This window comes from Talpa europaea (genome assembly GCF_964194135.1).
Source record: "Talpa europaea genome assembly, chromosome: 2".
NCBI classification, from domain to species: Eukaryota; Metazoa; Chordata; class Mammalia; order Eulipotyphla; family Talpidae; genus Talpa; species Talpa europaea.
Window position 1 is genome coordinate 66,180,627 of NC_140068.1, and position 125,003 is coordinate 66,305,629.

The following is a 125,003-nucleotide window of genomic DNA, read 5'->3' on the forward strand; positions in this document are numbered from 1 at the left end:
TCACATCCTCTTGATGACCCCCTGCCACAGACCCCCAGATGATTGCTGTGAATGGTAACAAGAAATCAAACAATATATACTAGAGAGTGTTAGAAAGCCCTGGGAAAGATAGCTTATCTGCAGTTTTGAACCACATGGGGAGGAAATTTATTTATCTGGAAGGACATTGGGAATAATGGATTGTTTCTATACAGAAAACAAAGGAGAGGAATGAGACAATTGTGAAGATACCGTAGTGGGTATTAGCTAAGAGTACAGGTTCTTGAACCAAACTCTTTAGATTCATATCTTGGTTCTGGCACATATACCTTCCATTCCTCAAATGTAAAACAGAAAATCATAATAGTGCCTACCTTACAATGTTGAAGAAAACAGAGATGATCTATGAAAATCTCTAAGAATAGTATCTATCATAACAAAGAGCTCAATACATATTCTTAATTACAGTATAACATTCTACATCTCACTTTCATGTAAACAGTCCCAATAATATAAAGTTTAAAATTTAGTAAACTGAAAATACAACATTACTGAGGCAGAAGGAGGAAAGGATGAAAGAAGTACGTTTTTATAGAGAAAAGAAACAGTGTGTGTGTGTGTGTGTGTGTGTGTGTGTGACAGGTAAAATATTGTCAATATCCATTTTTACTTTTTCCTAAAAGTAAAAAAAATCAGGTAGCAATGGATACATTCACACATACATACACACTTATATACAGGTATGAATGAGAAAAGCAGAATTGCCTTAAAGCACTAAAAGTAGTTATCTTTGAAAGGAGGCAGGACAACATCATTTTTTCATACACAGTGTAGAAGCATTTGACTCTTTAAATTCTGTGCATGAATAATAACAAATTGATAAAATTAAAATCAGGGTTAAAACAAACAAATAGTCATATGCATGTAATTCCAAAATGTGATTCACAAATCAGAACATTTCAACAAGAGTGGAGATAGTTTTGCTGTCTCTGGAGACTGAACATATTTTGAATACAGCATACTTCCAGGGGTAGCAATTAAGCTCTTTCAGAGGATGTTCCTTGTGCATGTCATTTTAGAAAACATTTGACCCTAACTGTCAGCCTTCTTCTGCATTTGGCAGAACTTCCCCTGGCTCTCTGTGTCACTGTAACAGGTGAATAACTAAGAAAAAAGGCATCACTGCTGTCTGAGGCCATTTGTTTATAATGGTATTCAGGGTCCTGGAGCTGGGCTGACAGATGCTCCTGCAGAAGGTTAATGAGATAAAGGTTCCTCCAGCTGGCCCTTAAGCAGAGATTACACCTGAGGGGAAGATAAGAAGATTATTCCAGAAACAGACACTGCTACATGTTCTTCATAAATTAGCACCCTAGAAAGGTAAACCAAGAAGGTTATCCTCATCCAGCTGGCATCCATATTTAATTATTTTTCATATTTCTGTTACTTCACTTTTTTAATGAGATTTGGGACTGTTCTGTGATTATTACCAGAATTACTAATGCATAAAAGCCAGAATGAATTTGGAAACTAGAAAGGCTATTTTTGTTTTCTGGATTTTTCTCCAAGTTCAAGGAACCAAAGGTAAGTTATTAAATATTTGCCTTTTTTTTTTTTATTTCTTACATATAAAATCTATTTACCAAGGTGAACATTCAAAATCATTATGGTCACTAGTTCTCAGAGGGCTATTCTCTAATAGGTCCCTGATTAAATATTGATTTGTTAGTTGATTAAATGATTGTCAGAAATGATTTCATTTGATTGAATATTTAATACATAATCTTAAGTGCAATTTATGTTAACAAAATAGGAGAGATGAATGTATCCTATTTGCTCTTATAAGACATTAAATACAAATTTGTATCATTAATATCAATAACATTAGCAGGACTATTTAATTCCATTTGTCCCTTAAATTGACAAAATCTACAACATGAAATTAGTATTTTCTCATTCATAAGACAAAAAATGTACTTCTTACCTTCGAAAATAGCAAATGTGCTTCAGAGTTCATCACAACCAACTCAGAAACTTGGTTGTTTTTTAAGTTGTTGCATAAAAATCTAGGTAATACATCTTCTTGTGGCAAATTTTCAACTGAATCTGTATTTAAAGCAAGCCACAAAACAGGCAAAAGAGTAATGTATTATGGAAATACCTATTGAAGACAGCTTCACTTTTTTTTTATTTTTATGCGCAATCATTTTAGGACTTTTGAAATAATGTTCAGTTATTCCTTAAAGATAGGATACTTTAGATAAGTAAATATTTTAATGGACACATTGGTTTGAAAATGTTTATAGAAAATTAAAGCAAATAGCTATTGCATTAGTAAGTCATTAAAATAAGTGATTCTAGCAGTTATCTTATACGTAACTTTAGTGGTTGCATTTGGAAAAAAGAAATTTCTAGAAAAGATGATATAAAAATCCATGTGTTGCTACCTATAAATGTTAGGGAATGAAGCAAAAATATGCCTTTCCTTTCAATTGTCATTTATATGTAAATGTTTACATTTATAAAAAACACTTTAATAACAAATGATGGACTGTCAAAGTATTCTGAAGCAAACTGGTATTTGTTTTACAAATTTGACTGAGCAAATCAAATGGGGTTTTTTTCAATTAATTATGCTAGCTAGTTTTGCTCGTCTATTCTCATATATATCAGCATAATTATATATACAAATTTAAATGAAATAAGCTCACCAAATAGCTGCAATTTGTTATATGCCCATTTCTATGAGATAATATGCCAAATGCATGACAAAACAAAAAACATGTTTATTGTCTGGAACTTTTTATTCTATAAGAATCTGAGATCTATGAATTTCTGTTAACCTTTGATTTATGAGGTCTACATTAATTAGAGTTTATGTACTTTAGCCATACTGGTTTTCCATTTGTGAATAATTAGCCATCATGAATATATTTATATAGAAAATAGTTTTAGGAAAGAAAAGAAAGAATTCAATCCAATACAACTAAGTTGTTAATGTAACAACCGGGTGTTTAAGGTTTCTTATATATAAGTTAGAGACTATTTAAAAAATCAAAAAGATATGAAAAAATTATCATTGTACTTCCATCACTGAAGTAAAATAATTGGGACAGGGCCTCCCTGATGGCCCAGGGCTTAAAGACAGCACTATCAAGCTATCTCCAACCACTGCAGCAAGAATTCGATCCCTGGCCAGATAGGGAGAAACGCACATGGCGCAGCAGACCTCTCCTGCCTTACCCGCTGTTCCCCTCAGCAGTGTAATTCAGTCGATCTTCCTGTTCTACTCCTCACTCTATCTGGTGAATCCTCTCACCGCCCCACGCCTCTGACTTACACCCCAGTTCATATATGCATAAATATTTTTTTAAATAATAATATTTAGGTTTTCTAAATTCCTGCTATGAGTGAGACCATCTGGTATTTTTCTTTTTCTTTCTGACTTATTTCACTGAGCATCATCCCTTCCAGCTCCATCCATGTTGTTGCAAATTGCATGAGTTTATCTTTTTTGATTGCTGAGTAATATTCCATTGTGTATATGTACCACATCTTCTTGATCCAGTCATCTATTTTTGGGCATTTGAGTAGTTTCCATAGCTTAGCTATTGTATATAGTGTTACTATAAACATAGGGGTGCAGGGACCAGGAAAAAGACTAATCATAATAAAGTAAAAATCAATATCAATAAGCAACTATAAACCAGAGACCACTACAGGGTAGGGAGGAGGGAGTAGGATCAAAATAAGGGGGGGGGAATTATATGGGGACTATAAACAAGATGAAAATGCATACATTGGGCAAAAATTAAAAATGATGTAAAAATATATAAAATTTAAAATAATAAATAATAACTGGAATGAAGTAATACAGTTTTATGGTATTTGATTCATATTGTCAAATTACTTCTCAAAGTTTTCTATGCCTTTAAGTCATTTTTCCCAACTTGATTCCACAGAATGCTTACCATTTACCAAAATTTATGCTAAATAGATCATTTAAAAAATTCATAGACATGCTAATATTTCAAAAGATTTCCTGTAATCTTTGCAGAGTCTGAATGCAGTTTTTGCATAGATACATAAAAGTGAAATAGCTTTGTTTTTTAAATGTTCATTTAAAAAAAAATCTAGTGTGATAAAAGACAGTTCAAGAGATTCAAAGAACAATTACTTCATCAAGATACCAAGGCTCCTCTTTTCAGTATTCATAATGGGGGTGCCAATGGATTTCATTTGCAAAGCACTACTTTATGCTGTAACCATTCCATTTCTCATAAATAATTTCATCTAATTTTTTATGACATCATTATGTGTGGGAGAAAGAGACGAGAGAAAATCCAACCTAAAATGTAACTATTTATCAGAGTATGTTCCTTTTGCATTACAGTTGGTTATACTAAATGAAAAGTTTAACTAAGTTATTATTAGTTCACCAAGGAAAGGTAATTATTTTAGGAGCTGTGAAATGTCAGGAAATTTGCATATGAAGACACTCCACTTTTGTTAATCCTTTACTACTGGGATATATTCTCATTTCATGAAATTACCCAGGAAGATATTTCCCTTCATTGTGGCTCCATTAGCAGAGAATGTGACTTCATTTGTATACCTGAGATAGCAATGCAGTAGCAGTCCTGTTAACTTTACAGCTCTTATGCTTTGTTCATCTGTGCTATAGTCTTAGAACAGGGAATTTCAAAAGGTTCAAGGCAAATATCTGTTGTTGTTCAATTAAAGAAGACGTCCTTAAAATGGAAACTGTGTAAACTGAAGACAATCTCTGTCCAATTGAAATAATTGTGGCAACATACATAAAAGCATTTATTGGATTATATACTTGCTTTAAAAATAAAAAGGAGTTGCTGCCTGCTGCAACTATGCTGATATTGCTGATCCCACTGAAGGACTGTTTTATGTTGAGCTATTAGACAGCACTGATAGGACCGAATTTTTTGTTGGCCACTTCTGTCAATCATGACTGTGAAACCACCTTAAATATGGACTGTATTTGCATACTAATCCTCTCTGGAAATTCAGATCTTGTATAACTTTGGTGTCAATCATGTTCATGGATTTTATGATTTTTTAAAAATACTCCATCTGGGGCAACAAAGTTTGCTTTTCACAATAGTCTCTAGGTTATGTTATAATTGAATTTCATATATATATTATATATTTGCTTTAAATATATGTATGTGACAAAAGTCCTCACTATATAGTGAAGTATGAAGCATCAGTATGACAGGTCTCCATCCAGTTCACCTCTGCTTGCTTCATGTAGAAAAGACACTTCTTCACTTAAGGAAAAGGAACAGCTTATATCAACCCTTCAGATGCCTCAAAGCATCTATTGAAGGGAAGGAATAACCACAATGTGAGTTTTAACCTTCAGAGTGGACTGTTTTCAGCACTATCAGGTCTGAGCTCACTCTCTGAGAGTGACAGAATCATTTGGATTTTCAACCTCTCAAGTCAGTGGCAACCATTTTACTATAAGAGGGTACATGATTTATTCTGGGTCCAAGACAACCTGCAAGCCAAAGTTTACCTTACAATGAGTTGACATGGTTGACTGGCATAGCAATGGTAGTGAGAATTTCTATATGGAAATGCCACTGTCAAGTCTGACCTAGAGCATGCATCTCTCTTCTGGCCACAGTGAATGTGGTTCAACCATAAATGTTCCTACAACATGTGGTTGTATTCAGGAGATAAATATTTTCCTATTTATACCCAGTCATTCTTAAGGAAACAGTGTCTTTCAGTGTGGCTTTGTCAAATCATCTTAATTCATTCCAATATGGTTTTCTGCACTCAACTATTGTTAGTCCCTTCACCCATCACAGTTGGCATCTATTTTGATAATTGCTCCCCCCAGGAGAAAGGTTAAAGGAAACTAAACAAAAAGAACTTTGTGGAAAAAAGTCAAAATCGATGACAGGTTTCCACTTCAAAAATACTTTAAAATAGCATATATAGGGCTAATTTCATACAGAAAAAAGGCATAGGCAGGGCTAATTTGTCCTTAAAGCTCCTGCTGTGTTTATGAACAAACAAAAGTTACATTTAATTAAGTCCAACTATGAAATCCACAGTACTATAAGTGATTGTAGTCAGTTAAGCCCCAATCAAAACACTTTTAAGTAGCAATCTTATTAAGAATCCTTTAACTTAATATCAATTTTTTTATAAAAGCTCAAGCAAATTTTAATTAAGATTTCACTGGTTAGTAGACAATGTGTTCATTTCTAGTTAGGAATCTACGACTGAGAATGCTATGTTCCTAAAATCATTTGAGTTTAAAGGTTAAAATCAAAACTGGTATTTGAGCTGTATCAGCCCTATTTTACAACTACTTAGTCTGTTAATCAGTCCAATATAAGTGAAATGAATATGATTCTTACTGTTCATTCAAAAGCCAGCTTTCTTTTGCTAACAATACCAGATGATTGCTGATTCTGGGTCATTTCTTTTTTTTTTAATTTGTATATATTTTATATCATTGTTCATTTTTAAACAATGTTTGCTTCCCTCCCTTCAGGTATAGTCCCCATAAAGTTTCCTTCACCAATTCCCCTGTTCACCATCACAACAGTCCCCTGTGCTCCCTCCTCCTCCCATGCAGGATGTATCTGGTTTATAATGTCTGTTAGTTTTTCTTTTGTTTTATTGTGTTTTGTATTTTTCCCCCGATGTCTTATTTGGTTCCCCTATATTCCTCCTGTAAGTGAAACCATTTCTAAATCTGTTTGTGTAACTATCTCAGGATAACTGGTCTTAACCTTTGGCCCTACCCTAAAAATGGAAGCACCAATTTTAGGAGTTCTATTACCCATGCAGATAGAAGTATGACATTTTGAGCTCCTCAAACAAGCAGAGTCATTAATCTATGGTGTCATATTAAATGCCCACCATTGAAGTCTACATTTAATGATAAGTAACTTAAGATTGTGTTACATATCTGAAGGTAGGACCTGGCCTAGTGGATGTGATTTGACCCAGTGGGAAAGCCTCTTCTAAACCAGAAGTACCTCCCTGTCAAAACACTGAAATTTCACCTCCAGGTTTGCAATTAAATTTAGACTGGAGATAAACAATTCTAAAATCCTTTCCTAGTCATTTCTCATCTTTCTATTAAATCTGATTTTTACTATTAATTTGATGAGAAACTATTTAATGTATTATCACTGAACCATAATGCCTTAGCCCCTCGGCCTCTCCCAGTTTTTCCAGTTCTTCTGTCCAGCCAGGCCTCAGCGTCCTACACATTAATCCTAAATCCTGAGTTTCATTCTTCAACCCTTTCAACAGTCTTCATGCTAACAATAGTAGCCTTACTTCTTGACCTTCCGCCCCATTTGCTTGGTTAATCCCACTCTGAGTAAACTTAACTTTTACTGCCACGTGTTATTGGAGAACCCCAAATAAATAGGATGCATTTATTCATATGCTATAAAATTCATGCACTGTAACCTCAATTGGACCCTCCACGCTATTCCACAGTCCTATGCATCTGTGAGTCCCTGATTTAGTCTCCCAGTCCAATTTTTCCTGTGCCCTTTCCTTGAGTCTACAGCTGATTCTCCCTCACTCACATAGCTGCACATTCAAGAACAAAGGATGTAAGATTTGCATAGAACTGAATTCAAAACAGAACATAGATGCAGGACTGCTCTTGGAAAATTGCCCTATCTCATGTGTATCTCCATCTATGGCTTCTCTTTTATAAAATCAGAATAATGATAGCAGTGTCTGCCTCATAAGGTTGTAATGAAGATAAGTGAAATAATGCTTTAAGCTGTTAGGGAGGTATCTACTAAAAAATTACTCAATAAATGCTAGCTCCTAAGATGGCTATGATGCCTTTTACCATTTCTATTACCACCTCCCCTTATGGACTGAGAAGATTGAAGTCATTTGATTTCGTTTGACATCTTTTTCCACTTCAAAATTCTCTGAATCTTTCTCCAAACTATTTTCATTCTCTCTTGTTTCAAAAGGAATGAAAAGAGTTCATCTCCTTGCTAATATTGTTTCTATCTACCTATGACTTTAACCCCATTAACAACAAATTCCACAAGACCTTTCTCTGCTAATATCCTCTTTCATTCAGTTTACTATTCCTGCCTAAAGAATTTCATGCAACATTTCTCTCACATTGATAAAAACGCCAGTACTGGGATCCAGTTTAGAAAATTCTAATTTAATTTGCCTGGGATGGGAACCAAGGTGGAAAAATTGCTAAAGCTGTTCAGGTGATTTGTATAATCATTCCCTTCATTATGTTGTTTCATTTCTTAACTATTCTGCATAAAACCACCGAATATATTAGGGCATGGATCAGTTACAAGAATACATATTTTGAAAAAAACTGCACAGAGCATATTTAAAAACAATTTAACATTTAAAATTAAATTAAAATTTAAAAAAATTTGACATTCAAAACTAGTTAAATGTTTCATGAGGGCAGGGACCATACCCATCTTGTTCTTAATAATCCCATCAGCATCATGTTTTGATATGAAGCAGTAGGCCTCCTGCATTCTAAGTCTCATTTCATGCTGTCATCTTCAAGAGTTTTGAAATCATCTACGACATCTTCTTCTTCTTTATATCCAATTTGTGACAAAATCCTATCAAGTAGTCTGCCGATTAACATTTAGCAACCAATTAGGCAAAAACCCTTATTTGTAATATATGCCAATGCCAGAAATGTAAATCTTGCTTCAGTAGCCAACTTCCAACCACCACCATGACATCTTCTCCATGCAGGTGCACAGTAGGCTTTCAGGAACTGGAGTCAGATGCAGGCCTGCTTCAGCACGCCACAGCAATATCAGTTCTAACACACAAACACTTTCTTAAGCCAGCTTGACCTCTGCACTCCCCCTGCCATGGGAGAAGTTACAATGGTATCCTCTCAGTTCTGACCTTTGATGTCTCCATTTCCTAACTGGCCAATCAGTGGAAAATCCTATCAATACTATCTCAGGAATATCACTAATTTCTATCTTTGACTAGCTTTGTTACAGTACATACCCCTGTTTGAAACCAAAAAAGGAGAAAAGAATTTTCTTTTTTTTTAAATAAATTTTATTTTTATATTCCCCATACAATTGCAACCCCCTTATTTTGACCCCAAGCCCTCCCCTCCCCAGACTCCACCCCCCATAGAGTGTCTCTGGTTCATAGTTTTTTGTTGATTTTGATTTTCACTTTCTTATAGTTATTCATTTTCCTGGTCCCTTATTTAAGTTTTCTAGATTCCTGCTATGAGTGAGACCATCCGGTATTTTTCTTTTTCTTTCTGGCTTATTTCGCTGAGCATGATCCCTTCCAGCACCATCCATGTTGCTGCAAATTGCATGTGTTTATCTTTTTTGAATGCTGAGTAATATTCCATGGTGTATATGTAACACATCTTCTTGATCCAGTCATCTATTTTTGGGCATTTGTGTTGTTTCCAAAGCTTAGCTATTGTAAACAGTGTTGCTGTACACATAGGGGTGCAGGTGCTCTTTGGAATTGATGTTTCTGTGTCCTTAGGGTAAATACCTAGGAGTGGAATTGCTGAATCACATGGAAGCTCTATGTTTAGTAGGTCCAGAAATCTCCACACAGCTCTCCATAGTGGCTGGACCAGTTTGCACTCCCACCAACAGTGCAGGAGAGTTCCTAGAAAAGAATTTTCAAAGTAGCCCCATGCCTTCAGAAAACAGTCTAATAATTTCATTGGAGAGTCCTTGGGATCTGGTCTCCACCTTCCTTTTCAGCATTACTTGTAGAGTCACCCTGAGTCCCTACTCATTGCTCTCTGCAGATCTCCTGACTTGGAAAATATACATCAAAAGTGTACACAACATATCTGCCACAGTTAGAAAATAATAACAAAAGGCTCACTTCCTAAATTAACAGAATATCAGTAATATCGTAAAGCTGCCCATATACTCTGCCAAGATTTCTTACAATGAAATTTGTATTAATTACATCATTGCTTGCTGTTAGTATCTCCACTTATATGTGGATTCTCTAAATAATGTATTTATTAGTTCTATTTCTTTGTGATTTTTATATAAATGGCATCAGGCTCTATGTGTTCTTTTATGACTTGCTTTTGGCTCAAGAGTATTTTTTAAGATTCATGTATATTGCCACATATAGCAGACCTGAGGCCAAAGCTTACCTGTTAGTCTTCTTTAGGGAATGCATTTTCAGGAAACCAGAGTAAAGAAAATGAGAAGTGAGGCACTAAAAGAGAGAAAACCTTCCATTTCAGTTCTGTTCCTGCCCACTCACCAATCTGCATACTCTTAAAACAAGAAGTGCCGTTTCTCACCTTAGCAAAACTTCTCAACATCTCAGGTATAGATTCGGTCCTTTCACATTCTGTTTTGTTTTTGTTTTTTAGTTGCAGATAAATGGAAGAGAGCCACAATAAATAGATAATTTATATAGAATTTATGCCTTGTAATGGTTTTCCCAAGTCCTATTCCTTTCCTTTTAACTAAGCCTGCAACTGCTCTAATTCTTTGACAAAAGGCAGCATTGATTTTTTTAAAGATTGATTTATTTATACAAGAACCGGGGTACAGGTCAGATGCACGGGAGGGTGAGAGGATTCACCAGAGACAGAGCAGGGAGCAGAACAGGCAGACAAATGAAACACACTGCTGAGGGGAGCAGGGGTGTAGACAGGAGAGGTCTGCCCTGCCATGTGGGATTCTCGCCAGTGGGCCGGGAGCGAACTCGTGCTGCAGAGGTTGCAGACAGCTTCACAGTGTGGTGCTCAACCACCTGCGCCACCAGGGAGGCCCAGGGAGCATTGATTTTTATCCTCAGGAAGAAGTGGTGTTGCCATTTTGGGAGGTAGGAAGGCTGAAATGGCATCCAAATTTCAATAACCTCAGAAAGGGAAATGGTATTGGCATCTGCCCCATGTATTATTGATAATTAGTGCATGATATTGTGAGATTAAATAATATTGGAAATTTTCTCAATTTCTATGATTCTCTATCATTTATTCCAACATACTTTGACTCTCAGGCCTCAGATTGGGTTGGCATTGTAGGGATTATTTGGGAATTACACGTAGGAAAGCAGTATGTTGAAACTCCTGTATTCTCCAGTCGATCATGAAGAAAACACTGTCTTAAAATCCATACCATTTTCTAGAACACCACTGAACAATGTATTCACTCTATCTGCATATTTTGTTAAACATATTCAGGTCTGTTAAGCATGATGTACATTTAGCTGCCCTTGCTCTTTGGAGAAAAATTTTCAGGTATGTAATGGAGAATTTCTAAGAATGTAGGGGTGATCAGAGATATAATAATAGATCATAAGCAAACTGCCTCTACATACAGGCCATAGCCCCTCCTTCTGTTTTAATAAGGTCAGGAAAGTCTATGCAAGATTTAAAAAAAAAAAAATTACATTTCCAGTCAATGATTTGGTCCTGAAATGTTATCTACTTTCTCTCTATAGAGTTCTGTTCTACAAAAAACGGATTTTTGTTGTGTAGGAATTCCAGTAACTTTTGTTTCTACTCTTGTTGATTCATTCATTAAGACACTGAGGCTTTTCCCTTAGGAAAACATAATGGATTTGCTAAGTGCTTCTGCCAGCAGCTGTAGCTTTCACAGCAATGCTGCTGTGAAGGTCCTGGCTTCCTTTTTCTGTTGGTGTTATTTCCACTGTGTGTGTACAGCAATCCCACATTGTAAGCCTGCAGGGTTAGGTGGTTAGAAAATAGTCCTTTAGAGAAGAGAGTTTGATGAGGAGTGGTCCAAATAGGTTGGTAAGGATCCACTTGATTACATAACCAAGAAAGAGACTGATTCATGGGCAAAGCTGAGTCCTGAAACATAAACTTTATGAGTAGCTTAGGACTGGAGGTCAACTTTGTTATGGGAAGGGGAAAAAATAATTCTTCAGTGATATGACAGGGCAATTATGTGGCCTATAGTGATTTCCAGAATGCTAGGCAACATCAAGGCCACATTGCCACCAGCCTAGAACCTAAAGTAGAAAAGATACATTTAACTGAAGAGCTAGCCTTCATATTATCTAGAAGGTATACCTAGGTAACCCAAACCTAATTTTTCAGAAAAATTAATGAAGGGCCGAAAGCCCAGTATTTCAGAGTTCCCATCCTCAGCCAGAGTTGATTCTTTCTTAAAACAGTTTGTTTCCATAATTTTCTTGTCTATATATTTGGAAATTTCCAGGCTTATCAATAACTAAATTGGGTTGTGGGATCTGGGTCAGTACCACAATAAATGACTAAGGGAGAAAAAATATATTAAAACAAAAAACCTTGAAGATTTTTTTGTCCACCACTTTCTTATTAGCCTTTGAGAAGTTGCCATGCCCCTGGATATGTTATCCTCCTTTCTGCTGGCCTAAATATTTTCCATCTTCCAGGTCTTTCATGAGAACCTCCCTGCCCAGGAGGAATACTTCCCATCATGCTAAATCTCAGCCAATCCTCAAGTGGGGTGTTTTGCTGCAAAATCAACACCCTCACCACCCCATGAACAAATGTCAGTACTCAACATGCACAATTCCAAGCTCAAGAAAATAATCAGAGTTATATTTTCCAGTGTTCAATTGTCAGTATACTATCCATTAGATAGCAAAGCCTTCTGGTAAGTGTCACATTAGTTTGTCAAATATACCAAGCTCTATGAGCATGATGCAAATATTGAAATAAAGAAAAGAATGGGGGAAAGGAGAAGAAAGAGAGAAATATCAGTAGCTTTGCATGTGGGATCAATGGAAACTGAACTCATGTAGGACTTTGCTTTGTTTTAGGAAAACAGGGACAGATCTTTTGAAGAGTTTTGCTATGAGCATAAAAAGGAAAATGGGTCAGTAGCTGGAGAGGAAGCGGCATCAAGAGAGAATGTTTTCAATAGAAAGGGGAAACAATAGCTTGTTTGAAGTCTAAAAAGAATAATTCAGTTTTAAAAAAAAAAGGAAAATAATGATGCTGGTAAGTGAAATGAGAGTTTCTGAAAGAATGTCCTTGAGAGGTGGAGAAGGGTGGGATCCAATGCTTCACTAAAGGAATTGGCCTTATGTCAGAGCACAGACGGCTCATCACAGTCACGGGGGGAAAGCAGAGCTTGTGAGCACAGAAGCAGCCAGCAAGCATATGCAATGCTGGAAATTTATAAAGTTCTCTTCTGGCTCCTCTTGATCTCAATAAAATGTGAAGAAGCAAGGTCATCATCTGACACTGAGGACTGGCAAGCAATTCAGGAAATCTGGGAGAGGTTGTATGTAATTCTCAAGAAGAGTGGGAAACTCCATGGACCAGGGACATGTTATAACTTTTTTCAAGTTTATGTAGCTGTACTAACTTAAATGTTTGTCCTAAAATGGTGCTTAACTATCAGCCCCATCTGCTTCTAATTCTATAGTAATCTTTCCAGAGTTGTCACTCACTCTAAAGTCTTTAATAAGTACACTTAATGAGGTTAGGCCATGTTCTTCACCTTTGTGAAGACTGTACATTTCAATTGAGTCCTAGTGGTTGTTTTTCTCCAGTCCTGTTCAGCTACAGGGTGCAGGGAAGTATAAGCAAAGGGGTGGGTTTAAACCCTGGTTATGCCTTCACCTATCAAGTGTATAATTGAGGAACAAGGTAGTTCAGGAATTGTCATCCTAAACAGACAAGCAATATTGACATTCTTTCCCAATGATGCCCATGTTTTTAAAGGTTTTTATTTATTATTTTTCTATTTCTCTTGGATGAATCAGAAGATTCTGGGGATACTGACTTTATAAAATATACTTTATGTATAAACTATCTCCTTTATGTTCTTTTGACCTTTATTTAAAAAAGGATTTGTTGTGTTTTTTATATCTTTTCACTTAGTATATTATCTTTAATAAGGTAATTATGTCCAAAACCTCTGATATTAGACACTATAGAGAGGAGAAGAAATTGAGACGGGAGATTGTAATAATGTAGGTGGACAGGACATATAAAACAATTTTCATGGTCTAAAGGTTTTATAGTAAATCTATCTCATATATTGTAAAAGACCCATTACTATTTTGATAGGAATTTTTCATTAATTCACTTAATGAATATGTATTGTATAACTGTCATGCACAAAGCATTATACTTAAGCAAGCACCAAGGTGACTTGGGGAAAAGACAAGCATACCATATTGAGGCATTTCTGGGTCTAAAGTCTAGATTTTTAGCAAACACAAAGTTATTTGCAACCTAAAGTGGGACACTCACATATTTTCAAGTATTTTGCAAGACAGAGCAAAGCAAGCACAAACACAAAAGTTCCATTACATTCGTCCATCTAATTTACCACCATAAAACCTTACTGGGCCTGAACTATAGTCGACACTTAGTGAATATAACAAATCAGTAAACACAGTGGAGATAAGAACCATACCAAGGTAACAGGATGTAGCACTGAATGAATTCTGAATGTGGGATTTAAGAAAACTTAGAAGAAAAGACTTAAAGCTGACCCTTGAAGGAAAAGAGAAACTCAACAAAGGAAGAGAAGAGCTATCATTTAATATCATAGAAACCCTATAAGGGAGACATTATTCTTCCCCTTTACAGATGAAGGAAACACAGGCACAAAAAGGTCAGGTATATCCAAGTTAAAGCACTAGCAAGTCACAGAGCCAGTGCTCTGTGTACCACTGTTGCTATTACAGGATGTTGAACAGTTAACATGACTTGTGTTGCTAACAGACACATGACCTGTGTTGCTACTACACTTTTCCTTCAAAAATAATGAACATATTGGGCCTCCCCGGTGGCGCAGTGGTTGAGTGCTGGGTTGCGAAGCTGCCAGCAGCCTATGCAGCGCCAGTTCGATCCCCGACTGCTCCCCAGCCACCGAAGGAGGGTCCCACGTGGCGCGCAGACCTCTCCTGCTGCCCACTGCTCCCCTCAGCAATGTACTTCGGTCCTTCTGCCTACTCTGCTCCCTGCTCTGACTCTGGTGAATTCTCTCACCCTCCCGCGCTTCTGACTGTACCCAGTGCTTCTATAAATAAATAAATAAATCTTTAAAAAAAAAAAAAGTACTAGATCTGCATTCATATGTTAAAAAAATTATTAAAACAATAATGAGCATATAGAAGGAAAATGTAGAATGTGAACACCATACATATTAGATGTTCCTTTCTGTATTTATAAGTTCTGAACATTCAAATGTATTAATTCTTATTTTTATCTTTATTGTTCTTGGTGATATGATGGTTTCCCAAAACTATGTGCTTAAAGGTTGTTTTCCTGGTGTTTAATCGAAATAGAATAGAATTTATTTTTACCTAAATTCATAATATTTCTAAATTTTTCTAATGTACTTGTGCTTTTAAAAAGATAGTTTTTAAAAATCACTTTGCCCTTCTCTTTGTAACTTGGAACTTCATCCAGAGACAGTTTTTGATGGCAGCCAATTCATCATCGTACAGGTTTTACTCATGTTTTGTCATTACCTAAGAGAAATATTTTCTGCCTCAAAAAATTTCTAATCTTCTATTTAATATGCTCCCTTTTATAGCAGATCATTTTTCAACTATTAATTCATACTCATTAAACTTTTACCTATTCTTTCCAAATACTTACATAAACTAAAAATCTCAAACTCATGAAAATGTATCCAAAGAATTTTTCAAAGTTCAGTTGAATATCAATGTGACAATCTACATGGCATTGAAGGACAGTGTCTGCTGTGACCTAATTGCTTTACCCAAGAGTACTTTCATTAGCACCTATAAATATCAGTTCTTTATTATCTTATTGAAATCTGTAACATTCCGTGTTCCAAGTCTTCAAATTTTTTTTTGATCTATTTCATTTGAAATCCTGGAGGAAGATATAGATTTTGTCAGTGTGTCCTGTCCTACAAAAATTTGGACCCAAGCAACCGTAAGTCCTTGTTCTCAGAGATCTTGCTCACCCCTTCTTTTGTGATGACTTGGACAGAGGCACAGATAGAAGATTCATCCCTGCCCAAGGGACAGTATTACAGGGGTGGGGGGCATGATCCTTGTGGTTGACGCTGTGTAATCTAGGGGAACACAAGCTAGGTGTCACATACTCATGTGATAAGGATACCAGGAAAGGTGGAAAATATTTAAGTTAAAGTTGAGATGTTCTTAACATAGGGAAAATGTAAGGAAGAATCTGTAACTTTGTCTTCGCTATATCATTGGACAGAAATAGGACTCATGTATGAAAAGTACTGAAAGGTAATTTTCAGGTCAAAGGAAAGAATGATCTGTGTAGAGATATGGAACACAGTGCTTCATGGAGGATAAAGTCTGACATTTGTAGAGTATTTATCCTGGGTCTTCTCTAGCAGGGAGATATTAAAAACAGGTGATCATATAGTTTATTTTGCAAAAAGGGACACATTTGAGAATGAAAGGGAGAGCAGCAATACACCAGGATATCCCAAGCAAGTCAAGTCTTCCATTAGCCTAATTAACTCTCCTTATTAGTCACCAGTTATGTGAAGTTGCTGACATGATTTTAGTATGGGAAAGGAAATAGGAAGAGCTGGTGTTAATGTGGGGAAATGGACAAATCTATGCTATTGTCCATCAACTCTTCTATTTCCACCCTAACAGGTTATAGTCCATACACCCAGCTCAAGCAGGATTATGTGAGCAACCCAGATATGAGCAAGGTTTTACGATCCCAAAGGATCCAAGCGGGGAAAATTTCAGAGCAGGGGCATTATTCCCAGTGCCAGGGCAGAGAAAAAATTATCCTTATTCAAATTTCTACCAGAGCATAACAAAAAAGTAAGAATAGGACCAACCCCAAAGGACCAAAGACTGTGGGAACAGCAGAGTGGAGAGCAGGACCAGCATAATCGCAGGCCTCCCCAACAATGTAGGCAGCGTTGAGGGGAATTAAGAAGTGTGGGGTATACGGGGAACACAGTTTCCTAAGTGCAGTCTGTGTTTACCATAATTCATAGACCTAGAATTATCCAATCATGTACTTTTTTCTTTCATTCATAGTGGCAATTGAAATATAATGACAAGTTTTTACTGTAATTTAATAGAAACGCTATAATCTATCAGTATGTGAACAGTTATTAAAAATTAATAATCATAAGCTAAAATTTCCATTTTACTGGGGCCTCCCTGGTAGCGCAGGGGGTTGGGCACCACACTATGAAGCAACCCGCAGCCTCTGGAGCACGAGTTCGATCCCCAGCTGGCCAGGGAGTAATCTGCATAGCAAGGCAGACTTCTCCTATATCGCCCACTGCTCCCCTCAGCAGTGTGTTTCGATTAGTCTGCCTGTTCTGTTCCCTACTCTGTCTCTGGTAAATCCTCTCACACACCCTGCATCTCTGGCCTGCACCCCTGCTCTTGTATGCATAAATAAATAAATCTTTAAAAAAATAATAAAATAAAATTTCCATTTTACTAACTGCAGTAGGCACAAATGCTGAGTTCTCAACTCTTATCCCCCTCTTACACTTTGCCCCAATATTGGATGGAAACTTTCCACTACGAAGCAAACCTCACTCAGGAAACTGACTCCATCTGTACAGTTAGAAGGCAACACTCAGGGTAATCCCGATCCCATCCCAAGAACACTCGGCTCAAGTCAATACCACTGGCACCTCCCCAAATAAATGACTGGAATCGTCCAGTTACAGAATATAAGACAGCCATACTTTAGAAAAACGCTGTTTTTCAACATGAATGGGGCAAGAATGTTAACCCAACGGAAGCCAGTCTACAGATAAAGTCACCACATGAGGGGACTGAGCAAAGGAGAGAATGGCAGAGGGCACGGCCAGAGCTCCATTTTCACCCGGCAGTCCTTACCTTCGCTCTCCATTATATGGGAAAACAACTTCTTTATCACTTAAGCCAGTTTAAGATGGGTTATTTTGAAAGTTTTCCTACAGGTCCATAAAACAATGGTTCCCTAACCTGTCTTGGGATATTAGAATCACCTGGAGACCTTCAAAATTTGCTGATGCCTGTGTTCCACTCAGAGATTATGATTTATTAGTCTGGTGTGTGGCTGGGTAAGCAAATTAATCTCTAAGTTCTCTTTCTTTCTGGAGATTCCAAAGAATTTATCACTGCCCAAGACCAACATAGTGCTCTGAGACTCCTCAAGTGACAGCAAATAAGTTCCCACACCCCCCCGTAATGAAGGAGGAAATTTTATGCTCTGCAGCAAGATTTAAGTTGCTGTGCACTTACCCTGCTTGAATTTCTGCTCCATTCCCTTGTCTGTACCACCTTTCAGAAGATATGCATTTGAGAACCTTCTTAATAAAATCAGAATATAAATATTTGTAAGCCACATGTTTAGGGTCTCAAACGGCCAGGATGAGTGGTCCCAATTGCTCATTAATATTTATCTTTGTAGGAGACTCCCTGGTGGCACAAGGGGTTAAGTCTCAGCACTATGAAGCTAACTGCAGCTACTGCAGCTCGAATTCAATCCCTGGCCAGGGAGGTGACCCACATGACGTAGCAAACCTCTCCTGTCTCGCCTGCTGCTCCCCTCAGAAGTGTATTTCAGGCCTCCCCAGTGGCTCAGCATGTTGAGCTTAGCGCTGTGGCGCTGTCTGCAGCCTCTGCAGCCTGGGTTCAATTCCTGGCCAGCCAGGGATATACCAACAATGTGCGGCCGACCTCTCCTGTCTCCCTAACTGCTCCCCTCAGCAGTGTTTTCAGTCTATCTGCCTGTTCTGCTTCCTGCTCTGTCTCTGGTGAATACTCTCACTCTCCTGCACCTCTGGCCTGTACCCCAGTTGTTGTACACATAAATAAATAAATCTTTAAAAAAATTATCTTTGTAAATGGCAGAATGGGTAAAAGGAAAGAGATGCTGAGGGAAAGGAAGAATTTGACAACTGTTAGAAATTTCTGACAACTTGAAGCCTCAGTTACCCCAAAGCACTATAAACTGAGGGGAGAGTTGTCTGTTTTGTCTCTATCCTAGAGCTTTTATAAGAATTATATGAGATAATACATCTGAAAAAAAAATTCAGAATACCAAAATGCTTAATGAATCTACACTATTACTATGGAAGGTCTAGAGAGTTAAAAATGAAATCTACCTTTACAGACACAACAGTACCAAAAGGAAGAAATGGTTTAGGGAGTTAAATCTTCTGCTGAATTCCTCTCTTTGCCCTTCTCTTCATCCTTCCTCTCACAATCTCCCTAAAATATCAAGTAGCTTTGTAGCTGTAACTTTAATACATGTCCTTGCCAACTCGCTTTCAACCGGATGGCCAACGTCTGAGCCCCACCTGCATAGAAATCCTGGGCTGCCACTAATAGGCAGGAGGGCTGCTTTGTTACATGGTGTCCCTAGGTTTCGAGAAGCATTCTACTTCCTCATCGAGAGTACACCTCTGGGTGCCACAATGCTGTATCACTCCCCACTTGAATTATAATGTCTATCAAAAGAGGCATCTCTGGGGAGGCTTGAGTGCTAAGTGGAGAGTGATTTTTAGAGAATGTATGGGAAATGGCTTCAATATTTGGCAATTCCTAAAGGCAAGATTATTTGAGACACTTGTTTCTTTAAAAATACACTCAATCAATGGATTGTGCTATTACCTTATTCCTGAAAATGCCTTGTTACTGTAATATTACATTTGGCAATTATACCAGTCAAATTTTTATGAACCTGAGGATTCTAATTTTTACTTTATTTCATTGATTTATCATGTTTATATATATATATATATCTTATACAGATACTTCCATTAAAATAGACCATTCTGGAACTGAAAACTGAAGACATAGAAAATGCCCAAGAATCAAGGCAACTGAAAATAATGCAAACACATACAAAGTATCAAACATGAGATGAATATTTGAGTTGGCAAAGCGTCAATGAAAAGGTTGGCATTTGCAGCAACTAGAGCTCAAATCTGTTCACAGGAATCCATGAAACAAATTATAACCAGTCTTCAAGCTTAGTATAGATTGAGAAGTAAGGAAAAGGGTAAAGTGTGTCTAGACTTTTTTTTTTTTCATCCCTTCCCTTTCATTTATCTGCAGGTTGTCTTCAGCCCAAACCCAAAACTTTCAGTCTCTCATTTAGTCAAAGGAGATATCAAAATCAGCCAAATAATATGAGAGAAATGAATAATAAATATTTACAACTATGATCCTGTGCCACACAGAACCACTTGGGCATTCAACAAGTCACCAGAGAGCCTTGGCATCTGGGTTTTCCCCTTTATTTTATTTTTGCTTAAGCCCAATTTTGAATTTTAATGTTGTTATTATGAAGTAAGAAGCACAGGATGACTGCAACGTCAGGAATATGATTCAAGTTGATTTATGACTTAAGATTTCATTTTTCAAAAGCAACATTACAATCCAGATCCTCTCTCCTTTCTTGATAAGTTCAAGTTGCTTATTGCTAATGCAGCAAAAAATCATGAAGCTTGGAAACCTGGAGGTATATCCTTGTGCAGAGGGATCACAAATTAGGAGTTGTTGCCATGTTATAAGGCTGGGCTAGTAATGAAATTTACAACACAGCTCTATGATTTCCAGCAGAGTTACAGTGCTGTTTTTAACACCAAGACAGCATCATAGAATTCTTACAGCATTCCCAGAAATCATTATAGAGTTTAATCACACCACAGCTGTCCGTGGTTGCCCTTATCATTTACCAGCCATGAATGAAAAAAATGCCATGGCTGCTTCTTTAAGGGGAGGGAGGCTGAGGGTGCAGGAAGGGAGAGGAGAATGATCTTATATGTGAAAGTTGAGGAAGTTCACTGATTTCTATCCTGGTCACACTGTTTACTTCCATTCCAAAAAGCACATCACCTTGCTGGACATCAGACCCATTGACTGGAGCAAGCCCTTTCAAGGTAACCTGTGAGGGTTGCACATATGAAACATAGAATGTATTTCATGATACCAGCATCCACAAAGTTCTTTAGTACTTACATCTGTAAGATGTGCGAGGGTTGAGTTAATCTGGGCAGGTCTTACAGTTCTGGAGACATAATTAACTGACAGTCTCAAAAATATAAAGGTCTTCTTTTTTGCAGAAATAAAGATATATTTGCTTTCTGAGAGAAACCATGCCCACAAAGAAATGACACGTACTGGATCACAGTCAGGAGGACTCTAATTATAGGAAATCAAGTACACTATATGAATATTCTGAGGTCCTGGCACAGCACCTCTGCATAGCAGATTCCTACTAAATGTTTGTTGATGGAATCAGAAGGCAAAGAAGCCACTGAGAATGTGAAAAGATAGTGATATGTATGTCACTCATTTTGGAAGTTCCTACACAGTGATCAGATAATAACACCAGAAATTCTGTGTCATTTGTTCACAGGTAGAAGTATACATATACAGCATAAGCATCACATTAAATATGAACATGACTAACACTGACTGTTTTCATGTAACTTCTAATTCTTCACCACTTTCGTCACAGGTATTTGTAGAATCAACTATTTATTGCTGCAACCAAATTTTTAGCTCTGAATATTATTCTTACTTCTTTCTTCTTGATTAAGTTTGCCACATTCTTCTTTGCTTCCATGGACAAACAAACTACTGTTTTTCTCCCCACAGCATTGACAGCCCATGATCTTTATGGCTGCTCTTGGGTGATATGAAATTTTACTATTCATCAGCAAGAATTTCTTAAGTCTAACAAATTGGTTCACAAAGAAACAAGAAATAAGACCCAGCCACAAAGTGGTGTTCTTTTGACAGAGTAACCCACTTATTGTTCTTGTAGCTGCTTTTACAAAATTATGTGTTGACATCTTTCAGACTTAGGGGAGAAAGCTCCCACATTCCTCAAATCAAATGGAATATTGAGCTATTTTTTTCCCCAGTGCTTACAGCAACTGGAGCAAAATGTTAACGTGCTCATTCCAAAACACAGAGGCAAAAAAAGCAGGCTTGTTTCTACTAGTTTCCTTTTGTGGCCCTGTGCCCCCACCCAGCAAACTCTCTCCTTTGTGGTTGTTTCCCTTCAAGTCCAGCCCCAGCTCGTGTCCTGTCTGTGCCTCTCTCCCTGTCTCTCCTCTTCTCTCTCACTTTCTCCCACCCCAATATCAAAAGCTTAATCAAAATCTAGATCTTTCTTGTACAGTCATGTGGACTTAGAGAAGATTAATTGTGGAGGGAGTCCCAGTTTTTGCACAAGTGCTGTCCCCATACCAGCTGCCTCACAGCCACCTAGGAACATGATAGGAAGTACACAGACTCAGATCCCACACTAGACCTACTTTTAGAACTTGCATTTTAATAGGAACCCCAGGTAATTTATTTGCACTTAAAAGTTTTAGACACACTGGTTAGAGATCATCGAGCCAACACCCTCATTGTACAGATTAGAGGAGTAGGTGACAGGCCCCGTTGGCAGCAGAGCAGGGTCAGGACCCCACACAGCCTGACTTTCACTCCAGTGGGTTCTCTCTCCAGCTCATGTGTGCCCACTGTGGGGTGGGCAATTTCACACCCCATTGGCCTAGTGTAATCCTTCCAAATGTGCATAACTTTGCTGGGGCTGTGACTGGCTTGCAAGACATGTGTTCCCTGGGGAGTCTTCCTACATTGTCACACAGCCTAGGGATAGCATTCAACAGGAAAGTGAAGTTCTGTGGTCAGATTTCAGGCATTGGCCAGCCAGCACCCATGAAAAACTAGGACGGTGAAAGCCTTACTGATGAAAACAAAGGAGAAAGGAGGCATCACACTTCCAAACTTGAAGCTATACTACAAAGCCATAGTAATTAAAATAGTTTGGTATTGGAAAAAAAAAAAGACACACAGACCAATGGAACCGAATAGAGAGCCCAGAAATAAAACCACACTTATATGGACAACTGCTCTTTGACAAAGGAGCAAAGAATATGCAATGGAACATGAACAGTTTGTTCAATAAATGGTGCTAGGAAAACTGGACCACCACATGCAAAAAAATGAAACTAGACCACTACCTCTCACCGAGCCAAAAATCAACTCAAAATGGATAAAAGAACTGGACGTAAGACCAGAAACCATAAAATATATAGAAGAAAATATAGGTAAAACACTACAAGACATACATTGCAATAACATCTTTAAAGACTCATCACCCAAAGCAGTGATAGTGAAGACAAAGATAAACACCTGGGATTACATCAAACTGAAAAGCTTCTGCACAGCAAAAGAGACATTAACCCAAACAGAGAGACACCCCACTGATTGGGAAAAAATCTTTGCACTCCAGTCAACTGATAAGGGACTGATCACAAAGATATACAAAGAACTCACGTGACTCAACAAAAACAAAAGAAACAATCCAGTCAAGAAATGGACAGAAGAACTTAAAAGACATTTCTCCAAAGGGGAAATGCAAATGGCCAACCAGCATATGAAAAAATGCTCAACATCTCCTATAATCAGGGAAATGCAAATTAAAACCACATTGAGATACCACCTTACACCAGTAAGAATGGCACATATGAAAAAAATAAGCAACAACAAATGTTGGCGAGGATGTGGTGAAAAAGGAACTCTCCTACATTGCTGGTGGGAGTGCAAACTGATCCAGCCACTATGAAAAGCTGTCTGGAGTTTCCTCAGTCTACTAAAAATGGAGCTACCATATGACCCAGCAATTCCACTACTAGGGATCTACCCAAAGGACAGACAAACATTGATGCAAAGGAACACCTGTACCCCTAAGTTTATTGCAGCACTGTTTACAATAGGTAAAACCTGGAAACAACCCAAGTACCCAAAAATAGACGACTGGATCAGGAAGATGCGGCATATATACACAATTGCTGAATATTATTCAGCAACCAAAAAAGATAAACTCATGCCATTCACAGCAACATGGATGGAACTAGAAGGAATTATGCTCAGTGAAATAAGCCAGAAGGAAAAAGAAAAATATCAGATGGTTTCACTTATAGCAGGAATATAGGCGAATGAAATAAGACATCAGTGTAAAAAAAAATAATAACAGTACAAAACACAACAAAGCAAAAACGGACAATTATAAACAAGAGACAAACTGCAGGGGAGGAGGCGGGAGAGGGGTGAGAGGGAAGGAGGGAGGAGACCAGGGGACTGAGGTGATGGTGCACGGGTGCATTGGTGAAGGAAACTCTATGGGGACTACACCTGAGGGAGTGAGGGGAAGCAAATATTGTTTAAAAATGACCAATGATGTAAAAAATAAAAAAAAAAAGTAAAAAAAAAAAAAAGAAAGAAAAACTAGGGAGGCAAGGCTCTGGATTTCTGTAGAATCCTTGTGTAAATTCTTCCTAGTAGATTAGTGCAGGACAGACAAATCAAGGAGTTAGAAAAATCCAGCTTTGAGAAGTTTTTAGATTCCTCCCATCCCTGAGATTCTTTGATGCCTCAACTTTCAAAACCTCTTTTGATGCTCCCTGGGTAAGAAGGGGGGAACCCTCTGGGTTGTGGCTGGTGCACCTGTGCTCCAGTCACAGAAAGATTCTATGCCCCCTGGAATGTGGAAAGCTTCCAGGAAGCCATAAAAATGACATTAGAGGGCTGCCAAAAAAAATCTTTTCCTTAAAAATTCTAAAGAAAATCTGCCAGTCCCTATAAACTACATCTTGATTCCTACAAACTACAATGCCTGAGGGAGATCATTCTTCAAGCTACTTCAGATATTTGTGCTTCAGGGAGAAAGTCTTCTCAGAACCTTTGTGAAAAGTAGATTTTAATGGGTGCAAAGACATTCTGTGTCCCGGACATCAGAGAAAGGGCAGCAGGAAAGGGAGCACCAAAAACAAGCTTTCAATTGGACTAAAATTAAATGAAGGCTTAATTTCAGACAAAAAGCAACACTCCCAAGGATGAGTCCAACCAGCAAACAGAAGGGTACTCACATCATACCCTTCTAGATATTTCTTACAAGGATACTGTGAGTCAAAGTCATAAACACTCAAAGGCAGTCTAGTTGATTTTTTGTCATTTTTCACTCTCTGGCATTCCAGTGGGCTTTGAAATAAACTATTGGGTACATTGAAAAAGATGAAAGGTAAAATACCAGCCCCAAAGAGAATGTAACTTTTGTAAGAAAGAAGGGTAACAAAGGCAGCTGGTTTGCTAGGACTGGACACATAACAAATCTGAAATCACCCGTGTGTTTCCTTCTTGCATAGTATGCAGACTCCACTAGACACAGGCATGGAAAGATTGACTAGTGATTGGAGAAGGGCATTCCAACTCTGACCCTTGCCTGTCTGGAGAGATCATATTCACAAACGAGGGTTCCAGGACAAAGTTATTCCATCACTCTCCAGGTGTGCTGACCCTCACTATCTCCCCCAATGTGAAGACTCTGTGGCACATGGGAGGTAGTGGGGAAGGCACCGACTCCTGGTTTTGTGGATACTGTCAGGTTGCTGCTCTAAATGAATTGAGCTTCTTTTTGTCTTAAAATCCCTTTGCTTCTTACAACAAATAGTACATAAAGGGCCTCCCCAGTGGTGCAGCAGTTTGAACAGCGCTGTGAAGCTGTCCGCAGCCTTACAGTGCAGGTTTGATTTCTGGCCTGCCAGGGAGATACCCACATGGCATGGCAGACCTCTCCTGTCTCACCCGCTGCTCCCCTCAGCAGTGTAGTTCAGTCCTTCTGTCTGTTCAGTTCCCTGCTCTGTCTCTGGTGAATCCTCTCACCCTCCCATGCATCTGGCCTGTGCCCCAGCTCTTGTACAAGAAAAAATAATGGCACAAAAAAAAAAAAAAAAAACAAGCAACAACATATGTTGGCGAGTATGTGGTGAAAAAAGATAAACTCATGTCATTCGCAGCAACATGGATGGAACTGGAAGGAATTATGCTCAGTGAAATAAGCCAGAAGGAAAAAGAAAAATATAGGATGGTTTCACTTATAGCAGGAATATGGGGGAACCAAGTAGACCTCAGTGTAAAAAAATAATAACAGTACAAAACACAACAAAGCAAAAATGGCCAATAGTATTGCACTTGGCTTAGGGAGAGGGCATGGTCTTAGCGTGTGGCCATTTTGCACCCCTAATGGCGCTACATTGCAATGTGTCAGGAAGCAGTATGGGGAGCATACCTATCTTTCTGGATCTCATCTCTGACACAGGGGAACATGAAGACTGGGTCAGCATCTGCCAGCAGGTTTTCTACCTCTTTGATATTGGGAAGAATTTCAGCAATTTCCAAGAGCACCTGGATCTTCTTCAGCAGGTGAGCCTAGCCACTGTATATTTGGAACACTGCCCAAAGGGCTCCTAAGCTACCAGCCTCTGCCCCTTTGAATTGTTTTTCAGAGCATAAGGGTTAGTTGAAGAAATACTTGGAGGTATCTGATAAGGCCAAAAGGAGTTTTATTCTTGCAAACTAACTTTCTACAGACAAGTGAAGTGAAGTTAAAGGGAAAAGGGAATGAAAATAGATTTTACCTCTTCAGTTGGCATTATCTCCTGGTAAAATTACTCTTTATCTTTCTGCAGAGAATAAAACAGAGAAACTTCCTGAAAGGTAAGTACCTAAAATAGAGTGCTGCACGCTCTTGACTTTTGAAAGATCATATAATGGAGTGAGACTGAGCTATTGTACCTTTATGATATTATGTCAGTAACTGAAATCTGTGTAGGTTATTCTGACAGACAATTTATACCTATACTTTGCTAAAGATAAATGACTACATAAAAGGGAAATGGTTAGACTTTATCGATTGAGATAGATATTTGCAGATAAAATAAGTTCATTACTGTGTGATAAATATCTCATGTGCACTTTCACTTATAAGATATAGAGCAATTAGAATAGTTTGATTTTCAGAATTTATGATAAACCATTATTTACCTGAAGAAAATATGTAATAAAATCAGAGAGAAACCTGAACGTTGAACTCTCATTTGGCATTCTATAAGTTGTTAGTGTTTTTCAACTGAAATTATAGAAGCACTGATCTGTATCTTCAACAAGGTCTGCATGTCAATAAGAAATTCAAAATGCAAAAAAGAGAGAGGAAATAAATTTACATTCGATAAATTATTAAAGAAGGGAGATGCTGTCAAACTTTAAATTCACAAATTGCATATATTTTATAATATTTAGCAATCTAAACCCAAAGATGATAATACCACAAATTTGACTATATGAATTACTGAAAATTCTTTATAATGCTTTTTACATTGGTTACTTTATTTCTATTCCCTTTACCAACAATCTGGTCCAAGTCCTTATTAATTTACACTGTGGAAAATGTCAAATCTGATCTCCCTAGTAGAGTCCCCTGCCTCTAAACTTTTCCTTCCCTTGCAGCTGGATTAATAAATATGAAATATTCCTTTTCTAATGTTGAGACTTGTTCAATGACTTTCAAAAGATTCCAGCATCTTCTTTTGTCCTTTTGAATATCCCCTCCTTCCCTTGCCCACCTGTTCTGTGTGCAGATAGCTGAGCTGTATGGATTGGGTCACTGGCATGCCTTCTCCTCTGACTTCTGGTTAGAGTTAGCCAAAGGCAAGAAGATCAGAGGGAGAGAGGAGAATGGAGTCAGCCAACTTATCCCTGCCCCCACCCCAAACACACACACACATACACACACACACACATCCCAGCAATCTACAAAGTCTTCCAAAGCCATTGTCCTCCCCCAATACTAGGTTAGCTCCTGTCAGAGCCTTTTCAATCTCTGGATCCTGGTAACTACCCATTCTTTCACCTCCCTGGCATACAGGTAGTTTTAACACCCTATCATTACTACTTTGATTACTCTTACACTCATCCTTCAACTTAGTAAATGATCTATTAAACTGAGCTGTTTCCTACCAGCACCTCCACTGAGCTGGTAGGTCAAACTAATTAATCAAAGTCCTTCATCCTAACCTTTCCACCTATATCCCATAACCCATCACCCTGCTACAACCCCGTGGTACTTCCTCACTATATGTGGACAGCACGCTGCCAGCGCTCTGACCCTAGGCCTCTCCCTCTTGCATCTCTACTTCACTGTCCAAATCCTGCTCTCATTACATGTTTTAACTGTCTGCGCCTGTGACAAACCTGAGCCTCCCTGCTTTGAACTCTGTGTTCTGTTTGGCACCGACATTTTCTTTTAACATGTTCTATACATTCTTACTTTCTGCTGATTCCCTGTAAAGTATGAACTCCTCCAGGGAAGGAATTATTTTGTATTTCTCCACTCACTACCACAAAACTGAGCAGAGAGAGTCCTCGTGTATCTATAACATATACTAGTGTATACTAGGTCCAGTTACAGTTTTACAAAATAATAAGGTATTTCCAGAAGAAATAATGTGAGTTAGGAAAATCTTTTTTTTTTTAATTCCATATTTTACTTTTTATTTTTTTTTAAATAATAAATTTTATTTTTATATTCCCCATACAATTGCAGCCCCCCCATTCTGACCCCAATCCCTCCCCTCCCACCCCCGCACCCCTAAAAGTGTCTCTGGTTCATAGTTTTTTGTTGATTTTGATTTTCACTTTCTTATAGTTATTCATTTTCCTGGTCCCTTATTTAAGTTTTCTAGATTCCTGCTATGAGTGAGACCATCCAGTATTTTTCTTTTTCTTTCTGGCTTATTTCGCTGAGCATGATCCCTTCCACCGCCATCCATGTTGCTGCAAATTGCATGTGTTTATCTTTTTTGAATGCTGAGTAATATTCCATGGTATATATGTACCACATCTTCTTGATCCAGTCATCTATTTTTGGGCATTTGGGCTGTTTCCAAAGCTTAGCTATTGTAAACAGTGCTGCTATAAACATAGGGGTGCAGGTGCTCTTTGGAATTGATGTTTCTGTGTCCTTTGGGTAAATACCTAGGAGTGGAATTGCAGGATCATATGGAAGCTCTATGTTTAGTAGGTCCAGAAATCTCCACACAGCTCTCCACAGTGGTTGGACCAGTTTGCACTCCCACCAACAGTGCAGAAGAGTTCCTTTTTCTCCACACCCTCGCCAACATTTGTTGTTGCTAGTTTTTTTAATATGTGCCATTCTCACTGGTGTAAGATGGTATCTCATGGTAGTTTTGATTTGCATTTCCCTGATGACAAGTGATGTTGAACATTTTTTCATATGCCTGTTGGCCATTTGCATTTCCTCTTCAGAGAAGTTTCTTTTTAGCTCTTCTGCCCATTTTTTGACTGGATTCTTTTCTTTGTTGTTGTTGAGTCTCATCAGCTCTTTGCAGATTTTTGTGATCAGCCCTTTATCATTAGTGTTGGGTGCAAAAATGTTCTCCCAGTTGGTGGGATTTCTCTTTGTTTTTGTTATTGTCTCTTTTGCTGTGCAGAAGCTCTTTAATTTGATGTAGTCCCAGCTGTTTATCTTTGCCTTCACTATCACTGCTTTGGGTGATGTGTCTGTAAAGATGTCTTTGATGTGCAAATCACATAGTATTTCGCCTATGTTTCCTTCTATATATTTAATGGTTTCAGGTCTTATGTCTAGTTCTTTAATCCATTTTGAGTTGATTTTTGTGTATGGTGTGAGGTAGTGGTCAAGCTTCATTCTTTTGCATGTAGCGACCCAGTTTTCCCAGCACCATTTATTGAACAAACTTTCTTTGCTCCAATGCATATTCTTTGCTCCTTTGTCAAAGATTAGTTGACCATAAATCTGTGGGTTTATTTCTGGATTTTCTATTCAATTCCATTGGTCTGTATGTCTGTTCTTGTTCCAATACCATGCAGTTTTGATGATTATGGCTTTGTAGTAGAGTTTGAAGTCTGGGAGTGTGATGCCTCCATTCCCTTCTTTTTTTTTCAGGAGAGCTTTGGCTATTCGGGGTTTTTTGTGATTCCCTATGAATTTCATCAATCATTGTTCTATTTCTTTGAAGAATGACATTGAAATTTTGATTGGAATAGCATTGAATCTGTATATTGCTTTTGGAAGGATGGCCATTTTAATAATGTTTATTCTTCCAATCCATGAGCAGGGGATGTCTTTCCATTTCTTTGTGTCTTCTTCTATTTCTTTTAACAGTGTTTTATAGTTTTCTTTGTATAGGTCCTTTACCTCTTTTGTTAGATTTATACCCAAATATTTAATTTTTTTGTTTCAATAATAAAAGGGATGGTTTTTTTGATTTCTTCTTCTTCAGATTTATTGTTTGTGTATAGGAAGGCTACTGACTTTTGCGTGTTGATTTTGTATCCTGCCACTTTACTGAACTGATTGATGAGTTGAGTTAGTTTTTCTGTGGAGTTTTTGGGGTTCTCTATGTATATTATCATATCATCTGCAAATAGTGATAGTTTGACTTCTTCTTTTCCTATTTGGATTCCTTGGATGTCTTTCTCTTGTCTTATTGCTCTGGCTAGGACTTCCAGTATTATATTGAAAAGCAGTGGTGAGAGTGGACATCCTTGTCTTGTTCCAGATCTTAATGGAATTGCTTTCAGCTTTTCACCATTGAGGATGATACTGGCTGTTGGCTTGTCATAGATGGCCTTTATGATGTTGAGGTATGTTCCTTGTATCCCAAGAATTTCAAGGGCTTTTATCATGAATGGGTGTTGCACTTTGTTGAAAGCTTTCTCAGCATCTATTGATATTATCATATGGTTTTTATATTTCTTTTTGTTGATGTGATGGATAACGTTGATTGATTTTCGGATGTTAAACCATCCTTGTGTCCCTGGAATGAATCCTACTTGGTCGTGGTGAATTATCTTATGGATACATTGTTGGATTCTGATAGCTAAAATTTTATTGAGGATTTTTGCATCAGTGTTCATTCGGAGATTGGCCTGTAGTTTTCCTTTTTTGTGTTGTCCTTGTTCGGGTTTGGTATTAGTGTAATGTTGGCTTCATAGAACGTGTTTGGTATTGTCCCTTCCTTCTCAATTTTTTGGAAGAGTTTGTGAAGGATAGGCACTAATTCGTCTCTGAATGTTTGGTAGAATTCATTTGTAAATCCATCAGATCCTGGGCTTTTGTTTTTGGGGATGTTTTTGATTACCATTTCAATTTCGCTGCTTGTAATTGGTCTGTTTAGGTGTTCTATTTCTTCTTTATCTAGCTTTGGGTGATTGTAGAGTTGTAGGAATTTGTCCATCTCCTCTAGATTGTTAAACTTGTTTCCATATAAATGTTCATAGTAGTTACTGATTATTCTTTTGATTTCTGCTGTGTCCGTTGTGATTTCTCCTCTTTCATTTATGATCCTGTGTATTTGTGCTTTCTCCCTTTTTTCCTTTGTGAGCCTGGCTAGGGGTTTGTCTATTTTATTGATTTTTTCAAAGAACCAGCTCTTGGTTTCGTTGATCTTTTGGATTGTTTTTTTAGTTTCAATTTCATTTATTTCTGCTTTGGTTTTTATTATTTCTTTTCTTCTACTGGTTTTGGGGTTTTTTTGTTGTTCTTTTTCTAGATCTTTGAGCTTCGAGATTAGGTTGTTTCTTTGAGTTCTTTCTTTTTCTTGATGTGAGCTTCTATTGCTATGTATTTTCCTCTTATTACTGCTTTTGCTGCATCCCATACATTTAGGATATTGGTGTCCTCCTTGTTGTTCAATTCAAAGAATTTTTTAATTTCTTCTTTGATCTCCTCATCATTAGTCCAGTGGTCTTCCAGTAGTGTGGTTTTTAATCTCCATGAGGTAGGAAAGTTCCTTGCCTTCTTTTTATGGTTTATTTCTAGTTTGATGCCTTCATGGTCAGAAAAGATGGTTGATATGATTTCAATCTTGGTGTATCTGTTGATGTTTGTCTTGTGCCCCAGTATGTGATCGATCCTGGAGAATGATCCGTGTGCGCTTGAGAAAAATGTGTACTCCGTTTTTTGGGGGGTTAGTGTTCTATAGATGTCTGTTAAGCCCAATTGCTCTAGGTCCTTATTTAGAGCTTTGGTTTCTTTACTTATTTTTTGTCTTGTTGATCTATCCATTGTTGATAGTGGTGTGTTGAAGTCTCCCACTACATATGTGTTTTCTCTGATGTCTGTTTTCAGAGAGGACAACAGTTGTCTGATATATTTTGGTGCTCCTTCGTTTGGTGAATATATGTTAATGAGTGTTATTTCTTCTTGAAGTATTGTCCCCTTGATCATAATGTAGTGACCATTGGGGTCTCTTTTTATCTTTTTGAGTTTGAAATCTGTTTTATCTGATATAAGTATAGCTGTTCCTGCTTTCTTTTTTTGGTCCATTTGCTTGTAGGATTGTTTTCCATCCTTTAACTTTGAGCCTATTTTTATCTTTTGTAGCTAAATGTGTTTCCTGGAGACAGCAAAAGGTTGGGTATTGTTTCTTAATCCAGGCTGCAACTCTGTGTCTTTTTATTGAAGAGTTTAGTCCATTTACATTTAGAGTTAATATTGATATGTTAGCATCTGTATTTGCCATTGTGATTGTCTTTTCTTTGATTTTATTTATTTATTCTTTTAATAACTTTTTTTTTTTTGGCCTTCTTTCATTTTTATTCGTCCCTCTGAGGTTCTGGCTTTAGGACTCCTTGTAGTATTTTTTGGAGTGGGGGTTTAGTTGTAATGAAATTCTGGAGTTTCTGTTTGTCTGGGAAGGTCCATATTCTTTCTTCAAAGAGGAAGGAGAGCTTTGCAGGATAGAGTATTCTTGGTTGGCATCTGTTTTCTTGGAGTCTGTTGACTATGTCCCCCACTCTCTCCTTGCCCTTAGTGTTTCTTCAGAGAAGTCTGATGTCAGCCTGATTGGCTTTCCTTTGAATGTTATCTGTTTCTTCCCTCTTGCCAGCTTCATTATTTTTTCCTTGTCCTGGATTCTTGGGAGCTTTACTATTATGTGTCTTGCTGTATTTTTCCTTTCGTCGTGGAAGTTTGGTGTTCTTCTTTGCTTCTTGTATATCAATTTTCAGCTCCTTCTTCACATTTGGGAAGTTCTCTTCAATTATCTCTTTGAATATTTTCTCTGTTCCTACATCTCTCTCCTCTCCTTCTGGTATTCCTATAACTCTTGTATTTCCTTTCCTCATGGAGTCAGATAGTTCCCGAAGTCTTTCTTCGTTCTTTTTCCTTCATACTTCTCTTTCCTTTTCTGTTTTGGTTCTTTTTATTTCTGTGTCTTCAAGAGTACTTATTCTTCTTCCATTTCATCTATTCTGCTTTCATTGCTTTTCCCAGAATTCTTTAGTTCTTCCATTAATTCTTTGATCTCCTGCATTTCTTTTATTTCCCTCTTTAGGGACTCAATTTCATTCTTCTGACCATTGTTTTCCCTCTCTAGGGACTCAATTGCATTCTTCTGATCATTGATTATTTTTCCCTTATCATTGTTTTCCTTTATGACTTCTGTCAGATTTTTAATCACGGCAATTTTAAATTCTCTTTCTGGAAGGCTCAGAAGTTCTTCTAAGTTACTGTCGTTGCAATCTGGGGGCTGGTTTTCTTTTTGTGGTGTGCTTTTTCCCTGGGGAGTTGCTAGGTTGCGTGTGGTTCTTCTACTCCCTACTGTCTGTTTTCTAATTTGCCGTATGCGTTGGGACACTGTGTTGTTGGGACTGGCCGGCATCTTGGGTGAGCTTCTCTGCTCCCCTCTGGTTCCTCCAGGAGCCATATGTCAGTTTCAAGCAGTCTTTACTGGAGAAAGGTCCCTGTTCTAAAATGCCGATGTGGGGACACACTCCCCTGTGCTCCTGGTCTGCCCCGGCGGTGGGTTCCTGCTCCCCCTCTGGGCTTGGACTGCAGGCCAGAGGGGGTCTGGCGTGGGCGAACTTCCCCCGCTCACCTCTGGCTCCTGAGGAAGCCTTCTTTACTGAAGAAATATAGTCTTTACTGAATAATGTCCCTGTTCTAAAATGGTGATGTGGGACACACTCCCTGCACGTCTGGTCTCAGGCACACTCTTCTGCGCACCTGGTCTGCCCCGGCTGTGGGTGCTCGCTCCCCCTGTGGGCTCAGACTACTGGTTGGAAGGGGCCCGGCGTGGGCTAACTCCCCAGCTGGCCACTGGCTCCTCCAGGAGCCTCTGCTGGCTTCAAGTCGCTAGGTGGCGCCAGAGATCTCTCCTAGAGCCCTGGGGAACTGATTTTCCACCCCGAGGGACAGGGAACAGAGCGGGAATGGTAGGGTAAACCTCAACGGCTTTGGGGTGCTGTGTCTGCCTTGTGCCCCACCGTCGTGGGGAACCCATGCCCCTAATTTCGTGCCCTGGGTCTCAGTTCCAAAGCCCTCAGTTCCAGGACGCAGGCTGTAGCCCAGTTCAGTGGCGCGGGACTGGCGCCTTTTGAATCCCGCTCCCGTGCCTTGGTGCCTGGTTCCTGCTCACTCAGTGAGGGCCTCCGCGCGTCTCCCCGCAAGCCTAGGTCACAGGCGCGGGGACCTGGGCAGCTGTGATCTGGATCCGCGTTTGCTTTTCAACCGCACTGCTTTTCCGCGCGATCCCGATTCCAGTCCGCGCCGCTTTTCCACGCAATCCCGATCACGATCCGCGTCTGCTTTTCCAGCGCGCCGCTTTTCCACGCAAGCTTACCAGGCGGCCCGGGGCTGTGTGCTGGTGCTGGCCTCCTCCTGGGGGGCGGGGTCTCTCTTTAATGGCGCCTGGAGCTCACCTCCGAGGCGGATCCTGCAGGATTCTCCACAGCTCCCGTTCACGGGGTGTGGTGGCTGAAATAGTTCCTTTCCACTCACAGTCCCGCTTGCTGCATAGTTTGTTCTTGTTGGTCCTTTTAGTTTTTTTTTTTTTTTTTTTTTTCCCTCCTCTCTGCTGGTGGGAGAGTGCCGACTTTGTGGGCGGGGGAGGGGAGCAGGGTTTTGTGCTTTCCTCCCTTCTGGTCCTCTTTTATGGCAACTTTCTTCTTCGGGCAGTTTGCTGGAGTCACCCGTTTATCTTCCGTGTCCCAGTTCTCACTGGGACCTGCCGCTTTTCCTCCCTATTAACTTTTTTTAATGGGAGATCTTACTCTCAGCATCTCCTCGCCACCATGTTGCTCCGCCCATCCTTGACTTAGGAAAATCTTAGCACTAGAGTATTCACTTGGTCACAAGAGATATTGAGTCCTCTTATTTAAACTGAGAGGCCAGGGCCTCCCCAGTGGCACAGCGGTTGAGCTCTGGGTTGCGAGGCTGCCTGCGGCCTCTGCGGCGCTGGTTCGATCCCTGGCTGCTCCCCGGGCTCCGGAGGAGGGTCCCACATGGCGTGCAGACCTCTCCTGCCGCCGGCTGCTCCCCTCAGCAGTGTATTTCAGTCCTTCTGCCTGCTCTGCTCCCCGCTTTGGCTCTGGTGAATTCTCTCACCCTCCCACTTCTGACTGTATCCAGTGCATGTGTAAACAAAACAAACAAATAAATAAATAAAACATGCCTCTATTTAAAAAAAAATTAAAAAAAAAATAAACTGAGAGGCTGATACTGACACTTCCTTTTAAAAAAATAACAATAAAAATAATAACAATACAAAAAAAAGACAATTATAAACCAGGGACATCCTGCAGGGAAGGAGGAGGGAGAGGGATCAGAGGGAGGGAGGGAGGAGCACAGGGTACTGCGGTGATGGTGCACGGGTGCATTGGTGAAGGAAACTCTATGGGGACTACAACTGGGGGTTGGGGGAAGCAAACATTGTTTAAAAATGAGCAATGATGTAAAATACATATAAATTTTTTAAATGGTTTTTAAAAATGAAAGAAAAGCAGAGGCCATCCATAGGGGAAAATGCAGCAAGACTTGATATTTAAAATTTAAAATTATTAAAAATTACATTAAAAATTACAGGATTACCCACACCAGAAAGAGAGAAAAATCAAATTATCGGGCCTCCCCGGTGGCACAGGGGTTGAGCCCTAGGTTGCGAAGCTGCCTGCAGCCTCTACAGTGCCAGTTCGATTCCCGGCCGCCAGGCGAGGGTCCCACATGGCGCGCAGACCTCTCCTGCCACCCCCTGCTCCACTCAGCAATGTACTTCCGTCCTTCTGCCTGTTCTGCTCCCTGCTCTGGCTCTGGTGAATTCTCTCACCCTCCTAGGCTTCTGACTGTACCCAGTGCTTGTATAAATAAATACATCTTAAAAAAAAAAAAATCGAATTAGCCATCCATGCCTTTGCCTACTAGCATTGCTAGAGAGAAAGAAGGAACAAAAGACAAGCTTTTTACATTGGCTATGGTTACCAAGTTGAGAGAGAGGAGACTCCTTAACTTCAAACATTTCCAAAAAGACAGAAAATTTTCTCACCTGATTAATCTATACATCTAGCTCCAAATGAATCCGAGTTAAAAGCCAGTAAAAGAATTCAGTGGCCCAGATTCCCCAACTGAGCTCTTCTGTAATGGTCTATATTGCTGGTTTTGTGGCTGACTCACACCTATTGTCAAAGGGTAAGGAAACAACATCAGACAGAGTCCTACAAGGTGTTAACTTCTAACTAACGCAACAGGCATCATTTTAAGTAACTACTCTTCTTGGTTATTTTCATATTTACTGCAAAATAAAGCAAAGATACAAAAGTCATAAAAATAGGAAGGAGAGCTTATTAAAAAGAAAGACCTGTACAGTAAAAAAAAAAAAAAAAGAAAATTGCCTACATTATAAATGCTATACTGTTTGATACAATGAGGGTACACTAAATATGATCTCCATTAAAATCTTTATTAGTCACACAGCATAACACCAGCAAATACAAATAAGAATAATAAATTCCAAATGCTACTATAGTCTGAATTCATATTTAGCCTCTGTGTACAAAGATGGTTGTTCTTGTTTATGAATACATCCATTCTGATTGATTAGAGCCCATACCAGGCTGTCTTTGCCCTGGCAGTACTAGGTGTGAAAGAAATATTGAGATGGTCCCATTGGCTGTTGCCAGTCTAGATGAATCTACAACATCAGAGCACCCAGCCATTCCCTTTAGTCTTCTCATCTCCATGAACCACAGAAAATTGGAACAAATTTTCTGGACAACTATGACTATTTTATACTAACACAGACAAAATCCTTTGGGACCTCATAGCATATAGAAACAGATCATTCAGTGAGCTTCAAAGAAGTCACAACTGCCACTCTTTCCTAAAGGAAAGTTTCTACAGTGGGCCCACATTACTTGCAGACAGCCCTGTAACTATCACATTGGATTTGCCCTTAGACTGTCTTCTACAATACCAGTCCATGGCACTGTAAAATACTCACAACTCCTTGGTTGTTTACAGTTCAGGCAATAGTAATGTCCAGTATAGGTATTTAATTGATCCACATTATCCATAAATCTCTCTCTCCCAATACCATAACAATAAAAGTTACCTTAATAGATAAACTGGATTTGCAGGCTTGAAAGTTTTGAGTCTGAGATTTTAAAAAGAATATTTCAGTCATAGGTTATGTCATCAATTTTCTTTGCTGTCAAGAACACAGTGTAAGCACAATGGGAATATAAAACATCAAGCTTGAAAACTGGCTTGCCTGCTTACAGAAATGGTCCCCAGACTACACAAAACCATGATACTTATAGAAAACCTTGGAGCCAAACATAACCATTTTGGGGTGTTTGAATTTTTTGTCAATGAAATATATTAGAAGATTACTTCTGAAATGGAAAAAAAATAGTAAGCTCAATTTTAAAGTACTATATGCTTTTTCTCTAATTTTTAGATATTTTGCATATAGGAAAATTTAAATGCATGTCCCTTGTTATAATCAAGCTCCTTTTTACCACCACTTTTCTCTTTCTTATTATGCTAATAGAAAAGACTAGATACTAGAAGGGCCAGAGATGAAACTGCCATGATTTCTATAGGCAAGCTTAGATCTCATTGATTCTGCTTCTTATCCTTTATTCAAATAATCATGAAAGCATGTGACTTTAATTGAAGTTGATGAAATTTATAATGCACTTTCTCAAAATGAATTATATTTTAATCCCATAAAATAATTTAAACATTATATGAAATTTGGAAATGTTATCAAAATGTATAAAGGTAAAGCAAATCACCAACTATTCTCAAATTAGAAGCAATCATTACCAATATTTTCAAACAAAAAAAATGAGCATGATAAATATTTGCCTATGCATCTTTTGTATAGTCACAAATAGAAAAATTTGCCAGATCTTATTAGGCAAAAACATTGAACTTTAACACATGTAAAGATGCACCAAACATGGGTTCTATCAGGGAAGAAAAAAGAATTTAAGAGGGATCATGAGAATGAGTTATATATTTTGCTCAATAACATATTTGTGTGATCTTTAAAAAAATGAGTTCAAAATGCACCTAACATCTGCCAATTGCAGAATGACAGAGAAAGAGCATATGTTATTTTAACCTTGTTCCAATATAAACTCCTTCAGTCTCATTCTTGTGACTGTGATTTTTTTAATTCTCGCAGATGTTACCAATGTCTCACTCGGGCCCTCTCCTCTCACTCCTGACAACACACTCCTCAGTGACATCAAGATGCCTACAATAGTAAGGAGTTCTGAAAGTTATTCTAGTTCTTCGCATGCCTGTTTTGATTTTATTAGTAAAATTTGAAAAGAGAAGGAAATGGATAATATTACTGAATTTTTATTACTACAATTAAATCAGTGACTTTGTTTTATTGGGTATTTTCATTCTTCCTAGGGCCTAAGGGAAAAAAATAGATTAAAAACTAAGATAAAGTGGGAGGAATTGCAAGAATCAACTGAATTATAAATTCTAGGAGGGCAGAGACTCCTTCCTCCCCAATGCCTCATAGAGCCTTACATATTAAAGTTCAAGCTTTTGAATGAATGAATCTCTCAATCAATGAAGTTATTTCTACACTGAGGTGGAATCTAATGCTGACAACAGGTTAGAGGTTTTGCTCTCAGTCATGTCCAGCATGAATAAGTCAGACAGATACTAAATTGATACAAACCCTGTATAGCAAATAGGAAAAACTAAAAGCGGTTCTCAGGCACTATGATTGAATATGGCAGGTGTGTAGCTGGGGATAAAATGTTAGGATAAGAAAGGCTGCAGAGTCTCGTCTGCGGCTCCCCTCAGCAGTGTATTTCTGTAGCTTCACCTGTTCTGCTCCCCACTCTGTCTCTGGTGAATCCTCTCACCATCACCCCCACCCTGCAACTCTGGCCTGCACCCCAGCTCTTGTATGTATAAATAAATAATTTTTTTTAAAAAAAGAGTTTTGTGTATAAATGGCTTCACATTTTTTTGCTTTGGAAAATTCAATGAATTGTGAGACTCATGTGGGATTCAAAGAGATTATATGTGAGTGACAAGATTAGCATATAAAAAGAAGACTCTAGGTGAGTATATCATGAGTATCAATTCAGAAGCTATTCAATGTTACAAGAGTTTAGAGGAAGCAAAGATTTCTACTTGAGTGGTCAAAGAGATGTTATTTTATATTAAACACAGAATATTGATGAGAAATTTAAAAAAAGTAGGTTTGCACATGTGTGTCTGTGTGTAAATGCTAGAGGTGGGTACGGGACAGTGAGGAGGGTTTCCAGTCAAGACACTTGCACAAGTGACGTGGTATCTCAGCAATAGTGAGTAGAATAGTCTGGTGGTCAGAAGAGAAGTGAGACACACTACAAATGTTCTGGTTGGTATCAGAACCATGGTTGAAAGCCTTGAACCAAGAAAAATTGTTTGGATTTTAGGTAACAGGGGAACTACTAAGGGTTCTGGGTAAGAGATATGAAAAATTTATCCAGTGGTTAAGAGTAAATTTGGAGACTTCTCACAATACACCTAAAGAATTTATTTAAATTTCTAATGTGTACGTCAAATTTTCCAAATAAAATGGTAAGCCTATGGAAGATACTACCATGTGCCATACTTTTATTTTCCTACTATCTAGGACACTCAGTGTGTGTTTTTGAGTGAACAAATGAATGAAAATCTTTTAGTTAAGCAAACATCAATACTGTGACTTCACATGCTCCTTGTACAGATTTAGAGACTATCCACCACTCACCGAAGAGGGGAGTTGGTTGTAAGAAATGAGGTGAAGCTACCTGAGCCAGCGTGCAGAAGAGTTCTGCCCTGCAAGGCATTTTCCACTGGTAGTTCTCATTCTCTTTTTTTCAGTTTCCACAATTCTAAGTTCATAAGAGAGCAGGTGCACTTACCAGAGACATTCAGTTTTCCACAAGCATATCTTTCACTCTTTTGAGAAACTGTGTACATTTCAGATCACCTGGGTGTCCAAGGATGAAAACCTACCAAACCCTAAGTTTGAAACCCAGACTGGGCTGGCTCTGTGCCCTAGCAGCCTGTGAGAGTTCAGAACAATGAGAGATTCCTGCTTGTGCCAATTCCCAAGGGCAATAAGGATGACCCCTGGCCCTTTGTGATCAGAGGCCAAATCCACATCCTCAGAGCAGTGCTTCTATTCTTAGTCACTCCCTCCAATGTGGCCCAAACATGCCATTTCTTCTGAGAAAAATTTCAAACACTTGCTTGACCTCATATTGCTTTCTGACTAGGTTTAATATGAATTTTAAGCACATATAGCCTCATTAAACCAGTCTAGACTCAATTCTAAAAAGGATTATATTAGGTAATATCTAAGAAACCAGAAGTTCTTTTGTCTAATCAAATTCTCATCAAAGTCATACAAGGATGGAGTACAATCGTAGTATTTCAGCAATAAATACATGAATTGTGTGTGTGTACATATGTGTGTAAATAAGCATACATGCTCTTTATAAAATGACAGTGTTCTTAAGGCTCCTAAATAGTTAATTCACTGGAACTTTGTACTTTGTCTCTCAGTGAAAGAAGTAATGAAAGAGACTACTTCTAGTTAAGACTTTTATTTAAAAGGCTCCTTTTATTTTGGTTCTCCCCTGGTGGCGCAGCGGTTGAGCGCTGGGCTGCAAGGCTGCCTGCAGCCTCTGCAGCACCGGTTCGTTCCCCGGCCACCAGCGAGAGTCCCACAAAAAAAAAATAAATAAATCATTTCAACTACATATGACCAGACATTCATATTTAGCCCTTAAAAATAAAACAAAAACTACAATGGCAAAATGTTGAGACTACAATGGCAAAATGTATCTCCAGGAAAGTTTCCCATTCCAACTTTTCCATTCTTAAAAGTAATAAGCATTTAAATTTTCTTTAAATATTAGTAGGCTTTAAAATTTCATTCAACTTAAAGCCACTAAGAAAATATTCTTTAATGCTAAAATATCCATGTAGCCACCAACTACGAAACATGTTGTATGGAAATACAAATTTTTAATTCATAGTACTTTGTCTTACACAATATTTCCACTTTTCCAGTTTGATGCAATTTAAAGACAGGACTTTTTCATGGGTAATAATTGGAAAGCAATTATGTTGTCCGTGTCATCCACCAAGAAAGTAAGGAACTGTCCCTCAATATCTCGTCTATCTCTGACCATCATATCTGCCAGCTCCTAACTAAAACAGAAGACAATCCATTCGCTACAAGAGAAATCCAGGCTACTATGCTAAGTGAAAGCTACATACCACCATAAGAACCCTGGCCTTTATCTCCAGCTTCATCTTAACCATAGCTCCTTACCTTTCCCCTTCTTTACACTTGAGTTTCCAAAACTATCATTGTGTGTGTGTGTGTGTGTGTGTAATGTTACATACATATGAGTGTATGTGTGTGTGTGTGTGTGTGTGTATACCACAACTGTCTTAAAGACACTTCCTATGCCATTATGGAATGTTTGTTGGGGTTCAGTACCTTTCATCTGGACTAACACTCATTGCCCACTGCTGCCACAACCATATCACTCTGTCTGAGATTGTTTATTTACATGTCTGTGGCTTTTATTGTCTCCATTCGCCCCTCCTCACCATCACCCTCACCTCCACCACGAGACTAGAAGCTTCTGCTTGTGGCAGGAACTGTTTCTTTCATCTCTGAAGCCTTGCTGCCTTACAGAATTTGGGGTATAGTTAACTAGAAATGTTAACTACATAGAAATGTAACTGAAAATAGAAGCATCAGTGAGATAACATAACCATGGACTACATTTATGGATGCCCAGGCATCTTCCGCAGCAGGGCCAGGGAACAAACGGGCCGCTCCTTCCTCTCACACTCAGAGAATTCAATGCTTTGCTCCTCTCAGCTGGAGAGGAGCTAGATAAATAAAACATTCCTAAACCCCAACCTCCCCCTGCATCAGCATATAGTCAATAAAATATAAAGAATCATTTTTATAAACTTCAAAGAGAAAGTATCAGCATGGAATGTTTATGAACCAGAGAAGTACTTAGACATGGATTATTAGATAAAATGAATTAAAGAATAGCTTGTAAACCTTTCTAATTGTTCTTTGAAACATTCACTTTCAGCAACTCCTTGGTATAGAATATCTTCAAAATTGGAAAATTGGCTACAGACCATTTCCACAGCCTTTTTAATTTTCTAAGTCTTTATAACAACCAAATATAGGATGATGTAAATCAATTATAATTCTTTAAAATCTGAATTCTAACCTTGTTTCTGCCAAGAATTACCCATGTGCCTATCCAAAGTCTAAAACACTGTGTACGGGGGCCTCCCTGGTGGCACAGCGGTTAAAGTCTCAGCGCTATCAAGCTATCTCCAGCCACTGTGGCATGAGTTTGATTCCCGAATAGGGAACTAACCTACATGGCACAATAGACCTCTTCTGTCTCTCCTACTGCTCCCCTCAGCAGTGTTCCCCACTCTTTCTCTGATGAACCCTCTCACCCCCTGCACCTCTGGCCTACACCCCGGTTCTTGTATGTAAAAATAAATAAAAATAAATCTTTTTAAAATTACTAAAATAAAACCCTGTCTATGAAAATTATACCTAACACTATAATATCTAGTCCTGTTCTTGGGGCTTCATATGTATTAACTCATTTGAGTTTTACACAGTCCTACAAGTAATATTATTTGCCGTCTTCACAAGGCAGGATATTGAGACACAAAGGAACTAATTAATAGGCCCAACAAAGTCACACTTATTAACTGGCAGGGTCAAGTTTATTCAAACCCTAGTAGCCTGGCACCAGAACACCTGCTCTTAAACATAGTGCTGTGCTTCCCTATTTTTCCCAAATAAAATTTATGGGAAACGAATTTTATATCATCATCCAATGTACATGTTCCTTCTAGCCTCTAAAAAACTTACTAACCAAAGATTAGGCCTTACCCAGTATTATTTCAGAGACCCATCATATTAGTCCTGATGGTTCCATTTGCAGATGGAGCCCCTCTGCTCAGCATCTGTTCCCCTTCCAGGTTCCTGAGCACCCAAGACCACCTTTCAACCTGCCATCAGATAACCAAACATCCCCATCACAGCCCAACACTTGCATTATCACAGTCATTCGGGCCTAATCAAGAATTAATGGGCACTGCTTTGCAGTAATTTAATTTCCACAATAAACCTAATGACCAATTTAATAGAAATGTCAAAAAGAATGCTTAGCTGTTGTCTGAATGCTTTCTTCTGTGCAAACATTCATGAGAATTCAACATGACTGCCTTTTTATAGCCCCGTTAACATACATTCCAGCAGAATCAGGGAGACCCCTGTGCATTTAGTATTATTAATAAGGTTAACTGGGTAGTTAATTAGCAATTTAGTGTCTAGTGCTCCATGATTGCAAAGTCCCCAGAAGATTATTTAGCAGAATTAACTGAAGGTCTTTGTCATCTCCTCCCCACATGCCTTTTGCACCCTCCTATGCAAAAATGATTCTTAATCAATCATAGGCAGGTTCACAAAAAGGGCACGGACACAAACAGTAAATCCCCTCCACTGGAGCCAGTACTGTGGAGCACTCCTAGAGGGGAGGATAGCTCTCCCCAGCAATGCTCCCTGCTGCCCAAGCTGCAGCCTCAGGCTTCTGTGCTTGATTGATTGTTTTCATATGTGTAACAGCTTCTCTGGTATCCTCGACAAGGCAGAGGGATGAATCAAGGTCTGAATCTTTTGTTTCAGAAACTACAGCTAACATTTAAACATTTAGTCCCCAGTGCTGTTAATGGAATGGCAGGACAAATGTTCTGTGGCCCCCCAATCTATTTGTCACAGGAGACCAGATTTAACCTGAAGCATGGACACAGTTATTTCCTGCCTGCCCCATAATAAAGATCAGTTCTGCAAAACCTAACCTCTTATCTCTCCTCCACTAAGTCCATGGATGGATGGAGACAGAAACACAAAACTTACTATCCTCTGACCCTGATCCCTAGGAGGACCCTTGTCCTATTCCCCTCACCACCCCCTGAGTCTTTTTCAAAAATAACTGACTCAACTCTTGCTCTGCCCTTGCCAGTCTCCATGCTGTGTGGCCATTGAGGGAATAAAAGAAAATCAGGTGATTATGGAGTTAATAACCCAGTAGGAGACCTACAGAATAAGCAGCTAGATATTCCAAGTTCCCTGTATGTCAGGCACTTATTGGTTATCCCTTACCACTAACTTCTGATACAGGTACTGTTATCTCATTTTGGGTGAGGAGACTGAGATTCAGAGAGATTAAGCAATAAATTCATGGTCTTGCAGCTAGAAAGTATCAGAACCAATACTTAACTCAGACCTACACAATTATCTCTCTATACCCCCAAACTGAGCACCTTTAAAATTGCAGTTACTATGCCATCAGGGAATGAAAACTACTAATATTCTCACAAGAAAATATAATTTAGTAGGTAAATCAGTCTGCTGGGGGACAAAATCCTTGATGTACTCCATAGCCAGTGTAAGTGAGTTAGGGATTGTCTATGCATCACTGCTCCAGTCCTTGGCATAGATAATGTAGAGTTAACAGCAGTAATTTTGGATACAGAGACAAAACAGTGGCATTTGATGAGTTTAGAATGAAGTGATGCACTCAACTCACTTAGATGAAATTTGCTGTCCCTACTATGTGGATGATGATCTGCTAGGTATTGGGTGGTAGGAAGATCAAGATGCATAAAGGGGCAATCAATGAGCAGACAATAGGAGTTGGAGTCCTAGAAGTATGAGGGAGCTAGAAGTATGAGTTTGGGTGTGGTTGGGATTACTTTAGTGTTACTAGAAAATACAATATTGGCCATGGAGATAATGATAGTAGGAAGTGCACTTACTAAGGCACTTGAGGAGTAGAGAGAGCAGATAATGGAGGGCACTTTTCTAAAGAATTGAACTTCATTCATTTGACAGTAGATCCCATCAAGGGACTTTTAGTGAATAACAAAAGATACAGACTGATTAATTTGAAACAAAATTGTAATAAGAGACACCTCCTCCTTTAACCCTGTCCCAACACACCCCAAAAAACTATTTCTTCTCCCTCCCCTTAAAACCATTTCATGAATCAGGAGGGGAGCTAGGGAGAGTATATTAGCCACAGGAATAAGAAGAACATGGTGGAAACAAAAGGCATATGGGATTTGAACCAACAGAAATTGGTGACTGGATGCAAGGGAAAGGTAGTTACAGTTTGGGGGTTTCTAGAAGATCATGTGTATTCATGACCTTGACTGAGACAAAGAACCCAGGAAGAAAGGGAGATTTGGGAGGGGAAAAATGACGCTGGTTTGGGCATATTTAGTTAGAAACAAATGTTGGAATTTTCATGTTGAGAACTCAAAGTTGTGTATCAGGTAGTCATTGAAGCCATGGAAGAAAATGATATCCCTTGATGAGAGACAGAGGGGAGTGGACACAGAAATGGGTGGACAGGGTCAAGTCCCTGCTCATTTCTTCAGCCTCATTGTGCCTTTGCTACCCCCCACCCCAAACCAAGCCTCATTACTAAACTACTGCCTCTTCCTTTTGGTCTTTCTTGCCTCCTGGCCTTATATAAGTTGAATGACACAGTGTCCATCTATTTATGTGACAATGAGTCCTGACAGCCTAGCACTGCATCCAGAATGAATTTAGTGAGTAAATGGGAGATTGAGTGAGATGAGGAGGCTGGCGATGCAAGCATGCAGAATCCTTGTATTTAAAGTAAAGAGGGAACATAAGAATAGGATTAGAAGGACAGAGAAAGTAGTCAGAGAAATAGCCAAAGAAAGAGGGAAAAGACAGGACTCCATGGTAGAGATGTGGAAAATGCTGCTTATGTGGAGATAGCAGAGAGACAGTAGCCTAAAGAAAACCCTCATGGGCACTTCCAGGGGCAAAAGTCATACTGTACTGAGTTGGAGAGTATTTCAGATTAGCAATTATAAAATATTCCAATAATTATGCCTTATTAGCATAGTTGGAGTGATTATGAAATTTATTTGAAATGCATATCTAGAAGCAAATCTAATCTGTTAGAGTCTACTTATTTATCTATAGTGGCTATGTTTACTTTAATAATTCCTTTAATATTTTACAAATCATATAATTCAGTTCAGAAAATACTATAGTTACTCCCCCATATGTATAAATACAAATACTGTGGCCAAAAAAAATTTCTTCCAAGTACCACCTTAAAGTTACTTCATACTAATGTAATCATTACAGTAGGTCAGAACCATTCAGCTTTTAAATAAATAGCAAAACAATTTTCTCTGAGTTTCAGAAATAACTGAGAACAAAGAGTTTGGCCTCAATCTCTGCTTCCATTTTCACTTTTTCCCCTAACTCATCAAAAGTGTTTAGGTTATTCCATTAGGTAAGATATAATGCAGTAGAACCAAAGAGAATTTCATAAATGTCTTTCTCTCTGCAGATGTAAAATGTATTTAAGAAACTTCCAGGATTCAAAGAAATCCATGTGTTAGGATTTAGGTAAGTAAGAGAGTCAGACTCTCCTCAAATATTAAATTACTTTCTCCCTATCCTCTTTTAAAAGACACATCATGAGGATTATAAGGTCCCTTTCTCTGCCCCCTCCCCCGTTGTTTAGTTCTGCCAAATCCGGAAAACTGAATACATTTCACATAAAAGAATTTCCAATTAGAACATGAGACTGGGTGATTTCTTAAGGAGAGGCACAAGAGCTGAATTTCTTCCTCCCTCCGGAGTCAGAAACAATCTCTGTGGAAAGCACATCTGCTGTCCTTGGCCATGTCACTAATGAACCTCTGAGGGCAATACCTCAGCAGAGAGAGATCAAAAAAGTGGCAATTAATCATTTTCGTTCGTGATGACCTGATTTCCCATTAAAAGTTAAATGACATCATCATCATTTAAACAAATCAAGATGATACTAGGAACACAGGTAAAATGACTAAATAGTGGACCTTGTGGGTTGGGGATATTGGGGAGCAGCATGGACAGGGACAGGAGTAGTAGTAAGACTCAGCGAAACATTTTGTATCACTTTGCTGTCTGAGCCACAGTAATGTATTACCAGCAAAATCATTAATTTTTTTAAGATTTATTTATTTATGCATACAAGAACTGGGGTACAGGACAGAGGTGAGAGGATTCACCAGAGTGGGAAGCAGAACAGGCAGACTGAAATACACTGCTGAGGGGAGCAGTGGGCAAGACAGGAGAGGTCTGCTGGATAGAACTTGTGCTGCAGAGGCTGCAGATAGCTTCACAGTGCTATGTCCAAGCCTCAGCACCACCAGAGAGGCCAAAATCATTAAAATCTTAAATAAAATAATATAATAGTGCTACTTTAAACCAGGGTTCACTTGTTCTCACAGCATCCCCACAAGCATACCTGTATCTATTAGCTTCTCAACACTGTAATGTGGGTTTGTGATTTGTGGCAAGAATTGTTGTACTTTTTTCTTCTTAGCTCTCATTACTCAAAACATACCTACAGTTGGGGGTCATAATTGGTATTTTTTAAAGTGTATCAGAGGATAAATACGTGTCAAGACCCCAGGCCCTCAAGGAGAATTTGTAAAGTGGGAATGTAGGCCTCATCCCATCTCCTTCCTGGCCCCTTATTCATATTATTTTCCTAAAGCATGGGCTCCACAGTCCCCTGAAGAATAACTTCTGGGGGAATTTCACAGTTAATTTTTCAGAATTTCAGACTGCTTTGATTTGCATATCTCCAGAGAAAGTAAATATTAAAAAGTAAAGGTAATAAAAGATGAAAACCCTTGTTCACCAAAGCAAACTCATTTTTCTTAATTTCAAGATGTTTCTCCACAGTATTTCATGGGAATTCAGATGGGTTAGGGAGAAGTTAAAGTTGATAGGAGAATATTCTGCATAGATGTCAAAGTCTTCTGGACAAACCACTGCAGTTAAAGAACAAATTTTTAATTTAAATATGAAAGAAATAGTAGAAACTGTTTTCTTGATGACTGCTCAAATGCTTACTATCCCCTCCCTTCAAATAAATGAAAAACTAATAATTAAAAAAATCTATTTCAGAAGCAAATTAAAATGTTAGGTGATGAAATTTTTGCAACATTTTAAAGAAAATTCCCTTGAATTTTCTTTTTCATGTATTTATCTCTTCAAGAATATACTTTTAGATCTGCCAAAGATGTTTCTAAATTAAAATTGATCATGTTCCCCCAATGATTTCCATTGTGTAATGAAAACATAGTCTCCCAGAAAACATTTTGATCCTAATACTAAGTGCTGATCAGTGTGGCAAACTTTCAGTCACTAATAACAATGGTCAGAATGTTGTTTTTTGTTGTTTTTGTTTTCTCTCTCTCTCTCTCTCTCTCTCTATATATATATATATATATAATATATAATACATCATTGTTCCATTTTTGTACAATGTATGCTTGTATGTTTTCTCCCTTTAGGTGTATTCCCATAAAATACCTACCACCAATTCACCCATGAACCATCACCATAATCCCTTGTGCTCTTCTCTCCCGTTTTGATAAACTCATGCCATTCGCAGCAACATGGATGGAGCTAGGAGGGATTATGCTCAGCAAAATAAGCCAGAAAGAAAAAGAAAAATATCAGCTGGTTTCACTTATAGGAGGGATATAGGGAAACCAAATAAGGGATCAGGAAAAAAAAATAACAATAATAAAAAAAAAATTAGCAGGCAACCATAAGTAAGAGACATTCTGCAAGGGAGGGTGAAGAAGGGGATTAAAATAAGGGAGATCAATGCTCAGAATGTTGTAAAGTAACTTGTTATAAAGGAAATTCCTTTCTCCTGGAAGCAGGTACCCACAGAAAACCCAAAATGGAATGAGTCTCATGGTATCATCTTTCTTTCAGTTCACATGTATTAAACCTGATCTACAATTTAACAAGGGCTTTTATAGCAGTGACTTCATTCAATTCTCTCAGCACAAGGCAGAAGTAATTAGACATCTTTACTCACACATTATAAGGATGAACAGCAAAAGATTCATTTTAAATATGCTTTATCTCCAAAAGCAAATATGGGAAACTGCTGACAATCATTCCGTCTAGTTGGAGAGCACACTCTTTCAAAGATGTGTACACAAATGTCCACAGCATATTTATTTGTAATGATCAAGAACTGGAAACAGCTCAAATATCTATCCACAGAGCAGTAGATAAACAAATTGTGGCATATTCTTACCACAGACTACTACTCAGGGAAGGAATGGACTATTGGAATACACAGCAACATTGATTTATCTCAGAATAATTATGTTCAATGAAATAGCCAGACAAAAGACAGTACATTATTATTCCATTTATATCTAACTACAGAAAATGCAAACAATCTATATTGACAGAAAACAGATCAGTATAGAACACAGTATCCCTCGCTGAAAACTTGCCCTTTCTCTGTGTGTTCCCTTATCTGTAATGGGGGATTGTGTTGTTGAAAAGAATAAATGTGAATGCATGTAAACTGCCCAGCGCAGCCATCCTCTCAGTAAACAGGCATTTGCCTTTCTTATAACCTGTTCCATGTGAATTGTACCACTCCCTCAATGCTTAATGATTAAGCAATTCAAAAAACAGTCAGTGAAGCACCAGTCCCAGTGTTCATCTCAGAAAAACTGTTCAGGAATAACCTAATTATACAATACTATTCAGGAGTTGAGAAATTCACTTATAAAATACTTTTTAAAAATGTCCTGATATCAGAACCATCCAAAATGTAACATTGATAGGATATATTTGATGTCTTATTACAAGAACTATAAGGAAATCAAAGAGTTTAGAAAGAACAAAAGTATATATAATCTTTGAGCTGATTTTCAAATCCTAATCAGAGCCATTATATAATGATGTTTACTTCCTAAGATTCATATGGTTCTCAAATTTTCCATTCAAGATCTGTTTTCTTCAAAGCCGTGGGCAAACATGGCAGACAAGGGAAGGAAAGCATTTTTTTTTTTTTTTGGTGCATGAAATGACACATTGATTGTCTCAGTAAATATCAGTAAAAATCCTTTTCTCCCTGCATGTTCATCATGTGTATGATGAAATGAAGAGCAAAGAAAGAAAGAGATGGATAATTAACTTTATCTTTGAAATACAGTATATTTTCCCCAATAATTTTACGTGCTGATCTTTTACAACCAATTTTTATATGTAAAGTCTGGGCTAAACCAATCGCATCTTAATGGTGTCTCGTTTGAAAGAGTGTAATTAATCAATTACTCAGTAATGGAACAAACTTTAAAGTCAAGAACACCGCATGAGATAAATAGGCAAATAGTGAGGATCAGCAAAAGTGCATTTTATAAAATTATGAGACAGGCATATTTTAACAATTGCTTAAATGTCATTTGCAGTGGGAGGCTGTCTGATTACACACTCACACATGAAACCAAACTAAATCTGAAATAAAGCAGAGAAACAAATTTACCCCTTGGTTTCAAGGACAATTTGTACTGGGAAAAGGCCACTCTACCTTGGAGAGCTCAGTAATAAGAATCCAGCTTTGTCTCTTATAATTGACCAGTGAAATTATGAACTATAGACTCTTACTGATTGTGTGGTCCAAAGAAATGCCAGGAATACACATTATCAATTTCTGTGGCCTTTAAAACACTTTTGCATCCCTCAGTGTGGATTTATGACATGAACTCAAAAGTAAAACCTGATCCTCAACAGTCAGAGCTATATTGTCCTATTTCACTTTTCCATGTGAAAAGGCATTAAATCAATAAATATGATAATAAACACAGTTAATTATGCACTACTCATTCCTCTTTTCTCACACCTTCCAAGACATTATTTAAAATGCAGTTTGAGGAAAAAGATTACATTTAATTTAGTTTTGAGCTTTAATTTAAAAATATTTCTTGATAAAAAGTAGAAGAAAAATAATCTTCAGGACTAAAGCTTTGAGTTGGTTACAACATGTGTGTGCTGTTCTCCCACTGTTATATCCTACTTTGCCATCTTCTTTGATCTAAAAGGAGGCTATTTGTGGAAGAAAAGATAATTCATCCTTCTTGCTGATGGGCACTTCATAACTTTACTTAAAAGGCAGCCAAAAATATTGATAAATATAAGCAACTCTTGACAACACTTTTTTATAAAGACCTAAAATAAAAATTTTTTGCCACTCTTCAAATTGAACAGCCCCTATCTGGTATTTATATTTTAGAACTTAAATATTTATCAGTTCTTGTTTTAAATTTCAAATTTCTAACACACACTGAAATAGTTTTGAAGTAGAATATTCTTTAAAAGCTCATCTGGGAAGAGGTAAAAGCTGTCCTAAAGTTTTGTTGCAATACGGTGACTCTCTTTACAAGGTTTTGATGGGTTGTTTCCCCTGCTGTCTACAGTTCAGTTCAACAGAGATGTGAGACAAGGCAGAAACAAAAAGTCCTACAAGTGATCTCCTGTGTTTTGATTCCAACACAACTGAAAGTGAAGGAATAACTCATGGATTCATAGAAGGCAAGCAACCAGAAGTCTCTTGCACAGCACTACACTTCAAAAAGTTGATCATCAGAGCACTAGAGGAAGACCAATCCTTGGATGTGGGGACTGTTAAGTTCACTGATGGTCAATTGGTGATTTCATAGTGCTGGTTTTATCCTTAGTCTAACAGAGAGAGTAGAAGATATCAATGTCTCATTGTTGCTGTCATTATAACTTGTGTCTTGTATAGTCATTTCTGTGACACACACATCGCATGTGGTATTATATCTGTCTTCAGGCCCGTCTATGTCTCATTTGGTGAATTTTTGGTGACTACTTCATAGCAAGAATAACTCTGAGAGAAGTCCAGATTTTTAGCTCAGTCCAGCCCAACCAAGGTCATCCAGTGGAGCTCAGGGAAGTCCTCTTCCCTTGAGAAGACCCAAATAGATTCCCTCATCTAGTAAATTGGTCAGGTCCCACAAGGAAACAGATGGCATATTCAAATTAGGATGTTTTAAGAAGACACTGTTTATAAAGGTTTCCCAAATTCCCAAAGAATTAGAACAGTTATATGGAGCTAGAAGCAGCAGGGACCCGTTGCCAGGCATGAAGGATTGCCTCATTATCTGAGCCTTACCAAAAACAGGCAAGGAACTGTTGATATGGACCCATATAAGGGAGAGAAGTGGAAAGTGGATCTAAAAGAGTCAACAAGGTAATCAAGCATACTCAGGGTCCTCAGAGCATGCTGGATCCAGGAGCTTGGACAGCTCAGGAGCACCAGTACTCCTGGCATATTAGACAACATGGAAATGCCATTTTATTTATTTTTTTAATTAATAATAAATTTTATTTTTATATTCCCCATACAATTTCAACCCCCCCATTCTGACCCCAGTCCCTCCCCTCCTGCCCCCCACCTCCCAAAAAGTGTCTCTGGTTCATAGTTTTTTGTTGATTTTGATTTTCACTTTCTTATAGTTATTCATTTTCCTGGTCCATTATTTGAGTTTTCTAGGTTCCTGCTATGAGTGAGACCATCCTGTATTTTTCTTTTTCTTTCTGGCTTATTTCGCTGAGCATGATCCCTTCCAGCGCCATCCATGTTGCTGCAAATTGCATGAGTTTATCTTTTTTAAATGCTGAGTAATATTCCATGGTATATATGTACCACATCTTCTTGATCCAGTCATCTATTTTGGGGCATCTGGGCTGTTTCCAAAGCTTAGCTATTGTAAATAGTGCTGCTAGAAACATAGGGGTGCAGGTGCTCTTTGGAATTGATGTTTCTGTGTCCTTTGGGTAAATACCTAGGAGTGGAATTGCTGGATCATATGGAAGCTCTATGTTTAGTAGGTCCAGAAATCTCCACACAGCTCTCCATAGTGGTTGGACCAGTTTGCACTCCCACCAACAGTGCAGAAGAGTTCCTTTTTCTCCACACCCTCGCCAGCATTTGTTGTTGCTAGTTTTTTTAATATGTGCCATTCTCACTGGTGTAAGATGGTATCTCATGGTAGTTTTGATTTGCATTTCCCTGATTACAAGTGATGTTGAACATTTTTTCATATGCCTGTTGGCCATTTGCGGAAATGCCATTTTAATATGATATAGCATGTGGGGCCTCCCCGGTGGTGCAGCGGTTGAGCACTGGATTGCGAAGCTGCCTGCAGCCTCTGCAGCGCCAGTTTGCTCCCCCGCCACCGGGCGAGGGTCCCACATGGCGTGCAGACCTCTCCTGCCGCCCGCTGCTCCCCTCAGCAGTGTACTTCGTCAGTCTGCCTGCTCTGCTCTCTGCTCTGACTCTGGTGAATTCTCTCACCCTCCTGCGCTTCTGACTGTACCCAGTGCTTGTATAGATAAATAAATAAGTCTTAAAAAAAAAAATGACATAGCATGAAGCTGTTATCTTCTGCCAGTTCTGTTTTTGTAGTTTAGATGGTCAAATACTGGAAAACTTCACAAACGTCTCTTGAGATAAAATGCAAGACAGTGGAATCCCCTGACAAGAAAAGGTGAGCTTCAGATTCAACTCAGAAACCAACTGATACTCTGGTTTTGTCTCTTTGTTAAAACCTCTGGGGTGTTCTGAAAATCAACCTTCAGGGTGGCAATAGGATTCCATACATGGGCCTCTGTTCCAGTATTTAATATAGTCATTTCTTTTCTTGTCAGTTTAGTTATACTTTTATACCCACTGGCCTAACTTATCAGCCTTCCTACTTGGCCCAAATCTGTTCAATCAAGATAAGCACCCTAAAAAATCATCTCAATAAACATTCTTATCACATACACATGCAGATGCATCCCTTTCATCTGTCCTTCAATATATCATTCAGATTGATGATGATTAAATTTATGGAATGCTCTTTTCCTAATGATATGTTTTATTACTCCTTAAGAACTGATTATTGCCACCTTTACCATCCTTTTTATTGGTCCAACCACAAAAGAAAATTTGTAATTTTTCACCCACAGGATGTATTTCATTGCCAGATTCAGATCCAGTGCTGCCTACATTTGTTGATATCACAGAGGTGAGTTTGATGTCCTTTTATTCTTCAACTGGAAGAAAGTCTCAAAATTTCCCATCAAACATCTGCTTAAGTACCAGCAGAGCAAAAAACCCCATTGCAAGAAAATTATAATTCTCTTCTGTTTCTTATAGACAGTACTTATTTATCTACTTCCTATATCAATACTAATAAACATAACTTGCTTTTAAAATATCCTAAATTTCAAAATTCCCTTTTATCTAGTTAAATCTTTGTTTCAAAAAGACTCAGATTTGCTCCATTTTGATAAGACAAGCACATGATCATGAATTGAAAAGAATACTTAAAGCAGAATTACTCTTGGACTTTCAGAAATAAAAATAAACATGTAAATGTTTTTTGAGACTTAAGATTTCATCTATACATATATATATATATATATATATATATATATATATATATATATATATACACACACACACACACACATATTTATCCATGAGAGTTTTTAGGTACAAATTATGTCTTAGAAAGTAAAAATAAATTCAGCAGTAATTTATTTTATTCCAGAAGTTGTCACTGGAGTGTTCATAAATGGAACTGCTGACTATAATCTATTCTCTCTTTAAATGAAAGAAATCATAAACCCAAACATGATCAACATAATTCAAAGTGTTTGTTACTGTTCAATCCTTTTCAGGCACATGAATCTAAGAAGCCAATAGATCCTATTTTAGAACTATAGTGATACATTTTTTCCTTCCAAGAAATATTTCTATATAAGAACCTATATCAGGGCCTCCCTGGTGGCATGGGGGTTAAAGTCTCAGCACTATCAAGCTATCGCCAGCCACTGTGACAAGAGTTTGCTTCCAGCCAGGGACCTAACCCACATGGTGCAGCAGGCCTCTCCTGTCTCACCCACTGCTCCCTCAGCAGTGTATTTCAGTAGATCTACCTGTTCTGCTCCCCACTCTGTCTCTGGCAAATTTCTCATCTCCCACACCTCTGGCCTACACCCTGGTTCTTGTATGCATAAATAAAAATGAATCTTAAAAAAAATAATAAAACCTATATCAGAAACTTTAGTAGAGACAATTCAACTACAAAATGATTTTTCTAAGTTTAAATATAAAAAATTCAGAGCACAGCATGTCTTACATACAGAGAGATGCCCGTCCTCAACATCTGCCTTTCTAAATTCATCCTTTAGGATGCTACTTTGAGTCCAGAACTTCTTCTTGGTCAACCCAGGCCTGGGACAGTGGACAGAACAGGACTCCATCTACCTAGTGAGTTTCTCCCCAAATGGTCTATGTTCACTGACAGCATCCTCTTTGAGGAGTTCATCTATGACACCAAGACCAGCGACAAAGTCATCCTCAAGCCTGGGGAAGGTTTGCTCATACCAGCCAGCACTCCCCACTGAAGAAGAACCTAGTGAGCACCTTCCTCTGAAGAAGAGGAAACCTTCAGCTTCCTTCCCTCAGTGCTAGTCTCTAGACCCATGGAGAGTGCTGGGGTCCTTTCCTGGTGGACCTGGTGCAAGAAGCTGTAAGAAAACCAGCACCAAGTGCTACCCCCACAGGATACCCATTTCTTCTGCATTTGAAAACTGAGCATTTCATCAAGATAGGTCTTAAGTCCTACCTTGAAGTCCATGACAAAGGGCTACAGTAGCAGAGGACTGGATCTTTACACTCAGTGCATATGGTCATGTGTACAACACACAGACTGACCAGAGGTAGTATCTGTTTTAATCTGTGGGTTTTTTTAGTGGCAATTAGTCCAAACATAAGTGATAGATAAGGATGTCAGTAAACATTGAAGTTCTCTTGTTCACTTTTTACTTTAATTTCCAAGAATGTTAGTTTTTGAAGCAATTTTAGGTCAAACTTTCTCACAGTTAAAACTTTATTGCAATATATGAAGACCTGAAGGAAAAAAATTCTGAAAATTCTGCAGAAGAGTTGTTTTTAGTGCAAGAAGTAAATGATTTGTAGCTTCAAGAACCCCTATGTTTTCTACTTTATATAGCTCTCTGGTGAAATATGAGGAAAAAAGTATCTTTAAGGAAACATGAATTCCAGGATACAAGGCTGATAAGGATGCACTGTGATTCTAGGAGCAAATAAATGCCTTTGGAGATTTTTATGGTTAGTATTTTTAAAGGGATTGTTACTGTTTTAGTTAGGGCTCTCTCTTGCTCTTTTCTTTTTCTTCTTCCTTTTTTTTTTGTTTTTTTTTTTTTGCAAATTCTGCAGGTGTTGAGTGGTCCACTTAAGCCTATTTTCTTTTTAAACCCAGTACTCAATTTCTATGCAATTTTATGAAATACAGGTTTTTCACAAATACACATATGACATGGTAACAGAACCACCTAACATAAATTGCATTTGGTTTATATGATTACCAATGAAAAATGTACACTGCATGACAGAGTTACCTGTTTCTGCATTACAAACCACCCCGGCAGTTAGTGACTTAACAAGATAATCATCTATTTTACCTATAAAACCTAAAAATTGGGGGGAAATCAATGGGAACAACTCTTTTCTGCTTCTTACTGTATTGGCTAGAGTATTATCTCAACTGGTCTTAAAGATATATACATTCAATGGCTGACAAGTCAGTGCTCAACCAGAAGTGATGGCTGGAGGCCTCATTTCTTCTCTGTGCAGGCCTCTCCACAGGGTTTCTTGTGATTCGTCAGAGCATGGCTGATGAATTCAAGAAGTCAATATTACAGACACAAAAAGTAGAACCTGTCAATCTCCTAAGAGCCAAGAAACAGTGTCACTTCTTCACATTCTCATGACTAGGGGGCCATAGAACCCCTCTTTATTTAAGGGGGAAAAAACATAGACCTTACGTATTGATGGGAAAAGTAACAAAGACGTTATGGCCATTTATAATCAACCACAATCCACATCAACCATTATTTTGACCTTCAAATCATTTCAAAGTTGGTTGGATAAAACAAAGCAAAACATTTGGTGAAATGATGTTCATAAAACATAATATCAGCATTTCATATAGATGAATAAAATGATGGTATAGCTATGTTGAAAGTATTACTACTTTTTAAAAATTGTTTTGCTATACTTACTATATTTTTTTTTAAAAGTACTTTTTTTTTTTTAAGATTTATTTATTTATTTATACAAGCACTGGGTACAGTCAGAAGCGCAGGAGGGTGAGAGAATTCACCAGAGCCAGCGCGGGGAGCAGAGCAGGTAGAAGGACAGAAGTACACTGCTGAGGGGAGCAGTGGGCGGCAGGAGAGGTCTGCGCGCCATGTGGGACCCTCCTCCAGTGGCCGGGGAGCAGCCGGGAATCGAACCAGAGCTGCGGAGGCTGCGGACAGCTTCGCAACCCAGCGCTCAACCGCTGCGCCACCAGGGAGGCCCTATACTTACTATATTTATACATTTCTTCCACTCATAAATATACCATAGAACAGTAAAACTGGAAGGAATCTTAGACAAAACCTGGCTAAGCTTTTGTGTTTCAAAGGTAAGAAAATCAAGGCTAGTGATGTGAAGTGCCTTGCTCAAAATCATTCCATAACTAATTATAGAACCAGAAGTTTCATTCATTTCCTCCACCTATTACACTGTATTTGACTTAATTAGCCCCACCATTTAAAAAAAAAAAAAAAAAAAAAAAAAACTCCCTCAGGCTTGCTTTGCCTTTAACCAAGGCTGATTCTTTCTCTATTTCACTACTGTCCACTTTTCTTTTAGTAGTCTAGACTTCTGCAACTTCGCTATCTTGTCTCTCTATCACCACAAGGTTTCACCTTTAACCACACATTTAGGGACATGATTGTCATAAAAATAAATCTGACATCCTCAGCCTCCCTGGTGACATAGAGGTTAAGTCTCAGCACTATCATGCTATCACTGCTGTGGTCTGGGTTCAATCCCAGCCAGGATGCTAATCGACATGGCAAAACAAACCTCTCCTGTCTCACCTACTGCTCCCCTCAGCAGTGTATTTCAGTCAATTGGCCTGTTCTGCTCCCCACTCTGTCTCTGGTGACTCCTCTTGCCCTTTGCACCTCTGGCCTATACCCCAGTTCTTTTGTGCAAAAATAAATAAATCTTAAAAAAAATAAAGATAACATTCTAATTAATCAACTTAGCAACATCATTTCATTGGACATTTTCTGGCATATCCCTTCTTGAAATTCCATCATTTGACTTCCACAAAATGTCTCCCTTCTGCCTAATCCTCCTCAACCTCCAGAACCAGGACTTGCTATTAGACTTTCTTATAATTCATTTATTAAAACCCTACCTTGTTCCAAAAAAACAGATTTGTGATGCTTTACAGACAAGCATGAAATGCAATAAGATTTCAAAGAATTGAAAGAAAAATGGAAAAAAATATTTAAGTCAGATGCTTCTTTGGAGTAATGGAAATGTGCTGGAACCAGAGTGGTGGTTGCACAATATTATAAACTATGGAATTGTTCATTTTGAAATGATTAATTTTACATTTCACCTCAATTCTTTCAAAAATAAAATGCCTCTATGGAGAAAATTGTATACAAAATCAATATCATGTAGTTCTAGGTGCTAGGTGATTCATGAATTTGGCTCTGAGCATCTTAGCAGGTTGTGCAATGAAGAAGTCATGTAATTTAGAGTCCGCATGCTTACAGCATAGTAACTGCTTAGGAGAACAAAATCTTCCTATGGATGCTCATAAGGAGGAGCGTCTAAGTTATGGCCAACTATGTCCTCTCTGCATCAACCTCCTTACTGTGAGAAATCAATGTCAGGTGTTTTCTTTAAAGCCTCACTTGTGATGCATAGCGAATGCCAAAGCTCAGTTCTTCTTAGTAGCTCTATGACAGGCTAGGTTCTAAGAGTCTCTCTTAAATTAAGGATTGATTTTCCAGTATCTAGAAAAAAAATGAGAATTCTACATAACTATCAATCCATGCTCCATAAATAAAAATTATACCTCATAACTGAACTTTTGATAAGTATTGACCAAGAGGCACTATATTTGCTGACATGAACCTAGACTACAAATATTCTATGTTGCCAAGTAAAGGCAGGCCCATATGCTTTCATAATCAGTCCAACTGGGGATAGAAATGATGGATATTAATGACAAAATGAAGACCCTATCTAGAAAGATTCCTGATAAAAAGATATTCCATTTACACATGAGAATGAAGGAAAGAGTGCTCTAGACAAGACCAAGGCTTCCTTCCCCCAGAAAATAGCTCTGTGTCTCCCATACACATGTAAAAAGACGACTAGGACTCCCAAGTTGTGCACCACTATTACTGAATAATTTTAACCTGAAAATTTTTTAAGTTTATTGTCACCAAACACCCACAAAGCCATTAAAATCTCAGTGAAGCACTCATGGACTATCTCAGTGTTAGCAATTTAATTTAGTAGGTAATCCCTTGAGTTAAAGTGTTTGCAAATTATGCCTCTAGAACAGTAAGTGGATTGGTATCTCATATATAATTCTGAGGCCTTCTATTCTTAATATATTTTCAGGTAGTTATTATGAAGCCATTCTTTCAGAGAAAATTATCTGTTAAGATTATTCCATTGTCAGATTAAAGAACTAGACATAAGACCTGAAACCATAAAATACATAGAAGGAAATATAGGCGAAACACTACGGGATTTGCATATCAAAGACATCTTTACAGACACATCACCCAAAGCAGTGATAGTCAAGGCAAAGATAAACAGCTGGGACTACATCAAATTAAAGTGCTTCTGCACAGCAAAAGAGACAATAACAAAAACAAAGAGAAACCCCACCGACTGGGAGAACATTTTTGCACACAACACTAATGATAAAGGACTGATCACAAAAATCTACAAAGAGCTGATGAGACTCAACAAAAACAAAGAAAATAATCCAGTCAAAAAATGTGCAGAAGAGCTAAAAGGAAACTTCTCTGAAAAGGAACTGCAAATGGCCAAAAGGCATATGAAAAAATGTTCAACATCACTTGTCATCAGGGAAATGCAAATCAAAACTACCATTAGATACCATCTTATACAAGTGAGAATGGCACATATTAAAAAAACTAGCAACAACAAATGTTGGCGAGGGTGTGGAGAAAAAGGAACTCTCCTGCACTGTTGGCGGGAGTGCAAACTGGTCCAACCACTATGGAGAGCTGTGTGGAGATTTCTGGACCTACTAAACATAGAGCTTCCATATGATCCAGCAATTCCACTCCTAGGTATTTACCCAAAGGACACAGAAACATCAATTCCAAAGAGCACCTGCACTATGTTTATAGCAGCACTATTTACAATAGCTAAACTTTGGAAACAACCCAAATGCCCAAAAATAGATGACTGGATCAAGAGATGTGGTACATAATACCATGGAATATTACTCAGCATTCAAAAAAGATAAACACATGCAATTTGCAGCAACATGGATGGCGCTGGAAGGGATCATGCTCAGCGAAATAAGCCAGAAAGAAAAAGAAAAATACCGGATGGTCTCACTCATAGCAGGAATCTAGAAAACTTAAATAAGGGACCAGGAAAAAGAATAACTATAAGAAAGTAAAAATCATAATCAACAAACAACTTATGAACCAGAGACACTCTATGGGAGGTGGGGGGCGGGGAAAGCAGGGATTGGGGTCAAAATAAGGGGGTTGCAATTGTATGGGGAATATAAAAATAAAATTTAAATTTAAAAAAAAAGATTATTCCATTGTCATAAAAATGAGAGCCATAAATAGATAGCAGAAGTTCAACTTCTGTCTGCCACCTAAGTTGTGTCCAACTTTTTCAAAATTATTACCAAAATCACTAAAGTAGAATTTTTTTGTGTTTGTGTTTGATTTGGTTTGGTTTTAGTGTATGTGTTTCTCTTTTTGTTCATTAGAATGATCATCTGGTCTATCCAAATAGAAGCTCTTTAGTTCTCTTCCCTAAATTACAGATGTTTTCACTTGCTGGAAATTCCATTTAAGATAAAAGCCAGATCTCTTAATAAATTACAGTATTTTATGAGCTGAAGGAGCAAACATTAGGCAGAGTTATCCTGCTATTGGACTTCATTTTGTCTTTTATTCTCCTGGGTTCTCCAGAGAACAGAATTAATACAAGAGTATGAATATAAAGGAGGCATAGCTCATAGGAGATAAATATAGATATAGGTAGAGATAACAGATAAATGGATGGAGATAGATAGATAGATGAAGGACAAAGAGAGGCGGGGAAGAGGGGGCAATTGATTTAATATATGGAATTGACTCGTGCTGTTACAGAAGCTGAGGTCCCATGGTCTGCTAGAAACAAAGGAAAACCAGTGATATAAGCTCCTGTCTCTAGTCAAAGTCCAAAGAGAAAACCAATGTCCCAGCTTAAAAATAGAACAAATTCCCTCTACTCAGCTTTTTTTTTTTTTTTTTTTTTTTTGTCCTATTCAGTCCTCCAGTGGATTGGATGAGGCCCACCCGCATTAGGAAGGGCAATCTACTCTCCTCAGTCTAGTGATTCAAATGGGTTAATCCCATCTAAAGCATCTTGCAGGACACACCCAGATTATATTAACTAAATAACTGGGCACCCCATGGCCCAGACTACTTGAAACTTCAAGTTAGCTATCATAGCTCCCACCTAAGTAATATGTTAAAATCACCACAAAGTTACCAGTTTAATCTTGCTGAGTCTTTGACTCCACTGAAAGGAAAAAGATGAACTAAATTGAATAAACTCAGGAGGTAACCCAGCTGCTAATGTTTCACGAAGTCAAGAGCTCTAAGATTGAATTCTTAAAGTGAAAGATCATATTTTTGTTCCTTTTCTTTAAACTTCTGTGCTGAGCACAGTATCTGGCACATGATTGAGTTTTCATAACTATTTGTTGCTGTTATTGACCTCATTGGACCTACCAGTGATTTCTGTCTCCAGTTATAGACTTCTGGAGATTTCCCTCTCTATGCCAGTTCCAGTGCAGCTCCAGAGACAACCTGAGATGTAAGGTGATATACCTCATTGGTAAATACTTCTGTCAAAATGAGAGTGTTGAAGTTTTAGTCAGCTCAACTGAAGGTAATACATTAACTACCAGTGATTAGTGTGTAGGCATGAAAAGAAAGAAATATGCAATAAGCCATTCTCCTAGAGAAAAAGTCTAGATATTTCATCAACCAGAAAGGTCTGGCAAAGATGTCATTGGTCCACTTTAAGATGACTTAGAAAGATGGTAATAAAAGCTAAACTGAACTTTAAGTCATTGTGTTCACTGTTTTTGCCTTTCTTCATTGTACCTCTAAATTAGGACCTAATTTAGGAAAGCCCTCAGTAGGCTTTCCTATCAGAAATATGTAGCTTATAATAATTGTTCAGAGAAGTCCATAAAGAAAATGATATCTAAAGGAAGGAAAAAAATGGCCATTCAACAAAGACCTGTAAATAAACTCCTTGCCGGGACACAATCCTCACAATTCCCAGAGAGATAACTAAAAAAATTAATTGAAACTCCTTCTTTTTCTTAAATTTGGTAATTTTAGATTTAACTTAGCTCAGGTGAGATAGTACTGTCCTTCAAATTTTAAGTTTGGGAAATTTGATGCCCAGACACTGGCAATTCCCAGTTCTTGTTCTGACTTCCTGTCCCTTATTGATCTAAAATTTCTCCATCCCCCTCCCTAAATCCGTTCTCTCCTCTGCTTCCTTCCCCATTCTGGTCTAGATTACTAGTAATCTAGACCAGAATTGTCTATATTGTCTATATTTCCAGTGATTTTCTATCATCAGAAATTCATCACCATTAAGAGAAGGGTATATCCAACTTCATTGCACGTTGAGTATATAAAGAAAGAAGAGTCCCACTGTAGCACCCACACCCCAGCAAGCAACCCCAAGTTATATATTAGAAGTCTCTGTTTTAAAACCTGTCACAACCTCCACCAAGAATTTCTCACTGACTGATACTACCTTGATACTTTTCTGCTCCACTGTGCTCTTACAGCCTCATTCCCTCGAAACTCTCCTGAATGAGCACCCTTTTCCCAGGTTCTTCCAAATTTTATACCTGTAAGGGCAGGAATGAGCCACAGTGCTGGTTTTCTATGATCCAGCAGACCGGGTAAAGGAGGAGTCAGAGTCCTAGAGCCCTCAGCGGGTTTTCAGTCTTTTATTGGGATTTACCAGGTACACGGCAGGCAGGGGTGCTGGGGGGCCGGGAGGCTGGCAGGCCTCCCGGCCCCCAGCAAGTCTTCACTCTATCTGGGCTCTCCGTCCTTCTCTGCTTCTCTCTCAACTTCTGCTCGGCTTCTTGGCTTCTACTGGCGTCCCCGTGACGCCGCCCTTAAAAGCCCAGTCTCAGCCCAGGTGAATCCCATCTACCTATGCCCACACCCTACTCCAGGTGCCCACCATCAGGCATGCATTCAGGACCGCAAGGATCCATCATCTATCCTGATGGCGGGAGGGCAGAAAAGCCTGACATTTTCCTTACCCTACAATACCCAAGTTTTGATTCAATTTTTATACAGAGTAATCATCTGTTTAATACCTTGCCACAATTTAATAACAGAGAGCACATGTTTCTAAGATAAATTCTGCCACTTCTGCAAGAGCAAAAGTAGGTAGAAGCAGTTGCTGTTAGAAATGGCGTTTTCTCTTCCTTCCATACAGATTGTCCTTCACATGACCATTCACAGACATAGCCAAATGTTTTGTATAAGGCATTTTGGTTCTTAGATCCTTGCCATGGACCCTTTTTGTTTTATCATTTCCATCCATTTTCTGTTGGCTCAGATTTGCATAAAGAGGAAGGCTGACAGGAATCCACTATTAAGAACAATTTTGATTGATCTGTCCAGCATTTTACAGAGAAAATGAAATGCCAATAAATAAGGAAAATATGCCACATAAATAGGTAAATATAATGATTTGTAAGGACTTGGGGTTTCTCTTTATGACCTGCTTTAGGAAATATCTCCAAGGTTATTTTAAATCTATGGAGCTCATAACAACTTTGAGCTCTTGGTCCACCAACCCATCCTGATTTAGAGGCTCCAGTCCAACAACCCCTTGGCTTAGGTTTGCTTTGGTCTTTTTAATTTCAGAGGTTGGCATCTATCATAATTTTCACTTCTGGCTTAGCATCTGCACACTCTGTTCTCATTTCTTGGAGTGGCCCCTAATACTCTGCAGAGTTGTATTTGTATCTTACTCACTGTTGCTGAGATGCCAGCACCTCACCAGCTCCAGAAATCCAGCAGATAGCATCTCTCGGCTCAAGGAGAGGTGTGGCCACTCTCATCCTCCTCACAGATGATCTGTAAGTCAGCTCAATCCTGTTTCCTTTCACACTTGGTGGCAATGAAGCAATTAGAATAAACCTGTTGCACTCCAGCCCCTGCATCCTCCCTCCGTGGAAAGCTCAAGAATAAGGAGAATGTCTCTGCATGAATAAACCTCTAAATTCATTTCAAAATCAAGCCCATTATGACAATTTTAACAGAAATCTCCACTTATAAACAAACCACTCAGTTATTACATGAGCAGAATTGAGAATTTTTAGGAAAATGATAGGACAAGAGGAAGAAATATATTAAAGTGACATTGCACAAGAGAAATATTTGAGTGAATATATCACTGTCAAAAATGCAATCCCTTCATAGGCTAGGAATGCACCATTACGTAGGTCTGCAATGTTATCCCCAGAGTAAGGGGGAAACTAAAATTTCATGCTGGGAAGCTTCAGTATGATTGCCCAACAAACAGAGAATAGCTCCAAAAGAGAAGATGAGGTTCCCAGTAGACGACAGTGCACTTTCCATCTATTTCTTTTCTTCAGGACCTGCATAGGAAATAAGAATAATGGAAGCATTAATGCATAAAATATAAAAGACTACTTTAATTATTTTTGCAAGACTAAACATATGTGTGTGTGTGCATGCTTTCTATTGCTTAGGTCAGAGGAGAGGAGAATCAGTAAGGAGCAGAGACATCAAAGAAGGCATACAAGTGGACCCCAGAGGGTACACGAGGTTTACGAACAGAAGGGAGATGACCCCCTCATCAGAACAAGTTTTCTGAGCAAAGATGCAGAGGTTGGAGTGAGATTGAAATGATAAATACAGAAAGAGGGATATATATTAAGCAGGGCCTTAAAGATCAGATGAAAGGATTTGTTCTGCATTTTCAAAACATAAAGAAAGATGATAAAATGGAACCTAGGAAACATAGTCTGATTTACAGCTTAGTGGATGAAAAGTAAGACAGACTTTTGTCCCAAATCTAATGTGAAACTTAGGGGCATGATGAGAGTAGAAGTAAACTTAGGGGCATGATGAGAGTAGAGTAGGAGTGGAGAAGAGTTAAAAGAGATTTTATTTTTTTAAGAAATAAAATGAGGGCCTCCCTGGTGGTGCAAGGGGTTAAGCGCCGCCCTATGAAGCAATCCACAGCCTCTGCAGCACGAGTTCGATCCCCCACCGGCCAGGGAGCAACCCACATGGCACAGCAGACCTGTCTCGCCCACTGCTCCCCTCAGCAGTGTACTTCAGTTGATCTGCCTGTTCTGTTCCGCACTCTGTCTCTGGTGAATCCTCTCACCCACCGCGCCTCTGGCCTGTACCCTAGTTCTTGAATGCAGAAATAACTAAATCTTTAAAAAAAAAAAGAAAAAATGAAATAAAGTGGAGACTACTTTGCATAATGGTAGATGGTGGGGAAAGAGGGATCAAAGAGTCTGGATCACAGGGAAGCTGAGCATTTCCTGAATCCCACAGTCACCTGTACTAACAGGCAACACCAAGTTTCTCGGAGGTTAAAACTTAATGAAACACAATGAACATTCTGTGTGCATGTGTGTCTCTCTGTCTCTCTCTTTCTCTCTCTCTGTCTCTGAAATGTTGGTACATGTCAGAGAATAGAGGGTTCCAAATATTAGGAAGTTCTCACTTAAATAACTGGAATTTTCCGTAGAAGTGAATTCAGTGCTCATTATTTGCATTAGTCAGGATTTTTCAGATAAACAGAAACAACTCTGTGTGAGAGAGAGAGACAGACAGACAGACAGAGACAGAGAATGGGTGGAGGCTAACAAGTCTAAAAATTGCAAGGTAAGTTGGCGGGCCAGAGATTCTGGGAAGAAGTGTGCTGGAAGATTTTCCATTGCCTCTAGGGACATCAGTCATTTTTCTGTTAAGCCTTTTAGCTAATTGAATGAGGTCAACCCACATTATTGAGGATAATCCGCTTTATACAAAGTCTGATTTAAATGAGAAAGTGACATTTTAGCAATCCGGGGGAAGAAATAGCAAAAGCATGGGTAAGTAGATTGGAACACTTGGATAGAAACTCCCATAAATAGTCTCTTTTAATTTTTATGTTTCAAGAAGGTAAAACTGCATTTCTAAAGATGTCAGTAGATTACAAGCTTCATATTGTGCTTCAGTTTATAGAAGGAAAGTCTGCACAGGCAACTAAGCAAACTTCTATAATTGTCACGCACGTCTGCTCAAAGTGACAGGTCATGCTTCCATCTGACCTTAAAAATGTAAATGTCAGGAAAATCAGAGTTTCATTTTAAGTAGATCCTATTACTCTCAGAGAAATTGTAACATCTTTTGACCACTGAGTAAACCAAAACATAACAGGATTGTCAGTTTCTTCTACCACTATTGCTCTCCCTTAGCTATGAATGAAATAAAAAAATAAAACAATTAATTTTTCGATCTCATTCATACAGCACATTAGCTTTATACTACTTGGAATGTTAAAACAAATGCTAATCCCCAGGATACTTACCAAATAACAACAAAAGTCAACATTTACAAAAATTACCAAACTTCATTTAGAATGATGGAACAAATGAAAGCAAAATTTTCAGAGATAAACAAACATATCAATTTGTACTTGCTTGTTTATTTTAAATGACCATATGTTTATAGAGTTTAAGGAAATTCATCTCTCTAGATTGTCCAATAGACCTTCGTTCTATAGAATGACAAAGTTCCCATCAACTTGGTCTTTCCGTGAGAGTCTGCAGTAACTGCAGTCAGGTCTTTCAGTTGCATATCTGTGACCTTCTCGCATGATATTTCAGGAAATTTCTTCAACTTTGAAGGTCAGAATGACTTAAGAACACTAAGCAAATTATGTTTACCACTTTTTTTGTTTTAAGCATCCTTTGTATGTTAAATTAGAGACAGTTGGACACAATGCCTTACATATTCAAGAAATAGTGCAAGAAATGTTACAGGTGGGAGAACTGGCAGTAGAAAGGAAGAAGGTCAGGAGAAGGAAAATGAGATAGAAAGAATCCAATTGAAATAACTTAAAGGGCCTTTTAATTGTGGGAAATAATTTTTTAAATCATGGGATTTGGGGCTTCCCTGGTGGCATAGACCATTGAGCGCAGCACTGTGAAGCTGTCCGCAGCCTCTGCAGTGCCGGTTCGATCCCCAAAGTCCGCGGAGCAACCCACATGGCGCAGGAGACCTCTCCTGTCTTGCCCGTTGCTCCCCTCCGCACTATATTTCAGTCAGTCTGTCTGTTCTGCTCCCCACTCTGTCTCTGGTGAATCCTCTCACCCTCCCGCACATCTGGCCTGTACCCTGGTTCTTGTATAAACAAATAAATCTCAAAAAAAAAAAAAAATCATGGGATGTGGAAGGCAACAAAAGAGAAGCCGGGAGGATAGGCGTGAATGTGGCACAGCAGGAAGGAATTCTGGGCAAAGGGGTGAGAAGGCCCCCTGGAGGGGAAGGGGTGCAACTGGAACATCTCCCTAGGAGAAGTCATTTCAAAAAGTAACATTGGATCAAGGGCCAGCAGTGGCAAAGTCCAACTGCTAACTCAGGAGAATAGCAGAACTCATTAGAGGAAGAAGATTCTTCTTTTTTTTTAAATTGTTTTTTTAATTTATTTTTTATTTTTTACATCATTGTTCATTTTTGAACAATTTTTGCTTCCCCCACCCCCTCAGGTGGAGTCCCCATAGAGTTTCCTTCACCAATGCACCCGTGCACCATCACCTAGTCCCCTGTGCTCCTCCCTCCCTCCCTCTGATCCCTCTCCCTCCTCCTCCCCTACAGGATGTCTCTGGTTTATAATAGCCTGGTTTTGTTTTGTTGTGTTTTGTACTGTTATTTTTTTTACGCTGATGTCTTATTTGGTTTCTCTATATTCTTGTTATAAGTAAAACCATCGATCAGGAAGATGTGGTATACATACACACTGGAATATTATTCAGCAATCAAAAAACATAAACTCATGCCATTTGCGGCAACATGGATGGAGCTAGAAGGAATTATGCTCAGTAAAATAAGCCAGAGGGAAAAAGATTATTCATCTTTTAGGTGAGGCAAAACCAACTTCTACTGTGCTGGGTACCCATCAAATGCTTTCTAATAAACTTTACTCAGGATTCACACCTTGCTGAATATTTTGAATGGCTGCCCATGGAGACAGTGAGAATACTAAAGAATGCAAGGAAACTTTAATATTAAACTGAAGTCCAGAAAGAAAGCTTCACCATTTCCTTGGGGATAATGGATGAGGGGTGGTATGGGGAGATATCATGGGAAGTCCTGGCTGAAAGCTTGTATTTTATCCTAGAGAAAACTTTTCACTTAATGATCTTCTCAATGATTGTTTTTCTTCTTGAGCAAAGAAAAAGTTAAACATATTCAAAGAAAAACAGGAAACTAGTGCTGCAACAGTTAGGCCCAAATAGCCTTAATATTCGTTATAGGAAATGCAACCTGCAGCTTGGTTTGGCTCCTGAGTGCCCTTTATTCCTAGGGAACAAAGAAAAAGAAACACCTGATTTTAAGAAAGCTTGAGATTAAATTCTACATTAAAAGCTTCATTTCTGCAGCAATTTAATCCATTGCTTCATCTTATATAAGAGATATGAAACCCTCCTGTTTTCATTAGAATCATCTGAGGTTTTACTGGTTGGTAGGCTTGTTTTGTTTGTTGTGTTTTGTTTTAAGGTTTGCAGACTTCACACACAAACTAATGAATTTCTCAATTCATTTCTCCCCAGGGAAGTCTCATTTTCTCTCCTTATTGCTAACATTTTCTGCTTCCTCTTATGAAGCACTGACTGGGCAAGAGATCCAATTTGACAAATTATGCAGTTTATAGCAATATCCCTGTAATGGTGTCTTTCAGCCTTCATTATTGATGTCTACTTTTCTTGATAAGGACAAGTTATATTATAAGTGTCATTCTCTTCTCCTCTCCTCTCAGGCCATTTTTCCCAATTTCAAATTTTCTTGGCAAATCTATGATCGACAGTGTATCATTATGAAGATTCTCATCTCAATCTGTGTCTTTAGTGGCCTCACCACCAAGTTAAAGTCAACTTGCCCAACATAGGATAGACCTGCCTTTTTACCTTGGACTTTACCATAATTAGTTAGACCTCCTGCCCATGCTGGGACATTGTTTTTTGTTTTGTTTTGTTTTTTAAGATTTATTTATTTATGCTGACAGGACCTGGGGTGTAGGCTAGAGGTGCAGGGGGTGAGAGCATTCACCAGAGACAGAGTGGGGGAACAGAACAGGCAGATCTACTGAAATACTGCTGAGGGGTGCAGCAGGCAAGACAGGAGATGTCTGCTGTGCAATGTGGTAACATTCGCTCCCTGGGATAGAACTTGTGCCACAGTGGCTGTGGATAGCTTCATAGTGCTGAGACTTAACTCCTTGCACCACCAGGGAAGCCCCACACTGGGACACTGTTTCTCCACTTCTTAGCCTGCTCCTTTCCTGCATTCCTATACAGATTTTCCAGCCCTTTCTTGTTCTTCTCCTCACCTAATCTCAATGCCTCCTTTGTACACGTGTAATATGTACCACCCAAAGAGGGCCAGGGTTAGGTCTAGTGAGTGAGACAAAATTCAGGCACAAAATTTAAGGGGGAGCCAAACAACTCTGTCATCAAGATCATATCTAAATGCAAAATTTTTTAAATACCAAAATTAGAGCTAAATACTCATGATAAATAAAGCACCAACAATTTAAACAAAGAAACATGTTATTTGTTTTAGAATCTCGCTTTTCTGTATGACGGGAAGTCACTTCAGTCTGCCCATAGTTCCTGGGTGCACAGCCTTATATTCCCCGCAGGCAGGTTGAAGGGGGGATGGACATGGATATGAGGCAATTCAACCACACGGGGCTTCACGTTTAGTTGTGTTTTGTGATTATACTACTTTCATTAACTTTTTCTATTTGGTTGAAGACATGGTAGGATATTTTGACACGTCTATACAGGGGTACCCATTTTTCCTTTTGCCTCAGGATCAAATAGGGTTTTACACAAATAGAACTAAGTCTTTCTAAAACCATGTTCTGTAAGTAAGTAGAACTGTTCTCTAAGGTTTGTCAAGCAGCCTCCCTAGATAATGGAGTAGTAAGATTGAAACACTCAAGATAACAATATAAACAATGTATATAGGGGATATTTATAAAAGATGACAAAAGGATTTTTTGTAAATAACAAAAGCTTTATTTTGAATAAGTACTATATTAATTTTTCCATGCATTCTCTGAAATGTAAATATTTCAGTAAGGTTTTGGAATTTCCATTTTCTCTTTCCTAAATACTCTATTTTAGATTGTAGACTCTAATCTGGTCCTACCAGCACCTAACCGATCACATTCACTAAATTGGCCAGGTTGTGTCACTCTCCACCTCTCAGCCCATCCATTACAATGTCTTTGACCTCCATGCTGTCTGCCCATTGCATCTCCTCTGCCAGGACCAGTATATAAATTCCCTGTTTGGTGGAAAGAATTCCTTCCTTCATTGATTCATATCAGTAAGAATCTAAGCAGAAAAAAAGAAACTATTCAGGCATTAGATTGCCAATATTGTAGGTCAAAATAGTTGAACATCAGCAGTTTGTCATGGTCCAAATTATTACTTAAAGAGAATTTAGCACAAGTCATGCTACTCAGGTGAAACCTAGGAGAGAGAGGTGAAGCATAAATTAGGAAAAGCAGGTGCTTTCCTACCTTAGACTAGAGAGACAGGAAGAGGAAGCAGTATTACCAAAATCCTGTGGCCAGCTCAGCAGAGGGCATCTGGAAGCCTGGCACACTTACCCACTGGGACGTGGAAACACAAAACACAGAATTGTTGCCAGCGCATATGAAAAGGAGAAATGCCTCACCCACTTCTGCCTAACCCTGCCCACCACCAATGACAATATTGGCCAGTTGCAGCCAAAATCCAGATGGTAAAGAGGCCTTTGAAATGTATTTGCTTCACACACACACACACACACACACACCGCAACAAAACAGAGGAAAGGGCAAGAAATGACTGAAAGAAAGGGCAAGAAATGACCTGGATTCAGGATCAGCTCAGAACCCAGATCATGAGTGCCATCATTAAATGGCAATGCGGCACCAATAGTAACATCATTAAACATTGCTCAGCCAGCACCAACCAAGAGCTCTGGCCATCCAGTCACTTCATTTCCAATATTCTAGGAGCCATAGCACACAGGTCATTGTACTTCAAAATTATTCATTTATTATTTGCACTTAATTAAAAAGCAGAAAGCTCTTTCCCTGTGTATTAAGTCATTTTAAAGTTGCTACAGAATTGCTTATTTTCCCAGGGAAATAGCTCTTTGTCTACCCAAATCTATCAGTTTCAATAAGGTAATAAACAAAATAATCACCCAGGATAGTTCCCATTTAGTGCTGACATCTTCTTGATGTAGTTCTCCATTTCAGCTGACCTTGAATTGAAGCTACCTCACTCTATCTTTTTACACTAATTCCTATCCATTATGTTGTTTTTCTCTAACCCAGGGACACTTTCTAGATGAATGGATGTATAAATGGATGGAGGGATGGGCAATAGAAGATGGATGCATGTTACTGATGATGATGTCCCTGATTTTATATATGGAATGTTCCCAGCCTTTCTTTTGGTGGCAGGGGGAATCATAAAACACTATGGTTGTAAAATGTGAACCTCATCAATGTAGCACTTTATCTTCAAGCCATAGTTAAAATGTTAAATTAAAAGTAGAGAGAGATTATTTGTTCAGAAAGTTAGTAATGACTTGGATATTCCTCACTAGAAGTAAGGAGAATTTGAATATATTTTCTTTATGCAGATAATAAATAATAAACTTTGGCCTGATTATTCAGATTTTCTTCTTAATGTTCACATTCCCAATGCATTCAGCCTTGGCAGGATGCCATAAATACTTCCCTTCACCTCGACCTGTGGAGTCCTATGAAGTTTAGTTTTTTTGACTTATTGATACTACATGATTCTTTAAATGCAGTTCATTGTTCTTAATAAATCTTACAAATTCTTTAAAATTGGTTGTAAAATAAAAGCAGTTGAAATATCATATTTTAGGTGAAATTGTCAGTACCAAGAGTATGAAATTAACCAGGCATCTAACTCACTAAAGGCAGTTCAAGTGTTTTTGTAGATCACTTGGGGATGAGTAATGCTTAGAAATTTGAGTTTAAATAGCTCCAATTGGAACTATTAAAGTATCCAAAAAAGGTTCATGATTCTAAACTATCTTTTAAAAACTGAATTTAGAAAAGGTTTCTTGCATTTTTCCCTTCTTTGCACATAATGATTCCCGTTAGCTGATAGAATATGATGTACTCTAGAAATATTGATATCTTCAAAATATGTATTTACAAAACCAGCTCACAGAATGCACTGATGCAGGAAGTGATTGTGTTAAGTGACTTCAATGAAAATATTTTCTGTAACCACAACTTGGCAAAAAAAAAAAAAAAAAAAACACACTATTACCATACCAATTCCCTTTCTTTGGGAACTTTATACTCATCTAGAAGTAAGCAAAGAAAGATGTTAACCAGTTTGAATTGACAACATCCTGGAAATTCAAACATGCTTTTTAACATGTATTTGTTATTTAGCAAGTTCTATAGATACACACCAGAAAATGTCAGTTTTTTCCAAAATGACTTTCATTGATATAAAAAGAGTTTTAAATGTCAAATGGAAGAACGTCTCTAAAGGAAGTTTAGTAGGACCACATTATGGATCTCTTACTGTTCAGGGAATAAAGCTACTGGCCTATGCTGAATTTCCTTTCCTCTAATCAAATTAGTTATAAGGAAAGTTTCCTTTTTTGTGGATCTCACAGATTTTGTAGTCAATACAAACATTCATGTAGCTTTTCTTGATCACAGGCTTCAAGAGAAAATGTAATAAAGAGGCACCTGTGGACTTGGCAGGAACTAAGGAGTAAGGGCAGAAAGACAGTGTGGTCTTATATCCTCCTCAGCAGCAATTCCCACAGGTGCTTCTGTCACCATATATTTTCCCGGAAGGAATTGTAGGACCCTATATGAGGCATCTCAAAGTTTTCCATGAATCCCTTAAGAACTTGTTAACAAAGAGATTGTTGGTCCCTTCTCCCAGAGTTTCTCATTCAGTAGGTCTAGGTTGGGGCAATTTGTGCATTTCTAACAAAAGTACAGGGGACTCTGATGCTTCTGGGACTGTGGGCACAGCTGGAGGACCACTGCTCCCCAGAAATAGCTCTGACTATCATTCACATTTGGACATTAACATTTTCAAAGCCCTTTCATGCCTTTGTAGTTAATTTCTAGACCACCCTGTAAATGCACAGGATAGTCATTCTTCTCTCCTTTTTACAGATTATAAATGAGAAGCACTAAGAGTTCCCCCCACCCCGTATTCCCTGTCTCAATAAATATAACCACCATCAATGACCCTATTCAGGTTGGAATCGAGGATTCTTTCCTCTCACTCCACCCACACCCAATCTATATTCAAGTTGATTTTATTCCCTCACTTTGGGATGTCCTGGTCCCTTCTATTTCTATGCCTCTGCCTACATTGTTTTCTCTTCCTGCTGTACTTTGATACTCATGTTTAAGTTTTCATGGAGAAATGTTTCATGAGGTTGGATCTCCAATATTGTCAGGATGAGTTCACCTTTTATGCATACCTAATATACGTTGTCCTCCTTTTATATTCATGAACTCAATTTCTCCTTCAAATTTCCTTGTTGGAAGGTGTATAGTTTTTTAATTTGCCATTCCAAAAGTAGTATTATCTTGCTTGAAACATGAAGTGTGGCAGACAGTATTGTAAAGGTGGGAGCCTGTAGCTAATCCCCCAATACACTGTGGGACTATATGCCCATTTCTCATATTTAATTCAACCTGTCTCTTTCTTACCACAAGTACTTTGATTCTTCTGTTTCTCAATTTTTCCATTCTGCTCATTAATTTCGGCAATAGCCTCATCAAGGCCTGGAGTTTAATAGGGTGATCAGCTCTTCAGAGAAAAAGTTTATTGCTAATAAATATAATTATTCTGTTATCGTGAAACTTTATGTGGAATATAAACAAGACTTTTGCTAAGCTGCCAGAATCACAATTATGCAAAAGTATCTGATTTTCCTTATGTCAAAATTTTTATAGGCGGTGTTCGAATTATACAAAGTTCTCTGCAGATCCTTGCTAAGCTAGTCCTCAAATCTCAGCTTCCAGATTTTCCCTAACCAAAATGAGGGAGGAGAGAGACAGCATTGTCACGGGACATGCCTCTCCAGGCACTAAAGACAATTGTACCTCCTGAAAATAGGATTTAAGGGAGTTAGAGATTCATTGCTGAAAAGTAAAAAGCTGACCTTTACATATTAGTAAACTTATGTGCCCCTGATTGGTGGGGTCACTGTTTAATGCTGTAAATTGCATGTAATCCACAGGCTCAGCAGCACCAGCTCATTGGTTGTTCTATCTCCCACTCTTTTTTCACCCAACTTCTTACAATATATATGAGATCTGCCACCTTCCAAGCTACTGGTTATTCTTTGAGACCATGGGTATGCCAACCTTACTAAGTTCCTCATCACCAATACTATATTAGGTATTTATTAATCTTTTTATGCCTCAGCTTCTCTATCTTCACAGTGGGGTGATAGCACCTCATAACTTGAATATGACTTTTAAGTATGATAACCTATATGGAAGGTGAACAAATTGGAATTCTAGTTGTATTTTCAGCTGCTATAACACTGAAACAGAGAATGCACAGGTCTTGTTCAGCCCCAGCGCCTTATAAGTACTGGCAGATGGTAGATACTTGGTAATTTTTGTTGAATGAAGGCAAGCATGCATACACGGATGAATAAATGAAGCCCTGGCAAATAGAAAAACATCAACAATTTTTGGCTTTTTGTGTGAAATAAAATCAATATGTTAAGAAAATTGAGCTTTAATGCTCAGCCTGTCATAGTTAATTTTGAGTTGAACTTTTAAATTTTCTCACCCTCAGATTCTTTTTCTATAAATGGGGTAACAACGCCTACCTTGCCTTTCTCAAAGAGATGTTAATAGACATAAAAGAAGTAAAGAACAAGCATAGAGAAAAGAAAGCAATAATAAAGTATGCCAGCATTAAAAGAATGTGTTGGAACTCTTTAGAAAGAAAGATGCAAAAAATGCATAATCTTGGAAGCTAAGATTCCCTAGTGCAGAGAATGAACTACACTGCTTGTGAATGTAAGAATCAGCAAGGAGGGGCCAGACACAGCCGTAAAATATAACGTTTGGAATCATTTCTTCCATTGGAGGTAAATCAAAGACAATGAAAAGCAAGGAGCACTCTAGAATGAGATAACCCCCAAAGGTCTGCTAGGTGATGCTAAGAATTCCCTCTAAAAGACAACCAGTAATCTTAAACCTGACACCAGCTAAACTACATTAATTTTGTCAGGACATCAGAGATACACTCTGAACAGAACTCATTTTATTCTAGATATGCTTAGGACATAGACAGATCCCTGTTTTGTCACATATTTTCTTTGCTTGCTCTAGGAGCTTGACACGTATCAGTGACTAACCCCCACTAGCCAAATGTCAGCTTATCACTCACAAACATGAATCCTTTCTGGTGAGCACAAAGTACTCCACGCCAAATGCTTGCAAACCAAAGACAGACTCTGCCCTCAGGGAGCATAGTCCTGGCACAGGCACATCCAAGACAGCAGAGATATTCTGTTTTAGGTCTGATTCAGTCGTGATTGTGTAGCTTCCTGCCTCCCCCTGGAAGAAATGGCAACATTCTTTTAAAATCCATATCCACCCTGCATTTCTTCCATGAAAACCACACTGCGTGAAGACCAAATTTCTGATGATCCTATAAAATGCATGTTTGACTTCTAAATCAATTTTTTCTTTTAGCTGCTGAATATTTTATTTGCAATTAAGAAACTTCTCTTTTGAAAGACAAATACCACATTGTTTCATTTATACATGAAATAGAAAAGGGTCAGATTGAACTAAATCATTAACAAATCTTGGAAGTCTGACTGTATAATTGAGTCTACCAGAGGGGAAGGAATGGGGAAGGATAGAAAGCAGGGTGTGGAGGGGATCCAAAGGATGATGGGTGCCTAGCTGTTAGGTTTGTTCTGTAACATACCTGAAAGTTGTGATCCTTTACCTTGAATCCTTTACAGTATTGTTAACCAACGTTACCTTAATTAAAAAAGACAGTCCTCCTGAAACACACCTCCAGTGTTTTTAGATACGTTTGTGAAAATTTTTTGTGAAGTAAACAAACTTTCCAAATTTACACTGAAATGCTTCATTATTTTACAAAGTAATGCCTACTTTGACCTTAGCAGTTTACAATCACAGATGCTTAAAAGTCATTTCCCTGAAGCCGGACTGGCATCTCTACTGTACTCCAGTTAGGTTTCCCCAAATGATCATATAGCTTGTGGTTCAGAGAATAACATTTCTTAACTTACTTTCTTGCATCATGTTCAGCTTTAGACTCACCACATCCCTAAAGCTTGCAGGCCAGATCTCACCAGTCTCATTTCACAAAAGCAGATCCACTGGCTAGTGAGAAATAAGTAAGTGTCCCTTTTGTACCTCCAAAAAAACTCTGGGTGTATTGTTCTGCAGCACTTCACATAATTGTCATCATATAGTTAATGCTGGGAAACTGAAAATTCCTAGAAGACAAGATCTAAGTGTAGGACCAGCATTTAATGAGGTGGGTTCTGGAGTCTGACTGTGTGCAGCAAAACCCAGCCCTACTACTTGCAGCCTTTGGAAAGTATGTAACCTCTCTGTGCCACAATTTTCCTAGTACTTATTTCATGGGGATCTTGTGAAGATTACATTAATATGTTCAATACTTAGAACTGTGCTTGGTACATATCGAGTAATCCAAACACTATAACCTAATAAAATGCCTCACACAAGTTAATATGCAATAAGTATTTGTTAAATGATGAATGATTGAAGTAAAGACTGAATTGAATATAATATTCAAATGTGCCAAGCCCTATTCATCTACTTATTCTTCCCCTTCTTACCATAAAAACCAACTCATGGGCCTCCCCGGTGGCGCAGCGGTTGAGCGCTGGGTTGCGAAGCTGCCCACAGCCTCTGCAGCACCGGTTCGATCCCCGGCTTCTCCCCGGCCACTGGAGGAGGGTCCCACATGGCGCACAGACCTCTCCTGCCGCCTGCTGCTTCCCTCAGCAGTGTACTTCGGTCCTTCTGCCTGCTCTGCTCCCTGCTCTGGCTCTGGTGAATTCTCTCACCCTCCCGTGCTTCTGACTGTACCCAGTGCTTGTATAAATAAATAAATAAATCTTTAAAAAAAAAAAAAAACTCATACCCATTTCAAAAAGTTTTCTTGTTAATAGATTGGCATCTAATATCCCCATTACACAGCAGAACACAAATATTACCTTCAGTGTATTTTATATAAATTATGATATATCTAGTTAAAATAAAACATGTATGTTTTAAAATAACTATCCAAAACAAAAATTCAGACTCTCTGTAGTATTCTAATAAAAATCAGAGTTAGAAACTAGTAGAACTAAAATCCCACAATGCCAGATCTTCAAGAGTTTCTATGTGTATTTGTTACCACTGATGCTTATAAAATGATTTTATAATTTAGTGGCTTAAAGAAAAACAAGCATTTATTATCTCTCCCAGCTTCAATAAATTAGAAGTCTAGACTTAACTGAGTGGTTCAGGCTCAGAGATTCTCATGAGGTTGACACTCTCAAGGTGTCAAATGAAGCCACAATCCTCAAAGGACTTGATCTATTTCTATGGTGATTTATATCATTGGCAAAAATGGCTACAAAGTGGTGGGCTCCCTGATGGCGCAGGGTTGAGTGCAGCGCTATGAAGCTGTCTGCAACCTCTGCAGCACTGGTTCGATCCCTGCCAGCCTCAGAGCAACCCACATGGTGAGCAGACCTCTCCTGTCTCACCCGCTGCTCCCTCAGCAGTGTATTTCGTCAGTCTGCCTGTTCTGTTCCCCGCTCTGTCTCTGGTGAATCCTCTCACCCTCCCACACATCTGGCCTGTACCCTGGCTCTTATATAAATAAAATAAATCTTAAAAAAAAAAAAAGGCTACAAAGAGTCCTCAGTTCTTCCTCATAGGGGCCTCTCCACATGACTGCTTGCTCACAACATGGCAACTAATTCCCTCCAAAATAATTGCCATAAGAGAGCCATGTGAAAGAAATTTTATTTTTTCCTGACCTAGCCTCATATTATGTATCATTGTTGCATTATGATTTATAAGAAATATTTATTTGGTTACTTAGATTTCCAGTAGTCTTTATCCATTGTTCCTGGTCAGAGTTCCCAAAACACTTTTAATTTCTGAGTAATTATAGCAATGGGAGCAAGCTTTGTTATAATATTTGGCTTCTTGTTCTCAGTTCATTCCCATAGAAGTGAAATGGCTGTGTTGTTATTCGTAACAAGGGCCTTTTCCCCATAGCTGGGTTAGTTATGAGTGTTGTTACTAAGGGGACTTTGAAAAGTACCTAAAGATGGGGCTGGTTACCAGAGGAACCAAGCATGAATAGAATGTGGAACTTTTAGTCACACCCTGATATCCCGGGAGGATAAAGGGACTAGACACTGAATCAGTCACCAATGGCCAAGATTTAATCGACTGTCTGTATCACAAATCTTCCCATGGACAACCCAAAAGAAAGAGGCAGAGAGCTTCTAGGAGGGGGGATCAGAATACCTCCATGTGTCACATTGCTGGGCTCCAAACTCCATGAGAACAGATGCGCCTTGGTTCAGGGCCTCCCCCTATGGATCTCTTCAACTGGCCCTTGATTAACATTTTTTAATATTCTTTATAGTACAGTAGTCATTTAGTGAATAAATGGGTTTCCTAAGTTCTCTAAGCTGTGATAGAAAATTAAACCCAAAGTGGGAAGGTGTGGCAACCTCTGATTTGTAGTCACTTGATCTGAAGTACAGTTAACAATCTGGACTTGCAACTAGCATCTAAAGTTCACTTTAGGAAATTAATTGTACCCAAGAAGAAAGTTGTCAGAATCTCCAATCTGCAGCCAGGCAGGAAGAAGCACAAGTAACAACCAGGGCTTGTAATTAGCATCGGAAGTGGAGGGCAGTCTTTTCAGCCTGAGCCCTTAATCTATACAATTTGATTTTCCCTCAAAAAAGATAGTGGCAGAATTGAGTTGAATTGTAGAACATCCAAGGGTGTCAGAGAATTGCTTGGTGATATGCAGAAACCCTCCCCGCACTACATTAAAATTGGGTACTAGAACCTTGGAAGTGGAGGGCAGTCTTTTCAGCCTGAGCCCTTAATCTATACAATTTGATTTTCCCTCAAAAAAGATAGTGGCAGAATTGAGTTGAATTGTAGGACATCCAAGGGTGTCAGAGAATTGCATGGTGATATGCAGAAACCTGCCCCACACTACATTAAAATTGGGTACTAGAACGTTTTAATCACTTCCATGACATTCTATGGAAATCAGCCCTAAGCAATGTGGGAGGGGCTACAGAGAGAGAGGAATCACAGGAGGTAAGGATCATCAACAATCATATTAAAGGTAATTACCATGGAATGTTTTGTGTGCCTTCCACAGGCCTAAAGATACATTTTAATCTTAATCTTTATTATCTCTTCTGACACACATAATATTGTAAATAGAGAGAAAAATATATTGATCATTTTATCTTATAACTCAGAACTGGAAAAACATAACCTTTTCAGTAATCTTAGGATAAATCATTTAGAACCTGTATAAAATGGACCTGGAACCATGTGATTAAAGCTGCAGCATCACTGATTATCAGACCCAAGTCACAATTACTTCATTTGCCCTAAAATATTAATTTCTTCAAAAAAGACAATTGTGAAGTTTATTAAGGACACTGATGAGCCAAAGAAAGACATAGATGGACTCTTTTTCCAAAAGCATATTCACTCTTTCCTTAATAGGGCTAATTCTAAATTGAAAGCTGTTAAAGATCATGTTACTCAGAATAAAGAGAGAGAGTCATCAGGTGCAATGCAGTTCTGAGCTTTGTAGTTTTCATATAGTATGAAACAGAGTTTAAGGTCAATAAGGTTTCACATTCAGCATTTTTGTTTAGTGAGGGAAAAGGACATTAAGCTGGGGGAAAAAATGCCCCTTTATTGATGATTTCAGGAAAGGAATGCATCATATTAAAATACATAGACATGCATATTTTATTTTAATGATAACCACTGATGGGAAGACACTCATCTTTTTAGCCTTGATTTACCTCTTAATCACCCACTTTAATCACTTAAGAAGACATAATTAGACAGATAATTCAAAAACTCAAATAATTCACCTCAAGCAGCAAGTGAAGATTATCAGTTGGAAGCTTATAAAATGGCTTAGAGCAGATGGAGAATTTTTTAAAATATCCCTGCACAATACCTAGAACATAACAGATGCCAAATAAATAATAGTTTCCTCCATCCCACTCTCAATCCCGCCTCCTGAGATTCTAAGACAAGGTTTTGAGGCATTACCTCATAGAACTATATATAAATAAAATAGTAAGAGGGCCTCCCTGGTGGCAGAGGCAGTTGAGCACTGCACTGTGAAGCTGTCCGCAGCCTCTGCAGTGTGGGTTCAATCCCTGCCAGCCTGCGAGAATCCCACATGGCAAAGCAGACCTCTCCTGTCTTACCTGCTGCTCCCCTCAGCAGTGTATTTCATCAGTCTGTCTGTTCTGTTCCCCGCTCTGTCTCTGGTGAATCCTCTCACCCTCCCGCGCATCTGGCCTGTACTCCACCTCTTGTATAAAAATAAATAAATCTTAAAAAAAAAAAATAGTGAGAAAGCATAGACATGAAAGACTACTTAACTTTTGGAATTTCTTACTCTACTGTTTACACTGATGCCATTCGCTATTATTTCTTATAACTGCATTTGAATATGCAATTGTCTCAAACTATAGAGGTTGATGTTTTTACCGTGTTCTTACAACTGCAGACTTCCACCATCTCACACCTCCCCATAAAGCAGGGTCACTTGCCAGAAGTAGTCTCTTAATTCAGTTAACGATTTTCTTTTGTAGTTTCTAAATAACATACTGTTTGAGTCGCCAGTTTTAGCTAGCATTTATTGACTTCCTATTATTGCACATAAAGGTTTGCCTTTCTTATACCATTGCTCTGCTGCCACCCATCCTCCCAATATAGTGATCACTGTTAAATCAGTATCCAGTGTTCTCATACATATTCACAGCTGACCTATCTGCTCTGTGTTCCTGGAGCTGTTTTCTTTGCTTTTTTTTTTTTCCATTTGCTTAATTTTCATTGTACTTATTTCCCGTTCTTCTCAAATTTCCCATTGAAATTTCCAGAATAATATTCCATACTAGGTGAGTTATCATTTCCAAGTCTCAGAGACCTTCCCTTTTTCTCTGGACTGCTACTGTCTGAGCCTTAAGAACAGCTGTCACTTGCAATCTCCCTTTGCTGTCATCCTTCCAAATCTAATCCTTGGCCTTTGCCCCTAAGTTGGATTCCTGGACCCCTATATCTGAGGTCTTTTCTCTGTGGATTTTCTTGTCTTGTATAGCACTTCCTCTGGCAGCTGTGTCAAGTAAAAAACAAAAAACTGAGTACAATGGCAGAGGACTTGGTGACACAAACATTCCACTCTGTGACGAATCCAGTCTTAACTGGTTGCTTTTCACGCCTATAGTACCTGAATCCCTGCAAGACCCATTTTCCTGGAAATCTCCCTAACATTTTTTTTCAATATCCCATTTCTTCCTATTTCTTAGCCTACCCCGTCATTGTAGGTAAACACATCCTAAGAAAGGGAACCTAGGAGGGTTTTTTCCAAATTTTGTGTGTTAGAAAATAACAGTAGTCACACTTATACCTGATTGATAAGATAGTGCTCCATCCTAGCCTGCTCCCCTCCCAATCAGCTGCTCCTTGACCATGAAATACACACTTCTTCCACTGTCACTTTTTCTTTTGCTTCATGGCTAACCTCTCTTACCTCCTTCCTTCTTGTTGAAATTCTATATTTTTTAGAATATATATATATATGTATATGGCATAAAACTGCAAGCTAGCATTCCTACCCTCTTTCCTGCTTCATTTTATTTCATAATACTAATAACTACCTGATTAAATATACATTTAGTGTTTTTTTATTTTTTTCTTTTCTGGTTTCCTCTGCTAGATAATAAGCTCCTTGGGTCAGATATTTTCATCTGCCATTCCCTGATATATCCAGCACCTGCACAGTTCCTGGCACTTAGTGGACTATCTATTCATTGAATGAATAAATAAGACTTAGTTCCTATCTCTACATTTTGCCCAAAAGGACAGTAATAACTTTCTTCATATAATAATAGGAATGGGGTGCCTCCCCTGGTGGCGCAGCGGTTGAGCACTGGGGTGTGAGGCTGCCTGCAGCCTGTGCAGCACCGGTTCGTTCCCCGGCCACGGCGAGGGTCCCACAAAAAAAAAAAAGGAATGGGTTTGTTTGCTATAAAATTAAGCATGTGCTGGTCATAGTACTTGAAGATCTAAAAGAGATGATACAATCTCTTACTAGATTTTTAAACAAAGTAAATGAACACTGGATACTTACGATCCTTATGATTTAGTGTGTATGTGAATATTTGTGACCCTTTCTATAGGTATTTAAAATACCCTTTCAGGGCCTCCCTGGTAGCTCAAGGGGTTAAGTCGCAGCCACTATGAAGCTATCCACAGTCACTGCAGCATGACTTCGATCCCCAGCCAGGGAGCTAAGCCACAGGGCACAGCAGATCTTTCCTGTCTCACCCGCTGCTCCTCTCAGCAGAGTATTTCAGTCAATCCACTTGTTCGGTTCCCCACTCTGTCTCTGGTGAATCCTTTCACACACAACCCGTACCTCTGGCCTATACCCATTTCTTGTATGTATAAATAAATAAATCTTTAAAAAATAATAAAAATAAAATAAATACCCTTTCATCTAAACTTGCCCTCACACCTTCCTCATTTTCTGTGTGGCTACCTCCACTGTGTGCATCTTCACCCATTACTGACTCACCTCACTTTGGGCTTCAGCTGGGTCTGATTTCATGTATAACAAGTCCATAAATAATATAATTTTATTTAGCATTTTTCAATATAACATGGATAAGAAAAATCAGAAACAATGTTACAGTGTACATCATTATAGGTTTTGCTTAAGTTGCTTAAGTTGAATTTCCAGGAGCCTATCTACAATGTTAATGGAGGACTCGCTGTACTTAGGGTTAGTACATTTCATGGTCCACCATGCTCACATATTATATAAACATGCCTGGACCTTCACAGAAACCCACACACACTCTAACATAGCAACTGAAAATCTAGTTATTTTGCATTTTTTTATTTTGTAAGACTCACAGTGAAATATATGGCCTTGGCTTTTAGTGCATGACTTCCCAATGCAGTGTAAATAAATTAATGTTGGAATGATCTATGTTACTGATCTGTCTAATTGTTCCATAAGAATCTGATAAAAAAAGTTATCTAAAAACAGTTTAAGTAGTGTTAAGGTTTGGATGATAATTTTATTTCAATGAAAGTTTTTTTGTTGTTTCATTGGAGAGGGTTTGTTTGCTGGTGTTTTTGTTTTTTGTTTTGAGATCACCTGGGTTTACAACAGAGTATATGATTTAGAGATCTAAGATCACATCTTTCAGGCATATGTTATCACACCACACCCACCACCACCAAGGTATCTTCCATCATTGTCCATTTTGCCCCTCCCCATTGGGTTTTGTCCCCTCCATTTTCCCCTCTGGTAGCCTCCATTGTACAGTCAGATTTCTAGGATTTGTTATTGGTTTGGTTTTGTCTGACCCTTCATTTTGTTTCTCTATATACCACATATAAATGAAATCATCCAATATTTGTCTTTCTCCTTCTGACTTATTTTGCTTAGTAAAATCCTCTCCACTTTCACCCATGTTGCCAAAAATGGCAAGAGTTTATCATTTTTATAAATGTGTAGTATTCCATTGTATATTTATACCATATCTTCCTAAATCTACTCATCTGTGTTTGGGTATTTAGGTTGTTTCCATTAACTTGGTTATTGTAAATAGTATTACAATGAACATAGGAGTACATATATTCCCTTTGAATTAGTGCTTATGCATCTTTTGGATAGATACCTAGGAGCGGAGTGGCTGGATCATATCATAAATCTTAATATTTTCAGGAAGTTTCTGGATCATATCATAAATAATATATCATATTATGATATATTATCATATTATGATATGATCATATCATATCATATCATAAAATATTTCTGGATCATATCATAAATCATTAATATTTTCAGGAAGTTTCATGCTTTATTCCACAGAAACTAAAAAACCTACATTCCCATCAACTGTGTAATTAATAGGGTAACTCTTTCTCCACACCCTTGCTAGCACTTGTTGTTTCTGGTTCTTTGGATATAGACCATTCTCATATTGTAGTTTTGATTTGCATTCCCCTGATGATAAGTGATGATGAGCATTTTTTCATGTGTCTGTTGCCCATCTGCATATCTTCTTTGGACAAGTAGCTATTTAACATTTCTGCCCAATTTGTGATGGGTTATTTGTGTCCTTTTGGTAGAATTGTGAATTCTTTGTAGATCTTGGATATCAGCCTTTCGTAGGATGTATGGTGGGCAAATATTTTCTCCCATTCAGTATGGTGTCTTCTGGTTTTAGTGACAGTTTCTTTCACTGTGCAGAAGCTTTTATAGTTTAATTCAGTCCCAGTTGTTTTAAATTCTCCTTTGTTTCTCTTGCTGTTGATGAATCCACAAAGACATCTCTGAAGCCTAGGTCATGGAGTATTTTGCCTGTTTTCTTCTATGTATTTTTTTAGCCTGAGTAGTTTTTATATCAAGCCAAGAGAGATAGAAGAAATCTTTTAGAATGAAATTTAAATAGGGCTGCTAAATTCAACAAAAACATACACATAAATTTCAGGTAAACAATGAATAATTTTTTAGTATAAGTATGTTATAATGAGAATCCTGTATTTTTTCTAGTGATCCCACATTTAAATAGTCAAGTGTTCTATGAGTGAAATAATTTTGTTAGATTCCTTGTGAATATTAATAATTTATATTAAGATGCCACAGAGGGAAAAGTTTAGAAAGTCATTTTTATTTGTTGGTGATATAGTGAAGCAGATTGTTTTAATTTAGCCAAAGTCTATATAATGAGAAATACATGAGTAATGAGATTCTGGCCCAGGAGCACATCAATCATTATGCTTCTTCCCCAACATTTATCATCTGGAGAAGCACAGAGATCACATGATAGAATCACATGCATTTCCCCATGACACAAAAAGAAGTCAAATCACATCTGTGATAGCACTTGAAGTCTCTCAATTTACTCATCCCAGATCCTTCCAAGAGGTCTTAGTCCACTCAGGCTGCTATAATAAAATGTCATAGCCTGAGTGGCTTAAACAATAACAATTTATATCTCATGGTTCTGGAAACTGGCAAGTCCCAGGTCAAGTTGCCAACTGATTAAATTCCTAGTGAAGGCCCTATTCCTGGTTTGCAGACAGATGCAGTCTTATAATCTCACAGGGCAAAGAGGGAGAGAGATCATTTATCTCATGTCCCTTCCTGTAAAGTCACTAATCCTGCTCATGAGGATTCCACCCTCATGATCTCATTGCTTCCCAATGACCCCACCTCCACATGTTGTCACATTAGACATTAGGGCTTCAATATAAGAATTTGAGAAGGATGCAAATATTCATTCTATCACAGTGGAGATTTGAATAAAGATACATTTGTGTATCCAGAGTGAACTTGGATGTCAGCAAATATTATTTCTGACAGTTGAATGAATTATGAGTAAACACACCTAGGCACCCTCTCCAGATGCGAGAATAGAGGGTGCTTCTCTGAAATCTGGGTACAATTCACCAAGAGACCAGTTATATTTTAAGAAACTAATAAAACTAATATGATTCCACCTTTCAAAGCTGTTTATCACTTGGAGTTTCAGTTTGGTGATTGCACTCTAGTAAATTAGCTCACCGAGAGTCCAAAGATTATATCTGTCTCCAGACAGTCCATTCATCATGCTTAGCATTTGTATTTCAACACAGCTTTCCCACATATTTGCCAAAATGCCACTGAAGTAATCACAGAAAGCTCCCTGTTTTGATCTATCTAATGCCTTAAATATTGTCAGTGACTCTGGATTTAGGTTTATTGGAATATTTTAATAACCCACCAATCTCTTTATCTGAAAGTTTCATATAACCACTTTCTTAGTTCATAACTATTTATTGAATTCAATTTTGCACCAAGAAGGGAGTGGACTTCAGTAGTTCAATATGTACTTACCACAAAAAATCAAGCAAAGTGATAGTAGAAATTATCATGGTATAATCATATAAAAGTGACAAAACCTTTAAATTTTATCAAGCATTTAGCAAGTTGTATGATCAATATAAAATTCAAATTATAAGTGTCACCTTTATTCTTCAACATTGTTTTGCAAATTGCCATGATATTCTGTCACATTATTCAATTTTGGAAAGGCATAATTTCAACTATCAGTGGTGAAACTATCAAAATGTGATAACTGGGATCACAAAAAATTCAATTGCATAAAATGCTGGCTTGCGTGATTGGAAGATGAATAAAATTTCTGGGTCAAAATTACCCAACTAATTTGCTGGGAGTTCCAGGTGAGCATATGGGATCCAAACCTATTCTAATGCCATCTGTGGCTTGGCCCACCTATGACCAGGTCAGTTTTACCACTTGATAACAGGTGTATTGAGTTTTATTCTGCGGTAATTTCAGAAATTCAAGGGCACTAGGTTTAATATCATGGGTAAGCAGCTTGATGAAGGTGTAGGCTAACTCATGTTCTTTTAGTCTCATCTCTCCAGAAGTATTGAGCCAGAGAAGATGGATACAGAAACCCACCTTCTGTTTTCCTATGGACACACAGATGCTTACTCTTTCTGTACCAATTTCTTATTTTTTAAAGTACAACATTAAAATAATCAATGCAAAATTATTTTTATTGTATAACTCCTTTTTTTATGCTTTCTATTCTTTGGGGAAATGATAGGACAAAATGAATTGGTCTCAGGAGATGACTCCTCAGACAGTACTTGAACTCCACCTGCTATGGCCCCCACTGTCCTCTCAGAAACTCTGCCTTTCTTTACTTTATTGAGTGTTTTGCCTGTGACTGATCAAAGTGCCACAGATAAAATGTCCACTGACCAGACAATGCTAATCTCAGGACTAAACATCCTGACTGATGATTATTTTGCCATCAGTTAGTCAGCTCCAGAAATATCACATTCATCTACAGCTACAGAAGATAGCAGGTTAAGTACAGGAAGTTAAGATATAGATGGGATGGATCTACCTAATACTCCTGTCTCCTCCGAGATACCAGGACTCCGTGGGTATGATTCCATTCCAGATCCTTTCTTGGCAAACACCACTCCTGTCCCCACTTTACAGTATGTGACCACTAGTTCTATGACCATGGCCTCCAAGGGCCAAGAGCTGGTGGTGCTCTTCAGTCTGCATGTAGCTAACATACCCTTCTCCAACAACTTGTTCTACAAGAGCTCTCTGGTGTACCAAGATCTGGAGCTACGATTCATACAGCTGGAGAGTAGGCACTGTGTATAATTCATTGTGTGTCTCCTGTTTTTCATTGTTACTTTCTAATAAAATCACTGACTCTCTCAAGCAATGCAGATCAGAAGAGCTATTGCTGAAGGCATTCATCTAGAGTGTTGAGATGGATTCAGATCCAATAGGCAAGTGAGTTCAATAGTGGACACAAGAGGCAAATACTGGGAACAAACTTATCCTTTAGATCTTTTCATTATAATTTTCCCTAATTTAGTTTTTTCAGGAATGATGCATAGTCACACAAGTACTGAACTTGGAATTTAAAAGAATATAAGCAAGCGTTTCCTAAATTATATTGCCCCAGGCTGTTTTCCAATCACCTAAAAAAATAATACAACTAGAATGGTCCAGCACAGATGAGGCTTAGAGTTCAAGTTGTAAGGACTCTTTTTATTTAAAAGCTAAATGGCTTATCACTGATCTCTAACAAAATAAGCAGACGGTCATGATGGTATATATGTTTTTATAATAAAACATCCCCTGAACTCACATGTGTTGTGTTTCTATATGTACAAAAGGAAATAAACATATAATACTGAACTATGTGATACATCTCTATAGTCATGTACAATTAAAGTCAAGTACACAATGCATATCACATAGATTGCAGAATTTCTGAAAATAATGAAAATAATTTGTAAGCTTCATATGGGTTTAATCATCATGCAAATTAAAATCACATAAAAGCCAATTTTTAAGTGTACTTTAAAGGAATACTATGTGTAATTTCCCCCACCTTCATAATAAGAGGAGTAGATATTGGGACACAGTATAAATTAGGGCACATGCTAAGCTGCCATAATGAAGAGATCAAGACTACAGTAATTTAAATATGATAGAAGTGTATTTCTCTTTCACTTGGTGGATTCCACAGTTCTGCTGACAATGTCATCCAGGGACCAACATTCCTTTCATCTTATAAGTCTGCCAACTGCAAACGTGTTTCTTCATTCACACAGTCAAAGCTGGGTTACTGGTACATCCATGTTTCCATTTGTGAGACAGGGAAAGAGAGGAAGCCCAGAGCAAGCAGTTTCCATTTGAGAGAACTAATCATGTAGCCTCTTGCAAGGAAGGCTTGAAAATGTGGTCTCTATGTAGCCTTTTTCCCATGAAGAAGAGGAGAATGGATTTGGAAAGACAGCTGTCAGCACATTAAGTAAAGACAAGAAATTCCCACCACAGGTCAAAGCAATGCTAAAACACAAAGAAAGAGGCCAATGTAAGTAGGACAAATCAAGAAAGACCAGATTAAGAAGTTCTACACATTGTAGAAACTTTCATTTTATTTTCCTAATTACATTGGGAGGAGAGTCAGAAGGTGGAGGTTTCAAATCAAAATACTGCTGCAGTGGGGCCAAAGACAGAGAAGGTCAGGGTCAAGCCTGCCTGTGCAGGACATTGTAACATGCATGTGTGTCCTCTCTGGGTTCAGAGGTGCAGGATCATGGATGAGGGGCTCACTTTTAGGGCCAGGAACAAGGCAAATATTGTAGAGTTTCAAATATTTTGAAAATATCTCTCAAGAATGATTGTAGCTCAGAGACAGCCTTGGGGACCTGAAGCCCATTACTCTGGGGCATACTTTTGATATTAAGAAATTAGTTTGGACAGCGTTCTTAAGGAACTCCTGTTTCTTCTTCCCTACCATTTCAGATACAGGCACTGACGTCCAATTCAGTGGTTTAGTAGCTTGATGAAGGTCACGCAGCTAGTTAGGAGGAGTTCCAGAACTGACACCCGTCTCCTGACTGTCAGGCGCCCACTCTTTCCAGTGTACTGCATTTTCTTCAACCATGAAACATGCCGTGCATAGACAGACAAGCTGATGCTTAAGCTGTTGTATATTTCAATGGGTCATTTTCAAATTGATGGGCTTCAAATAGATGTTCCATTTACATGCAGGTAGGTCAGTCTGCTCCTGAGCTGTGCTTGAACTTGTTTTTATTTACTTGAATTTTATTTCAATAACTGAACTTGGCATTCCCACTTTGCTGATAGCTTTGGCCTGGATTTTTTTTTAATCCTCTGTCCTTACAATTCATCATGAAGAAAATCACTGCCCATTCATCTCAATACACAGAGAGAAAGGTGGAAATGTGGGCAATAATTACTGCAAATAGATCATTAAATAGTGGTGTCTGATTTCAGTTTAAATCCAAACACAAAAACAAAAATAATAAAAAAGGAACTGAAATTTATGCTTCAGATAATGAAAAGTGAGTCTAAACAGAATTAGCAGCAGCTGAGCATTTAGAACTCAGTTAAGAGTAAACCATCTTTTATTTTGCAGCTGGTTCTATATCTACAATCCAATCTTACAGGAGTTAAGCAACTTGAAATACTCAGCTTCAGAAATAGGAGTGTGATTGTGAATAACAAAATGAGGTTTGCTAGGTTGGTGCCATATAACCTCACCAAGGTTGTGCATGGTGTCTTGGAAGATTTTTGTTCTGTGCAGCCCAAAACTTGATCTGGAAATTGACAGCTACTCTCTCAACATTGAACCAAGTTAAAAAAAAAAAAATCCAGGGCCTCCCCTGGTGGTGCAGTGGTTGAGCGCTGGGCTGCAAAGCTGCCCGCAGCCTCTGCAGTGCTGGTTCGAACCCCGGCCACCAGCGAGGGTCCCACATGGTGCACAGACCTCTCCTGCCGTGCCCGCTGCTCCCCTCAGCAGTGTATTTCGTCAGTCTGCCTGTTCTGCTGCCCACTCTGGCTCTAGTGAATTCTCTCACCCTCCCGCGCTTCTGACTGTACCCAGTGCTTGTATAAATAAATAAAAATAAAAATCTAAAAAAAAATCCAAAATGGAAAACTGTGGTAGTTTTGGTCTCTGTTTGTTTGAGCATGCAGTTCAATTTTGAGGTCACAAAAATCAAATTAAAATCACACAAAATAGGGGCCTTCCTAGTAGCACAAAGGGTTAAGTCTCAGCACCATAAAGCTATCACCACTGCTGCATGAATTCAATCCCCCACTGGGAAGCTAACCCACATGGCACAGCAGACCTCTCTTGTCTCGCCCATTTCTCCCTTCAGCAGTGTATTTCAGTGGACCTACCTGTTCTGCTCCCCACTCTGTATCTGGTGAATCCTCTCACTCCCCCACATCTCTGGTCTACACCCAGCTCTTGCTGCATAAATAAATAAATCTTTTTTAAAAAACCACACAAAATAAAAGTTATCCATCATCTTATTAGAAGAGATCTTAAAACATGCAGTTTAAAGTCTCCCTACATTAAAAAGCAAATAAACTCATTTCTTCACAATCTGAGAACTTAATTTCCACTCAAAACAAAACTTTTGCCAAGCTTAAGAGATTTTGTTTTGAATGTAGCCCACAGCCAACCTAATTTACCTTCTGCTAGAAGTCAAAAGCATTTTCTCAGTGAACTGCAACAACGCAGGGTATTCCTACCTGTGAGAACTTCCAGTCCCGGTGAACTATCAGAATCACCTCTTCAGGACACAATTCAAGATAAAACTGATACAGCATCCTGAGGAGAGAAAAATAATCATTAGACCAAGATTCAAGCTAAGAAAAAAGCAATTTCACCATCACCAAAATAAAGAGGAAAAAAATACACCTCCCATTTGTATATGTGCAGATTAAAACAAATAAAAGTTGGATGTGAAGAAAATGCTTAAACATATGGAGGTTTAACCCAAAGCTACATAACAGAGAGCAAACATTTGTTCTGATAATAAAGCACAGTGTTTGTGCCATTCAACCAGCGATGCTCAAATTAGAACGTTTTCCACCATTAGTTTCAAAATTCTGTTTTCTAACCAATTGAAGTAAGTCTTTCAATTCCCTGGAGTGCAAGGGTGGGAGGAGGCTCCAAATTCACTCCCAATGCCACCTTCTGGCAGGTTCAAAACAAAGCTTCCTAATTGGTTATGAATTAGTGAGGTGAATCTTTACCATCCTCTCTGGCTTTCTGTGGACTAACAATGAAGGCAGAGGGAAAAAGGCCTTGGGCAAAATGCAAACAAAAAGGCTCAGTTGGGAGACATTTATCTTCGACAGAGCAGAACTTTGAGCAACTTTAAGAAAATTGCCTCCTACCTTAGTAAACAGGATCTTTAAAAAGACAGAGCACCCTCGGGCGCTAAGCCTGAGCGTGCTTACCTCAGAACAGGGCCACTAAGTAAGCCCTCTGGACTCCCCAGGAAATCAAAGACCCGCCTAAGTGCTTGTAAACCCTCTTCCTCCTGAAGACTAGGAACCCTGATTTGAGAAGGAATGAAGAAGTCGCTGCCAGTTAAAAGACCAAGTTCTTCAGTCAGCTGAAAAGGACTTAGGGAGAAACTGGGAAACCATAATGGAGGTGTTTTTCCAAAACCCTCTCTTTCTTCCCCTTCCTCCCTTGGGGACCTGATGTTCTATTTAGAGAACCATCCAACTATATAAACTATATAAACACTCCACGTAAGTGCTGCTAGGTAGTACCTTAAAAACACGGCAGAAGCTAGTAGTGCATTGCCAGGATGCATGAGGAAGCCGGGTGAAGTCAGAAGGAAGCACAGCATACCAAAGGCCTTGGAGGGCCATGGTCCTGAATGTGAACCCTGTGTGCTGACAGTAACATTCGATTTCCACAACTGTAAAATAAAAATAGGAAGAGTTGTAAGGATTAACTAAAAGACTTTCAAAATTAGGTATCTTTAGTGACTTCTAGTCAATGGGCAATGTAGAAATGTGAATTCAGGACACCTCCCATTTCCCTCAAACAGAAAAAATCAGGTGTTTTTCGGTATGTTGTTTCTCTGTAACTCAGTGTCCCAAGCTTGTAGCCTAACTTGGTCCCTTCCTCTGCCTTGGTTCACCATGAGCCAGGGCTCAGTGACTTATTCCATAGAAGCTCACTCTGATACCAAAGGCCCGCCTCGGTTTCCCCCAGCCAATAAAAAGAAACAGTTTCAGGAGAAGGAAAGCAGTTTAATTTGTGGACAAACTGAGGAGGGCAGCAGACTTGTGTCTGAAAGACCACCATCCTGCTCTTTGGCAGAGGGCAGGGTTATTTATACAAAAGAGTAAATAAAAGGATGGATGGGGGAGATGGGCAAGGGTCTGCATGGCCTTTTTTTTTTTTTTTTAAAGATTTATTTATACAAGCACTGGGTACAGTCAGAAGCGCAGGAGGGTGAGAGAATTCACCAGAGCCAGAGCAGGGAGCAGAGCAGGCAGAAGGACCAAAGTACATTGCTGAGGGGAGCAGCGGGAGGCAGGAGAGGTCTGCGCACCATGTGGGACCCTCCCCCGGCGGCCGGGCAGCAGCTGGGTATCGAACCGGCGCTACAAAGGCTGCTGGCAGCTTCGCAACCCAGTGCTCAACTACTGCACCACTGAGGAGGCCTTTTTGTGCAGGCATTTGGAGATTGGCAAGAGTCAGCACAAGCTCAGCTTTGTTAACCCCCTGGTGTTTAATTTCCATATTATCATCTAAGAAATCCTCTTTTTTTCCCCTCCGAATGCAGAAAGACAGACTTGTTAAGTGCGAGAGATAAGAATGTTTATCTGGTGAGGCAGAGAGATAGGTCCTTTTGTCACTGTATCAACTCCATTTTGAAGTAGATTCTCCACACAGGTTTCTAGAACCTGTCTGTATGTTCACACCCACTAAGAACTGTAGATGTTAAGATAGAGGGACTAGTTAGTAACAGCAAATACAAAGGGAAAGAAGCAGCTGCAAAATGAGAAAACAGATTTTGTAAATAAGTTCAAACGCATGCTTGTGAACAGGCCTTACACATGTCCAATGACTGTCAAAATAAAGAGCATTCTAAAATTTTTTTAATTTAAATATATTTACAGCACTTAGTATGCATTTGACATACTATAGTTTCCTAAAAAATAAGGTTAGTAGTAACTATTATAACATCATCTCTATTAACATGACGAATAATGTGTGAGCTGCATATTGCCAATGAGGACAATAAAAGGTGCATGACAAGGTCTTTGCATGGAGGTTGGAATGGAATGATTTTCACTACTTTCCTGTGAACACTTCTGTTATTTAGCTCTCCCTCTAAGCCAACCGCAGTAGCAATGAGCTGGTGTTAACATTCGTTTCAGTCCCTGCTGGAGCCAAATTTATGCTGAGCTATCCAAGAAATGCCTCCAGGTTGCTTAGTGCTCTGTGAGGCAGTGTGACCAACAAAAAGAGAAGGCCAGAGTGTGCTGGACAAGCTGGCAAATTACCTTATTTCTTACAAGATACTTGGAGAGCGAGAACAATCTAAATTTTTAATACATTGAAAACTGACAGAATGAATGAATGAGAGAGGTCTTCCAAGAAATGGCTGTCATGAGCCAGCTAGGACCTGAATAATGCCTGCATGAAAGGCTTTGAGAACAGCAGAATTAGACAGCATGATATGGCTTTTCTAAAAGTTAAAAATAAATGACAATGAACTTTATGAATTCCTCTATATAAATCAAAATGGATAAATTCAATATCCCAAAGGTCTTCTATTTATAGTAAGATGTCACTGTGCCAACCTGTCCACAAAATGTTTCATCCAGTCAGCAGGGAGGAGGATTCCTAGCAGAATTCCTGCTTAAAACTGCCCAATGAAGAGAGAAAAGTTGAGGTCAAGTTGTAAAGGTCAGGGGAACCTGGGGAACCTTTGGGTAAGGAACAAATCTTTTCAGCACCAGAGCTGAAAAGTCAGGACACCATGTGGGTGCCAGTGCTAGCGGTGGGCAGTGGGGACTGCAAAGGAGAGGCAGGTGACCACCCGGGAACCAGCAAGTAGTGGGCAGGGACCCCCTCAGACACAGACTCACAAACACCCCCACCTTCATTCACATGCCTCTTCTCGGTTCACAGCTTGTTGGAATCCAGGAGGAGACAGCCCCAAACCTAAAACATTCACAACCACTGCTTTCAAACAGAGTTCATTCACTTCATACTTCTGCAAATATCTTATAAAACTTGTTGAATCTCAAATGCTAAATACTGTTCTTAAAAAAAAACTGCATAGTTACAGTAACATCTTTCTAACATCAGTTCTCCTGCACAATTGTGGTTTGGGGAAATATTCACAAAATTAATATGTTGATTATAGAAGAAACAGGCATCTATGTTTTAAAACAAAATAAGGGAAAATATGCCAACAATTTTTCAATAGTTTCCTTGCTTTCTTTACCCTTTTTAAATCTAGCAATATGACAGCTATTTTGCTCCTAGATTTTCAGTGTGACTGACTGATCCAGATTTTCTCCTTTTGGAGGTGTATTTGACTGCAAGCTGTCATGGTGATTGACAAGATAACTGATTAAAATGTCCTCCTAGTAAAACCAACCAGTGCAACCAACTGCTCATGCTGCCTCTCAGGTCCCTAGACCCCGAATGAAGATTATTACTTCAGGTTCCTGGAGAACAAGGCTATGAATTCCAATTCCACAGGCCTGGCTCCTTCGCTGGCATGGTCTTTTCGAGTGTCAAAGGCTTAGGCTGATGCACAGCAGTGCCTATCCCTCAGCTTGTAATATAAGATATTTGAGGGGCCTTCCTGGTGGCACAAGGGGTTGGGCACTGCACCATGAAGAAATCCACAGCCTCTGCAGAACGAATTCGATCTCTGGCTGGCCAGGAGCAACCCACATGGCGCAGCAGCTCTCTCCTGACTCTCCTGCTGCTCCCCTCAGCAGTGTATTTCGTCAGTCTGCCCGTTCTGTTCCCTGCTCTGTCTCTGGTGAATCTTCTCACCCCCCGCATCTCTGGTCTGTACACAAGCTCTGGTATGCATAAATAAATCTTAAAAATAAAAAGTATTTGAGGGGGGTTGACAATTAAGATTCTAAATAATACCAGAAGACCATTTTAGCAAATATAAGAAACCTCCCAGATTCCAGCTTGATCTTGCAAACATTTGCTTGAACTCATTGGTGTGGCCCAATCTTTTGAGAAAACGCTCCTTGAAAAAGAATTAAAAGGGGAAATCTTTAGACTGAAAAAGGGCAAATTTTGGAAATACCATGTCAGCAATAAATGCTTTTACTATGGGAGAAAGTCCCAAGTTCTATTCTTGGGAAATGGAGAGGACATGCTGTAGTTTTAACGTTTTGCCAACCAGGATGGTCAAATAGAAAAAAACTGAATTACTTGGTATCTTACCTCTTTGTCCTTCACCTTCCACCTTCTGGAGAGAGGTAGATTAGAATTTGGGCTATGAGTTTCCTGGAGGGTCTTCTGCCCCAGGTTCAGTGCTCCCCCAGCATGGATGTTGCTGGACCTACCCACCCACAATCCTTAGGATAACCCTTAAAAGGGGAAAAACATAGTTATACAGACAGATAGTGAATACATATCAACTTTTTTTTTCAACTCTTTAACAAGGGAATTTTTTTAATTGATAATAAATAAATAAATAAATAAATTTATTTAATGAATTTATTTATTTATTTATTTTATAAATAAAAATTTATTTATAATTTATTTATTTATAAATATATAAATTTATTTATATATTTAAAAAAATTTAAATTTAAAAAATTATATATTTAAAAAATTATTTATTTATAAATATATAAATTATAATTTATATATTTATATGTTTATTTATTTATTTATTTGATGAATTTATTTATTTATTTATTTATTTATGCATACAAGAACTGGGGTATAGGCCAGAGGTGTGGAGGGTGAGAGGATTCACCAGAGACAGAGTGGGGAGCAGAACAGGCAGACTGATTGAAATACACTGCTGAGGGGAACAGCGGACAAGGCAGGAGAGGTCTCCTGAGCCATGTGGGTTGCTCCCTGTCCAGCTGGGGATCGAAATTGTGGATAGCTTTATATCGGTGCACTTAACCCCTTGCACCACCAGGGAGGCCCCAAGGGAATCATTTTTATGACAAATGTGACTTAAAGAGGTTATCAAAACATATTTCATATAGCCACACACCACAGGAGAATGATGGACTAGATTAAGTAAACACAAAACAGAAGCAATCATTATGAAGTCTTTTTTTTTTTTTTTTTGGAGTTGCTGGGTTCAGAGATTGGGGTCCTTGGGGGTCCATTCTGGGAAAAGTTTCACCAGAGCTCCCCTTTCAGCAGCACTAGCAAGTTTCCCAGGTAAGTTTCCCCATGACACAGAAACAAAAGTTATATCCAAAAAGGCAGGTTTATTATAAAAGAGAAGTATAAAGGACACTTGCATAGATACAAGCAGGCAGAAAGAGCTGCCCCAAAAAGAACAGGTTTGCTAAGAGAGAGGCCTGCATGATCACAGGCAGGTGACCTTGAGGAGATCTGCCTCTGCTGAGGGAGGTCAGAGAAAAGAAGCCCCGCATGGTACAGGTCACAGGCAGGCAGGAAGGCTGCTGCCCTGCGGAGGGAGAGGATTAGCTAAAAGAAGTACCTGCAAAGGCACAGGCGGGTGGAAGGACTGCTGCCCCGTGCCAACGCAGAGATTGCACTGATAAAGTCTTCTTCTCCTTAGGAGGGGCTCTTTCCTTTGTGAAGTGGTCTTTTTGCTATTGATTTTGGAGACCTATGTAGAATTTCAAAGGGACTGAAGATTCTACAATTGCCCTCAACCTCCATGTCTTTACCTCAGGTCTGCGCCCTAGGACACTAACAGCATCTCACACTTTGCTTGGGTCTGTTCCTTGGTGCCTAACGATTTTTAGTTCCTATAGGTGGTTTAATGACTATGTTAATCACTTCTACCTCCACCTCCGGCTCCCAGCATTGTGTGAACCAAGTTTCTGGTCTTGTGGTGCTGCCTTTCCAACTTTTCTATCCTTTTACCCCCCATCAATTGCATCTCATCCATTCTCTATACATTAGCATCTAACTTAAAGAGTTGCCTTAATCAACAGTAATGGTAAATCAAACAAAGTTACTATCTTCTAGAGGTCAGAAACATTTTTCTTAAAGGACCAGATAGTAACTATTTTAGGTTTTGCAGACCAAAACATAAAATTGAGGATATGCAGATGCTTATGTAATCACTTAAAAATATAAAATCATTCTTATCTTGCATGCTGTAAACATTCAGGTGGCTGGCCAGATTGGCCCAGAGGTGATTGCTGTTTACTAGGTTAGTGCCTACCATCAAATTGAAGGTAATGCGGTCAGTTTTTATCCTTATTTCCATATGTTGGCTAGTTTTTCTTAAACCATCCAAGATATCACAGTCCCTTACTCCCTCTGACTCACATCTTTGCTGTTACAGAAAAGTTAGACAATTAAATGATAATACAGTCATGGATCACTGCTCATTCATACATTCAGTGAGCACTTAAGGATTAGCTGCCAGAGGTCAGGCAATATTATATAATAGGTACCACATCCAAAGGTAAATCAAGCCCATTTCTGCCTAAGAGAAAGAAGTTAAGTGCCTAACAAGAAAAAGGGAAACATTTATAAAAAAGCTATTATAGTGTCTGTGTAGAGGCAGGATGGCCACAGGGCAGGATCTCTATGACTGGGCAGAGGAGCGACGGGTGAAGGAGAGTCCTGGAGCCCTTGGTGGCTTTTGCAGGCTTTATTGGGATTTTACCGGGTACATGGCAGGCAGGGGTGCTGGGGGGCCGGGAGGCTGACAGGCCTCCCAGCCCCCAGCAAGGCATCACTCTCTCTGTGCTCTCCGTGTTCTCTCGCGGTCTCATTCTCTTTCTTTCGCTCTGCTGGTGGTTCTGTTCTGCTGTTCTGCTCTCTCTTTTTATTTATTTATACAAGCACTGGGTACAGTCAGAAGCGTGGGAGGGTGAGAGAATTCACCAGAGCCAGAGCGGGGAACAGAACAGGCAGACAAAAGAAATACGGACTGCTGAGGGGAGCAGCGGGCGGCAGGAAAGGTCTGCGCGCCATGTGGGACCCTCGCCGGCGGGCGGGGGTCGAACCGGCGCTGCAGAGGCTGCAGGCAGCTTCGTAGCCCAGCGCTCAACTGCTGCTCCACGAGGGGAGGCCCTCTCGGCTCTCTTTTGCACTCGTCTCGCTCTGCTGTTCTGCCAGCATCCCTGTGATGCCGTCCTTATAAGCCCTGTCTCTCAGCCCAGATGTATCCCATCTACGTATGCCCACACCCTGCTCCAGGTGCCCATCATCAGGCATGCATTCAGGATAACAGGGATCCATCAGCCATCCTAATGGCAGTAGGGTAGAAAAGCCTGATACTTTTATTTACCCTACAGTGTGCTAACAAGCATAACCAGGATATGAACTAAAATGGTCTGAAGCACAGGGAGAGGGCAGTTAATGCTCTGGAGTGAGTGGCTGTCATGCCAGGCTCCCAGGATAGATGGCGATGTTGGGCTGAGCCTTGGTGTCTACAACTGGTGGGTCCAAGCACAGAAAGGAATGGAGGGGCTTTTCTAGAAAGGGTTGGAGAAAATGCAGATATTTCTGAGATTGTCAGGTTACTTCAGTTATTCCTTTATACTGGCAGCTTAGAATACAAAAAGTTGGCTTCTCAGAGCAGGCACTTGGCTTGGAAGCCCGGCAGTCAGCTCATTTAAAGCCAGGCTGCCTGAGAGCCCCTGTCAGTCTATTTGCTCCACTTTGGTGTCCTATTTTTCTTTTTTTTTAATTGACTATGGTCTTTTAAAGTTAAGCTTTAATAAATTTTGTAAAACTCAGAAAGTCTCAAGTAAGTACTAAAGAATCCTTAAATTATTCTCGATTAAAAATAAAAACATAACATTTTATTTTTCATAATACTGCAAATGTGGAACATACAAGTAACTACAAAGGGCATGTAGATTATTTTTTAATTTAAATGCAAAGATTAATATCTTAAGGCTATAAAAATACTCCAAACATTTTTTGCAGGTTAACCAGTTTTGAGGAAATGGGTATGAGGTGGGTTGATCTATAGCCTGTGAAGTAGGGCAAGGCTGGGGCTGAAAGTATGCTTTTGGTTGAAGTCACAGAATGTTGAGGGGAAAGGATGTCCTGAACAAACTCCACAAACAGGTTTTATGGGCCCCACCCCCACTCCAGACCAAAGAGATCCTAGACACCAAGAACTACAAATCCCATAATGTCATCACCACTGAAGGGAGGATTGCTGGGAACTAAGGGTGGAGTTAAGCAGCCAGGTTTGGTATAAAACCAGACATGTGGGCCTTGGGGTCTCTTGGTTTTTCGCCAGCTCTCAGCATGCTATTGGGGTTCCAGCTCAGTGGACCTGGTAGGATACATTCACGAATTTCTCTCCCTTTCTTTCTCCCTGACTTATTCATTTCTTCATTTCTCCTTCTTTTGTTAATAAACCCTTTATTAACCTTTTTGTGAGGGCCTGCAGTTGAGTTTTATTATAAGTCCCTTTTAAGCGCATGGGAGAGGACCCACAGTTAGGCAACCCATTTCATATGGGGGTTGCCCTATAACAAGAACAGGTTAAAAATGACACAAGCAATATGTAGGATGGGTGGGGATGGTAACGGGGCTCAGAAGAGCTAACACTTACTGGAAAACAGAAGGACTGCCCATGAAGGGAGCCAAGAGAGACCAGTCAGAGTGAAACCAGGAGAGGACGATGTTATAAAAGCCAGGAAAAGAGACACGCAGAAGACGTGGTCAGCAGCTTCAACAGCTGTGACTGAACAGTAGTTGGAGGTCATTCAAGTTGACAGTTCAGAGACTGTTAGACCCCTTGGCAAAAGCAGTCTCGTGTGGCAAGAGCAGAGGCCAGGTTTCATGAGATTGGACAACATAGAAAATGAAAAAGTCAACATACCCTACCCACCTCCGTCCTGCAATGTGGGGCAAAGCTCTGACCCTCCCACAGAGACTGTGAAATACGGTTCTATCTTCCTTAACAGTTATATTTCAAAGAGATGGCATCCAGATCCTTCAGAAAGGCATTCCTGAGCTGTAATACTGGCAAAGTTTTAAAGAAAACTGATGTCTCAAAGGGGCAGAGAAAGAACTGACTATATATTTTCTAAACTAACTTTTCTAAGAAAAGGAAGTCAGGGGCCTAGAGTCAGGAGGAAGCCTATGTAAAGTTCAGTCAGGCTGAAGGGAATTTTAAGGCAGTGTGGTCAGAGGATTTAGCATTTCTTTTCTAAACTCCAGTTTTACAATATTTACAGGCAATGCCCAGAAAGACCAATTATTTGCAAAATTTGAAACAATATTCTCTCAAGTCTTTTTTCTTTAGGCCTAACGTTAGGGTGGAAACATAGTTAGTGGTAGTAATGCTGCATGAAGGAAATATTATTCCAAGAATTCTTTTGGACTAAAGAGAGAGAGAGAATTTGAAAATTCTCATGAGATTTCTAGGTGAGTATCATTCCACATTCAGATCAGCACCTCGGTCCCTGTACGTGTCCTCCAAAAGAGGACCAGCAATCTGTTAGGCCAACTAACAGCTGCAGAGGTGCAGACATGTAGGGGAAGTGACACACTGTTATTATTGCATGTGGTTTGCGACTCACCTTTTGAAAACTTCCTGAATAAATGAATCTGTGATATAAAAAGTATAAACCAATGTTAGAACGATCTGTGATTTATCAACCGAAAAACCCAATAAATCACACTTGCTCAGTATTCTGCCAGCATCCCTGGCAGCTAGCGTCGTCTTTCATTTAGGCAGCTATGAAAATTCTTCAGAAGCATGTAGGGCTTTATGCCAGTTAGTTATGCAGGTTGAAAATTTCAAAAATGCAAAACCACATATAACTTATTCTAACTTATGCTCTCCTTGAATTTCTAAGAAGCCTCTTTTAAAAATGGGCAGACCTGAAGGCTGGTAAATTATAAACATTGAAATTAATTACAGTCTGGCATCCAGCATGCTTCTAACCAGCATGTGGATTAACAGACTCATTTTGTCTGGAAAGTGCATAATGTATAAGATTCCCATCCAGTCACCAGCTCTGAAAAGATGGTAGGTGTCACTCACCATAATAATGACAATAAAATCAGTAATAGCTATAGTAAATGCATGATTTTTTAATCTTTAGTAAAAAACTACACAAAGTAGCTATTATTCCCCCCCCCCGCCATTATCCAGTTGGAGAAAAGGTATTTTAAAGCATCTTACCTTTGGTAACTTGTCTTTTACTGGTTAGCAAACGCTGTGACCAGAATTCAAAGGCAGCTTTATGTGCTTCCTTCAACTCTACCCTCCTGCCTCTATAAAAAAGAGTCTTATCAACCCAGGCTGTTTCATCTATTTAGAAAAAGTGACAACACACTTCAGTTTAATTAATCCTAAATGAATTGTTAGGTCCTACACTTCACCAAGTGCAATTTCCTATAATATGTTGTAATATTCTTAGGATGCAAAAAAAGAAAGTTATCTTTCAGAAACAAAATCCCAAACCTCCAAGGGTCCACCCTCTATGTATGCACTGTTGGCTCTTGTTTCCCTTGCCAGCTGGGGCACCACAGGATTCTCCTTCTAAGACACTTCCCCAGTTTCTTCCCCTCCTATTTGCCCACATTCCTCCATCTCCTATGTGTATCCCAGGCCCTTTTTCCTGGGATTCCACTATTGTTGCCTTTCACCGCCTGGGCTGCATCCCTGGGATACTCTGTTAACACCTGATGCCATGAGGGAGCCCCTACACTAGCAGGACTGCCAGATACCTTTCACCCCTCTCCAGAGTTCAACGTGTGCCCTCATCCTGCTTCCAAACCATCAAATGGAGCTTTTTTAGGACACTCCAGGAGCTCTTCAGCTCATTACTTAATGCAGAGCCCTCCACACAAGTGTGGGCCTCTGTCCAGCTGCAGGGCCACCTCCAGAACTGCCTCCTGTAGTGTGTCACCCCTGTTCAAGTGTTCCCTCCACTGACTGATCCTGGCCTTACCACCAAAGCACTTCAAACACCTCAGATTGGCCGATACCAAGAGTGGCTCAGAGCAGAGATAATTCAACCTCTAATCTAGGGCAAGATGCTATTGTTATTCATGCATCTATTCATATAGGAAAGAATTACTGAGACCCTTCTATAAACAGTATATGGTGGTTGTTCTTGAAGAGGGTGGAGAATTGAAACAAAATCCAAAGTTTCTCATATTACATAAAAAAACATAAAGAACTCCCATTAATAACTTATTCTATTCCACAAATGTGTATTAAATGTCAACTATGTGCTTAGCTGTATGCTATTTATCATTGAATAATTATTCTCACTCTAATCCTGCCCTTCAGCAATAAGCCATAAGCAAAACATTTTGGTTCAATAACAAAATAACAGTGAAAGATTAATTTCAATGAAGAATTTTTTAAGTTTTAATCAGTGCATTGCATCAACAGTTCCAGAGTCTGTGCCTGTGCGCCCAACTAACACTCCTGCTCTCTATATTCTGATAGCCCACTAGAATGGGAGATTTATATTGGAGTTAGAGGGACATTAGTGATCACTTGGTTTAAATACCCCTATTTTATAGAAGGGGAAAAATATCTAAAGATGCTAATCTACCTTTCCAAGGCCAGAGTTTCTGAGAATCCTTCACCCTTCTACCCTCTAAGGGACTTTCCTGGAGGCTTCAGCATTGACAGCAAGGATGAGCTGTCACTTCCTCTACCTGTGCAGACAATTCCAGAATGTTCTCAGGATTTGGGCAAATTAACCAGATGGCCCTGTGTGGAAGGTGAGGCCCCTGCTTTACATCTCAGAGGAACTCTCAGAAGAGAGCCCTATTTATTCAAATTACTAAAAACTGAGAACCAGGCACTTAAAAAAGTAACACGGACCCCTGGAGAGGGTACAGTCAGACCACCAAGGCTGCATTAGGATTTCCTGGGCTCTAAGCCCTTCTGCCTTCATGAATATTCATTTTAAATATCAATATTAATAAAAATAATTAAAATTCCATTTTATGACTCCGCTGGTAGAGAGATGACTATAATCCATACAGGATTACGTTAATTTTTTCCCTGATTTTGAATAACTTAAAACAAGTTCCTAAACCCCTAAAAGTGATAAGCCTTAAAGCTGTGGAACCAAGTTTAGCCAAGGTTTCGCCATTTTGTATATCCTCCACCTTGATATGTTAGTCCTTGTCCAGCCGCATTCCGGAGATAGTTTCAGCAGTCACAACCCTCATTCCACTTGGTGGCGAAAAAGCAGACCACCCCAGCCGCCAATGAGGGCAGTCCTGTCCATAAATGGGACAGCATCTCTAACCGTCCAGTCAGTTTGAAACTGTAACCGCGCGCGCCAAAATGCCTTTGTAGTAGCCAATGAGTAATTGCCAGCTTCTTTCAGAGTTCGCGCCACTCGCGACCCTATAAGATACCCCTGCTTCCTCTATTCGGGGCTCTCGACCTCTGCCGTTGCATCGGTGCGTGTCGAGGGCCCGGTCTCGAGCCCGTAATAAACTCCCTTTTGCATTTGCATCAGCTGTCTTTGGATTCTTGGAGGCTATGCTCGCCAAGTCTGCTGATCTTGGGCACAACAAAAGCCGCGCGTCCAAGGGCTCTGCAGATTACCATTGATTGGAACCTGTAAATTGGCGGTTCTCTTGAGCCCCAAGTAAAGGATTGGCCCCTTCTTCCTCCCCTCCCCTAATTCTGGACTCAGCCTTGGTTAAAAGTGGGGGAGGGGAGGATGAAGCCTCACCTTGCGAGCCCCCAAACCCCCGCAGCGGGCAGGAGCGCTCACTGGCCTAGTTTTTTCCCGGGACTTGATTCAGCCTCCAGGCTTGGTCATGCTGGGCCCCAGGGGGCGGCGGCTCCGCCTGCCCCCGGACTTAAGAGTCCTAGCTCTGCCTTTTCCAGATGAGAAATAATGACCCGGGAACTTTCACCAGGTTCCCCCCGGCCGGCCAGGCCGGATCTGACGTTGTAATCAGGGAATAATAAAGGCTATTAGCGGTCCCCTGGAGCTGCATCTGCTTGCTCCCGAATTCCATCCAGACTTCTTCCCTCCACCGGTGCGCTCTGCACCGAGGTTTTTGGTTTTTCTTTTTTTTTAATGTAAAAGAATAAACATTTATTGGGATAACTGATGATAATTTATATTATATAATGAAGTTATTTTTTTAATTTTATATATTTTTACATCGTTTTTCATTTTCGCACAATGTATGCATTTTCATCTTGGTTATAGTCCCCATCCAATTCCCACCACCCTTGTTTTGATCCTACTCCCTCCCTCCTCCTGTAGTGTGTCTCTGGTTTATAGTTGCTTGTTGATTTTGATTTTTACTTTATTATAATTAGTCTTTTTCCTGGTCCCTTATTTAGGTTTTCTAAATTCCTGCTGTGAGTGAGACTTTAAGACAGAAATCAGCTCGGATTTGTCCCCTACGTCTATTCCTACTTCTTTTGCTATTGAGCACCATCTAGTGTACACTAGGTTTCATTGCAGTGAAATAAATGGGGGAAGAAAAAAAAAGTCGTGCCAAAAACTAACCCACCCTAGCCAGGTGAAGTCTGGGTTTCAGCCAAATCCTGAAATCCTGCATTAAACGGGACCCAGTCAAAGAAAATGCTTCACTTTCTGTCCAATGCGTGATCCCTGTGACAGCCCAAAAGGATCATGGTAAGTGAATAATAAAGGTATCAATAAACAGCCCCAAGGGTGTGAGGCAAGTGACAGGAGGGGGTGGGGAGAGGGAAGGAGGAAGGGGTGGGGTGAAGACTGTACAATTAAGTGGAGTTGGTGAAATGCTTACCGGTGACCCCAGAGGCCTGGCACACATCTGGAAGCAGAAACAAGAGGTTTGAAACAAGAGATTTGATAAGTGCAGTCTTAGACCCTCCAGTATCTATGATCTCTGGGCCACAGGGGGCGATGTTTCCTCCTGCCTTGATGATCTGGACCACAATCCTTTTAAGTGCAAATGCCTCGGAATGTTTCTGGCAGTCAAGGGACTTTCATTTAAATGCTTCTTAGTTGCATGGAGCTGAGCTGAGAGACAGCTTTCCTTAGTCAGCCCATTGGGAATGCATTCCAAGACATTAAAATACCTACAAAGACATCATAAAAATAATTCTAAGGGGAAAATTGATAAAGAAAATATGCCTACACTGGAAATCTCAGAATCGACAAATATTTCCAAGCCCTAGTGATAGCTCACTTACTTGAAGCCATGTTCACTGCGTGAGTAACAGAAACCAGTGTGGACAGCACATTGCTGGGCTGCTTTCCATGATAAAGCAAAGGCTGGGAGGAGTGGTGGCAAACAAGTGTTCTGAGCTTTGTTCACTTGGGAGAGTTTTGGTTCAAAGGCTCACATTCCTAGAAGCACATGTGTAATGGGTGAGAGTGGAGATGCTGGTGTGGTCAGGACCCTGACTCACGCCCCCTCATTTCCTACTTGCGCTTGAACACCTGAGGTTCAAATATGGCAAGCCCATGTTTGAAAACCACTAGATGTCAAAAGCTGACCATTGTGAGTAGACTTACAAATGTTAATCTTGAGCTGCAATAGGCCTCAATTGCCCATCTTCGATGTCTTCACCTTGAAAATGAAGTTGGCAATACCTACTTTGGAAGGTTGTTGTGAATACTGATGAAAGTGTGTGTTTAAGTACCCAGCACAGGGCCAACCACTAAATGCTGCTCAATTAATGAGAGTTGCTTATTTATATAAATAAATGTCATTGCATTCCAGGAGAAGCAGGAGGTTTGGGATCACAATACCTGGAGCCACATCAGGACAAGGACTGAAATTAAAAGGCATAAAAGTTCAAACTAGGGCCAAAATCCATGGGAAGCTAAGGACTAGCCACGGCCTCTGGGCACCAGATAAGTCTGCACATTTCTCACCAGCTGCGAATTAGCAGCTTCTTATAATATTCAACTCACTGAAGCCAAAGCGCCCTGGGTTGTCTCCACTGAAGAGCTATTCACGTGAGTTAAGGATAAACACTGTCATTTTGCCAGCAAGCAATAATAAACCAAGAGGATGCCTCAAACTATACTAGGTGTTTATTAAGTACAGTGCTGTTTCATAGAGAAAACTCTCTCTAGTGCCCACCATAAAAATAATGTGTTGAAGATAATAAGACCCAGCAATTCCACCCCTGGATATTTATCCAAATCCAAAACACTAATTCAAAGGGATATACTCACAACTATGTTCATCGCATCATTTATGTTACCCTCCCCTTTTCCTGGGGACCACCCTGTTACATTTATAATCGCCAAATTATAGCAACAACCTGAGTGCCCCCCAAAGAGATGAATGGATTAAGAAAATGTGGTACATATACATAATGGAGTACCATTCAGCTATGAGGAAAGATGAAATTTTGTCATTTGTGAAAACATGAATGGAACTAGAAGGGAATATACTAGAGGGAGAAGTGAAATAAGCTAGAGGGAGATATTACCAGATGATTTAACTCACATGTAGAATATAGTGAAACAAAAAAAAGGAACTGACAAAACTAAACCAAACAAAGCCTACCAATATGACTACAGAACTGAGGCTAGTAGAGGGAGAGGGTGGGATGAGAACAAAGGAAAGGGTGGCCCATTAGTATATGGTGAAGGGATATGGGTGTTGTGGTGGGGGGTGTGGTGTGGTGATGTACATATAAGGAGCTGTGAGTCTATTCCCCTGAATCTTGTGCATTGTTGTAAACCATTGTCATTTCAATAATTTTTAAAAAAGGAAAGACTTTTTTCCCTAAAAAAAATCTATTTAAAGGAGATTTAAGTAAATACAGGAAGTTTAGGCAACTTAGTCAACCTGGAAAGCTAGGGCATCTATTCTATACACCAGTCACAATGACTTCACTTCCTCCAATCCACACGTACACGCAATCTGTTATGACTTGAAAATATTCATTTAGAAAATAGTATCTAGTTATCTCCCAATCAGCTCCTGATCTCAAGTCTCCTTTTCCTTCCTCTTTCCAAACAAGCCATAAACAGCACCATGCATTTTAGGTTGTAGCTACATAAATTTTCAATTATTAATACTGAGTGGGAAGTTCAGACCAAAATGTTTTGTGCAAATCCTTGTGTTGTGTTAAGAAAGAGGCAATAGTTTCATGGCCTACACGTAAATGAATCCATCATTTTAAGGAGAAAAGTCTTCAGGATGTGACCAAGAAGGTAAATGGTAACAGCACAGGGAAAACTTTGCTTAAGAAAGTTCCATTAGTTAAACTTTTATTCCCCATAGAAGAATTGTTTCTCTTTCATGCTGTTTCATCTAGGGTCAGTGCACATCCAGTTGTCAGTCTTTGCCTAAAGCCTGATGTTGTAGCTGTCCCTTGAAAATGATACTTACATAAAGAGGATCATCAGCATACCTAGGAAAGATATTTTTTGTAATGGTGGAAGCAGCATGAGGTACTTCAAACATGAATATTGTAAGTATGTCTTTTCTGTTAGCATTCTAATTACTGCCACAAATAGCCTCTATATGCCATGATCAAATAGCTCCCATTGGGGCTCTTTCCTTCTCCGGAATCTCTCAGCTCACAAAGTGATAGAGGTGGGAATTAGAGGACCTGAACATGAACAGGTAGGTTGGCAACATTCAATTCACTGAGTCTCGCTTCCTCATGGACTAAGTGAACTCCAAAATTGGAAATTTTATATGTGGATAAAATAAAACCAAAATTAAAATAATTAGTTGGTATGAAATTCTTTGTGCTTGAAGATTTTGGTTTTTTTATTTTTTTATATTTTTTTTATTTTTTACATCGTTATTCATTTTTAACAATATTTGCTTCACCCCACCCCCCTCAGGTGTAGTCCCCATAGAATTTTCTTCACCAATGCACCCGTGCACCATCATTTCAGTCCCCTGTGCTCCTCCCTCCTTCCCTCTGATCCCTCTCCCTCTTCACCTGCAGTATGTCTCTGATTTATAATTGTCTGTTTTTGCTTTGTTGTGTTTTGTACTTTTATTATTTTTTAAGTTATTATTTTTTTACATGATGTCTTATTTGGTTCCCCTGTATTCTTGCTATAAGTGAAACCATCCGATATTTTTCTTTTTCCTTCTGGCTTATTTCATTGAGCATAATTCCTTCTAGTTCCATCCACATTGCTGTGAATGGCAAAATTACTCAAAATAATCAACCAGTTCAGTAAAGTAGCAGATACAAAATCAAGACACAAAAATCAGTAGCCTTCCTATACACAAACAACGAATCTGAAGAAGAAGAAGAAATCAAGAAAACCATCCCTTTTATAATTGAAACCCAAAAAATCAAATAGTTGGAAATAAACCTAACAAAAAAGGTGAAAGACCCATACAGAGAAAATTATAAAACACTGTTAAAAGAAATAAAAGAGGACATAAAGAAATGGAAAGACATCCCCTGCTCATGGATTGGAAGAATTAACATTATTAAAATGCCCATCCTACCAAAAGCAATATACAGGTTCAATGCTATTCCAATAAAAATCTCAATGACATTCTTCAAAGAAATAGAGCAAATACTGATGAAATTCATATGGAACCACATATATGGAACCACAAAAAACCCACAAATAGCCAAAGCCCTACTGATGAAAACAAAGGAGAAAGGAGGTACCAAGCCACACTACAAAGCCATAATAATTAAAACAGTTTGGTATTGGAACAAAAACAGACACACAGACCAATGGAACTGAATAGAGAGCCCAGAAATAAAACCACACTTATATGGACAACTGACCTTTGACAAAGGAGGAAAGAATATGCACTGGAACATGGGCAATTTATTCAATAAATGGTGCTGGGAAAATTGTGCTTGACGGTTTTGAAAGGTCAAGTTGATTATCATTGAGTGAAGGACTGTTGTCTTAGAGCACAGGAAGACATACACAGCAAGCTAAAAGTAAACTTCTTGACTTGAAGTCTCCTACTTCTTTGTAGATTGGTCCTAAATCATTAAGAGGGGAAAGCAAGTTATCCATCATCTTTTATAATCTAGGTGCATTTGTTCTTCAAATGTGCCTGATTCAGGGCACCTAAATTTGGACAAATTTATATCTCCAATGTTGCCTCATTGCGTTCTGTTTAACCTGACCAGTACAGAGACTATGCCTGAGTACGTTGAAGAAAATTGTGGTAAAACAGAAATATTCACTTCAACAGGAAACTCATGGTTACTACACATTTCTATTAGTCTTCAAATGGACAGAGCCTTGCTTTTAGTTGGCTTTTCAAGTCAAATCTATTTCTCTACTGCAAAGAGAGGAAAAGGCAGCCTCTGATAGTCCCCTCCTGGATTCTGTTTTCAAGACGACAGACAGACCTGAGTGAAAAGTTGCTGACAGCTGTTATTTATAAGACCAGGCTCTGGGTGTGAAGTACCTGGGTTGTCAGGGTAATGTTACTTTCTAAACTGAGGAGGATCCCCTAGCATGGCCAGCTTTAGGAAAGCCAGTTCACATTAGCCAGCCTGGTTGTCCATAAGGGACTTGCAAGCTGCATAGACACACAACTTCACAAAAAGAGTGTTAGCAGGTTGACCTTGCTGGGAGACTGAAATTGTTTCCAAGGACCTCTTGTGAATAGCTTGGCCTTTCTCACACTCTCTCTCACACTCACTTTTTCTACCAGAGGAGGTGCAGAGTCTAAACAGTGAACACAGGTTCATAGAAATTCATGCCCTAAAGGATCTCTCCCAACTACACATACACAGTTTCATTACTCAGTAAATTTAGCAAAGCAGCTAACAATGTAATCAACTTGAAGATTCACAGTACATATAAGTTTCTTAGTTGCCCTAAGAGGTTAAAAAGTAAAAAAAAAAAAAAAAAAAGGTGGGGGGCCTGGGGAGCTGATTGAGAGGGGGAAGAGAAAGAACAAAAGAGACAAAGGAGAGAGAGATCTGCTATATTTATTTCACCCCATATTAAAAAAAAAAAAAACGATTTAGCCACTAAACCTCCTTTTAGGATAAAATTGATTAAATCCTGCTGAATCAGGTGTCCTTGGGAAAGGTTGGAGCAGATGATCAATGAAGGCATCCTAATTCTGAAAATTCCACGTTCTGTTTTCATGTCTCCTAAAGCACAGTCCTGATCTTATCTCTTCCTTGCCCCTAAATCCTCCATGACTCCCATTGCCTGTTAATTCCAAATTCCTTAGCGAGGCTTTCAAGACCCACCAGAGTTTGTCTTTAATGTAACCTTCCGATCTTAGTTCCCTACCTTCCCTCACTACCTGCAAATGGGGCTTCCCCTGCTCCTGCTTCACTACCTCTGTGCCTCTGCTCATGTTGCTGGATGTGGTTGGATGCCCTTCCTAGTCTTTGCATGTACAAACACAACCCACTTGACTCAGTTCAAACAATCACTTCCTTAGAATCTGGTCTCTAAACGTATCCTTGTACTTAGAGTTAATATGCTAGACAAGGCGCTAGACCTCTTATGTAGAAGCATCTGTATATATTTCTGGCCTTACCCTAGGTTTCTAGGAAAAACTGTTTACACACAGTTGTTTGCCTGTGCCCTAGTGTTGAATGAGGAAGCTGGAAAATGGGTACAGATAGTTAGGAACAGGGCACCCCAAGCCCCCCTCCCCAAGCCCCCAACCCCATTTATCAATCTGCCCATTTATCACTCTGAGTAAGGAAAAACAGTTGGAACCAGGAGAAGCCCAGGCCGTAAGCCCATTTGTTAATCTGAAAAATGGAATGCTCATTACACCATTACAGTAACACAATGCTACAGCAAAGGACCAATGCTTGTTTTTGGGAAGTCAGGCCAGGTGAAATAGATAACAGTGGGCCTCAGTAACCTAGGCAACCCCACGGACCTCAACCAATCAGCAAGAGACACAACGCCTAGACACCCAATGTCCAAACCCCCACTGCTCCTTGCCAAATATACCTTAAAAACTTCTGCTTTTTGATCCCTCAGCAGCAACATCCTCGGGACCCCTTGCTGTCCAGAGAGCTTTCCTGTCCTGATGTATCTGTAAACTTTTTGCTTTCTTATCTAACTCTGATCTTCATGTTGAATTCTTCCCTTGCTGAGAAAAGAGCCAGGAGAGCCTCCCTGGGGCTCTCCAGGCCCCCAGGTGCGAGGCAGTGTTTTGCACATAATAGGCACTTATTGCAATAATATTCTGAAGAGTAAACAGCTGATGTGATTCCATAGGAAACCCTTCCAAGACAAGAGCAGTGGTCTGAAGACCAGAGACCTGTTCTGGTTCTGTCTTTGCACACGTGACAGCACCTCTTGCTTCTCTGCACAGTGCAGCCGAGACAGGAGGGGACCGCTGATAGAGCCCTGGCCTTCCTGAGTCAGATACCCTGAGCTTCCCTTAATTTATCATCCATTTTATAAAGAACCTGAGACAATCCTGCAGAATTAATAATAGAGTAAAACAGAATAGTCAATGACAAAAAAGAACAGAGACCAGAGATTTATTTAAATTTTCCAAAGGAAAGACTCTAAGGTCCTAGGGATCAGCAAGAGATTAAGAGAAACATACTTTCTAAATCAGGAAATGTCATGAATTCTCAAGCCTGTTCACATAAATGACTGAGCACTACTTTTCAAGTTACACTTGATCCTAAATACAACTCATCCCTGCAGAAAATTCTTACCTTACAAAAACTAGCCAAACATCTCCATTTGGTAGTGAAATAGGTATCAATATGTACTCCTCGATTCACACATATCCATGTCATCAGGACCCTCCTTAGAAATACAGTCTCCATCCCAAAGTTCCTACCTCTGAAACTCTGAGACTGGGGCCTGGGAATCTGACTTTTAACAAGACCTCTAGATAATTCTTATGCACACCAAAGTTTGAGCATTACTATACTTGATGTGAAATATGACATCATACGTTTCTATAAAAGCATTTTTCATAGATATAAAAATATGTGTCTCCTTACTCTGTTCTATTATCACTACTGTACAACCCATTCTAAAATAAAATGATGGCAAATACTGTTGGTTTTCCTGCCTTTCACTCCCACCAGTTCCATCAAAGCATCATTAAAAGCTGCCCTGTCTGTCACAGCTGATCAAGCAGATCCCTGCAAATTCATGGCCTGTGGTGAATTTGCCCAGTGTGTAAAGAACGAGCAGACCAAAAAGGCAGAGTGTCACTGCAGACCTGGAGACGAAAGCCAGCAGTACCTGGACAATCTCTGTGCTCCTGGAGAAGAATGTGAGGTCACCCATCGAAAGGGAGCTCCGTGCAGGTAGGTTGAACAGACTAATCTTATACATGCAAACTCTGTTACTTTTGCTTCTGAGAAACCCATTATCATAAAGAATTCATATGGTCCTTTAAATTTATGGTTCTCAAACTTCAGTGAGCATCAGCATCACCCAGAGCAGGATGTGCTAAAACATATATGACTGGGCCCTGCTAGACTTTGCTTCAGATTCAGTAGATGTGAGTATAGCAGAGCTACCAAGGACAACGCTTTGAGAAACACTGGTCTCAGCCTTTCTGCAATATTTCCTTCAGACCAAATGGTCAAGAAAGAGAGCTGTCAGCTTTACGGGGAAATACCATGTGGTCTACTACTTTAATTGATGCATGTGTAGATTTTTTTTTTCTATTTGCAAGCATAATAGTTTTCATCCCAAAAGTAGATAACTACATAAAATTATGAGAAAGAAGAGAAAAATCATGTGTTATTCATTACATGAAGTGCTGTATATTTGAGTGCACACATTTATATAGAATGTTTATATAGAATTTTCTAATGCAAAGTGGAATCACACTGGCTTCTTGTTTTGTAGTCAGCTAGTTTTACTTAGAATATCCCCTAATGTCATTAAATGTTTTCTGTAGCATCATTTTTAATGAATACTTAGTAGTGCATTCTATAGATGTGTTAAAGTATGTTTAATCAATCCTTCATTGCCAACAGAAAGATTAAGAACGGTCTCTAGGAGAAGTAAAGAAGGGGCCTCCCTGGTGGCACAGGGGTTAAAAACAGCGCTATCTAGCTATGCCAGCCACTGTAGCATGAGAACTGCAGCAGGAATTCGATACCCAGCTGGCCAGGGAGCTACCCACATGGAGCAGAAGACCTCTCCTGCCTCACCCGCTGCTCCCCTCAGCAGTGTATTTCAGTCAAAATCTGTCTGTTCTGGGCCTCCCCAGTGGTTGAGCGCTGAGTTGTGAGGCTGCCCGCAGCCTCTGCAGCGCCAGTTCGATCCCCGGCCACCAGCCAGGGTCCCACAAAAAAAAAAAAAAAAAAAAAAAAAAAAATCTGTCTGTTCTGCTCCCAGCTCTGTCTCTGGTGAATCCTCTCACCCCCCGCACCTCTGGCTTACACCCCAGTTCTTGTATGCAGAAATAAATAAATCTTTTTTAAAAAGTAAAGAAGACAAGATGTAACTGATCTTGTATTCACAAATCAGATGTTAGAATGTTGGCAGCCTATGAACAAACAAGGAACACAAAATTTCTTCAATCTTCTTCAAGTCCTATGATTCCCAGACAAGGTCTACTTGGAGGCAGGCCTGTGTTCTCAAAGCTGCTGTGTGGGTCTTTCTCACCCTCCCTGGTAATGAGTTTCAGTAAAACATTTCTCACTGTGGATTACCTCATATCTGTCTTTGTCAACTTATCATGGTTTTTTACTATCCTTTTACTCATTCTAGTGACCACAGTCCCTAATTTCCAAGCCGGGAGAATTTGTGACCCATCTGCTTCCACATTCCATCAACAAGAGACTGAAGAGACTTAGCCTTCTTCTTGAGGAAGCATACACTGTTCCTTGAAAGCATTAATACTTTAAGACAATTATCCCATGGTGGCTGAGAAACAAACTCTGAAGCCAGACAAATTGTGATTAAAAGTTTAGTTTAACAATTTATTAATCAAGTGACCATGAACAAATTACTTCTCTCAACCTCAATTTCCTCAATGAATAATGAGAGTAATAAAACCCACCTCTTGGATTATGCAATGGGTGTATAACATTACGCTTGTAAACCATCTTAACAAAAACATAAAGCCCAGAGTATTATCCAAGTAAGAGAGGATTATGCTGATTCTGTCAATTTTCCTTAAATTAATCCCAATTAAATCCCAATAAGATTCTTCATGCAATTTGAGACATGGTTCTAAATTTCCTCTGGAAATGAAAATGTGCTGGAGAAAACCTTGAAGAACAATGAGAGGGAGGTTACTCTGTAAGATAGCCATACATAAAATAATTTTAGAAATGCTTGACAGTAAATCAATAGAACACAGGTAAGCCCCAAAGAAACCCATATAGATAGATAGATAGATAGATAGATAGATAGATAGATAGATAGATAGATAGATATAGATATAAAAGATTTATTTATGCATACAAGAACTGGGGTACAGGCCAGAGGTGTGTGGGGGTGAGGGGGGTAAGAGGATTCACCAGAGACAGAGTGGGGAACAGAACAGGCAGACTGATTGAAACACAATGCTGAGGGGAGCAGCAGGAGAGAGAGGAGAGGTCTGCTGCACCATGTGGGTTGCTCCCTGGCAGGCTGGGGCTTAAGCTTGTGCTGCAGAGGCTGCGAACAGCATCATAGGTTGCGTCTTAACCCCTTGCATCACCAGGGAGGCCTGAGACCATTATATATTGTGGAACTTATTTTATATTTTTTGTTGTTGGTAATTCTCTATTTAATATTTTAAAACAAATGTGTAACAAATTTTTAATAAAATTTCCACACAGGAACATACCTTAAGATACCATTATATGCTTCATTTACTTGGAAAAAAGATACAGACCTAGTCAAAACAAATAGCTGTCACTTATCAATATGAACTCCTATATTTGGGCAAGAGTCACATGAAAGCTTAGGCTTTTGAAAACCAGTGAGACAGAAGGATGCAGTGACAGAGCCACACCTCCTGAGGGAGGAGACATGAGCTGGGCCTCCCTGGCTGGGCTGCCCTGCTGCCCCCCGCTCCAGCCTTCTGCTGCCCCATGCGCTGAAGGAAGGGAAGAGGTGAATTTGAAAGTCCTGTGTGCCATGATCCTTTCGTTTCAGACAACAGCAGATAACTGTAAGAGTGCCAATTCCCTTTGCTTGTCAGCTCCAACAGAAAAATAACACGCTCAAAAATTTTACCACAAAAGAGTACTAGGATTCCTATTATGACTCCCACAATCTCTGGAAATTTTCCACTTCTGAACTTTCTGGTTTGGTTCACTTTCCTGGAGAATCCTGCCCTGGGGGCATCCTCCACCTGCCCCTGTACACATGTACACATGCAGAACCAGCCCGCAGTCCTGACCCTCAGCTGTGGTCTAGGGTGTGCCTTCCTCACAGAGGCTGTGCCCTGTCTCTGCTCAAACCACCTGTAATTGCAGAGTGCCCAGCAGACTGGAGAACTGCTTCTTCCTTGCACTTCCCTGTTTATTATATAAGTTGTATTTAATATGTTCCTAGAGAATTTCTTCAATTCATCCTGCTATCAGTTTAACAGTTTGAGGCTTTTACCTAACATCTTTTCAGCTGTGTTGCTGGTATGTGAGGCTCAACAGGTTGGCACAGGGAGAAACAAGCTGGCGCCCATGAGGGTAGACCAGCTGCTTTTCAGCACCTAATTGTTATAACTCCACCCCTCTCTAATGTTGTACTTAGTCTTAAAAGAGTCAACTTAATTTGCTCACATATTCTCTCAGGTAAAAGAATAGTTTCATTTTCAACTTTAATATGATTTTTCACAGCAAAGAACAAACATCACAAAACCATGAGTTCAGGTAGATGATCTAAAACATGTTCACATGTCCAAATACCAATTTCAAAATAAAGGTCTCCAAGCCTCACCATGCCACAGCTCCCCAAGCTCCAGGATGCATCATTCCCATCTTCATCTCTGAAGTTCAACAAAAACTAGCATATATAGTCTTAAATGCCACGTTAGTATTAATATCATTGAAATTCCTACTGTAGGATTTAACTTTTTCATAATTACTTAAAAATGCATAGCCTGACATCACTAAAAATTGCTAATTATGAGATCTATTAATTTACAATGTTTCCTCTCACAAAATGATTGTACCACTGTCTATTTTCATTTACTCCTAATGAAATTCAATTTTAACTATCTGATTGTGAGTTTAAGGTAGCTTCATAATGGTTCTGTTGCCATGAAAGTGGCATCTTTCAGGGGGCCACCTAGAGAATTAAATTTAAACAAGAAGAAAGAAAACACAGTATCAGTTATACCATTCCTCACATGGCATACAAACTAAAAAACAAATCTTCTGTTTCTTTAATGATAAAAGTACGGTTCTAGACTGTTAGAGTGAGAGTGATAGGGAAGGCCCGTGGCGGCCTGGAAGTGAAGAGCCCTCACCAGGATTTGTGGTGTCTCCCAACACCTATGCCTGCCTCTGGGGGTAATGTGGACTTCTGGTGCTCAAACTTAGGAATGTGACCCTCCTTACACCAAGACAATTCAACAAACATTTTTGAGCATCCATGTGCCAGTCACCATGTTAGATGCTGGGCAGTAAGTAGAAAGGAAAGGGAAGGACATGGAGAGGGATATTCAGTTTCTTTGGGAGGAGAAGAGAAAAATCCCTAGTCCACTTCAATTCTCTATTTCCAACCCCTTGGTTAAAGATTTCTTTTAAAATGTGAAGTTTTAAAGCCCCGTATCCTCAGTGTGAGACAAGCCACTGGCCCCATGAGCTACTCCAGATGGACTCTCAGTACAGAGCCCTGAACAGCATGGGGCTCTGAGAGTCAGTCCATCCTGGGACCGCAGACCTGCTCCTTCTCCCGTTGGTTATTTCTGTTCCTCACAAAATATCGGCATTTATGTGGCTCTGACAATTTACTTTCAGAGGATCAGAAGACAAATTAAGACCTAACCAATCAATCATTTAGAAAATAACTAAGAGATTAGAGACTTTAAGGTGAGATTGAAGTTCCAACTCAAGGTCCAACCCTAGTGAGTTGTGACCTCAAACAACGTTTTCCTGTCTTTAAACCTCAAATTTCTCATCTCTATAATGGGAGTAATAGGAATCAATCCATTAGTCAAGGTAAGGAATAAATTAGATGCTCCTCCACGTAAACTATTCAGCTTCTAGCATTATTGGAGTGGTTTGACAATTATAGACAAAGGATAAGGCCTGTGAGGAAAAACCGAGATGCCCTTCCTCGCATTTAAACCTAAATTAAGAAGCAAATCAGTTGAGGACACTAAAAGTTGTAACTTCGAAAGCAGCATTCTCTAAAGAATTGTAAACTTACCTATGTTTTTATTCTACTTGACAGTGAAGAAAGAAAAAGGAAAATGATATTGAGAGCAATGCCTTACTGAGAAAATGACTCCTTTGCCACACTATGAACATTTTCAATTGGTTCAGTTATTTGTCATTCTACTGCCAAGTCATTGTCATTTATTATTACCTTCACCTCAACTTTCCCTTCTATTCTTTTCTTCCATTCAATATTTATGAATATATACCATACATTTTTCATTTCCCTCAATTATACATGTTCACTTCATAGATTCAGTTGCACTAGGAAATAACTTGACAAAATTCTCCCAAGAATAAGCAAAATTCTCATTTTCAAAGATTCTATTTTTTGTTAAATGGGTTTGGCTTTTATCACTCACAATTATTATTATGTATACAGGTAAGATGCAAATCTAACTTAGAATAAAATATTTATGTCTTGTTCTTCAGATATAAAAGTTTTCACTTTCTGCTTTCATTTAATAGGCTTAATGTGTTCTCAGTGATGTTATTTATTATAAAGAAAACTATTTCCATATATAGGGATGATATTAAGTCTATGATGGTTCAAAATGACATATATGAGGAGGTTTTAATAATAAAGAAGTGCTTGTTTTAACTGCAGTGAGATCAAAGATTTACTCACATATACTGGGGCAGAGACGAGGTCCATTTTTTTCCCTCTAGAAGCTGTTCCTTATTCCATTTTGAGTTCTTGCTCACTGGATTGGGAGAAGGGCTTGGGAGAGGGAGCCAGGAAGAGAGAGGTTGAAATTCAGTATATTCTAATCCAGCTTTACAATCTCATCTGATTCACAATTTAATCACTTTAGGCAATTCAATTCCTTTGGAATAGACAGTTAGGTTCAAAGAACCCCTCCCATTCCCTTCTCTTTTCCAAGGTGACTTATGGATCTTTGGGAAGTGAGGAGGAGCTTCTTGCTTCACTATTCCCCTCACTTGGGGTCTCTTAGTTCTGACACCAGACTCTTACCTGTCCCCTGCAATTCTGAGAGCTTCCAAATCTCCCAACTAGGGCAAGAAATAACCAAAAATGCTGCTGGTGGTATGAGGAGCAAGGAACTTGTTACCCAACCACCTCAAACTATACCTCTCTCCTCTTTCTTCTGTCTTCTTCCCAACAAGCACCGGGACTGGAATAAGATCTCCCCTCCTTCCTGTGACCATAACCTCCAATGCCCCCTTCCTCTGAAACTACAATGGACAGGATGTCAGGAGAAAGAAATATTTTACTGATAAGTGAATATATTTCATAAAGTATCCCCAAGTATTATGCCCATTTTATAATGTAAAGAGAAAAAAAACCAATGTGCAAAATATGTATATACTCTCAACAGACATTACATATTATGGATCTAGATAAGTCTGAAATTATATATAATCAATTTTAAAATAAACTTTAAATTGTGTAAACAAAATGCTATTATAGAGTTGTTTTTCAGCAACCACAACTCAGAACTTCATTTTAAAAATAACTCCACTTCTTCCAAGATGAACTTAGCACTCATCATTCCCAGGAGCTTTGCTCAGTCCTTCTAAGAAGACTGCCTCAGAGACAGTAAACTAAGTGGAAGGCAAAGCTCAGGAGGGAGGCAGAAAGCATACTTTCTCTGACTCTAACGGAACACACCTGCAAAATACACTCTCTGTTTTCACATGGCATAATAATTTAAAATTAAAATAGTTTCAGTGGCTGTTTATGTGAAGTACAAGAAACAGGATGTCATGTTTTTGCTTTATTTTGTAGGTCACCAGTTCACTGTAAAAATCAACGTCTGGAAAATAACAAGGTAAAATCATACTTGTTATTGTTAGTTTTAATTACTAAATTTGAATTTTGAAGAAAATTAAAAACATATCTGGCCCTAGCTCTTGCTTTAAGTAAAGATAAAGCACTTTCCTTCAAGAAGTGATTTTAAGCATTTAAGCATGCCACCAATGATAAAATATTATACATTGACTGTAACAGTGTTTCAAATATAGAAACAAAATGTCTCCTAGTAATAATCTTAGGGGAAATGATATTCCCACCCACCCCCTTATTACAAACCCTTAAAAAAAATTTATTTTGGCTTTACAAAGGCATAGCTTTCATCTCTATTCCCACCGAATCCTCCCTAAAAGTAAGGAGTTATGATATGGAACCAGGACTTCACAATGGGATATTATGAAATTCCACAAAGCAAAGAATGGTGGTGAGAGCTGAACCTACTCACTCACATTCCTGGAACGTCCCAGAAGAAAACATACTTGTTTGGAGCATGATAGGCTGACCAAAACTCCATGAAAAAAATTCCATCAAGAGAAAATCCAAATCTGGGGCCTCCCTGGTGGCGCAAGGAGTTAAGCAGAGCACTGTGAAACTATTTGCAGCCTCCGCAGCAGCACAAATACGATCCCCGGCCTAGCCAGGGAGCTGCTACCCACAATGGCTAGCAGACCTCTCCTGTGTGTCCTGCTGCTCCGCTCAGCAATGTATTTCAGTCAGTCTGCCTATTCTGGTCCCCACTCTGTCTCTGGTGAATCCTCTCACCTCCCGCACCTCTGCCCTGTACCCCAGTTCTTGTGTGTATAAATAAATCTTTTAAAAAAAAAAGAGGAAATCCAAATCTAACACTATCACCTTCCCATAATGTGCTTTCCACCTCATCCCCTAGATTTTATTTGTGTTCTAAGTACCATAAATAGTTTTTTTATGAGGAAAGGAAGTAAAGACTCCACTTTCCTTTCAGAGGGTTCCCCCACCCCCCATCTTTGAAGCAAATGCCTCTCAGCTGTGGCCCACCCATGAGATTGATCTTTTCCAAGCAGCCAGAGAACTCTTGCGATAAGATAGTTCAAGTCTCTCTGCACTTTCATAAGACCCAGAAAATCACAGTGGGTTTCAGAAGAGGGACATGGAGTAGACAACAGAGATCAGCAATATTTGTAGTAGCAGGGAAGATGCTTCTTTGAGTTCCAAGATTTTACATCCCATTTCTTCACACAAACAGATTGGTTACAGGCCTGGAGAATGACAACATTGATTTGGGTTTTCTCTAATGCAGGCATAGTGAGTAATCGTGTCTCACATACTCAGCCCTGCTTGTTTGGAGCTAAAGTTCAATGACATTTCAGCCATCTCAAGTTCCTTGCCTCCTCCCTACCACCTAGCAGAGGGCTTCCAGCTCTGGTGTCTGGATGAAGCTTCAGTTTCTCTGACTTCGGTTTACTCCATCTGAGACACAGAGCAATGAAGGTAACATTTACAACTTTTTTGTGATTTGTAACACCTTATAACTATTAAAAACACAAGAGGCGAGAGGAAGCTCTACACAGAAAGCATTTATTTGTATTTCCAGTACATCAGAAATGTAGGTAAATATCAGAAACATATTTTAAAATAAATGAGGAAAAACAGTAGTAGTTGCAATCAGACTACTTTTCAGAAATGAAAACAGCCAATCGTAGCCTATTTTGAGATTTGAAGGTGAAATTCTGCATAGATACAAACTAGAATTAAAGATTTTCTTTTTGATGTGTTTTTTTTCCTTTGATTATCTCCTGAAAAACTTCTTGAAAAGTGACAAACTTACTTTGTATATATTAGATTAGTGACGGGGAAGGGAAACAAAACTGGTTTAAACCTAATTATATTCAAACATCTGGTGCTGACATGGGTAGGCTTTACCTCTGAATCCATCTCCATTTTTCCCATACTCCATCAGGTTATGCACCGAATGTCTGCTTACTGCTGGTCTTCTCTGGTGTGGCAGTGCCATTTCTATATTGCTAAGAATTTTTACATCAGGTCTATCTTGATCCAAGTCTCAAGAAAGATCTAAGAGCGTTTTGTCACCTAATATACATAAGTGTTTCTTAATCTGGGGGTGTAGACTCTTCCGGGCCACACCCCTTTTTTCCCTCTTCTTTCTGTCCCTCTCCCAACTCATCCTTTTTTCTCATTTTTAGAGGCCGTCTGCCCACCCTCCCTTTGTAATCTTCTGCTAGAAATTAAAATTCTTAATATCTGTTATTGCTGGTAACCTGTCATACCTTCTAAAGATGTCAGTGTCAGAGGAGTAACCCTTTGTAATTCTCAGGGAGCTACTCAAATAAATTTATCTTTTTGCTCCACATGACTAAAGCAAAGGCTTCTCTCTTTCAGTCTAGAACTAAGTTTACATGGCCTCTCTGAATCTATTACCTCTTGTTTAAAAGGAGGTAGGTCTATCACTAACATTGTATTTATTGATTGACTTATTCATTCAGTAAATATTTATTCTACTGATTCAAGTACTCAAAGGTACGTTAGGTAATTGGATGCCCTGAGAACCATAGTAATAACCTGTGAATGAAACCATCTTTTTAAAAAATCCAATTAATTAAGCTATACAAATAAACTCTCATTCTTGCCTCTAAGTTTCTATTTCTCTAAACTTCCATAAATGCCACCCATTTCCCACTAAGATCTTTTCTTGGTGCTTGCAAAATTAAAGGGTTCACTATGTTACTGGAAAGAATGACCTATGAAAATCATTATAGGAAGCAGAGTGCAACAACAGAAAGTCATTTGTTGGGCTTGTGCTCTTGGATATTTCATTTCTTCCTCATTTAATCCTCTAAGAAGTTGCCATCTACTCAACTTTAGAACTAAGAAACTCAGTTTCTCTTGATATGTGTGTATTAGAGAAATGTCCTTTTCTCAGTGTGTATGCATAGCTCATAATACACATCTGAAATGCGTTGGTGGAATTTATTTATAATTGAATTGATGTGAAAACATTTTGTCTTCTAATTCTTACTATGTTACTTAGACCTCAGCAGTACTTATGCCTTTCTAAGACAAAGGAACTGATATTTTGTGAGACAAATATTAAAAGATTAGTTTCAAATATATAGTATGTCAATTTTAAATCTCAATTAAAGTGAATGACTAAAGTATAAATTTATTTTTGGTTCCTACAGTTTTCACCTAGTGTTTAAGAGTTTGCATGTGAGAATGATAAGGCAGCTGTATCACATCTTTTAGAACCCTGCTTCTGCTATTTCCCTTAAAAAGCTGATGAGGCCCTAAACTTCCCTAGCAAAGGGGCTTGAGTGTGCATCTACTGGTTATGGAGGTTACTGTTAGTCTATCTGAATTAGAGCAGTTCTCCTGGTAGCCAAAATTAACTCAGGAGACAACTTTAAATAGATAAATTCTAGGACAGCTGTATGACATAATTAGCAACAAAATTACTTAAGAGCATAATTTTATTAGCTACTAAGATAAAAATTTTTTAAATTCTAACAATATTTTGCTACAATATATTCCTTACAGATTTTTAAGTTCTCTCATTACAATAATTTTAACCTATTTGATTTGTTTTTCATCTAGTGTGCAGCTGTATCTAGGAGATACACAAAACTCTTCCTGAAAACAGTGCTAAAGGGCCAAGTCATTAAAAATCTATTTGGTTCCTACATTTCGTCAAGGACTTTACCTGCTAGTAATTAAGAAACAAAGCTTATCATTAACTATCCTATACAAATAAACACACCAATTAAAGGCACCAGAGGAGAGAGAAAACAGGTCATTTATTTCAGTAACCAGACCTTCTGTCACCAATCGCAGGGACCAAATGACCCAAGGTGGGTGAGTCTATGCAGTATACAGCCTTCAAAAGATAATCACACTGACATTCTCAACAGCACAGACAGGGTCATTTAATTTCTTTCACAGAAGACAATCATTTGCACAGCATCATAATAAATAAATATTTCCGTACTAAGACATATATTTATGAGAAAAGCAATCCTGAAAACAGTGCTTGTGGCTCACAAGCACTAATCTAATCAGCTGGGAACTATTTTCCTAACTGAGTATTCTTTCTAGAATAAAAATTACTGGAAATTCCTTTCAAAGGTTAGCGTCTTTAAAAATCAGGGGGAAAAAAACAGGTACAGAGCATAATTTCATTTTCTAATTTTATTCTAAAATACAAACAAGACTTCTTATGTCAATGTAACTCCTTGATATATTTTTGTCTCCAAATTCCTAATATGAAAGTCAAAAATATTAGGCTTGAAACTGCTGACATTTGATCAAAACGAACAGCACACAAAAAAAAAAACCTTTTTTTAATTAATCAGTTACATGAAACAAGCAATTACTCAGTAGAAGGACTTTTGATTTACAAAGCTTATAAAACAGCTCTACAATTAATAAAATCTCAAAGGCCAAAAAGACACTAGGGATTTTTTTTAAAAAAGAAAGACATCTGAAACAGAACACTTATTTAAATCATATGAAACAACTTGGACATGATTCTGACACAAAAATTATAATTGAGATGAAGTTGAAAGAATATTTGAATATTTCGGTCCAGTTAAGCCATAGTGCCACCTAAAACTTATTTCCTTTTCTAAATGAAAGAACGGTTATGTTTAAGTTTTTAAGCATTTAAATGATCTGAATTTCTCTCATTTATCCACGGAATATAAGAAAAGTATTCTTATAGCAACACACAATGTGACAGAAAAGAAAAACAAATCTGTAGGATTTTGTAAGTACCTTGTTTAGCACAGAGTACATTAAATATATCAAGGCTCTTTCTAGATTCCTAGAATTTCAGGTAAATTGCTTTATTCAAACTAGAAACAGTGCAAAGGGAAAAAAATAAAATTTCACCTTTGGTGGAAATTCCCATCAATTTCTGAAAAAAATGAATAAAGGAAAAAAAAAGTTTTTTTCACATCAAAATATCAGGCCCTGATCACTTTAAGTGCCTTAATTTTTTGTATGATTTTCATTATTCCAGTTATATTCA

At 38.9% G+C, this 125,003-nt stretch overlaps 1 protein-coding gene across 1 annotated transcript; it reads left to right on the top strand.

Annotated features, from left to right (window-relative positions):
- Positions 1-1,496: 1,496 nt before the first annotated feature.
- On the top strand, positions 1,497-113,188 carry IMPG1 (interphotoreceptor matrix proteoglycan 1; the record flags this gene model as incomplete). Its single annotated transcript, XM_084258648.1, is given in 10 exon segments — positions 1,497-1,563; positions 26,046-26,072; positions 26,075-26,208; positions 26,475-26,502; positions 51,552-51,751; positions 55,311-55,494; positions 87,921-88,114; positions 90,435-90,595; positions 90,597-90,652; positions 113,001-113,188. Coding segments are annotated over 10 exon segments (1,239 nt in total).
- Positions 113,189-125,003: the final 11,815 nt, after the last annotated feature.